General features: G+C 35.8%; 4 protein-coding genes and 3 long non-coding RNA genes across 15 annotated transcripts in view; 2 read left to right on the top strand and 5 right to left on the bottom strand.

The window, feature by feature from the left end:
- Positions 1-12,859: 12,859 nt before the first annotated feature.
- On the bottom strand, positions 12,860-18,937 carry LOC147846804 (uncharacterized). Its single transcript, XR_015476545.1, has 2 exons — positions 13,976-18,937; positions 12,860-13,925 (listed from the first exon to the last, which is right to left on the bottom strand). It is a non-coding gene; the product is annotated as an uncharacterized LOC147846804 (long non-coding RNA).
- A 1,697-nt stretch (positions 18,938-20,634) lies between these two features.
- Positions 20,635-30,151, top strand: LOC147846805 (uncharacterized). The gene is made up of 3 exons (XR_015476546.1): positions 20,635-21,727; positions 22,610-23,418; positions 27,680-30,151. It is a non-coding gene; the product is annotated as an uncharacterized LOC147846805 (long non-coding RNA).
- Positions 21,171-71,263, bottom strand: npy1r (neuropeptide Y receptor Y1). 4 transcript variants are annotated; one of them, XR_015475945.1, is made up of 4 exons: positions 71,164-71,263; positions 60,157-60,989; positions 22,599-23,094; positions 21,171-21,724 (listed from the first exon to the last, which is right to left on the bottom strand). XR_015475945.1 is itself a non-coding variant. In XM_087236409.1 (3 exons), the coding sequence occupies exons 2-3, from the start codon at positions 60,880-60,882 to the stop codon at positions 22,678-22,680; spliced, it is 1,143 nt and encodes a 380-aa protein (XP_087092535.1). In that variant the 5' UTR covers positions 60,883-60,989; positions 71,164-71,263; the 3' UTR covers positions 21,171-22,677.
- A 3,513-nt stretch (positions 71,264-74,776) lies between these two features.
- LOC147846806 (uncharacterized) lies at positions 74,777-81,920 on the bottom strand. Its single transcript, XR_015476548.1, has 3 exons — positions 81,081-81,920; positions 76,883-80,797; positions 74,777-76,822 (listed from the first exon to the last, which is right to left on the bottom strand). It is a non-coding gene; the product is annotated as an uncharacterized LOC147846806 (long non-coding RNA).
- Positions 81,921-91,762: 9,842 nt separating this feature from the next.
- med28 (mediator complex subunit 28) lies at positions 91,763-95,145 on the top strand. Its single transcript, NM_001007770.1, has 4 exons — positions 91,763-91,937; positions 92,308-92,374; positions 93,331-93,443; positions 94,602-95,145. The coding sequence occupies exons 1-4, from the start codon at positions 91,776-91,778 to the stop codon at positions 94,797-94,799; spliced, it is 540 nt and encodes a 179-aa protein (NP_001007771.1). The 5' UTR covers positions 91,763-91,775; the 3' UTR covers positions 94,800-95,145.
- A 597-nt stretch (positions 95,146-95,742) lies between these two features.
- On the bottom strand, positions 95,743-104,049 carry tmem144a (transmembrane protein 144a). Of its 2 annotated transcripts, NM_001003999.2 has the most exon segments (12): positions 95,764-96,646; positions 98,187-98,240; positions 98,771-98,868; positions 98,964-99,083; positions 99,169-99,287; positions 100,228-100,304; positions 100,667-100,745; positions 101,287-101,367; positions 101,822-101,921; positions 102,049-102,171; positions 103,607-103,750; positions 103,837-103,985. In NM_001003999.2, coding segments are annotated over 12 exon segments (1,158 nt in total). In that variant the 5' UTR covers positions 103,916-103,985; the 3' UTR covers positions 95,764-96,562.
- Positions 104,050-113,989: 9,940 nt separating this feature from the next.
- Positions 113,990-144,179, bottom strand: part of gria2a (glutamate receptor, ionotropic, AMPA 2a) — a 71,283-nt gene continuing 41,093 nt past the window's right edge. The window contains exons 4-17 of one of the 5 annotated variants that reach the window (XM_087235062.1): positions 138,084-138,280; positions 137,879-137,932; positions 134,712-134,870; positions 134,410-134,577; positions 134,219-134,323; positions 128,240-128,347; positions 127,954-128,160; positions 127,148-127,515; positions 126,496-126,694; positions 123,937-124,184; positions 120,236-120,361; positions 119,714-119,828; positions 118,626-118,760; positions 114,941-115,971 (exon numbers count right to left, since the gene is read on the bottom strand). In XM_087235062.1, the coding sequence (XP_087091188.1) occupies positions 115,807-115,971; positions 118,626-118,760; positions 119,714-119,828; positions 120,236-120,361; positions 123,937-124,184; positions 126,496-126,694; positions 127,148-127,515; positions 127,954-128,160; positions 128,240-128,347; positions 134,219-134,323; positions 134,410-134,577; positions 134,712-134,870; positions 137,879-137,932; positions 138,084-138,280 (2,354 nt within the window). In that variant the 3' untranslated portion in view covers positions 114,941-115,806. 5 annotated transcript variants of the gene reach the window in all.

Consider the following 144,179-nt stretch of genomic DNA (forward strand, 5'->3'; position numbering starts at 1 on the left):
AGTGCAACATGATCCACAAGCTGAAAACAAACAACATTTTTAAAAAGTCCAAATAAAGTGCAAAACAACTCTGGGAGTGAGGTAAACATTACTGTAACTGTGCCTTCTGGAATGACTACAGCACTAAAGGCTTGACTTATGATGACGTTTGTGGTTGTAGTGCTGTCCCATTTCTTTAGGAAATTTTTGATCCCTACCACTTTGAAATTTGATTCAATGGCCAAAGGGAGGAGATATTTATTTATTTATTTATTTTCATTGTAATACTTTTACTTAAATCTTTATTTGTTTACTTTAGGAACTACTGGCGATGCAGTGGCGCAGTAGGTAGTGCTGTTGCCTCACAGCAAGAAGATCTCTGGTTCGAGCCTTGGCTGGGTCAGTCGGCGTTTCTGTGTGGAGTTTGCATGTTCTCCCTGCATTCGTGTGGGTTTCCTCCGGGTGCTCCGGTTTCCCCCACAGTCCAAAGACATGCGGTACAGGTGAGTTGGGTACAGGCTAAATTGTCCATAGTGTATGAGTGTGTATGGATGTTTCCCAAAGATGGGTTGCAGCTGGAAGGTCATCCGCTGCATGAAACATGTGCTTGATAAGTTGGTGGTTCATTCTGCTTTGGCGACCTCGGATTAATAAAAAGACTAAGCCAAAAAGAAAATGAATGAATGAATGAAAGAGTACTAATTTTTTTACAGTGTTAGGAGTAAGAGAATTGAGATTGGCCTTATCTTGACAGCAGATTCTTTAACACCTAAAGGTACCAGTACTGTACCAACAACCAAGACAACCAACCTTGAGCAAGACACATCATTCAACATCACTTCTGACATCTAGTTATAATTAACTTCTTGCGTAAAACATAAACATAGAGGTATGTTTACAGCTCAAAATGAGTGAGAACCGTACAAATAAAGGCTATTTCTAAAAGGTAAAATTAGCTTTAGAGTACAATATATTTAATGTTTTTTTTTCTTTGTTTTTTTGTCAACTGTATTTGTCCTTCAAAGGACAGCAATTTCTGTTATTTAAGTTTTAGCCCTAATTGGCACCATAAAATATTCACCTCTCACATGGTAAAAATGTGACACGCTATTAACTGGAATGCACTGACTGTGTCTGGAACGTAGCAATACTGTATACACACTTACCCAGAAACTCATTTATTTGTTTTAAAAGAGTTTTCCCTGTGGGTACATTGGAAAGATCTCTTTGGCAATGTCCACATAAGCCAACTGTAATCTACACTGACATCCAATGAAAGGGAGAGGGTCAGTTAAAAATGCATCTCAACCATCTAATTACTCCCTTCCTTTATTTGTTGAGTGCTATGTTTATCAGTGAGTGCTATAATCTGACGTCTGAACCTATTTTGTCTCTCCGCTCTTTGTTAGAATCCTTTGCTTTCTGGGAAAAAATAATACAACAACAAAGCTTTAACAATGCATTCCACTTTAAAAAAAAAAAATTCTTTGAATGAGTACTTTTTTGGAAGCAGACTTGTCTCTTTTGTAGCCAGACACCGAAACGGTAGAAGAAACCATCATTAGCGCAACAAACGTAACACACATAATGAGAATGTGTGCATTATTGCATGCTCTTTTCTTCCTTTATACAGTTGAAGAGAATTCTTACCTCATCCGCATCTCACATGCAGAATGTTTTAATGATGTTTTGTAGAAGTGGATGAATAAAGGTCCTCTAGACTGCTGCTGCGGCTGCTGCGAGAGCTTAGTCATTTCAGTCATTATTAACTAAAGAGATTAGAAACCATCTTAATGAAGTGAGCTCTCAATGGAGAGGATAGAGAGAGGGACAAATGGAGGAAAGGAAATTCAAATGGGCTACTCAGTATCCTAAGAGACAGGGCTTTTTCACAATACCAGCACTCTATTTTTGCTTGCTGTATTCAGTTTCCTTTATGAAGCATTCACTCAAATGTGCGCGTGGCTCCTTTTGAGGAAGAGTCATGGTGTGCTGGATGTCACGTCTCTTCATGCCTGTTTATTTCATGTTGTTTTGTAAGGGAAAAAAAAGATTAATGAACAAAATTAAGGTCAATGATATCCCCCTCCGGGAAGTGGCATTATTAGTTTTAGAGGAAAAACAATATTAACAATGGATTAGGTTATTGTTTTAATTCAATCATTTTTTATGGTATAACATTTTAAAAGTTTCCTAAGGGGCTTTTCACAGTGTTGCACAGAAGAACCACTTTTGGTTCCCCGGAGATTCTTTCAATGAACTTTTCTAAACTGAACCTTTCCTTTTCTAAATTAAAAAGTGTAACAAACATTTTAGTGACCTAAAGTATTGACTTTACATTTGCTGCTGTTTTTTTTTTTGCTTCTCCTTTGTTTTTTTGTGCTTTACTCTGTGTTTGTCCGTTACTGACAGGATCATCAGATATCACAGTGCTTCAATGATCACGAGCACATTATTAATATGAGCTCAAAAATTTGTTATTGCAAATATAGACGAGATTGCGAGCTCTCTGGACAAAGTGATACCTCTCGCACTTTTAGACTGGCTCGTAAAACAACAAAAGGGCACAGCAGATTTTGTTCATCTTGGCTTTGTGGCTGTTCATCAAGATGACGACAAGGTATGTTTCACCATTTGTTTCACCAAGGCTCGGGCTGACCATATCTCAATATTATGTTTATATTATTATGATTTAATCTCTCGGCTGTGTATTTAAAACATCTTGGTTCCTTTGTTTTCATTTTGGCTTGTTGCGCAAGCGAATGACGTATCTCTGTAAACCAATAGCGTTCAGCTGCGCGTCTAGCTCCGCGTTTTGGTACCCTTTGCAAAGGGTGCCAAAAAAGTGGTATGGTACTGCTGGCTTTGGTACGCCTGTTGACAGTGGAAACGGCCATAAAATCGTACCAAAATGTACCATACCATACCACTCAGTGGAAATGGGCCACTAAAGAGCCATGAAACCCCCTCTGTCTTAGCAGGGTGTTTTCACACCTCCTAGTTTGAAAAAGATAAGAAAGTGTGTGAGTTCAGCTTTGTTTAGGTGGGAGTGTCGAGTGGCGAAAAAGGGAATGGTTTGCCTGAAAAGGGGAGTTTCAGTACATGCACAACAGCTGATTTTCACACCGGCAACACAAATACAGATGTAGGGGAGATAGACAGTTATTAAGCAAGCAGCATTTACAACGGATCTGTGAGCTGTGTGGAAGTGAAGGATTTTCAGTCCATAATGTTGTAGTGATTTAACTGTAAACTTAGTAACTAAATCATTTTGACTAAGGTTTGTCTTTAAAAACTGAGAGAGTACTGCTGAACTTTGCCATCTGAATAAACAAAAACAAAGAACATTGATCGCACACTTAAATCCATAGAGACAGGACAATCAACACAAACTGGAACTGTGTCTTTAAAAAAAAAAAAAGATTCGAAAAGCTCTTGGGTAAAAAAAAATGTTCCTAACAAAAATAAATTTTTACTTAATTTTTTATACATTTTTGAAATGGAGGACCCCATGTGTTTCCCTCCGCTCTTCAGTCTTGAGTTGGCGATGGCCGCTGAACCCCATATATATATATATATATATATATATATATATATATATATATATATATATATATATATATATATATGTATATATATATATATATATATATATATATATATATATATATATATATATATATATATATATAAATTTTTATTGATCAAATCTCTGCCCTGCAGAAAAATAAATCATTAACAATAGCATGAACAAATCTTAATCTTATAATTTGAAGTACTTAATCCTTAACTAACTTTAGCTCTTTATTTTCTCGGTTGTTTGACTTGATATGAACGTTTTATTGCCTCTATAAAGTAAATAAACATAACGCTTGGAAACAATCATTCACTTGAGTCATTTTAACAATCGGTTAATTCAATCGCAAACATTTCAGTAAACCTGTTACAAACCTCCCACAGGGCTGACAAATCAGAGATAATATTGTAATATAACACTTACAGATTGCATGTCTATAATTTTAATCCAAGTCTTTCAGCTCACTATAGCATCACCCATCTTTTATGTACAAATATGAATCTGGTAAAGTAGTGAAGGGGTTAAACAGCCCCCCACCACAGCACTTTAATAAATTAGCCAGTACGACTGATGTCAGAGCAATTGACTGCAAAGCCCCAGAAGAAACAATGTAGCATTTTGAAAATCGTCCACCTGCTGTTCTGACACACTGCCAACATCCTTCTTCAAAAAATGTGATTAAATGTCTAGAAAGAGACCCATTATACTGAAAATGGCTCTGTCACTTCAGGCAGTTTTCCAAAGTCTATTAAAGCTGTGGTAAAACAGATTAGATAACTGCACACTAGATAAGGTGAAGTAGGCTACAATTTCGATCATTTTGCTGCTTGTGTCATAAATAATGAAACATAAGAAAAATACTAAATATTTTCAAACATCCAATGCAAATGCTGATTAGACACACCACACCCATACATAAGGCACGTACTCTGAAGATAATTTGAAATATTCATTAAATAAGTATGTTATTGTGGATTTGACAATACAGAGTTAACATGTCTAGGGGAATTCAGTTAAAAGGGCACCTATGATGAAAATCAACTTTTGCAAGCTGTTTGGACACAACTGTTTGTAGGTAGTGTGTCCACAGTCATATTGGAATGATATAAACCCAACAAGTCTCTTTTTAAAATTTCCTGACATTAAATAGGATCCAAATCCCAGTGATTTTGAGGCCCACCACAACGTGATCTAGGAGTGCAGTTTTCCCCACCCACCGAATTGATTGACAGGCGCCATGTTTCTTTAATGACCACAATAACTACAATAATCACCACAGCTGCATGGTGTCAGTTAACTCTAATAAATATATGTATGTGTGTTTACTGCAAATGGCATTTGTGTGTGAGACTTATCATTTCAGAAAGGCTTTACTAAATCACACCACTAATTGAAATAAACTCAGGAGCTGTATTTCAGCTTCATCCATGTCTGTCTCTGTCACTGACTGCTGTTTATCTGATGCAACGCAGGAAAAGCTGACACACGTGGGAGTTGTGGGCGGGGAGAAACAGCTCATTTGCATTTAAAGCCGCAGGCTACAAAAAAAGCTACACTGTATTCAGACACCAAAAACGGGCAGATTCTGGAGGCTATAATAAATAATTTGATAAGTATTTTGAGCTGAAACTTCCCAGAGACATCCTGGAGACACCAAAGTCTTATATCTTGTAAAAGGGGCAAAATAGGTGCCTTTTTAGTTTACCTGTAGAGAAAAAACTCATAAGATTTGGCATTTTCATCAAAATACTTCATCTTGTAAGCTTGTGAGCTCTTTTAGCGAATTTAGATTGTAAAATTCTCTCAATGTTTTGATGGTGCCCAAAGGCTCAATGTTTACACTTTCAGGAAATGCATGAAAGGAACTTTTATATTAGTCAATGAACAATATGGGGTAAGAACATTTATTTTGACATTTAAAAAATCATATACAATTCATAAATCTAAATCTTCACATCATAGCCTATATCAAATTGAAGCTCTTCAGTCAAGAGAACAATTGCTCAAACATACCAGTTTCCAGCCTGCTTAATGATATTTGCCTGAATACAGATTGAGGGAAATGTCAGTGACTATATTATATGCACTAAACTCTGAAACTCTATACTACAATACCAACCCAGGCTCATTCTGAAAACGTAGCTCAATGTACATTTCTGGAGACCGTAAAACTACGTTTTTTTTTTTTTTTTTGCAGTTTTTGTTTTTGCGAATCCACGAGAGGCCGCTGTGTATGCTTTTTGAGATCTTGTATTTATTTCCCGAGTGCCATTTGAGCCTGCTGTTCTCTTCTATATCCACCAGGCCGCTGTCGACTTCCTGTTTGCCTGATTGACCAATTGTCTGACCCACCCTCCCCCTTCCCTAAACCCAATTACAAATTTCCCTAAAACTAAAAATTTAAAAATCAATTCAGAAAAAGAAAAGCTCTCGTCTGTTTTTTACCACATTTTCAGATTTTACCACATTCTCACCCTGTTATTTACTTGTTTATTTCTTTTTTCGGCTTCTGTTATTGTCTTAACCGCTTTTTGGAACCATTCTTCGTTGGACTCGAATCCCAGACAATCATTGTGGTCAACTGCTCTCTGCGTCTCAAGTCTGCAAATGTACATGGCGAACTACTGGACAAACTGGTAACAGCGGAAAAGCCGCCCATACGGAGGTAAGTGGTCAGCCGGTAAGCGTGAAAGGGAACAGCATCATACCGTCTTGTAGCGTTCATTTTAAAGATGAAATGCAGCCATACATACTTCTGGTTACATAACTCGCAATCTCTAGAAGTGTATATAGGGCTACATTTTCAGAATGAGCCCATGTTGCAACATACCCACAGGACAGCACTCTCTGAGATGGTCTTCAGCTAGTTTAGATTATATTTTTATAGCAGGGATTCCAGTGTTAACAACTATAAATCTGAGAGGAGTGGCGTATATCTGTGGAGTTCCCCAGGGCTCAGCCTTTGGACCTTTCTTATTTTATCTTTATATTCTCCTACAAGATTGCCCCCCTCCCCCAAAAAACTTTTTATTATAGGAATTATATTAAGAGCATGCATTGTATTATAGTGACATACACGTAACACGATCTTCTAAATCAGTTTTTCTACATCTGGTTTGGATATTATGATTGTAATTTATGTATAGGGTTATAGTTTTACTGTTAAAGGAAATGTTGGCTGAAAATAACCTGTCACTTTTCTGTTTTTCCACTGATTTATATCTTAAAGAGTACTATTATGTTTTGGCATGTATGCCTCTTTGACAGATAATAACCTTTATATCTCTGTCAGATCTGCTTTTATCTGATTTGATTTACAGTATGTATCTTCCTCTAAGTCACTATCTGTTCAGCTGATGTGAAAAGAGAGAGAAAGAGTGTGCATGTCATATGTCATGTGATTTTATTTTGACAAGATTGTTCACACAATGCATTCATTTTTACATATCCTTATAGAGGTATGTGCCAAAAAAAAAAAAAACAATATTGAGGAAAAGTTAATATATTTCAATAATTTGTTTTAAAAAGTGAAGCTTGTGTGTTATATTAGTTCACCACACACAAAGTGAAATATGTCAAGCCTTCATTTGTTTCATTCTTCATTTGAAGGATTATGGATTAAAGATGAAAAAAAAAAACTCACTTCCAGTATTTCACAAAATTAAAATATCATGACAGAGTTCAACATTGTGGGCTCCCAGTATCTCAAACTGGTCTGTTGATTAATGTGAAGCCTTGAAACTGTCTCAGCCTGGCCTAGTAGGTTTCAGAATCATAGGATGACTTCTGACTTCACGGTTGTGCAGAAGACCATCATTGGAACCCTCCATAAAGAGGAAAAATCTCAAAAGGCAATTGCAAAAGAAGCTGGATAATCACAGAGTGCAGTAGGTATATTATTACAGTGTAAAGAGGAAGGGAAAATGTGGCTGGAAAAGGTGCACAAGTATAACCATAGCCTTGATAAAATTGACAAGCAAGAGTGACAGAGGCTCTTGTCAGAGCATCAAGAACCACCACATACAGACGTCTGCATGATGGGCTACAGCTGGAGAATTCCATGTGTCAAGACACTCCTAAACCAAAAATGATGTTAGAAGCATCTGTGCTGGGCTAAAGAGAAAAAGTAATGGTCTGTTGCCCAGTGGTCCCAAGTCCTCTTTTGAGATGAAAGCAAATTTTGTATTTGGAAATCAAGATCCCAGAGTCTGGAGAAAGAGCGAAGAAGCACAAAAGCCAAGCTGCTAATTGTCCATTGTGAAGTTTCCACAGTCAATGATGGTTTAGAGAGCCATGTCATATGCTGGTGTGGACCCATTGTCTTTTATCAAGTCCACAGTCAACGCAGCTCCATACCAGGACGTTTTAGAGCACTTTATGCTTCCTGCTGCCAACAAGGTTTTTAGAGAGGAGGACTTTATTTTCAAGCGGGACTTGGCTCCTGCACACAGTGCCAAAGCTACCAGTACCTGGTTTAAGGACCATGGTATCCCTGTTCTAAGTTGGCCAGGAAACTGACTGAAAACACCCCCTGTTAAACCCCATAGAAAATCCATGGGCTATTGTCAAAATGAAAGTGAGGGAACAGAGACCTCAAAATGCAGAAGGCCGATATCAAAGCAACTTGGGCTACCATAACAACTCAACTGTATCAAAGGCTGATCGCCTCCATGTGATGCAGCCTTGATGATGTAATTAGTACTTTGTTGGGCTTCCTCTTGTACTGAGGACATAATGCAGTACATTAACACTCTTTTCAGAAGGGGCAACATGTGTTTGAGATCCTTTTTTATGGGTCATATGCAACATTCATTCTTGACCTCTCGGTTAGACTATTGCAATGCGTTAGTAGCTGTAGTAGCTGCAACTAACTGGTTGTTCTGTTGGCTATACTTCAGCTACTTCAAAATGTAGCTGCTACGGTGCTTTCTAGAAAACAGAAATATGATATTACTCCAGTTCTTTCATTATTGCATTAGCATTAAATATCGTATAAATAATTTTTTTTTATTGACTTCCTACAAAGCCAACCCAGGCTCATTCTGAAAACGTAGTCCAGCGGACGTTTCTGGAGATGGCGAAATACGTCCCAGGAGGTACGTATAGCAGCATTTCATTATTTTACGTGAACACTACGGGGCGGTGTGACGCCGTTCCCTTTCGCTGACCGCTTACCTCCGTGTGGAGGGCTTTTTCCGCTGCAATCAGTTTTTCCAGTCAGCTCATCGTTGCGTCGGTGGACTTCAGATGCAGAGAGGAGGAGTTGACCACGGCGAGCGGGTTCGAGGCCGGGGAAGAGCGGTTCCAGAAATCAGGTAAGACAAAAACAGAATCCAAAAAATAAAGTGTACAAGTTCATAACAGGGTGAGAACGTGGTGAAATCTGAAAACGTGGTGAAAAAACCAGACGAGGGCTTTTCTTTTTCTAGACGGCTTTTCAAAATTGTTGCTCGGGTTTAGGGAAGTGAGCGGGCGGGTGGGTCAATTGGTAAAACTGGTTGGGTTTAGGGAAGGAGGAGGGTGGGTCAGCCGATTGGCCGGTCGCGCAGTCAATCATTCGGTCAGTCAGACAGCGGCCTCTGCTGGGTTGACGCCAGAACAGCGCAGGCGCGAACGGCACTCGCCAGAGACGTTCGAGATACAAAAAAGGGCACACAGCGGCCTCTCGCGGATTCGCGAAAACAAAAATTGCACAAATACGTACCTCCCGGGATGTATTTCGCGGTCTCCAGAAACGTCTGCTGGACTACGTTTACAGAATGAGACTGGGTTGTACAAAGCCCTGAACAGCTTAGGTCCCTGGTGTTTGAGGGAGCTCCAGGTGTAATACAGCCCCTCGCGTCCACTATGCTCAGTTAATCCTGGACAATTAATTATTCCCAGAATATCAAAATCAATTGTAGGTGGTAGATCTTACTCATATCTGGCACCTAAACTCTGACACAGTGGATACACTCTGTCAGTTTAAAACAAGATTTAAGGCAAATCTCTTTGTATTAGCATAAAACACAAATGCTTTTGAAATCCAAATCCTCTAAAGAATTGTTGGTCTGCATTATTTAGGGCATCAGGAGCCGGGAACACTTCCTAAAAGCAATTATAATTTGAACGGCATCTGCACTCATGTTTGTCTTTTTTTTATTATTCCAGAGATTTCCATAATCCTGGACCAGTCCGTATCCTGAGCAGCTGCTGTAGTGGTCATGGAGTAGTGGAGAGCATAAGACAAGACAAGTCCTGGCATTGATCCTGAATGACCAGCCTGTACACCAGCCGGTGACCTCTCCACCTGCAGCTTCTGCATGATGGACGTCTAGTGCTCTCCAGCCTCCAGCGCGTATATTGCAGCTCTGCACAAGACGTTTGGCTATTGGACAAATGGTCATACCCAGCTGAGCCTGGTTTCTCTTGAGATTTTTTCCTTCACTTTTGTCAATCGGTGAAGTTTGTTCCTCAACGCTTTTGCCACTGACTTGCATGCTTTGGGACTTGTAAAGCTGCACATTGATGGATTTGCTCTTCAGTGTTTGGTTTTTCAGCAGTGAAAATTAAACCACACTAAACTGAACTAAACTGAACATCAATTCTGAAAACTGGACTGACACTGTTTTAATCCACTATAATTTTCTATGTTTAGCTACTTGACAATCTAGGGATCAATTTGGGATCTTTAATCCTTAATCCTTAAAATTGAACAAATGAAAGCTTGAAATCTTTCACTTTGTGTGTAGTGAACTAAGATAGCAAAGAAATTTACTTTTTTGAGACAAATTATTGAAATAAATGAACTTTCCCTCAATATTAAAATGTTTGGCAAATACCTGTATGCAAATACAAGCACATATTTGCTTAAATATGAGATCACCCAAACTCAAACCCACTCAAACAATTTCAGTACATTTTTGTTTGGATGAAAGGTACCTGTTTCATACACTTGGGGAGAAAAAGTTGTCAAAGAGCCACAACTTTGAGACGTCTGCCTCTTGTTGCTAAGCAACAGATTTCACCAGAGTGTTGCTTTGTTACACGTAGTATTTTAGAGCTCATTGGAAATGTGAGTTGGTGAACTGTAGTTTTGCATCATTAACAAAGCCTGCTGTGCGCCGTCTTTTGTCATGGTATCAATTTGTTCCCAGCGACTGTCGTCACGGCTTCTTGTTGTTAGTGTAGCTCATGGCGGCTGTCAGCAGTGTTTAACCGCATGAGGCTCAAAAGAGAAGGAGAGGTGACCATCCTCCCTCTGGTCAGACTCATCCTCACATTCATCACATCCTCTCCTATTTCTATTCCCCTTCATTCCGTTACCCTTCACACTTTCTGTCCAACCATCTGACATTTCTGTTCAATTAGTAACTGACCTCTGATGAATGACAAAAAAATCTATCAACTGTTATGTTGAGATATTGTTGCTAGTTTATTATTCCTCTAGGTCATCGGGATTATTTGTTTATTAACTAGTTTTTTTTTTAGGACTTATACACAGTTAAAAAAGTAATTTATTATTTACTGTCATCATGGCAAAGATAAAATACATTTATTTAATTTAAAAGTTATTAGAAATATAATAAGTTATTAAAGCTATTGCTTAGAAATGTGTTGGAAAAAAAATTTCACATTACACACACACACACACACACACACACACACACACACACACACACACACACACACACACACACACACACAAGCACACGCACGCACACACACACACACACACACACACATATATATATATATATTCCAAATGTTGTTTAACAGAGTGAGGAAATTTTCACAGTATGTCTGATAATATTTGTTCTTTTGGAGAAAGTCTTATATGTTTGTTTTTTAATAAAAACAGTTTTTGTTTTGTTTTTTGTTTGCAGTTTTTAATAAAAAAAAACATTTTATGGTCAAATGTTTTAGCCCCTTTAAGCTGTATATTTTTGATAGTCTACAGAACAAACTATTATAATACAGTAACTTGCCTAATTACCCTAACACTGCTACGTCAGAACAGCAGAAACCATTGTTAATTCACCAGCTTCACTTTAGAGCAAGTATTTGAATGATTCTCTAGCGTAATGTTTAAAGTGAGGACAAAACTGGTGATTTTACTCACATTTTAAGATTATAAGGCTGAACAGGATGAAATTCCATCAGTCTACAGAGATTTCCCAGTATTTCTCTATTGCAATTGGGATTTCACAATAGTTAACCCCAAATAAGCCAAATGTATAGTGTGTGTAATTTTACATATTTTCAGCCTTATAATCAAGTGCTTTTTGCCTATTCTTCATCACAAGGAAGACAAGTAGGAAACATTAATAAGTGTGTATGTGTATTATGGAAGACTCTGATTCATAGAACTGGATTTAGGAAGGCATTATGTGTTACATCCAAACCATATGCAGTTTAAGTTTGTAGAAGTTCTACTTTAAAATATCCTAAATATATTTATGTATATATTTTAGTACTGCTTCAATGAACTTGAACAAGTATATTAAAATACATTCATTTTCTTTAGTTTTTTTTTTAAAAGTGTGCTTTAAAAAAGTTAAATGTTTATAGATTTTAAATACATGTATTATATACTATATAACTTATTTAAAAAATGTGGGCAATTCATTATAGAATCATTTTATTTTTTAAAATATTATATTATAGGGGTGCGGGCAATTAGGGGGCCCTTCAAGACAATGTGTCCAGGGGTCTCTGAATTCTTAATCCGGGCCTGATTATAGATCTGTGCATTTTTAAAGTGGCAACTCTCTTATTTAATGTAATCAAATGAAAAATCTAAATGAGAGATTCATTCACTGCTCTTTAATCAGAATGTTTCAATTATACAGATGGAAAAGGTTAATGAAATTTGATAACGTGATAACACTTTTTTTTATAATTGCTGTTAATTGAATCCCTTATTTTCACATCCCAATGTTGACAGGTATGGGAATGTATTTTATGAAACTCAGATCAAATACAGAAACACAAGAAGGTTGAGCCAAGTACCACAACATTTTTTACATGACATTTTTATTGTTTGCCTGCTGTCATAGATGATTTTGATCAGTAGTGCACTGCAAAAACATCTTTATTAGTCCCGATGTGTCTGAACGTAACAACAAGACAGAAATCATAAAAAACTGCCATAGCTATAGAAATTAGCAATATAAAAAAAGAGAACATCACTTCACAGGATATCCAAACTGGCAGTAAAATATTCAATTAAAGTAAAAAACGAACAACCAAACAAAAATACTTCACAATATTACAAATATACGGATAACAGACAGTTGGAATATTGAGAAAGAAAACAGCAGGTTCTGGAAATACATATTTAATTATTTTGCTTGTTATTTTCCCAGCACACAATTCCCCCTTGATTCTCTATAATGGTGGAGGGAACATCGGCGCTCACTTACACATCAAAATAAATAAATAAATAAATAAATCTGTCAAATGCGTTTGCTCGAGTTGTGATATTTTTGTTGCTCCATTTCTGGCCCTGTGTCGCTAAGCTCTTGTGGGAAGTTAAAGAGCTTTCTCTCATGCTGAAAGTAAACACAAAATGCTTCTCCCCTTTTAAGAGATGCCGTTTTGAACACTTGTTTGGACCAGCAACTGATTTTTTTGATGTCTTGTTTGGAACAGACTAGATCAAAATCAAAATGTCTGGACAAAAAAAAGAAGGAAGGAAACTTAATTCAAGAATTCAGGTACGATTATGCAGTGTTTGGAATGTGGTTTTATATTGCAATCTTATATATCTGCTTAATGAAACGGCCTTTTGCAAAAAACAGCATGGAAAAATAGACATGAAGTGTAAAAGAAAAACAATAGTATGATTCATCATACATATGTATAATACATTCTGTACACAAAAAGCACAGCGGCCTACCACGCACAAACAAACACATGCCAAAGCTCTAACTGCAATACTTTACAATCTGGAATTGTTACGTACTGGGTTGATCTTTTGGTTATTATGTTGTTATGGGCATTTAAAGGGGACCTGTTATGCAAAAAAATCCCTTATATATGGGGTTTAAACGCAGTTGTGTGGCAAAAGTATGTGAATATGCCAACCTCTAAAAATACAAATGAATAAATTCCATTTTTTTATTATGACACTTGATAAAAAGAAACACTTTGACTGACATTTTCTTTTGTACGTGTCATCAGAGGTGGAAAAGCCCGTCCACTAGTAAAGATCTTTCCCTCAGTAGCGTTAAAAGTTTGGATCAAATTCCCGCCTAAAGTGTTTGCGCATGGAAAAAATGTGTAAATCAAAAAATGTATGTAAAATTATAATGTGCAAAAGTAAAAACTAAACACAGAGTAAGAAACGAGGTCGTATACAAAAGTTAATTCAAATTATGAAAACCCGCTCAATGTTTCGTATGGTTACGGTGTTATCCCCTTTGCTCTTGTTCCCACATTCTTCGCTCTTGTTCCCACATTCTGCACATGCACTTCCAAAAGATGCAATTCGAGTTTCATTTAAATCACGGGTGGGTCATCGTTCATTGACAGTTGCTCTAGCCAATCAGATGAAGGGGGAGTTAATGTCACTTTAATGCAACTCATGGGTGCTCAAATGCATTTGTTTCCAGGAATTTCAGATAATATAGAGACCTGTCAGGGATCACAGGGGAATTTAATTCACAAATTTCGGTATGTGAGCTCGTTGTTTCTTATTCTGCATTTAGCTTTCACATTTGTGCGTTAGAGTTTTACATGCAATGTCAATTTTTTGATTTAGGCTCATTATTTTTCTATCCGCAACCGCATTACTTAAGGCGGGAAATTGATCCCATAAAAAATGCTTGAGTGAGAAGCAGCCATTACAGTTTTTACCTGCCAAAGATATTTTCAGTTACTAAGACAATTATGAATGTGGAGTTAATTAAACACCGTAGACTGCCTTCTTCTGACACACTTCACATTTTCAGTTTTTTACGCTGATAACATGAGTTCTGTTTTGAATCTGCCACTATGCTGAAGCACAGGTGTTTGTAGCTTCTCCCTCTTTTGAAAAGAGCACAATCTCATTCAAATTGAAAGCATCAGTCACCAAAACAGCACAGTTTGGATCAAAGCCTAAATGGCGCAGATTTAAAAAGTAATAAAACAATATTTGATGGCATGCGACGAACAACCATATTAGTCCAAAAAAAGAAAAAAAAAATGGCATAACCATATGACATTATTTGAATGTATGCACTTTGTATGCAGAAACAGTTTGGGGATATTTTTACATGACCAAGTATCTGTATTTCAAATATTCAAATAGTGTCACCTGGAAAAAAAGTCTATGCCCACTAAGAAGAATGGAGATGCTGTTTGTTGTCATGTCCGCTTTGGACAAAAAAGGAAAATCCTTGGCAAAATAAGGAAGGAGAGAGTAAGAATGGCTTTGAGGGATGCTGGGAAACCGTATTTGAATTAAAAAGGAGAACAAAAACCAGGGAAAAATCCACCGAAAGTGATGAGTGGAAGAACCATATGTGACGTGATCTCTCTCTCTCTCTCTCTCTCTCTCTGAACGAGCTGAGGATCGAGTACAGAAACAGTTAACCTATCAAAATAACAACATACCATAAATAATGAAGCTGTATCAATGCATATATCCGCCATTCCTGTGTAAACTATGGCAAGCAGAGTTTATTTGTTTATATTTATTCATATTGTGAGATGGTGGAGCGCAAGAACAGTTTGGAGTAGCAGCGCACCTGTTTCTAATAAATAAATGACAATAGCTGTGATGCATGTCTGCATTTTATGTATGTATGTATGTATGTATGTATGTATGTATGTATGTATGTATGTATGTATGTATGTATGTATGTATGTATGTATGTATGTATGTATGTATGTATGTATTTATTCATTTATTTATTGTTTATTGTTAATTGATTGTTATTGCCTGCACTGTAAGAAGATCTATGTATTGTACATTATTCATATTGTACGATTTTAAATAACAATAATAATAAACTTAAAGAAATGCTTAATATTAACCTAAAGTTTCTGTTTTGAACTGAAACTGAGATCAAGGAATCAGATCTGTTATGGTTTAAAGTGATTTGATGAATTGGAGTTGTACCGTTCTTCCACATTTGAGAAAAATAAATCACAATAACTTCTGTTTTTTAATACTGACACTGAAAAAAAATGTATCTCCTTAGAATTGAGAAGCTTTTGTTGCCTATCTTCAAGTAAAATAAAATATATAATACAATTTTCCCAATCCAAATGAAAAAAATCTTTAAAATATGGATATTGTAAGGTTCTACAGTACATCTCAAAGCCTCATTTGTTGGGTTTTTTGAGCTGAAATTTCACATACACATTCTAGGGACGTCAGAGACTTATTTTACATCTTGCAAAAATGGGCATAATAGGTCCCCTTTAAAGCAATGTTGGAAAAATCCCAACAATGGCACAGTCTGTGCAGTCATAAATGAGCTTGAAAACCACTTGAGTTGCCGTCTAGTTATGATTTTACAATTTCTGATTAAAAAAGTTTTTTTTTTACTACTACAATTTCAGACTTCACTGACCATTAAACAAACAATGAAGGCATTACATTGGCAAACTACTTTTTCTAAGTATTAAGGAATAGATTTGAAAAATATATTAAAACTCTGTCAATAAGCAATATCATCTCAGACACACAACACTTAATATTGAAGTAGAGGTAATGAAGATCATTTTCAAATTAGAAAAACCAAAGCATCATTGTGTTCAATTACAATCATTAGGCATCAATGCAGATCTACACTGATTTAATTACTGACACATTCCTATTTGTTTATTTGTGTACAATGTGGCTTAGACAAGAGCAGCCTATGCCAACAAAACCAAACCTCAACTAAAATCCACATCTAAAATTCACAACAAAAGAAAAGAAAAAAAACAAAACAATACATGAAGATGCAAAACAAAACATAAAGCAAAGCATTAATCCTCAAAGTATACCTAAAACAAATCATAAAATAAAAAACAAAGCAAAGCAAAGACAGCTAAAAAGTATCACAGTCACAAAAACATTTAAAAAAATCTCAACAAAAAGAACAAAAGAAGGAAGTATAGCAACAAATAGCAGTAATACTTTACTTGTAGGGGTGTTTATAAGACTGTCATAAAACCTTTATAATCATGACAGTTAGAGATAGTTATGACAGTTTAAAATCAAATATGAGTTTGTCTGTTTGGACAACTTGACATAAACAAATACACCACAACCTGTTTTTGCCATGACATTACAGTTTAGACATTACACTTGACTTTACAAAGACAACAAAACCTGTCATAAATCTGTCATAAACATGATTGTCATCAAACCATTATAAATGTGTCATGATTTTTACAACCAACCCAGGCTCATTCTGAAAACGTAGCCCTATATACATTTCTAGAGAGCGCTAATACATCCCAGGAGCTAAGTATTTTTTGTAGTTTTTGTTTTTGCGGATCCACCAGAGGCCGCTGCGTATGCTTTTTCAGATCTCTAATTTTTCTTGCGAGTGCCATTTGCACCTCCTCTTTTCGTCTAAATCCACCAGAGACCACCATCGACTTAATGACTGAATATCTGACTGGCTGACTGCGTGATCCACTTGCTCACCCTCCTTCTTCCCTAAACCCAACCAATAGTGTTTTCAAAAGCACTGATTTAAAAGAAAAGCCCTTGCCTGATTTTTATAATGGAGGTAAGCGGTCAGCTGGTAAGTGCGAAAGAGGAACATCATTCATTTAAAAAATGAAATGCAGCCATACGTACTTCTGGCTACATAATTTGCGATCCTCAGAAATGTATATCGGGCTATGTTTTCAAAATGAGCCTATATCGCAGTTTTCATGACAAAGATAAAACCCAGGTCTGTTATTTGTCAAGTTGTCATAACAAACAATGTCATATTTGCATTTAAAATGACATAACTGAGCAAATGACACTTAATAACAGTTGTCATAAGGGTGCAGAGAAAATCTTAATCACATTCATGGCATGAGTCATGGCATGATTTTAAAGGTTTCATGTAGTTATGAACACCCCCTTCAAGTAAAGTGTTACACAAATAGCAAACAAAATTTAAAACAATGCAAAACAAAAACCAGAGCAAAACCAAACTTACAAAAAGCAAAGCAAATAAACAACTCACACCAAAGCAAAACAAAAACTGAAGCAAAGCAAATATATAAATTGCAACAAAACTTAAATTAAAAGCAAAAATAAAAAACAAAGCACAAAATAGAGCACAAAATCCACAACTAATCAAAGAGCAAAGCACATTAAATCAAAGTAAAAAAGGCATAATAAAACAAAAGACAAAGGAGGTTGAAAACAGATAAAGAAAGGGTGCTCAATCCTATCTGTAAGTTTCTAGCACCCGTAAAGATGTTGATTACCTGGTTGAGGAGTCTTTAATTAATGATGGAGCTAAACACTGCAGGACATTGGCCACCCATGAGCAGGACTGGGCACCTCTGGTTTAAAATAAACCACTGTGAGCAACAGCACATCAGCCTTGTTCACACTGACAGCGCTTGAATCGCTGGAGGTTGCCGAGCCTCTCTGCTCAACTTTGTCACGTCGCCAACAGTCGCTGTCACTCGGGTCATCAGAAATTGCCAAGTCTCTTTGAAAATGAACAATGTCAGGTCACTTTGTTGCTACAAATTGCTGTCAGTGTGAATGCGTCAAAAACAGCCTGTTACTTCCAGCAGGCTTGACTAGTCAAGGGAAAAATAAGAAGAAAATCAATTTAGTTTGGGATTTTCTCCACTAAATGAATCCAGTTCAGCAACACAAATTCAGCGCCTCTCTCAAAAGTCACATCTGACATTCATTATACATTTAAGTCCGTCTCTGAATTTGTGACCTCTTGGGCTTTGCATTCATTCTTAATTTGCCTTTCTTCTCTCCAAATCAAATATGCAGCAAGACGAAGATTTCATCTGAGCGATCAAAGCTCAGTCCGCTCGTCTAAATAATTTTTGTCATGTCTTTAAGATTCTACTTGGTCCCAATGAGCTCTTACAGATGCAGGATTTTGCAAGGAATGTGTTGCTTCAAAGGTTTATGTACAATTTTGCGATTGTTTCTCTTATTTCAATTCACATTCTTTTGGATTAAGTCTTTTTTAAATTTATAAAAATATTTGATCAAGTACGTTTTTCAGATGACAGACTTTAGTGTATGGCAAGCATTTTAACAGTTAATATGCTGCTACGAGTGCTACTCATTTTTCTGATACTATCCCAGTTAACAATTTTAAGGCTCTAAAATTGTGCCCGTTCCCATTAAAGCTATATAACATTACTTTTTAATGTTTTTAGAATGACGATGCATTAACATTATGTTTTAGTTATAATAATGTTGTTCAAAATGTTTTCATAACATTTCAGTCTCATGTTACAGAGCTAAGCATTACTGAGTACAGCCCTTTTTGAAAATCAATATCTGTATCCATTTCTCAGTGAATATAGGCAATGTATTTTGGTGCATTTAAACAAAAGGGAATTATTAAACAGATTTATTAAAATAATATTTTAGTCACAAACAAATTTAGAAATTGAAAAATAATACAATCAAATCAAGCAAAATATTGCAAAAAATTAAATTAAAAATACAACCTACAAAATTTCAACTAAATTTAAAATGTTTTGCTTCTCTTGATTATTCCTCACATATAAATTTGGGTGTGGTAATTTTGGGACCGTTATCGTAAGTTATTTTGTTAGATAAGCTCCAGATTTTGCTTGAGTACTGACTAATCTAATGTGTCTGCACAAATATAATATTTTATAGCTAATAAAATATGAATTTAAAAGATAGATTTGTGAGGGGTGTACTTATATATGCTGAGCACTGCATATGAATGTTCTCAGAACATTATTTCTAAGGTTATTAGAATATTCCATCCACATTATGGAAATGTTCTGAGAGCGCTTTCATAATGCTGTCGCTAAATTATTAAAAAGTGTTCTTAAAACATTCAAAATGTAGTATTTTAGACTATGCATTAATGTTATTTTTTGGTTATGAAACGTTACTCTAAATGTTTTCATAACATTTCAGTCTCATGTTATATTCTTGTTCTATACATAACACTTGTTTTAAATATTATTTAAAACATCGGTCACGCTTTATTTTGATGGTCCATTTGTTGACAAGTTACACTGTTGTTAAGTCACATTGCATCTACATGCCAACTAATTCCCAGTAGATTATAAGAAGACTGTTAGGTTGGGGTTAGGATTAGGGTTAGTGTAAGTTGACATGTACTTGTAAAGTTCCTTATAGTCAGTAAAATGTCTGTTAAAGGAGCAGTATCAACAGATATTAAGCAGACATTCTACTAATACTCAAATGGACCATCAAAATAAAGTGTTACCAAAACATCATTTACATTATATTAACATTTTAAGAACGTTTTTATCAATATTCCAAAAACATTATTTTAATAATGTTGTGTGTTAAAACTGAAGAAACATTATGGAATGTTCTAAGAATGTTAGCTGGGATTCTAAAGTACTAGGATGTATTTAATAGCTAGTGCTTATTCTGTAGTTACTTGTACCTTTTTAAAATATGCAACTTATTCGTTAGATATTGAACTCTTCTGTTTTATTATTAGTAATCTATAGAGTTCAATTAAATATCTTACTAGTAAAAAAAAAAACTTGCTATAGTCAAAAATATAATATAATACATGTTACTAATTTGTATTGAATAGACACTGGCAGCTAATCGATAACTACTATTCAGTAATTTATTCTGGCAGGTAATGATATGTACTAGTGTTGAACAAGCACTGGCACATGAAGAATTGTCACAATTGGAATACATATTATTGAAAATAGAACAATGACAGATCCCTAAAAGCCAATGCCAAAAATGTTGAATTTCTAATAGAAAAGTGACTAGTCACTAATGAATAGTGTCTTTAATATTAAGGGCAAGTGCCCAATGAATTAATGCTAGTATGTAATAAATATGTAACAAATTAATCCATGATACACTAAAAATATTTATAAATTTAGTAGTTTTCCGTATTTTGTGATTCATGTTTTTTTCTTCTTCTATTTTTCCCTGTTTATTTATGCTTTTGAATTGCATTATGGGGCCTTAATCTACTTTTATAACAACATTTACTCTTAAAAAAAGTATATATTTTTTTACATTACATTATATTATTTTTACAGTACATTATATTATTTCAAACTAGACTGTAAAAAATGCTGGGTTCCACACAATCAATTTGTGTTGGGACTAGGCATGGGCCGGTATACGATTCTGACGGTGTGACAAACTAGGGTAAAAATATCATGATTCCAAGATTTCATGTTGTGAATACTGCTCTTAAATAAGTTTTTTTTTTATGTCTGGGTAAAAAACAACAATGTTTTAGGTAAAAACAACAATTAAACATGGTATATATTTTTTAACATTTAAAACATTTTTAAACAATAAATGTCAGGCTAAATAATTTAAATAGGCAATGGACTTCTGCTGTCTTTATTAGCTACAAAAATACAGATTTGTTTTCAACTTGAAAAGACATTTTGGATATCTTTCTTTTCTTTAGATATAAAGTAAGCCTCTACACTGTTCAGCTCTACAGCATGCTGGATGTTGGTTTATAAGAGATTTGTTTATCAGATGTTTACTGAATCATAGGCTGACCAGTAACGTGCAATGTGGAGGTTCCTTTTCTACTGTTGCCCTAAAAAAAGTAAATTAACAAAACTTACAAATACCTTAGAAACAATATAATAGTAATTTGAACGGTTTTAAAAACTTGACTTTTCAAAACCACGGTAAACCCTTTAAACCAGTTATCGTTCCATGCCTAGTTAGGACAACATGAAGGATTTAAGTTATTTATTTATTTTTTTTTACAAATTTAAGTGGATTCAGCATAAAACAATGAAGTTGTCCCAAAGAAATCTCAATAATTGTGATGCTTAAGTTTATTTAAAAAAAATTTTTTTCACAAAAATGTCAATAAAAAGCACTTTTTTAAAATGTGAATTTGAATTTTTAACATTAAAAGTCAACAGAGCAGAGATCAAGGGCTCATAATACAATTCACAACCGTAAATAAACAGAAAACACTTGTAAACCACAAACTATGGAAACTTAAAGATTATTACAGTGTAGTTTCTAATGAATAAGTTCTAGTACAGGGGTCTCAAACTCGCGGCCCGCGGGCCATTTGTGGCCCTCAGTGCAATATTTTGTGGCCCGCGCCGACCGCTGTACACTGACAGAATCAGCGGAGCGGGAAGCGCTCTCTCTCCCCGCTCCGCTGATTCTATCTGTACACAGCGGTCACTGGCATTCCCCGCCCGCCGTGTTGTCGCGCGCGTTCTTATCAGCTGTGTTGACACGCGCGTACTCAAGAGCGGTGTTATTGCGCGCCTACTGAAGGGCGGGACCGAGGGTGTGTCGCGTCGCGGGGGCACTTTTGATCATTTTGGAAGGGCACTTTCGCAAGACTACAAAGGGCATGTGCTCTGCACAGGTTGAGCCCTATGTGTGCACGTGCCTGCCCTGCATCTTAGATATATCATAGGTAGATACAGACTGTTACAGACTGATGTGACTGGAGTGGGGTGGGGGTGTTTTATTTATACATATATACACCTTTTTTTAGGTGAGGGAATGGAAGTTTTGAGTGAGTTCCCCCACTTTTTTCCCTAGGACTTCAATAAGTCAAAGTACAGGTCTAGACTTAATGATGATCATCTTCAAGCCATACTGAGGGTCTCAACTGCTTCCGCTCTAAAGCCAAATGTGGTTCAGATTTGTGAGAAGAAGCGCTGTCAAGTCTCTGGCAGCAAGAAATAGGCAAAAGATGCCATGTTCAGAAGAACTGTTCATAATCTTCACTCAATGTTCTATTAATGTTCAGGACACTTCATGTTCAGAAGAAATAATTAAAACTGTTAATAATGACATTTGAGGACTTTTTTTTGTGAAATCCCTTATGCGGCCCAGCCTCACCCAGACTTTGCCTCCTGCGGCCCCCAGGTAAATTGAGTTTGAGACCCCTGTTCTAGTATCTTTCAAAATGGTACTAGTATCTAATGTTAAAATGGCTTGCCATAACGAGTGTCACTCACAAAACTCAGAGATCTAGGCTACTCATTTTTAACGACATCTTGGACACGTCTGTGTTAACTGTGGACATGGCGACCATGTCATATTCGTTTTCACGCGTCGACACAATCTTGCAGAGTCGGAAGGCCCTCAGGTCACGCTGGAAGTTGCGGTTCAGAAAGCCGTAGAAGATGGGGTTAATGCAGACCGAGCACATCGCGGTCAGGTGACACAGAGAGAACAGAAGGTTGTGGGTACAGTTCATCGCCACTTCATGATTCCAGTCGATGACTGCATTAAACACGTTCAGCGGGAGCCAGCAAACTGCAAATGCCACCACAATGGAAAAGAGCATGATGTTTATCCGTTTAGACTCACTGCTACGGTATTTGTTTTCACGGATTCTTTCCATCATGTTGTTTCGCCGCTGCAGACGAGTGTATATCTGTGTGGGAGAGAAGAGGACAGACAAATCAAATCATTCATACATGCATTTAAGGGTGAACATCAGCATATACAGAATTCTCTCTTTCCTTGTATGTGTGTGTGTGTGGTTGAGTATAGCACAAGTAATGGTTCTTTAGTTGTTCTTTTGGGCGGTTAAGGTGCTACTTGATTTAGTTTTATTTAGCACCCTTTTAGGAGTGTATTCAAACAAAAGCTCAAACAAAATCCAGATTAAAATTCACAACAAAACAAACCAAAACCTAATACAAGTCATAAGACCAGGGTAACAGTAAAAAGGTCACTATGAGTCCTGGCTGGACCAGTTGACATTTCTGTATGGAGTTTGCATGTTCTCCCCGTTTATGTGTGGTTTTCTCCGGTTTCCCCCACAGTCCAAAGAAGTGAATTGGATGAGCTAAGTTGGCCTTTGTGTATATGTGAGAGTGTATGTGTGTTTCACAGTACTGGTAAAACCTATGTCAGAATAAATAAGGGACTAGAAAAATGAATGAATGACTGAATGATTGTAAGAAAGACATACAAACAAACTTTTAAACAAAGGAAAGCCGGAAACGAGCCATTAAACAAAACTTAGCGAAGCAAAAATACCAATAAAGCAAAAGCAAAAACACAACAAAGAATAACAAAAACAAAAAGAAAAGCAAAAAAAAAAAAAAAAAAACTTATTCAAAGGAAAGCAAAATTCTCAAAAAAAAATTATTTAGAAACAAACTTATTTTATGAAACTTAAACAAACATATTTAGAAATTGAAAGATAATACTATTAAATTCAAGCAAAATATTGAAAAAAAAATTATAAAACAAAAATACAACCTACAATTTTTTTAAAACAAAACAAAAATAAAATGAGAACAAAGCAAAAAAATAAAAATAAACAAATTAATAAAAATAACAACTAAAGAGTAGAACAAAGGAAAGTAAAAATTGCAGCACAATAAAACAAGGTTAAAACATTTTAGGCAATTTATATCATTTGTATATCTGTGTGGATGAACAGAAGAAAGATTAACAATTATTTATACATGTCTTAATTAAGGGTGAACACAATTATTTCTGTAGACATTTAGAAAAATATGATACGCCATGTCCATCAGCATGCATTCATGAGACTTTTTCTCTTTTATATATTTTTGTATATCTAAATTAAGACAAGGCAAGGCAGGTTTATTGATATAGCACATTTCATACACAATGGCAATTCAAAGTGCTTTACAAAAACAAAAATAAAAAAGACAAGTATAAGAAAATTAAAACAAATAGTAAAAATGATTAAAACAGATTAAAATGTGTTAAAACAGGTTATAAAAGACTGAAAAAGAAAAGAGAGACATAATAGTGAGATCTGTCGGACATAGCACAGTGCTCATTCAGTAAAGGCACAGTTAAACAGGTTACTTTATTTTTTAAATAATAAATGGGATTAAACAGGTTTCACTATTAACTATGTAATAATAATAATTATTGGTAATTATTATAATTATAATAATAATTGGCTTTTGAGACTTTTTTATATCTTACAATTGTATGCTTGTTTGCTGTATTTTTGACATTCTCTTCAGATATAGAGAAAAAAAAACAGAATTTTGAGCTATAACTCAAAAAAAAAAAAAGTGGAGTATAAAAAATCCACAATTGCCATATAATAATTTGCAATATTTTTTACAAACACTATTATACTATTCACACTACTGACAAACGCTTTCCAAAACTTGCTCATCCACACTTAAATAAAAAAATAATAAAATAAAAAATCATCTTAATGATCATGCATAAATCCTATTAAAAGCTCAGCGAGAGATGATAGTGAGAGACTAAACATAATAAAGCTCTATCCCCTACTGACACAATTTTATTTTTTTTAAATAGTAAATGATTTACTTGTCCAGGTCACATTTCACTGCCATTGAGCTCTCAATTACCTTTTTGTGTTGATGACTGCAGATATGAGTAGATCGTTCGTTGCAGAAATATAATGCAAGTGTACAAAGTAACATGTACTGTATACCATCACTGTGAAAATGTACAGCACATAGCAGGAACACAGCGGTATATTATTTACAGATACCACTGCTTTCACAGTCCACAGTACGGTGGACAAAAAGGTGTTTTCAAATGTATCAGCTCAGGAGAGTGTCTTCAAAAAGCTGTGCTTTCACAGAAAAAATACATGTCTCAGTGTGGACAAAAGGTCACAACAGAGAGAAAAAAAATGCTTTTTTGCAAAAAGCATTTTGTAATGTATCCACTCTACTGTAGACGTAGCCCATATATCAAACAATGTGTTGTGCTGGAAAATAAAAGATAAGACTTCCCTGTTCTCCAAAGCTCATATCAGAGCTAGGATTTTCTGTATTATTTTATTATATGTAATTTTATTATGTAAATTGTTCATGTTTTAAATATAAAAATAGTTTATCCTTGTCTCCGAATTGTTGTAGTTTTACCCCTTTATAAGAGACTCAGCAGAAAAAGTTACTGGGTGTTATTACAAGACTTTTATGAATTTAAAGATTATATTCTACAAAATATCTGTGAAGTTTTCTTATACAGTACAGTTCCTCACTTAATAACGAGTAACACTGTGTAATAACAACACAAGACATGACACCATGACATGCAATAAAAGGTATCTTTTCCATGTTTTTGTCCTAATATTTGCGATGGCGACATACAAAATTTCTATTTTAGAAATGCTTTTTATTTCTTAATGTCAGCAGAACAACAGCCTATAGCAAAGATCACCTCAGGTACATTATGTGCTTTATTTACAGCTAAATGCTCCCAATGTCAGTTTAAAAACCATTTTATGTGACATTTATATCCATACTGCTGAAAGCAGCAGCAGATAGTTCACCTCAGATCTTGAAAATAAAATAACAAAAACAAAATTGTCACCATGGTGATTTAGTGCAAACCAATGACTGTAAAAAATATGGACGACGCTGCAGCATCTTTTCCCATTAAACAATTTGAAGGCAAAATGCCTCGTGACGAGCACAAACAGTCACAAAAGACTGCTGAAACTGGAGTCTGCACTTTAAAAAGTGAAAACTTAAACAAATTACTTCGACTTGTTACAATTAAATGAATTAAGTTTGATCTCCCTGCATTCGCGTGGGTTTCCTCTGGGTGCTCCGGTTTCCCCCACAGTCCGAAGACATGCAGTACAGGTGAACTGGGTAGGCTAAATTGTTCGTAGTGTATGAGTGTGTGTGTGAATGTTTCCCAGAGATGGGTTGGCGGTTCATTCCGCTGTGGCGACCCCGGATTAATAAAGGGACTTAAGTCGACAAGAAAATGAATGAATGAATTAATTAAGTTTGACAAACTTAATTTATGACAGTTTTCAGTAATTAATTTAGTTCTTTTAGGTGTAACAAGTTTTAGTAATTTATTTAAGAAAACAATAATGGAACATTGCATACAGTACAGTACAAATCATTTAATTTATTATTGTTAATATAATGATAATAGTAAAAATACTTTTTTTGCAGTACAAATATTTCCTTTCTATGTTAATATAATAATAAAAATAATACTGCTTTTATGTTTTGTTGCAAGCACAAGTATTACTCCTTAGTTATAGTGAACAATACTTGTACTTGCCAAAAATAAATTACAAAAACTTGTTCCACTTAAAATAACTAACTCAATTTACTACTGAAATCTGTTATAGATTAAGTTTGTCAAAGACATAAATAAATACACACCATGGATAACGATTTACCATGCGGGAACAATCATGCAGCATTTAAAAGATAAATACAGCAAGATGTCTAAATATCCACAGGATATTTTCACATCTCATCCCTGCACTATAGAAAATAATCCTGGTCAATTTGTACAATAAACTTAGCAGTATTAATACATCAGCTGATGTCCGTCAGCTGCTGCAACATCATAATTGTTTATCATTTTTTTGCCTCCGTTTTCATTAGGTTAATTGATGCCCTAATTATATATGACAAAGAGGAATTTACATTTGTTTTAATGTTTAGTAGGAGTTTTCAAATAAAAAGCCAATGGTAAATAATGTAAATAAATAATCTTAACATTCACAGCTGTATTTGTTATATAAGATTCTGTTTCTAGAACATTAATATTTCCTAACAGCAAATTCAGTAGATTAACTCAATAACATTTTGAAAACTCAAAATTTCAGAGACGTCCTGTAAATCAAATTCAAACAACGTTACAGGGGATCAATGTGGAGATAGGCTAGCATTAGTTTTGTCTTCCTAAGTATTATTTCAGACCCATTCATTCATTCATTTATTCATTTATTTTATTTTTGGCTTAGTCCCTTTATTAATCTGGGGTCGCCACAGTGGAATGAACTGCCAACTTATCCAGCATATGTTCGATGCAACCTTCCAGCAGCAACCCATCTCTGGGAAACATCCATACACACCTATTCACCCTCATACACTACAGACAATTTAGCCTACCCAATTCACCTGTACCACATGTCTTTGGGATGTGGGGGAAACCCACTCGAACGCGGGGAGAACATGCAAACTCCACACAGAAATGCCAACTGACCCAGCCGAGGCTCGAATCAGTGACCTTCTTGCTGTGAGGCACAAGCACTACCCACTACCCCACCGCGTCACCCTATTTCAGACCCATAAAGAGAATTACTGCTAGATAACAATCACCTGTATTTACCCCATCATGGCTAGGCGTTGTATCAGCAAACTAATAAAGCCAGATGAAGCCCTGACCTTACCGAATAAACAGTGCTCCACCAGATCCTGTAGGTCAGAAAGTATAGTTTACTGCTGAACTCATTTTATCATGGTAAAATAAAACAGAAATGGAATAATAACACTTCAATCTCCTCGCGAAGCTCCGACGGTCAGCTTTGAGAAACTTTCAATCACAACTGTCTATCATGATGACACGCCCCGTTCTTATAGCATTAAATTACTGGCTAAAAACATATTCGTTACAAAAACAAAGATCTGCACCTATATCAGTGTGATAACCAGTGCCTTAAATTACCAAAACCATCTTTCGGGACATTTTATTGCAAGTGTAATAATTTTTTTATTTGGGCTCAAGTCTCCTTCATTTACACAGAGGAGGTGGCCTTTATGACTTGTATTGCAGGCAGCCCCAGGGGGTGATCTACAACCGGGACCTTCGCTCAAAAGCAGACATATAGCGCACTTGGTGCAAACCAACAACATCAGTAATTTTGTAGCCTATTAATAATGTTAAAGAGGTTAAATATGTATTAATTCTATTAAAAGCCTTTACCAGTTTATTGGGATTGCAGTGCGTGGAACCTAAATGTTTCTGCTGTGTTGCACCATGGTTGGTGCAGAAAGCCAAACTGCTTGTCGATGAAATATTGTAAAGTGTGAACAGTGTAGATCATGTAAAATTTATGATTTTTTGGGGGGGGATTTTGAACAAATAAAAACCATTAGCCTACACCATAGGTCTCAAACTATAGATTGTTCCAAAACAAAACAAACACAGCGGATCCAAATAATTAAGGTGTTCAAGACGATTAGTGACTAAGCAGGTGTGAATTGGAGGTGGTTGAAGCTAAACTACGCAGAGCTGCGACTCTCTAAGAATTGAGTTTGAGACCATTGCCCTACACTGTAAACACATTGTCATGATTTCAACGGTAAAAAACTCTAAAAATGCTACAGTAAACATGTGTTTTCTGGTTAACAGTAAGTTTCCTTAATATTTGAGGCAACACAAACTGACAGACTGAATAAAACAGCCATATCACCCTGCAGCCCAAGACCAGTTACTCGCTGGGGCTAAGCAGGGCTGAGCCTGGTCAGTACCTGGATGGGAGACCACATGGGAAAACTAGGTTGAAAGAGGTGTTAGTGAGGCCAGCAAGGGGTGCTTAACCTGTGTTCTGTGTGAGTCCTAATGCCCCAATAAAGTGAAGGGGACGATATACTGTCAGTAAACACTGTCTTTCGAATAAGTCGTTAAACTGAGGTCCTGACACTCTGTGGTCATTAAAAATCCAGTGGCACTTCTTGTAAAGAGTAGGAGTGTAACCCCAGTGTCTTGGCCAAATTTCCTCCATTGGCCCTTAACCATCATGGCCTCCCAATCATCCCCATCCAACAAATTGTCTTTATCATCATCTCTCCACTCCATCTATAGCTGGTGTGTGGTGAGCACACTGGCACTGTAGTCCTGTGGCTGTTGTGTATGTGACTTTGGGTGTATGGCCATACATGATAAATGTGCTATATAAACACATATTACATTACATTACATTACATTACATACAGTATATATGGTGAGTAACTGTAAATCGACTCTCCCAAAATTCTCTGCAAAAGACTTTTTGTTGCTGTTGTTGACATTACTATGGTTGTTTTTAGTTATTTTCTCATCAGTGATTTTTATGTTATATTTAACATACATAAAACAATTTTTTTTCATTACTTTAGTGTTATTTGTACCAATAATACCATATTGGTATTAAGTAGTTGTGTGAAGGATATTTGTTTCTTTGCTTGTAAAAAAAGCTGTTTGTTATGAGCACTGGTTCATAATTTTTTATGTTTTTGTCTGATTCAAGAGTTAGCTGATGATTGATTATAAAGCTTGTTTGGCATGCTGTCCCAGGAGAGAGCCCTGAGCTCATAAGATCCTTGAGCCAGGGGCTCCCTCCGGTTTGCAAGGCGAGAGGAGAGTTTGAGCTCAGGTAGATCTCGAGAACTCCCCTGCTGTAGTAGCTAATGAACAGATAGTGATTGCTCTTAAGAGATAACTGCATACTAGGAGCATGTCTATGGTGCTGATTTGGACTATTCAATTAACTTAAGTTGCATGTTTTTGGACGATGGGAGGAAACCGGGGAACCCGGGGGAAACCCACATGAGCAAAGAGAGAACGTGTAAACTCCACACAGAAACATCAGCTGGCTTTGTAAGGAGTGGAACCAGTGACGTTCTTGCTGTGAGGCAACAGTGCTAACCACTGTGCAACCCATCTAGGAAAGAATGAGGAGTAGGGGTGGAAAGGGGGATTCTTCAAAACGAAGATGGCTGTTATATGGAACTTATGGTATTTATTGTGGCCTAGGATTCGTCTGATTGGTGAATCATAAATTGAATAATGCAGGACCGGCTGCAAGCAATCATAAGCATGTGATCCTCTCGAAATTAGTTTATAAATAAACTTTACATAACAGTAGTACTTCAAAACAGAGGTGCATTAATGCTGAATAAATTAATAAAATACAGTAGCATAGTATAAATTCATTTGATAATTTTCAACTGTATTTTGTAATGGTAACATTCTGGCAACCACAACATTTAAGTTTTTATTTTATAATTTTTTTTTACAAAATAATGGTCAAAAGTTTTCGAAATGTTTGTTACGGATAAATTTTATACTTTATTTAGAGCTGCAGTCTAAAATCAACACCCTCCTTCAACAACCTCATACTCAACCCTACAACACGCTGTCCAGAGCTCATAAACTATAGCTGACCCTGAGGGCAGGCCATCATTAAGAACACAGTGGGGGGAGAATCTGCTCTGACATTTCAGATGATGATCTGAGTGTGTGTGTTTTCAGGCTCTATGTCTTTTATATTATTGAGGCAACACAAACTGACAGACAGAATACAAACGGCTCTCTCTTTATGGGCCACAAACAAACACAGAGTTGCAAGCTACATAACAGTGTTACAACATGATAGTCGCAGAACATTAATATGCCTCAGTAAACACAATAAACATGTTAAAAACAAATCAAGGCTAATGCAGGGAGATCTCTCCTATTCTACTCTAATAGCAAAAACAAAAGAGGACTCATTAGCTCTTGATTGTTGATATTAGAGTTAATGAAATCAAATCAAAACGATCTTCTTAATTAAAGCATTGTTAATTGTTAAGCAATCATTTGTTAAAAAATTGCAAATGTGTTATTATAACATTTACACATTTACATATCCCTTTGAAGGGATAGTTCACCCAGAATAAAAATGTACTTCGTGATTTTCCTTTTTCAACAGAATTTCTATCTATTGTCAAACATAGAATCTCAAACAGGTTTGGCACAAGTAAATGCAGTAAATGATAACAGAATTGTTTGGATGAATTATCCCATTTAGCTGCTACATTGTTGGGAAGGGATTAAAAGATGCATTTATTTATATATCAACGAAAAATATATATTTAAAATAATTTTTGCTAATTAAAATTATGTTAAAATAAAATATTAACTATAGATTAAAACAGATTCAACAAGGTAGTGGAAAATTCCTCAGAGATTTTGGTCTAAATTGACATGATAGCATACCGCAGTTGCTGCAGATTTTTTGGCAGCACATCAATGATGCAAATCTCCCGTTCCACCACATCCCAAAGGTGCTCTACTGGATAGAGATCTGGTGACTGTGGAGGCCATTTGAGTACAGTGAACTCCTTGTCATGTTCAAGAAACCAGTCAATGTTTTTACAATCTTCTATTGTCCAATTTTAGTGGCCTGTGTGAACTGTATCCTCAATTTCCTGTTCTAAGCTGCAAGGAGTGGCAGCTCCTGTGGTCTTCTGCTGCTGTAGCCCATCAGCCTCAAGGTTGGATGTGTTGTGTGTTTAGAAATGCTCTTCTGCACACCGCAGTTGTAATGAGGTTATTTGAGTAACTGTTGCTTTTCTATTAGCTCAAACTAGTCTGGCCATTCTCCTCTGACCTCTGGCATCAACAAGGCATTTGCGCCCACAGAACTGCCGCTCACTGAATATTTTCCCTTTTTTGGACCATTCTCTGGAAATCCTAGAGATGGTTGTGCTTGAAAATCCCAGTAGATCAGCAGTTTCTGAAATACTCAGACCAGCCTCCATTATTCCATTAGGTCATTTGTCATCTTATTCCATGGTCATTTGTCATGGTCATTTATTACAGACAAATCAAAACAAATTTTGCTCTTTGCTTCACTACATTTGTGTGGCATCCGCTGTGTAAAACATGCTGGAATAGTTGGCGGTTTATTCTACTGTGGTGACCCCTGATAAATAAGCAGAAGGAAAATGAATGAATGATTGAAAATTTATCATTTATGGAAGTTGCTAACTTGTATCATTTCATTTGATAAAATAAAAGAAACACATTTTGAGAATCCAAAATATTCACTGTGTGATGAAGTCGGATAGAATGCAGATTGAACGGATTTATAATTCAAGCTAATAAAAACTAACCTTTTGCCTATTCTGTTTGCATATTCTATAAGGGATGATAGTTAACACATTAAACAATCACACAAGCATCTTTTTCCATGATAAAAGTGCCTTTTTCGATCAGCATGTGAGCTTGAATAATTGTGATGATGTTAATTCTATTATTTAATATTTTTTTAACAGTTTATTAAGTCAATATTATTACTAAATATTGTATGTTTTTTGTGTTTTGCTGATAAAAAATCCAAGCAAAGTTTAGCCATCTATATATCTTTTACTGCTGAGTTTCAATCTTTATATTTATTTATAAATGGCGTAAACCAGCCAAGAAACCAGCACAAACAAAATAGTTTATTTATGTTACCAAAATGATTTAGATTGCCAGTATTGCACACTTGATTTTGCATTCTCAGAAGCCTGATTTATCTTTCCCAATGATGAAATAGAAGTCTGCCCGCTTAAAATCTCCACCCACCATGTGTTCATAAACATGCCTTATTATCTTGACAAGACAAAGGAATTAATCAATAGTTTATTAGACACAACAGACCAAAGTCTTGCAAGCCCGTTTGACTCAGACTTTTATTTTCCAGCTTTGCTCTCCTGCGTTTTTCGGTTCTCTCTCTTCATTTGATGAATGGCAGCACTGGCACAGAGTCCTGTGACCTGAAATAACTGCATGACACAAATCCCAGAGGCAGAGAGAGAATGAATGCATGCGTTTATCTGCAACTTATTATTTACTTCAGCTCAAATCTAAGAGCCAGCATTAGCCCAAGTGAAATACTGAATCTGTAAATAGCATAGTATGTAATTTAGGTTTCTTTCCATTTTTTTGGTTTTCATGGATAGCTAGCTTTGTTTAGTGGCTGATTAAATGTGATTCTAGGTCAATTTTACTGACAGCTGAACATAAAAAAGTCCCTCAATCATTAGGATTCATAAAGTCGTTGGCTCATACAGAGAAAAAGAGAGAGAGACTGATCTAATAGAGTCCGACACTTGCTGCCCTGACTGGACAGCCAGAATCTTTGTTGGCGTCACAATCTGAAGTATTAGACTGTGGGATGGTTGGAAGACAGTCGCTCCTAAGGATTTGACCGAATAAAAATGCTGTTGTCATACTCTTTGGTACTGCACGTAAAACCGTAATATTGGGCAAAGTGATTAATTGTCTTCTCCATGCCGAATTTGAGATTGCATGAACTAAAAAAAAAAGTGTAAAAATAATGCAACCCAGGCTTACTGGAAATACGTGCCGAGGGTTACATCTTTGTGAACCGTAAAACATTGCTCCGACGACACTTACTTGCAAATTTTGTTGACAAATCCACAATTTTGTTAACAAATCCACATTTTTGAGAATTTCAAATACTTTACTGGGCTACATTTTCTCATATGTGCCATTTACTTGTAAATCCACTAGAGATTTACTAAGTAAATTTTTCCATTTTCTTGTCGGCTTAGTCCCTTTATTAATTAGATTAGATTAGATTAGATTAGATTCAACTTTATTGTCATTACACATGTACAAGTACAATGCAACGAAATGCAGTTTAGGTCTAACCAGCAGTTCAATAGCAGCAAGTGCAGGATACAGGAATAAGTTATAAAGTGCAGTTATAGAAAAACTATGGTGATATTTACAGATGGATGTTCTATCAAAATTATATACAGGTTGGATAAGCTATGAGCAGATTTACAAAATATTAATATATGTGCAGGTTGCTATTAATAATCAGTATAGTGCAGATAAATAAACATGATTACAAGTGTATATGTTACAATATATGAATATATGTACAGGGATAGATGAACATGATTATAAGTGTATATATCAAATTTTAAATGTGCAAATGTTAAACAGTGCAGTTATTGCGAGGAGTTTAAGTTAGAGGAGAGTGGGGGGTGTATTGGGGGGGCAAAAGAGTCAGTGTGGGGCAGAGTTCAGGAGGGAGACAGCTCTGGGGAAAAAGCTGTTCCTCAGTCTGCTGGTTTTTGTCCGGGGGAGCCTGAAGCGCCTGCCGGAGGGCAGGAGAGAAAACAGTCTGTGAGCGGGGTGAAAGGTGTCCTTCAGAATACTGCGTGCTCGGCGCAAACAGTGTTGATGCGTTGGGCCGTTTTCACCACCCGCTGCAGTGCCTTACGCTCAGCAACAGAGCAGCTTCCATACCAGACTGTGACACAGTTTGTCAGGATGCTCTCTATTGTGCAGCAGTAGAAGTTCACCAAGACGGCTGATGAAAGCTGGTTCTTCTTCAGTTGCCTTAAGAAGAATAGGCGCTGGTGAGCCTTCTTGATCAGGCTGGAGGTGTTGGTGGTCCAGGAAAGGTCCTTTGAGATGTGGGTCCCCAGGAACTTAAAGGATGAGACAGGCTCAACGGCCATCCCATTGATGTGGATGGGATCATGTGAGCCTGTTCGTCCCTTTCTGAAGTCCACAATGAGCTCCTTGGTCTTGTTGGTGTTAAGGAGCAGATTATTGTCGGTGCACCAAGTGGCCAGATGCTGTATCTCCTCCCTGTAGGCCGTCTCATCATTGTTGCTGATTAGACCAATCACTGTGGTGTCATCTGCAAATTTGATGATGGTGTTGGATCTATTAACAGGCCTACAGTCAACGGTAAAAAGGGAGTAGGGGAAGGGGCTCAGCACACAGCCCTGTGGTACACCAGTGTTGAGTGTGACGGTGGTGGAGCAGATGTGACCTGATCTAACATTCTGAGGTCTGTTAGTCAGAAAGTCTATAACCCAGTTGCAGAGTGATGTGTCGATATCCAGGTCTCTCAGTTTGATCAGTAACTTGGAAGGTATGACAGTGTTGAATGCTGAGCTGAAGTCCACAAACAGCATTCGTGCATAAGTGTTTTTATTGTCCAGGTGTGTGAGTACAGAGTGCAGTGCTATAGAGACTGCATCATCTGTGCTCCTGTTGCCACGGTAGGCAAACTGATGTGGGTCCAGTGTGGATGGCAGAGAGTCTTTTAGATGTGCCAGGACCAACCGCTCGAAACACTTCATGATGATGGGTGTGAGTGCTACAGGCCGGTATTCATTCAGGCATGTTGGGCTGGAATGTTTGGGCATTGGCACAATAAAGGTGGTTTTAAAGGTTTTTTGGCACAGTTGCTAGGTTGAGCGACAGGTTGAAAATGTCTGTGAATACCCCAGCGAGCTGTTCCGCACATGCTTTGAGGACACGCCCAGGAATACCATCTGGTCCAGCAGCCTTACGCACATTGATACGACTCAGTGCCGTGTGTACTTCTGAGGAGGTGAGAGTGATAGGTGAGTGGTCGGTGGAGGAAGTGATCCTGGTGTAGGGTTCTTTATTGTCTCTATCAAAGCGGGCGTAAAAGTCATTTAGCTCGTTCAGGAAGGAGACGTCTGTGGCTGTGGGTGTGGACTGGCTGGGTTTTTAGTTGGTGATGGCCTGGATGCCCTGCCACATGCGCCAAGGATCAGAGTTGGAAAAGTGCTCCTCTAGCTTTAGCTTGTAACAGTGCTTGGCCTTTTTGATGCCCCTCTTCAGATTAGCCCTGGAAGTGCTGTAGGCCTGTGCATCCCCTGATCTGAAGGCAGTGTTGCGTGCCTTCAGCAGGAGGCGCACCTCCTTGTTCATCCATGTCTTCTGATTCGGGTATGTGGTGATTGGTTTCTAGGTTGTAACACTGTCTATGGTGGTGTTGATATATTCCAGAACAGAAGAATTGTAACTGTTAATGTCTGTGTGAGAGCCGTGTGTGGCCTGGGAAGCAAACATACCCCAGTCTGTGTGTTGAAACCTGTCCTGAAGTGTGGAGTCTGCCCCCGCTGGCCACACTTTGATGGTCCTCACTGATGGCTTCACACGGTCGATGAGGGTTGAGTATTTGGGGGTAAGGAACAAAGAAAGGTGATCTGACTGACCCAGGTGGGGGAGGGGGATCACAGCATAGGCTTCAGCTATGTTTGTGTAAACATGGTCCAATGTTTTGTTTCCCCTTGTGTGGCAGAGAATGTTTTGATGGAATTTAGGGAGCACTGTTTTTAAGTTTGAGTGATTAAAATCCCCCGCAACAATAAAAGCAGCCTCCGGGTGAGCAGTCTGTTGTTTGCTGATGGCTGCATGAAGTTCGTTCATAGCCAGCTTTGCATCAGCGTCGGGAGGATTATAAGCAGCAGATATTATGGTGGATGTGAACTCCCGTGGTAGGTAAAAAGGTCTACATTTAACCATAAGGAATTCAGGTTAGCAGAGCAATGTCTCCCAACGACGACAGAGTTTGTGCACCAAGCTTTGTTAATATAAATGCATAATCCTCCGCCTCTGGTCTTACCGGAGTCATACGCCGTTCTGTCCGCTCGGAATGTGTGGTGCTCCGTTAGCATTGTCTGGTATCCCGCTGTTTAGCCATGTTTCTGTGAAAATCATGACGTTACAGTTCCATAATGTTTTGCTGTGGTTGATGCGCAGTCGAATCTCATCCATTTTGTTCACCAGTGACCGTACATTGGCGAGAAAGATGCTGGGTAAAGAGAGCCGATGTGGTGTTAGCTTTAGCTTAGCTCTTAACCCGGCGCGCTTCCCCCGTCTTTGTTGACGTTCTCTGCGCGGTCTGCGAGCACTTCCGCCCAGGGCAGGGCGCCCAGCCCGGGGTGTTCTGGCGATCTCATGGATGAGTCGAAGATTGCTAATAAAACTGTCCGGAATGCACAAACCAATATCCAAAAGCTCCTGTCGGGTTTACGATGTAAAGGCACCACTGTTCTGCACGAACAGACCCGAAATGAGCAGGAATAGTACTGCAAAAATGCAGAAACTGGAGAGACCCTGAGCCTCGCGTTGTACACGCGCCGCCATCTTGGATCGATCTTTAGTTTCCTCTGTGTGCTCCGGTTTCCCCCACAGTACAGGTGAATTGGGTAGGCTAAATTGTAGGTAGTGTATGAGTGTGTGTGTGTGTGGATGTTTCCCAGATATGGGTTGCGGCTGGAAGGGCATCCGCTGTGTAAAAACTTGCTGAATAAGGTTAATCTGGGGTCGCCACAGTGGAATGAACCACCAACTTATCCAGCAAGTTTTTACACAGCAGATGCCCTTCCAGCCGGAAACCGGAGCACCCAGAGGAAACCCACGCGAACATAGTGAGAACATGCAAACTCCACACAGAAACGACAACTGAGCCGAGGCTCGAACCAGCAACCCAGCGACAGCACTACCTACTGCGCCACTGCTTCGCCCTAGAGATCCCCTAGAGAATCTCATATATTCTACCGGGCTACATTTTGGACCGACCCACACCTTTCCCTAAACTTAAACTACAATGTTTTCAAATGCAAGCAAGAAGAAAAACGTACATGGTTTCTGAAACCATTTTTCACTGGATTCAAACCCAGTCCACTTTTTGCCCCAAGTACAACACCATGCAAGATGAGCTACCAAGCACACTGACCAAAACACCATCCAGATGATATGGAGATAAGCAGGTAAGGTGAACTCATTAAATTATGGATCACAGATGCATTAGAGTTGTTTTTGTAGTATTTATTTGGTGCTACATGAACAACCGCACAAAAAGAATAATTTCCCAGTCCATAATGTATCCCTGTAAATGTTTGACACTGTAGTAGGAAAACAATAGTTGTCAGTGTGACAGAGGTCAGCTAGTGATGTGCTGTACTTTACTCCTCTGACCTCTAAAAGGTCAAACGAGAGGCGACAGACGCTTGAAGCCATGGTCTTTAGCCACCTTGTTAGCAATCACCTCCCATGTGGAGAGTTGTCCGTTCAATTAGAGTGGGTTGGGTGGTGTGGGACCAGCGGAGTTACATTGGTGTCATGACCGGGATAAGAGTATGGTTTATGTGGATGAGTGTAGCTGGTGCTGTGCAGGTAAACCTCACTCCTCTGACCTCTAAAAGGTGCTCTAGCAACAGACACTAGGGGTCATGGTCTTGTTAGAGCAACTGACTACCATCCGGAGAGTCGCCGTTTCAACTGAAGTGGGTTGGATGGTGAAGGACATTGATGCTATTACCCAGATTAGGAATTAGGTTTAGGGGTGAGTGTAACAGAGGCTAGCTAATTAAGCGCTCTGTAGGTAAACGTCACTCTTCTGACCTCTAAAAGGTGTTTTAGTGATAGACGCTAGAGGCCATGGTGTTTAGTCTCCTTGTGATAGCAACCAACTCCCATGCAGAAAGTTGATGGTTTGATCCCAGTTTGGAGCAGGTTGGGTGGTGTAGGACCAGCGGGGTTACATCAGCATCACACCAACCCATAGCGTTAGTTTGACACAGAAATGTATGTCAAGGCACATATTTGCAGATTCCCTCAAACAGGCTTGAAACAGGTAAAGGGTCAGTAAATGATGACAGAATTTTCATTTTTGAAATGCGCGCATACACACACACACACACACACACACACACACACACACACACACACACACACACACACACACACACACACACACACACACACAGCATGATGTAGGCTGAACATGGACAAAAATAAAGCCAATCAGAGTGACGTTAACCTATTTTGCTCGCCAGATCAGTTGTGGATAAAGGCTAATTTCGTATTTAACCTGAGAATGGAGTGTGATAGAGTTGTATCGCATTGTATTTTATAGCTATAGCCAAAAAATAAATTAATAAAAATTCCAGCAGGAATTAATATCAACCTCTGCATGAACAGATGACAGTTTATCTCAGTGATTTGACAGGATTCAGCAGTATACAGCAGTGTTTTTTGAAACACAAACACAATAAATTACCCAAAGATGTAACTAAACATATCTTTTGCCTCTTCAGGGAGGAGATGAACAAATGTGTAATCTCTAATTCTTACATTTTGCATCCTGAGGCCAGTTTGAAAGTGCCTCATGCTGTCTTTGCCCACTAAAGCACAGTAAACAATTTGGGGCTCATGTTTTCAAAATAAAAGTCCAAAATATATATAGTACCTAATATATGATTATAATAACTAAGGGAGGAAAATGATCACTGTTGTATCACTAGAAACATGGTTGCTTATTAAACGCAGCCTAAGGCATGCATATTAATGATTTCAGAGCAGCATATCAGATTGTGTTCTCTTGATGACACCAGCTACTCGTCAGGTCTGGATGAGCGACCTAAAGTAGGCATACATGTAAATGCAGAGGGCATGGCCAGTGAGTTTCATCACAGTTTGTTTTGTCTTCTGATTGGCCTGTTGTCCATTGAGGTTTTACACTTGTGGAATTTACATGAAAACAAGGAAACAGTTCTGTCTAAGGTTCACAGTTTCCGTATTTCCATATACTGATCTTTTATTAATTTACTATGCCTTGGTATACCCAGAATTTCATTGCAGGGCGCCTTTAATATTGCAATAATTGAAAGAAAAGAAGCTAACAATGCCTGCATACTACAAGACATACTCATTTATTATCTTTTCGGCTTAGTCCCTTTATTAATCTGGGATCACCACAGCGGAATGAACCGCCAACTTATCCAGCACATGTTTTATGTAGCGAATGCCCTTGCAGAATACACTTATTCACACTCATACACTACTGACAATTTAAGCCAACCCAATTCACCTGTACCGCATGTCTTGCATAGGACTGTGAGGGAAACCGGAGCACCCGGAAAAAACCTATGCGAACACAGTGAGAACATGCAAACTCCACACAGAAACGCCAACTGACCCAGCCAAGACTACTACCTACTGCGCCCCTGCATCGCCCACTACTGGACATTGTAGTAGCTAAAAAGAAGTAACTAGACAACTGAGCTAAATTAGAAAGAAAATGAAAAGTGCTTATTTTTCTACGGCACAATTTGATCCATTCACACACAGACACACACAACTTGAAAATAATAGAGACCGAGATGGGAAAACAATGCAAGTGAAAAAAACGAGAGACAGATTGGGACAGATATGTATGTGTGTGCGAGTGGGTGTAAGTGCAGTTCCATTTTTAAACTAGCCACCTGTGGTTAATTAGGTGTAAAAGTGACAAGCATCCTTGATGAAACTCGGCCATTTCACTTGAACACCAACAAATGCTCGACAGCACTTGACAGTCTGAAGAGTGTACCATCGTCACGATGACGGCAGAATGCTCATTCTGTCACCCCCCACACGCATTTTCAGTTTTACAACTCTATTAGCATAATAATCTCCATATTAAACCCATTACTGGAAGCTCGAGCTTGTCACATGAATCCTCCCTTTCATTTATGCCATTCGTTTACACAAATTGTATTTCCTTTGTATTATCACATATCTCTTTGTTTCTATATTACTATGTTTCTATTATTATTACTATTTTTGTACCCTTTGCGGAGGAGCAATGATAAATCATTTTTGTGATCTCGGAGGTCGAGTTTTTTAATGATCGTTTTTTTTTTCACTCTCTTCTTCAGATGTTCTTTCTCATTTATTCTGCCATTCTTTGACCAATTGCATCTTCTCTCGCTTCTCTTTCAAAACCTGCATCAGCCCTGGGTTTGTGTTAGCAGTGAGCTGATGTGGCAGGTCATGTTGGCTGCTGGTCATGTTCAGTCAGAACATACACTCTGTTTCACTGAGCCACGTTGAAAGCCACTGGATTCTGGGACAGGGGAAAAAACTCAGCAATATTTTTTGACAATACAGAAGACCTGATGAGACATGGCTTTTTTGTTTGTGAATGCGTTTCCAAAAATCTAAAATATTTTATTAAACTATTAGATACCATATTTTATCCAGAACCCACAGAAGATACATAATAGTTACATAAAAACAACAACAACATGCAAATAAAAAGTCATCAGCCTTTCAATTGTTTTCCATTTAAATTGCAACCCCTTGGGTGTTAACCTTAGATTGGCGACACAGCAATAGCGTCAGCTGCAGCAGATTGATTTTATGGCACCAGATTAAACTTTTAAAACACCTTTATGGTACTAAAATACATTAAAACAAATACAGACCACAATTGTACATGGCGGTCTGCAAACGAAAGCAAGAATAGACTTGTGCTGTAAACATTGTGCCCACCAGCCTTATTAGCCAATATTAAATAAAACAAATTAATAAGTGACTATAAAAAAAAAAAAAAAAAAAAAAAAAAAAAAATATATATATATATATATATATATATATATATATATATATATATATATATATATATATATATATATATATATATATATATATATATATATATATATGTTTGACTGTTGCACTTGTATTTCTGTTTATAACCACCATGAGTGGGGGTCACGAGTCACTGGCATTGTTATTTTTGGGGTCACAGGCTAAAAGGTTGGGAACCACTGGCCTAGTTAACCAAATTAACCTAGTTAAGCCTTTAAATGCAACTTTAAGCTGAATATTGGTATCTTAAAATATCTAGTAAAATATTATGTACTGTCATTATGGCAAATGATAAACTAAATCAGTTATTAGAAATGAGTTATTAAAACTATTATGTTTAAAAATGTGTTGAAAAAAATCTTCTTTCTGTTAAACAGAAATTGGTGGAAAAATATACAGGGGGGGGGGGGGTAATAATTCAGGAACGTTAATAATTCTGACTTTAACTGTATGTTTGACAATTGACAGGTTTGACAGGTTGCTGTTTGAAGTGGTGTTAGTGAGGCCAGCAGGGGGTACTAAACCTGCAGTCTGTGTGAGTCCTAATGTCAGAGTATAGTGGACACTATTCTGCAGTTTCTAGGTAAAATGAACTATATGGGGCAGCATGATGCCAACAACTTTTGTTCCTTTCACACTAATGATATGTACAGAGATATTTAACAACAACAAATAAATACCACAAGACAACTTAAAAGTGTAATCAAATATGTTTGCCAGTCTATTTCCATATGAACAAATGTTACGGTCAGTTTCCCTTGTGACTGACTTTTTGTATGGTGATATACCTGAGATGCAGAGTGCTCATACTTGTATCTGTGTATCTGAAACGTACATAAAACAAACCCTACGTAACAAACACTATAAAAAGATGTTGGGTTCCACCCAATGAATTTGTGAAGGAATTAAGGTAACGTGTTAGTTTTTACAAATTTAAGTGCATTGAACATGAAACAATTAAGTTGTCCCCTCAAAAAACTCAAGAACTATGGTGTTTCTGCTCATTTTAAATTAGTTCGTACATACAGCAAACGTGGACAAAAACTTAGAAAGCACCTTAGTCTAGAGGATTTATTATCAGTGGATTTGTGAAATGTGCAGCATAATTGTTTTATGTGTAATCTACTTAAATTTGTAACAAATAATGTTAACTTAATTCCTTCAAATCGATTGTGTTGACAGTTTATTTTTAGTCGGCCCGGATCGGTTTGATTGCATTTCTGAGACTGCCATTCTAGTGTGGCAAAAAATATTCTACTTAGCATTTAACTTATGCTTATGCCACAGCCATATCACCCCGCAGCCCAAGACCAGTTACACGCTGAAGCTAAGCAGGGCTGAGCCTGGTCAGTACCTGTATGGGAGACCCAGTGGCGTAGCGGATGGGCCCGCAGGGCACGCACCGCGGGGGGGCCCCACGTGATTAGGGGGCCCCGCGTCGTCGCGATTTTCAATAATTGAAAATTTGGCAACCGCAATAATCAAACTCTTGGGAACAACTGTGGTCGGAACCACAGTTCACAGGTCTGTGTTCTCTAAACACCTCTCAAGCGATGGACTACTTCATTCTGATTGCTTGCCACCAATGTTGCCAACTTAGCGACTTTGTCACTAGATTTAGCGACTTTTCAGACCCCCCAGCGACAAATCTAGCGACTTTTTTGTGTGTTATTGGGGATTGTTTTAGATTGTTGTAATTTGTCCATATTGTACCGTCCCTACTCTTCTCAACAAGCTGCGTCGCCCCTCCCCCGCCTCACAGCACTGACAGGCGGCCCAGTCAGTCCTCGTACAGCAGCCTCTCCCACCTGCAGCCCGAGAGCAGATCACCCCTCTGCGTACCGACGACAAATGATTTAGCACAGGCAGTGTGAAGGTATTTCCCTTGTACAGTCAAACCGATGTGCTTCTCCTTTATTTTAACAATTTAATTGGACCGTTTATTCTTTTCTTGTTCACAATCACAGATATTTTAGTGACAGTTTCTGAACTTGTCTGAGTTTATTACATATGAGAGATTACTGCACATTCACTACATATCTATAATGACATACTGTATTCAAACAGCAATACATTTAGTTAAATAAACATGCTTTTATAAAGTGTAGTGCAATTATAAATACCCCTTTATTAACCATAGGCTGTTAAACAAACAGAAACGGTAGAACGTGATGACGTCAGTGATATGCAAATTGACGTATGACGTATCCCCCTCCCCACTTCATCAGGTGGCCCCGTCAGCGATCCCTGCAGGGGGGCCTCCGCATTTTGCGCTACGCTACTGGGGAGACCACATGGGAAAACTAGGTTGCTGTTGGAAGTGGTGTTAGTGAGGCCAGCAGGGGGTACTAAACCTTCAGTCTGTGTGAGTCCTAATGCCCCAGTATAGTGAAGGGGACACTATGCTGTCAGTGAGCGGCATCTTTCGGATGAGATGTTAAACCGAGGTCCTGACTCTCTGTGGTCATTAAAAATACCATGGCACTTCTTGTAAAAGTGTAGGGGTCTAACCCTGGTGTCCTGGCTAAATTTTCCCTTACCATCCTGGCCTCCCAATCATCCCCATCCACCTAATTGGCTCTATCACTATCTACATCTATAGCCCGTCTACATCTATAGCTGGTGTGTGGTGAGCGCACTAGCACCATTGTCCTATGTCTGCTGTAGCATCATCCAAGTGGATGCTGCACACTGGTGGTAGTGTGGAGAGACCCCCCTCATGATTGTAAAGTACTTTGAAATGCGCTATATAAATACACATTACAACTTAAGTAACAAAAATCATTTCAGAGTAAAACAGGTCATTTGAGAGGGAAAAAGGTTTTAACCGTTTGAGATTGGTCTGAATAATGAGTATCCCGACTCCCTATGCAATTCGTACTAAATGGTATGAATGAGATCATACAAATCATCTGCTAAATCTAAAAGTTCGGAATTTTCATTGGATTGCATAGACTTTTAAAAAAGGGAGCTGATACATTTATGTGAATATGTTATGTACGCTGTTTCAGTTATACGTCCTTGTACAACTACGAGAGTTGTAGCAAGCAAACTGCACCAAAAGAGATCATATTTTGCAGTACAATTGAAATAAATGTTCACACCCTGAACAACTTTTATAATTATACAATTGTCACGGACGGGTCTTTAACCCGGGGCTCTGGTGTGGAGACCGGTACATATCCCACTGAGCAACAAGGGGAGTTGTGTTGGGCCCAAACGAAAGCACTACAAGAGGGAATCCAGAAAACAAGCATTTATTTAAAAAAAAAAAAAAAAAAAATCAACTCAAAAAATGAGGTAGCGAAGCAGACAACTGTTCTTGTCAGAATGACTGAATGAGGTTAATTCAAAAGGTTAGTACAAAATATTCTAACAGTATAATAAACATGTAAAGAAAACTCCACAAGGGGAGAAAACAAATAGACAATAAGGCAGCCAGCAACAAGGAAAATAAAACAATCTTACTAGACTTAGCTCAGGAGATCAAGGGAAGTTCACCAGGGATGACTCAAAAACCAAGTGAGGAACACAGACAAAGCAACAACTCAAATACACAGGCTGGAATAAGTCACAGGTGATCAAAATTAAGTAAACAAGAACACACGAGGAAAAACAAACGCAAGAGGAACACGGGGACCTCTAGCGGAATGGAGACAAAGTGCAGCATAGTGACAATTATAATATATTTTGACAGTTTTTTTTTCTATTTAATTGTGTCAAAACTTCACTAAAGGACACAGTCTAGTACCTGTGTCATTATTTAAGTCTGACTTTCATGTAACTATTTGCTTCAAATCAAAGTGAATCCCCTTGTGGATGTTTGGCTTGACTCATGGTAATAACACTTTAGCAAAGACTTTTTTAAAATCCCTATAGGAAAAATCAATGATAAAAGTACTTTAGAAACCATTACAGCTAAAAAAGTGGGTAAGCACTAATGCACTCTATTGAGCCTGCATAAATACAACAGTATTGAAAAATCTCAGGTCTCAAAACATGCATGCAAGAAAGTGTCATCGAAAAAAGGTTTATTTAATCAAGCACCTTTCTGAATGCTCTTGATTTTGCCCTCAATTGAGGCTATTCTAAACACTGATTGCTCTAAACAACTGCTGCTTTTGCTTTTGCTTTTAAAATATTATCAAATAATGGAGCTTCAAGCAGGGATGTTGAAGTACCGCTGTCTGTAAAATACTGATAAACCCGTGTCAGTGGAATGAATGCATAAAGACCTGAGATGATTTTATCTAGTAATACTTCAGCCGTGCATGTTTTCTATCAGCTGCTAGCACCAGATTCACAAATGTATCACTCTTTGAAGTATACCAGTCAAACAGATTAGCAAAATGTCTGAAAGGGTTCCTTCAGTTTGATTCATTCGAATGGTTCACTCGCAAACAATCATATTTGAATGAGTTTTTGCATATTTTATGTGTTAAAGATTATATCAAGGATGTATACGGACAAATAAGAAAACAGAACCTATAAACAACGAAGGAGCTCTTAATGTTATGTAGGCTGTGGTGGGGTAAAGATGATTTTTATATTTTAAAAAATGACTTACAGAATGTCATGAGAGTTCAATTTCATGAAATCAAGTCAGTCATTCGCATCACTGGTCAGTGTAGGTCAAACACTGACAGACTCTTTGCTCTTTTTGCTTGAGGCTTTCTAAAGTGCCTTGTTACTGTAATGTAATATCCATCTTTCACTGTGGCAGAAATTTAGTGCTAGGGGATTCTTGGGAGAATGTGAAAACAAAAGCTGTCAAAATTCATCAAAACATATCAATTACAGACTTTCCTGCTGTATGGAAAAGTGTACCTTGAATAAAATGTAAGTCCTTTTTCATATAAATGCCAAATGCACACATTAAATAAATTAAATATCCTTAACACAGTTGAAATAATTACTGTTCATTCATTCTGTAAAAAAAGAATGAAGCTATTTTGATTGCATTGACAGCCGTTATTTTCAATAGTGAGGCGAAAGAAATGTTAATACAAAATCTAAAATTACTGCAGTAATAGAAAAAAAAACATGTCGATTAAAAACAATGATAAAAATTCATTAAATAATAATAATATTTTTATACAATTTGAACAATGTCAAATTGTGTGTAATTTGTGACCATGGAGTCTTATGTTACACATGTATATTTATAGCCCAAAATACAAATACATGAGTCAAAATTATTATTTACATATTTATTTTATGCCAGAAAGCATGAATGTTAGGTAAATATCACGTTTCATAACAAAATTTTGTCAAATTATTTCTATAAATAACTGAAAACATTTTGATTAGTGATTTGCAGTGCTAAACATCTGATTTGATTATTTAAAGGGGATTTTCTAAATACTTGCATTTCTTGAACTGTCAGATTTCAGTTATCTCTGTCAAATATTGTCTTGTCCTAAAAAATACATTAATATAAAGATAATTTTTTTTTATTTCAGATGTTTGAATTGGGTTTTATGCCTCAGGTTGAGGGGGGTCTCTCATAAACAGTATAAACAAAACAGTAAAAAGTATAAAAAAAACTTCTCTATTACTAAAACTACTATACTTTATTCTAACTACCTATTAAAAATGAGCTAAAACAACACAATTCTTGAGGTTTTTTTTTTTTTGGGACAACCTGATTGTTTTATGTTCAATAATCTTAAAAATGTAAAAAAATAAGCTAACTTAATTTGATTTGTGGCAACGCAGTGGCACAGTAGGTAGTGCTGTCGCCTCACAGCAAGAAGGTAGCTGATTTGAGCCTCGGCTGGGCCAGTTGGCGTTTCTGTATGGAGTTTGCATGTTCTCTCTGCGTTTGCGTGGGTTTCCTCCGTGTGCTCCGGTTTTCCCCACAATCCAAAGACATGGGGTACAGGTGAATTGGGTAAGCTCAATTGTCCGTAGAGTATGTATGTGTGTGAATGAGTGTGTATGGGTTTCCCAGTGATGGGTTAGGGTTGGAAGGGCATCCGCTGCGTAAAACAAATGCTAGATAAGTTTGCGGTTAATTCCATTGTGGCGAGCCGAGATTAATAAAGGGACTAAGCAGGAAAGAAAATGAATTAATTAATAAATAATTGATTTGTGAAGGAAAAATATGAAGGGATTGTGTGCAGCCTTTTTTACAGTGTATGCAATACACACTCAGAAAAATGACATTTGCCATTTGTTCAAACTACTTATATAAAATTGAGTTTTGTTTAGGACAATGCACAATCCACTTAAAATGTAATAACAGAAAGTCAAGACAACAAATAAATTGTAGTAAGTTAATAAGATTTTAAAAAAAATTGGGTTGAAACCTGTTTTTAAAACAAAGTTGACTAAGCTAAAGAACTGGTTATTTGTAGCGAGTTAGGAATCAGCTGATTGGTAAATCATGCATTAGCTAATGCAGGACCAGCTGTGGTCAATCATAAGCACAAGATCCTCTTGAAATTAGTTTAGAAATAAACTTCACTAAAGTTAATATTTTAGTCAGTTTGAAGTTGAGATTACTAGAAAAGTTCATTTGAGTCAACAAAGAAATAAAATAATAATATTAATAATAATAATAATAATAATATTAATAATAATAATAATAAGGCAGCAAGACTTTTTTACAGTGTAATAAGTTAACTTGTTAATTCCTATATGTTGTCCCAAAACAAATTGATTGTGTGGAATCCAGCATTTTTACAGCGTAAGAAAGAAATATGAACCATGTAAATTATTAAAAGACTCTTTCACTTTTTTCTCATTTACTTCTTGCCATTAGACTTCATTATTACAGCCTCTTAAAGCTCTATGATGGATCACCACTGACTATTAAATTGAAATCTATCAAGTGTGCCAGCTTAACATTTACAAATAAGTACCAGGTCCACTTAGATAAGCCTGAATAAATGTCAAACTGCAAAGCTCTCGGTGATGTCTCACCCACCCTTAACCTCACCGGTCAGACATATAAGCTGAACTCCAAAGACAAGAAAAAGAAACAAACAACATGCACACTACATCTGCTTGAATATCTTCCTCTTCCTCTAGAGACGTGTACCACGCTGTGATGCACCAGTCAGGATGATGTAGGAGGGATTTGTTCTGTTCAGACTAACATTGGAATATGGAATAAATTGGGCTCTCCACAGCCCACAGAGTGTCTTTAAACTGAGTGACAGAAATGAGCCTTCCCTGTAGCACTCTGAAACGGTACATTTTTTTAATGCTATGAAAAATTGTATTAATTTGTTTTACTTTTTTGGGTGATGTAAGTAAGGGGATGAAAAATCTACTAAAATATTGTAAAGTGAGCCATTAGGAAAGAAAATAATATGTGAGACCTCTATAATATAGCAATGTTCTGATTTTGTTTTAAGCAAGAAGGTCGCTGGTTCGAGTCAGTTGGCATTTCTGTGTGAAGTTTGCATGTTCTCCCCGTGTTCACGTTGGTTTCCTTTGGGTGCTCCGGTTTCCCCCACAGTCCAAAGACATGCGGTACAGGTTAATTGGGTAGGCTAAATTGCTGGATAAGATGGCGGTTCATTCCGCTGTGGTGACCCTTGATTAATAAAGGGACTAAGATGAAAAATTGACCGTAGTGTATAAATGTGTGTGAATGTGAAAGCATATAGGTGTTTCCCAGTATTATGTTGTGGCTGGAAGGGCATTGTGTAAAACATATTCTGCAATAGTTGGTGGTTCATTCAGCTGTGGCAAACCCTGATAAATAACGTACTAAGCTGAAGGAAAATTAAAGAATTAATGAATTTAAAGCCTGTATTTATAGTGAATTAAAGGTATTCTTAAAGAGATAGTTCACCCAAAATTTAAAGTTTACTCATTCTCGAGTCAAGTGGTTCCATGCCTTAATAAATTGTCTTTTTCTATTGAACACAAAAAAAAGATATTTTGAAAAATGTTGGAAACCGATAAAAATTAGACTTCCATAGTAGAAAGTCAAGGGTTACAGCTTTCCAACATTTTTCAAAATATCTTATTTTGTGTTGAACAGAAAAAATAAACTCCAACAGGTTTGTGACATTAGGATTAAGTAAATAATGAGAAAATTTTCAGTTTTGGGTGATCTATCCATTTAAGTCATGAATAAAGACAGGCCATTGAAACATTAGAAAAATAATTCATACCAGAATTATGTTGAGAAGCATATGCAGTATTTTCTAACAATAATTCTGATTATTTTATGGGTTTACACACCTGTTCAGATGTTGTATTGTAAGACATTTGTCAGGTTTTTGTCCTCAACGATGGGCCATTGAATTATTTAGGAAAAATAATGCACACTCAAGGTAGTGAAGCAGCCATTGGAGTGGCCATTACCTCGATGTGCATTATTTTCTAATAACTCAATGGACCAGAGTCTATTATTCTGCTAATATGGTTACTACGCCTAAAGAGATTGTTGATGTTGTATTTTCAAAACATTTTCCATATTATTTGTCCTCAAACATCTCATGTGTGTGTTTCTGTTACATCTCATTCAAAGCATTCTGATATATATATATATATATATATATATATATATATATATATATAGTTTTTTTAGAAGCATTCAGCGTACTGATATGAAACTGATACAGTCAAACCTGCCTGGAACTACTTTAGCTCCGCATTTATCTGTAAAATAGAATGTTCAACTTCTCAATGTATTATAATGCATGCAAAATGCAAAACCTAATCAATAATCCTAACAATGGCAGGACACAATATCATTTTATCCACTTTAGTTACAATGGATTATATATACCATAGTTTCATGCCTTAAGTTTTCCTGGGTTTCATATCTTGATATTGCCCTCCGAAAACAAACAATCAATAAAAGAATCAAGATTCATTCATTTTACTTTCAGCTTAGTCCCTTTATTATTCTGGGGAATGAACCGCTAACTTATCCAGCATATGCTTTATGCAGCGGAAACATCCATACACACTTGTTCACACTCATACATGGACAATTTAGCCTACCTAATTTACTTATACAACATGTGTTTGGACTTGTGGGGGAAACCGAAGCACCCAGGGGAAAGCCACACAAACACAGGGAGAACATGCAAACTCCACATAGAAATGCCAACAGACCCAGCTAAGGCTCGAACCAGCAACCTTCTTGTTGTGAGGTGAACATGCTACCCACTGCGCCATCGTGCAGCACTAAGAGCCCAAAAAATCAAGTTAAAGTTTACAATTAAATTTTTGTAACTTTTTGATTTTATTTATTACTTAATTTTTTTTTTTTTAAAGATTTGTTGTTAGATTCCTTAGAATCAAATTAAATCTGTTAAAATCCAATCCCATTATATTTAATCAGTTAAAAGATATGAATATGGTGGAAAAAGACAGATCCATTTAGTTACATTTTATGAGATTGGTTTACTTTTGGGGGCAAAATTGATGCAGCTCCATACTCCACACAATAAATTGATAAATTAATGAATTTATGACTTAATAAGACACATTTAAAACACATTAGATATTATTACATAAATCTTGTTCTGATTTGTTTAATTTATGATTAACTAACCCTTTAACTGCCTGCTCGACCAAATGGTTGACTATATTTTGACTATATTTTACTGGGAGGTTTACCTAACTTAACTAAACCCAATTGAGCCACCTCTACTGTCTGGTTGAAGTTGGAGTCAGAATTATTAGCCCCCCTTTGATTTTTTTTTCTTTTTTAAATATTTCCCAAATTATGTTTAACAGAGCAAGGAAATTTTCACAGTATGTCTGATAATATTTTTTCTTCTGGAGAAAGTCTTATTTCTGTTATTTTGGCAAAAATAAAAACAGTTATAAAATTTTTTAAACACCATTTTAAGGTCAATATTACCAGCCCCTTTGAGCTATATTCTTTTTCAATATTCTACAGAACAAACCATCCTTATACAATAACTTGCCTAATTACCCTAACCTGCCTAGTTAACCTAATTAACCTAGTTTACGCCTTTAAATGTCACTTTAAGCTGTATAGAAGTTTATATAAAATAAATCAGTTATCAGAAATGAGTTATTAAAACTATTATGTGCTGAAATGTGTTAAAAAAATCTTCTCTCTGTTAAACAGAATTTGGCGAAAAACAGGGGGGCTAATAATTCAGGGGGGCTAATAACTCTGACTTCAACTGTATGTTATGTCAAAAAAATTCACTAGCTGTCAATAACAGCACTCGTCACAACATTGCTCCTACCATTAATGTCAAAAACAAGGAAATCACTCCTGACATGTAAATTGTTTTTGGTGAAAATCTGCAAGGTAAGCATATATTTTTCACATATTACCCTCTAAGAGCCCTAACTTTACAAAGTTATGTTACTTGGTGCCTTGGAAATTATTTAGTATGTTTGTAGAAATTAAAAAAAACATGCTCAACCAAATGGTTAATTTGTCACTTAACGGTAAAAGTAGAAAAGCAAAAAAAAAATGTTATAACACATTATAACAACAGTACATGAATAATGATGTATTAATATAACAACTAAGCATTACTTATGATATGAACTAATGATGAGTTAATGCATGAGATAATCATCAACTAACTTTAACTACAACATGAGTGACATGAGTTCATGTGTGAATAACGGCTAGCTTAATTACTTGTTAGAACATGATTGTTTGTTAATTAATGTATTAATTACCAAAATTAGTTTATGCTTAATTTAACTATCATGATCTCATGATATGTTAATGTATAATTATGTCATGACTTTACTGGAAGGCGCACATCATCATTTATCCATTCTTAACTACTTATGAACTCCTTATACACATCCGTCTAGTGCGTTTACACTGACAAAAAATGTTTTGTCAACATCAACATGAACAAAAGTTCATGAGGAGTTAAGGATGAGTTAATGGTGATGTGCTCCTCCAAGTAAAGTCATGACATAATTATGCATTATTATGCAACTCATGTGTTCATGTTGGTTACATTTAGCTTAAACTTAAATGTTAATTGATACATTAATTAACATGTACTAACAAGTAGCTAAGGTAGCCATTTTTCATACATGAACTCAAGTTCATGATTAGTGCATGCCTTAACTTCATTAATTCATAATAAAGTAGTTTAGTTTACATATTCATACATCATTATTAATGTACTGTCATTGTAAAGTGCTCCCTTAAATGTTTTCATATCATGCATTTCTGCAGTCAGAATGGAATGTTCGCTGAGAAATATTAACTCCTGATCATTCACAGAATAAATATGACACAGCTTGTTATTTATTCATGAATATGCTGAGATAGTTTCTTAAATATATATTTTTATTGACACTTTTGGGATATTTTTTTGAGTAAATTTAATAAATTCTTAAAGTTCGTTAGTTCATTAGTAATTTTAAAAGTATGTAATCCAAATGAATGAAAACTTTATTTGCAATCAAAATGCATACATCTCATTTGTTACACCTAAATATTTTTATTTTTGTTTAGAGAGCTGAACAGCATCACATTATATTTTATGGTTTATTAAAGGGTAAAATGACAAAACCAATGACAAAATTTGTATTTAAAACATATAAAAAGCTTTTTGATGTGTTCATAATGTGGAAATACTTTAGTATGAAAACAAATTGCCATTTTTAAATCAATTTTAATCCTACCCATATCTTAATGAATTCCTCCAACAGCTAAATTACTAACCGTTGTGCATTATAATTTATCAGGTAAACTAATGTATTTCAGTCACTGTCACAAATCAAATTAAACATCATATTATACAGTCACATTGTGTTTTTATATCTATGAAATTGACAAAACTAGAGCTGTTCTTTGTGACCTCAGCCTTTAACCACCAAACGAGGAAGAAAAATGACCATAAAATTGGTCTGTATGATTCATGCACCATGCTTTTGGTGAGGAACAGACAGAAATGTAAGTAATTTATTCTCTGAAAATCTTGATCTCCATGGCAGCTCTCAAATCAACTGTTACGCCTGTGACTCCTCTGATGACGTCTAGGGTTTTACATCATGACATTAAGAGACATTCAAAGACCAAAGCATCTGCAACATGCGTCATACAGTTGGTGACATTTCTGATTAGCCATTTCTTAATCAATGAATGATGACTTCAGCACAAGGTCAGTCTAAACCTGTCAATCAAATATGAGGGACACGTCCACTTTTATGGATTAACAGAGATGGATTACTTTTCTATAAAACTCTATTTTTGTTTGACTGAGGAAATGATGGCATGAATGTAAATGATAAGAGATTTGAGCTTTCAGGTATACCTTGAAAATCATTTAATTGGAAAAATGGTAATAAAATAAATTTAAATATCATTATCATAAGTAAATAATGGCTGAATGGCAGGTAATTTTGTTTAACTACCACTAAAGTGTTGTCAATGTAGCTCACACATTTTTTTAGAATCATCAATTACTTTTTATTTATTCCAAATTACAAAGCAACAAAAAAAAAAAAAAAAAATACAATGGTAATAACTAGTCAATAGTAACCAAAACTGGTAACCATTCATTTATTCATTTTCCTTCGGCTTAGTCTCTGATTTATCAGAGGTTATGAACCGTCAACTAATCAGGCATGTTGTTTAATGCAGTGGAAGCCCTTTCGGAAGCCATTTTTGACAGCACTATCTACTGCACCACTGCATCGCCCCTGTAAATTACAACCTTTAACAATTCATATGATTTATATATGAGATTAGAATGCATGTTAGCAATGTGGTTTTATGTTTTAGAATAGAATTTTTAATGTTCTCAATAATATTTGTAAAGGAAACAGGCTCTATATGTGCCGTTTACATATATTTCAGTTAATATAGAAATTTTAAGTCGTCACTACATCATCACTACATCATTCATTCATAGTTCAGACATGAGTTATGTCATTGTTTGGGAAACCCACCACAAGCTGGGACTCAAGTCAGCGACCTTCTTGCTCTGAGACAACAGTGCTAACCACTTAGCTACTGTGCTGCCCAACTGGTAAACAGTGTTCTTTAATACATATCCTATTGTTTTCTGCATAAAGTTGAAAGTCTTTGAAATAATATAACTGTGGGAAAGTTTAACCCTTTATCAAAAAAAAAAAGTTAAACATAAAAAGTGTTTTGAGATGGATTATAGGTGATTGGATGTCAGTCTGATAGGGTATATTTACCTGGACATAGTAAATTTAAGACCAGTTTAAAATTATTTAAGACCTACAACGCATTATTTCAGTGAACTAAAGACTTTTTAAGCCGTAAAATTTAGTTTTTGAAATTTAAGACTATTTAACACCCTATTCAGGTTTATATAATAGTTCAAATAAAAGAACCATTTATTTAAATATACAATTAATATCAAAGTAAAAGAAAATAATTTTGCATTATTAATGCATCCTTGTAAATAAATATATTATTATCTATTAAAACATACAAACCAAAAAGGCCATGCATTATAACATCCATCTTTTTGAAATAGAAGCTTCAACAATGCAATGATTTATACCATGGCAACCATTGCAGCATTCTGGCATGTTGCATGTTTTGGTATCAGCTGTTTTGGACAAGCATAATTTTACAGCGACAAACACTCATTATGTTTGGCAAATTTGAGCTTAACCACTGTTGAAAAGAGGTGTCATATTTTTGCTCAGTTTTGGAAGCCGGCTTCGCAAGGCACACTCTGGAAGTATTGCCAAGTCCACTTGTTTATTGTATTTGTGCTTGGCTCATAACACGAAATGGTTTATGAAGTTGATAAAGTAGGCAGGTGCAGTTTGTGACATTTTGGTGTGTGGCTTCTTTCCAAGATAAAGTGTTTGCATTTAAATTTATTATGGGCTTGTCCTGTCGCTGTCAAGATGTATCTCTTCCCTGTGATTTCTGAATCATAGACTGAAAACAGACACAGCTGTAATGCATTTAAATGGTACACACAGCAAAATTATATGGTATGGTATGGTATGGTATGGTATGGTATGGTATGGTATGGTATGGTATGGTATGGTATGGTATGGTATGGTATTGTATGGTATGGTATGGTATGGTATAGTATGGTATGGTATGATATAGAAGTGTATGGTATACTATGGTGCACATGATATTCTTATGATAAAATTCATGTCATGCACACTGTGTCTCTAGAACCTTATTGGCTTGAGACTTAAGACTAATTCATTTCCATTGATTTTTAGCCATAAATAAACAACTCTTTATGCTCCTTGATGTTGCAAACTTGGATTTTCTTATTATATAATTTTTATGTATAGTCATGAACACATGTTTCTAGGGGAAATAGTTTGACCGTTTATTACTGTTTGTTATTTCTAGTCATTTCTCCACAGGCAAGTCAATCAAAAGAGCTTCTCATTGCAGAATACATTTGGCTTTTTATGATTCTCTGATCTAAAATTAGAATATTTGTCAAAAAACATTATATAGTATGCATTAGCTGGCTTTTTACAAATGAAACAATGGCAGAAGCAGCCATTTAGAGATCTTTTTCAGTTAATGATGTTACAGAGTATATATATATTTTTATACATATTTAGTATTATGAGTGTCTTTGTATTTAGCAGGAAACTCATTCCAGTTATAATCTGTATTAGCTGTAATAGTTACTCTGCGAAAGGTGCTAATAATTCAACAAACCATTCATAAAGACAGTCATTGCTTCATTTCTAAATGAATCTGCAGTTTTGAATAAATATCTTGAATTAAATAACAGTCCCTTTTCATGTAAGTTTTATTTTACATGGCATGGTTTATAATTCTGAGGAAAATAAGGTTTCATTAAAAAATTAAGTAATTTAGCCTGAGAGAAGGACATTTTCTTTGATCCAACTCTCTGCCTTAACACCAGAACTACATTGTATAAAAGGCTGGGTTCAACACAATTGCTTTGTGTTTACATAACATAAATAAGTTAAGGTCAAGATGCATATGTGATCTGCCAAAATGCAAACCGTTTAGCATATCTTTGAAACACAGCCCCACCCCTACTGTCCAAAGCCACGCCTCCTAATATCATGAACGCACACCTTAAAGATGACAGTAGACAACCCATTAGATCATGTCATTTGCCAGTGAGAATATTGTATCTAGCACGTTTTCATTAGTGTAGCAAGCAAAACTTGTCGTAATGTGCAATATTTCATCAATGCAAAGATGCACTCTCAGGTCTCACTCTCAAAGCTTTGTCCTATAGCCACTACTGTATGCTTAGTTTGGTCGGCGGGGTGCAGGAATTACACTTACTACTAAGCCATACTTACAAGCAATTTCAGACTGAATATTCAAAGTAGTATGGTAAACAATATAGGGAGCACGTCACAGGTTGCCATTGTTCAAAATGAACCAATGTAAATGTAAACAACTTGACCTTAGTAAAGCAGGCTGTGCGGAATAGCGCAATTTACTTATGTTTTGTTGTTAAAAGGCCATGAAACCCTCCTCTTTTAGTTCAAATCAACCTCAGAATTTATTTAAAAATGCTCTGAGATGGGTGTGGAGCTCTGCGGACAGAGGGAGGAATGGGAGTGGGTGGCAGAGCAAGGGAAACAGAGGGAAGCGACCAAATGTCAGTTGGCTCACAAAATGAGACACAAACCGAGAGGAGACCCATGATTTTATAGTTTACAAAGTTAAAATGCAATGAAATAATGTCATTTAATGGCCTGCTACATTTGTTATTCATAATTTACAATACACATAACGTTCGAGGTTACAGAAGTAACCCTTCGTTCCCCGAGGAGGGGAACGGAAGTGCCATAGAGTGGATTAATTGAATCCACGAATGGGAGATTCGGATCAGAAGCTGCTTGTCTGGAGAGTTATTGAACAGGCCAATGAATGAAATTAATTGGCAGCATAAGCTTGCGCAGGTGTGCTGCATCGGCAATTATCCCAGCATATAAGCACACCTGAAGCCAGCAGACGCTATCCTTTTAAGCTGAAGAGACTTTCAAACAGCTAAGGGACAGTCATTATGGCGACGGAGTATGGCACTTCCGTTCCCCTCCTCGGGTCCGCGAGCCCGTGGGCGGCGGATTATCTCCCGCTGGAACCCTCAGATCTGCCCGAGCGCCCGCTGCTTTTTTAGAACAGGAGGCAACTGGGGTGGCTCGCTCTCTTGCGAAAGTTAGCCGCGATCTTAGCTGTGCAACGGTCATGGCATCGCAATGACAACATGAACCGCCCGCGAGCACCGCATTAACATGCTGGACCCCCAAACATGCAATGCAGTGATCGTGTCCATCATCCGGAGCCAGGAAACCCCCGCATCCAGAAACGCACAGTCGGAGCGCCATCCTGAAAAGGACGTGCTGCACGACTGTGTTGCTCTTTTAGGAAAGTTTGCAACAATACGCACCGCTCTGGAGGACCGGACCCAAAGAACCGCAGGCAAGGGAGAAACCCAGCTCGACCGTCTGCCACCGCGAAGACCCACTCTGGACCGGGAGACACACCCGTTCGCTCTGAAGTGCTGAACAGCAAGAGGAACCCTCATCGACTCACTCAGAAAGGATCTGAAGCGAAAAGGATAGCGTCTGCTGGCTTCAGGTGTGCTTATATGCTGGGATAATTACAGATGCAGCACACCTGCGCAAGCTTACGCTGCCAATTAATTTCATTCATTGGCCCGTTCAATACTCTCCAGACAAGCGGCTTCTGATCCGAATCTCCCATTCGTGGATTCAATTAATCCACTCTATGGCACTGAAGTTCCCCAACCAAAGGGGAACCACAATTTGTTATATCATTATAAACATAATCATGTAAACCGTATAAATAAGAAAGGACTTCTCTCCTCCTCAATCCCGGGTCTAAATGCAGACACAGTGGATAGCAGTGCAGCAGATCTCTTGCCTTGTCTATTCCAACCATTAACCCTGCTAGTAATCTGTATGATTTTAAACATAGGCGAACACATCAGCACGGATATAGGTAATGTGTCTAAAAGTCTGTCATTCTCCAATTCTCTTACAGCTCTCTCAACAAAAATGCTTGCTAGAAGCCAACAGCTTTGCTTTATTGGCCCTGACAGCTTGGTGGGAAAAAACATGCAACAAACCCAATGTATCATTGAAACAGACACATACGACCTGTGCCGTGCGCAGTCTTACTCAGTCATTGAGTCTGAAAGCTTGGCAGGTCAGCCTTGCCCTCACAAAGCACGTGCTCTCATGAATAATTAAGAAGCAGGGTCTTCTCATATAATAAGAAAACTCTGCAATGAATTATAATGAGAAACTGCTGCATTATTACTCCACTTGCAGATTCGCGCTATTTCACTGATTTTGATCCCACCCCAAAAATTATTTTAAACCTAGAAGATGAAATTAGCTGACAACATATCAACATTTTCCAGGTTTTCCCACAATTAAAGCTGACAGGTTCTAACTTCGTCTTAACTGATGCTCAACACACAAATCTATCAAAATAAAAAAAGTACTCCAGGGTGGAGTACTTTTCATCAAATTTCATAAAAATCTAAATTATTATCATTATTATGAAATTGAAAATAGCCACATCAGTCACTCGCCAGAAGATTTCAGTGGCTGAACAACACTTCTGTGCATAAAACCCATTCATAAAACAACACAATCTACATAAGCTTTGTGTGACTAAAATACTTTTAAAGCAGAACATTAGCTGTCTAAAAGAAATACTTCAGCCATGGTGTCATCCTTCCTCCAGCGTGCAAAACTAACTCTAACATTGATTCAGGATTTTAAAGTTTTGATTCAGCATTTGTTTTTACCACTGTCACTCACTCTCTCTCTCTCATGTGCACATGAATGCATGCACAAACAGCGGATTTGTGTGAACAAGTGCGCAGATGTACAAATCTATATTTGTTGACAGACGGTTTGAGCTACTTATCAGAATTATGGGAATTGTCTGCCCAACAAATTTTAATTGGATGAACATTTTAGTCTTATGCCTTACCCTGATTATAAAAATAAATATAAATAGATCCTTTACTTCAATCATTACTATTGGAATGTGAAGAGACTTTCAACCAGCACAACAAAAATGTTTTTGAAGACAATCACCTTCTGCACTTTTAACACAATTCATTTTTATACATTTAAGTGGATTGAACATAAAGCAATTAAGTTGTCCCCCAAAAAAACTAAATAATTGTGTTGTTTCAGCTCATTTTAAATAAGTAGTTTAAACAAGCAGCAAACATCATTTTGCAAATTAGCAACTTTGTTGAAATAAATCCCATATAACTATAGTTTGCTGTAGTTCTGAGTATTACTACTTTGAATGTCCATGAAAATGGTGAAAAACATTGCTCTCCCGCTTGCTATTCAAAATGAGGTACGCATCTTAAGGGCGGTCTAGTAACTTGCACACAATTATAAGCTATATAACAATAAAACATTATATTTTTAGATGATGTAATGATGTTATCAAATATGACAACATACATTTAAAGCTTCATTTTACAATCTCAAAAGAAGCTTTTAATGTAAATACTGTAAGATGACAAGTTAAATTCAGCACAGTCTTATATGAACATCATTCTAGTAATAGTGGTAGCTCCATTATTAAAAGAGTTTGACACCCTTGCTGTTAAAAATGTGTAGAGTTTTGTAGATCTGACCTGATTTATTCAGGAGTTGCAAAATACAAGAGTCACTCCAGTAAATTACTGAGCTGTGTATGTACCAAACAGGATTTGTCAGGATTAAGTGGATTGACATCTGAATGTAACTGCAGTGTTTACCTGACCCAAGTGACCTTTCTCCCCCCTCATCTCTCTGCTCTTACCTTCAGGTAACAGATGAAGATGAATGTGAGAGGCGTGATGTATTGCAGCACCAGCATGCCGGTGGTGTAGGTGAGTTTGATTTCTCTGGAGGGCCACTCCTCCACACACACCACTTTTCCCCGATACTGCTCCTGAAACACTGAAGGCAGCTGCTTGAGCGGGGCGTCTGTCACCCGGGAGAACAGTAGAAAAGGTGTAGCGGTGAGGACAGCCAGGGCCCAGGTCAAGCTGATGCCCAGGCAAGCGTGGTTCAGGCTGGGCCTCCATCCACGAGGGTGCAGGATGAGTTGGTGTCTCTCAATGGCGATAAGAACCAAGGAGAATATCGACACTGAGACGGAGCAGCACTGAACCAGGCTGTTGAGTTTACACATGACCGCACCGAAAACCCAATGGTCCATGAAAGTGTAGATGAAGGTGAAGGGCAGACACACCACGGCCATCAGCAAGTCTGAAACCGAGAGGTTTGCGATTAAGACATTTGTGACATTGTGAAGCTCCCGCTGGCGTGCGATCACAAGGATGAGAGCCAGGTTTCCAATGACACCCAGCAGTACAACAGCACTGTAGGCAACAGCCATGATAACAAACAAAGAGTGGCTGCCGTAGCACTCGTCGCCATATGCAATCGCAGAGAGGTTCGTGATTGAACAATTCGATAAGTCCAGGGAACAGTTCAGAGCAGCGATTGGTGGAACTGGCGGAGAGAAGGCGGAGTCTGGCATTGTTCCGCCTCCTCTGTAGTCACAGGGGGTTAGTTTATATCAGGTGATCATAGACTCCTTCCTCTTAGGTAATGATTTTTCCATGTCTTTGTAATTCTGGTAACACACTGTTGGGATATAAGAAAACATTCCAATCAATACTCAAGAAAGACAAGACCGTCTCTACTGTCATCTTTGATTACCAACCAATCTAGTTATAAAAAAAATCAATAAATGTTCCCTTCGGATTTATTTAATAAAGAGTTATTTTAATCTTCTGGCATCACCTTTTCTGTTGACCCCAGGCTTGTTGACCTTCATTTCTGAGACTTATTATTACACTTTTAAAGGGCAAGTCACTTTAATCCAAATTTAATTGTGCGATAATCATCTAAGAGCATTCCACGGGCAGTTTAATAATATTAGAGAAAAAAAAAATGATAATGACGTTCCAGATTTCTTTAAAAGCTTTAATTAAGCTTGCGTTGGTGTTCATGGAATCAGGGAGTTAATTAAGATTTTGGCATTTGATTTTTTTTTTTTTTTGTATATTTAAAATGAAGCCATCAAATGCTCCCAGCTGAGCTACTGGGAAATAATAATATGAATAAAGCCACTAGATTTTGGCCCATATACACAACTGCACACACACATGCATTTTCATATTTAATGGGGACTTTTTATAGACGTAATGGTTTTTATACTGTACAGACTGTACATTACATTCCCTAATCACCATCGGACCCCTAAACACAACCCCTTCTGCCTTTTTAGATTTTCAAAAAGCATCCTTCTGTATGATTTATTCCTTTATGGAGACAAAAATAAAATGTCCAACAAGGTCAAAAATGACTTGTATTACTATACTTGAATGGGGCTTCGTGCCCATAGGGAAATTCAGAACACATAAACACACACACCACAGTATTTTTCACTCATTTTGTTTCTATAATTAGCTCATGATATATTCAATCCTCAACACTGCATATTTGCATATTTATTAAGACAAACATTAATATGTTAATTAAGCCATCTGCAACCTGTTATTGAATAAAGAAAACTCATTTTGATTCAATAATGTAATAAAAAATTGAGACATTCCATTTTTTTAGTCTGAATCAAATATATTTAAAACATGATTATATAAACAGCATGTTAAAGGTGCATCTTTTACTTTAAAGGGCACCTATTTTACTCCTTTTCGAAGATTTAAGATGTGTCTCCAGAGTGTGTCTGTAAAGTTTCAGCTCAAAATACCCCTCATATTATTTCTTATACCTTTCAGAATATTGGACTTGTCTGCTCTGAACACAATGTAGCTGTTTTGTGGCCTGTGCCTTTAATGCTAGTTTTCCCCGCCCACCGTTCCCACATGCCTGTTGGAGTGTGCCTCAATCTCCGACTGCATCAGATAAACAGCACAGTGACAGACACGAAGGAAGCAGATTTCATGAAACGTTTGTGAGAAATACTATAGTAAGAACTTTCCCAATGATTATTTTATGTATTTGTTGTGGAATTAATTTAAGCCTTCCTGCAACCTCGAGTCACACACAATGTCGTTTCAAAGTTCATGCGCGCACACAGACACACATACTTTAACTTTGTTTTTGCACAGCAATTGTGACAAGATACATGTTAATATACACTGCTATTTGGGCATCTGTTATTTTCATGTACAAAATAAATGTGATTAAATGTCCACAATCAGGGATTCTTCTTTTATAATTGTACTGATTTGTGGCTGTGCTGATTAAGTAAAGACAATGAAATCACTGTAATTCATTACAAAACATGCATTGTTTTAAAAATGTTTAAACTTGTAAAACTCATTCTTGATCACATTTGATGATGACTGATGGTCACAGAGAGCTGAACAGATCTTTTAATCCCAGTTGCTTTGTGCACATCCTGTCTTGTTAATTAGATTATACGAGTTACTACGGAGACATGTTAATACACAGCTGTCAATCAATTCAGTGTGCAGGGAAACCGCACTCCTACGTCACATTGCGGTGGGCCTCAAATGAGAGGGATTTGGATCCTACTTTTATAATCAGGAAATTAAAAAAAGAGACTTATTGTGTTTATATCACCCCAATATGACACTCTATACTTGCACACAGTTCTGTCCAAATAACTTACAAAAGATGATTTTCATCATAGGTGCCCTTTAATATTTAAAATCATTTTTATGCAAAATATACAAATGTGATCATAGTTTTTTTTACTATATTTTATAAGATTAAAAAAATGCTTTGATTAGTACTTTGAAGGATAGGGTCAAGGTAAGTATTTATTTATTTATTTATTTATTTATTTATTTATTTATTTATTTATTTATTTATTTATTTATTTATTTATCAATATCCCCATTAGCCACTACCAAGGTATACTCTATACATTACAGTATGTTGCCTTGCATTAGTTTTGAAACAGGAAGCAAAAAATTTCCTGATGATAAAATTATGACTAGCATTACTCAACAAATGTTGACAGTACAATACAGTTGGAGCTCTTGACAAAGAAATATTTCTTATGAAACACAACAGAGAAACAATTACCCTATCTTTCACCAATAACCAACCTAAAGTTTTATGCATTTACATAATAATAATCCTTCTATTGCAGTGTAAAATTTGTTTTGTCTCTCTATTTTGGACTAACTGTAATTTATCTTTATTTATCTCTATTTATCAATAATTTAATTCTTTACTTGATGTAATTGACCATACCACTGGACAGTAATTAAGATAAGTGTAACACTTTTTTATTCATTAGTATTCTTAAGTCACTTAATTTGATATTAAATGATTTGTCCTCTAACTATGGGCTCTAATGATCTAGGCACAAAGTCTAAAGCGCAGGGTGCAAAAGCATTAAAGGCGTGTCTGAATCCACGTTTGATATTTTAAAGACAGAAAAATAAGATCTGCGCTGCAGGGCATGGTCCAACCGGGTTATGCTTATTTTCTAAATAAGTTCTGGGTGCGTTTTGAGAATAAACCAATCAGAGTCTCATCTTCTGTTCCTTTTAAGAGTTGCGTCATGCCATAGTGCATTTGCCGGACTTTGTAAGTGGAAAAACTGAATGCTTCAATAGCGAGAAAATAGTTAAACAGACCATCTGCAGCACGAGGATAAAGAACGAGCCTCCATTCGGCCTTTACTTTCCCTTTCTCTTTCTCTCTTTTATGGATAAGGAAACGGTGTTGTACACACAGACATCCATTACCTACATAATTATTTCGTTTGTCAAGTGCAAAGATTTGTTTCTAAAATATTTCAAAATTCATTTCTAATTTCCAGCAAACAAATAAATGAGCAATAATAACGAAGTGTGGTCAATATAGAGTTATATCCAAACACACGTCCTATTCTTATGCCCCAATACTTGACAAGTGGACAAATTTAAGCTTGTTTTTATTAAAACAAATAAAAATATGCATATAATAAACAATACTGCTAATAATAATAACAAATAACTGTCACGAATAAATTAAAAAAGCCCCCCGAGATGAAGAAGGCATGGAGGCAGTGGTTTTTATATTTATGTAGAAAATAATCATTTTTGCAATATTTTAATCCTTTAATTCTTTTGTAATTTATTTTAAAAAGAATATTCGTGTATTGCTGTAGATCCTGTGTGTTTTAAGCAATGTGTAAGCGAGGCACACAACTAAAGCGCTCTGTGCTGGACTTTCAGCCGGTCTGTTGCACTGTCTATTTTAGTTCCTCAAAATAGCAATGCGCCAACAATGTACCTTAACACAGGTCTTTTCTAAAAAAGAACACCCATGAGTCCACAAAGTGGCTCAAATGGATTAGCTATTTAAACAACGTGGCTGGAAATGGTAAAATTACGGTGGCTTTGGTCTGAAAATAGCAACACGTCAGGGCAAACACGTCTTGTGCCTTATTGCACCGGGTGTATGGTGTAATGCCTTTAAATAGATGTATGAAAAAAATTACCAGAACACATTCTAATACAGAAATTATTTAAGCTGTATAACCCTATTGTTGCTTTACCTATTGAAAACCCTTCTCATCTTTGAGCAAGTTATAAATATTGTAGTCAACATTAACTAAATGACCCTCTAATTCCCTAAACGTCTTTAATATATATTGTGAACACACATAAGACCTCCTAATTAGAAACAATTTGATTCACAGACATAAGCGCAGACACAGTTCAGACATAATCTCTCTGTGAATGGTCTATATATCAGAGTCAGAAGCAGGTTGTCAAGGTAACAGAGGTGACAAAGCCTCCCGTTTTTAGGTCTCTGGTTCTTTCATCTCCTGCTTCCTCGTCTTCTCTAACAGCAGCCAAATTCTCCCCCTTCGAAACCAACCGCTTCATAATTCACCACGTTCAGGTATTGTAAACAAACCCAATGAATATGTATTCAGCGGAAACCTAACTGCAAGCCCAGCCGCGAATCTCTGAATAACCTTTCTTATTCATAGCAGGCCAATTCGTTTACAGTACAATAGTCTCCTGCACATGAACTGCAATGGGATCTGCAGACGGTGGCTAATCCCAGGAGACTGGGGCTAAATGGCAGGCCGTTCGCATGCTCCGTGCGGAATATTCCCTTGATAGTGCTGTTCTACAAAGTGACCTTAAGAGTAGAGTGGGCTACAAAGGGAATACGCGAGCATTTGAAGCGGGCACTTAAATGTCAAGATGGACTAGCAGTCATTCATTTGTCTTTGCATGTCTGTACAGTGAACATCTAATTAGGTGTACCGAGTATTAAAAATGCATTTCTGCTACATTATATTGTGTAATCGTCTACCGAGAAGTGGCTCAATGTCATTTAGGACTGAAGGAATGTGCGAAGGTAATTAACCGTTATCGTATAAGAGTTTGTTTGATTTGGCTTATTTTTTATGGACTACATATGGCAAATGCCATGACAAATATTACACCCTACTGTTTATTGTTCCGGTGGATCCTCATTAATACTTAAACTGTGCATAATAGTCTCCTATCGCACTGACATTTACTTTTAATCATTTAGCAGACTCTTTTATTCAAAGCAGCTTACGAATGAGAGGCGATAAGGAGATAAAGAGGTGATAAGGAGACGTTAAGATGAAGAAAGTTCTAAGATTGTTCAGGGAACGACACGCTAGAACAGAGATAAAAGTGAGAAGGTGCTTTTTTAAAGAGTCGAAGGCATTTGTTGGGTTGAATCGAGTGCTCATTGAAGAGCTGTCTTTAGATGTGTTTTTGTACGTTGAAAAACACTTGGCTGTTTGGGTATCTTGGGTATATGATGTGTGCATGAAGCGTATCTGGGTTATGTTTAAGATTTTGCTAGTCCTGCTTCAATAGAATTGATAATTTCTTGAATATCAACCTGACAGGTACTGTTAGATTTGGTATGGAATGGAAATGCGTCCTATTTTTCAAAAGCATATCATATCTTTTTGGGAAATAAAAAACATTTCAACATCTTGCATAGTTTAAATCAAAATGTCATAACTTTATATCAGTTTGATATCATATCCTTATAAATACCTTCCTTTCTCAAATAGCAACAATTAAATTAACCAACAATTAAGTCCCTGCCCTAAAATTTATTTTCGTGTTTTATTCAAAAAGATATGTGCTGGATCTGTTACATTTGAACTTTACTGTAACCGAATCAGTATCATTTCTCTAGTGCAATGTAGACGTGTCAAAATTACTAATTGCCTCATCTTGTTTTTTTTTTTAATCTAATTGGGTGTCAATAATCCATATTCCTAAAAGTAAAGGTTGTTTTATGGAAACTGAATCATTTTTAACCAATTTTTAATTGCATAAAGAATCATTGAGTAAGGGCTCTTAAAAGAACCCTGTTATTCTAGACTTGAAAAACTTTTAAATAGACTTTAAACGTTTACATTTCAAATAGACCATTTACTTTATATACACAACATTTTGTGTAATGGTAAGGTTCCACACGTTTCATAGATTAAAAAGGTACATTACCGAATAACTGATGCCAAAAGAATGTTTTTTTAAGAGAGACATTTTAGGTGCAAAAATGCCAATTGTGCATAATATAGCAAAGGAATAGTTAATCCAAAAATAATAATAAGTATTTTGTCATTATTTATTCATCTTCCATCTTTTCCAAACCTGTTTGAGTTTCTTAAGGAAGTCATAATGTTGAGAAAAAAAATATATATATATATATACATATATATATATATATACACTGCCATTCACACACACACCCACACACACACACACACACACACACACAGTATGGACAATTTAGCCTATTCAATTCACATATACCACGTCTTTAGATTTGTAGGGGAAACTGGAGCACTCAGAGGAAACCCACACAAACACAGGGAGAACATGCAAACTCCACATAGAAATGCTAACTGACCTAAATAAGGCACAAACCAGCGACCTTCTTGTTGTGAGGCGATCATGCTACCCACTGTGCCACCATGATTGCACTATGACTTTCTATAGTATTCACATTCACCAGTGTGTCTTGTTTTGTTTTCAATATAACAAATAAATTCATTGTATATACTGTATATATTTACAACCTCTTGAGTATGAGTAAATGATAAAGTGTTATTTTTGGGTAAACTGTCACTTTAATGATCAACTGAATAATGGTTGTGTAAATATTATGTGAAAAAAAGTTGAGTAGATATTATTTCTAAAGTTTATTTCTCTGCACTCTTCTTTTTTTGTTTTGTTTTTGGCAGTAGCGATTCCATTAACCTTTCACATTCATAGACCTTTTCCATTGCACCATTCTTTACGGTATAGATTAAGTTTGGATTAGAATAATACAAAAAAATGTTTTTTAAGATCCATTAACCTAAAGTTTTTTGGAAAATAATTTCTAATAATTTCTAAAATTATGGCAAAAATGCCCTTCAGGGTGGAGATGGAAGGAAGATGATTATGTCATCTATGATTCTGCGGTGGCGCAGTTGGTAGTGCTGTTGCCTCACAGCAAGAGGGTTGCTGGTTCAAGCTTCGGCTGGGTCAGTTGGCATCTTTGTGTGGAGTTTGCATGTTGTCTCCGCGTTCACGTAGGTTTCCTCCAGGTGCTTCGGTTTCCCTCACAAGTCCAAAGACATGCAGTACATGTGAATTGTGTAGGCTAAAATTGTCCATGGTGTATGTGAGAATGAGAGAGTAAGAGTGTTTCCCAGTGATGGGTTGCAGCTGAAATAATATTGTATCATATTATATTATTCCAGCTGCAACCCATCACTGGGAAACACTCTTGCACTCTCATTCACACACATACACAATGGGCAGTTTTAGCCTACACAATATAATATAATATAATATAATATAATATAATATAATATAATATAATATAATATAATATAATATAATATAATATAATATAATTAAGATTTAAGGTTAAATTAGCGTCTAAAATATTATTTAAATATACATTTATATTGTCCAATAAAAATGTTATATGAAATGTAATAAATTAAAAATAAATGTATATAAAAATATAAAGATTACATTGAAAGATCAAAGTTCTCACAACAATTAATTTGACAATTAATTTATTTGACAACACCAGTACAAAATATTTATTCTCAACTGTTTCAAGCAGAAGACCAACATAAGTGGATTGAAAATTTGGTCATTATTAACTAACCCTTATGTTTTACATTCTGCATTCTGCTATTTTTATACTAGTCTAGGAAGGATTTTTTAACAACTTTGCAAAGAACACTCAATGATGAGTCCCTTTTCCACCACCTTTTCCACGAGTTTTTTTATTCACAAATGTTCTTTAAAACATTGAAAGTAGACTCCAATGCTTTTATTATGCTTTGTCCATTCATTAATTTTCCTTCAGCTCAGTCCCTTATTTGTCAAGGGGTCGCCACAGCGGAATGAACCACCAACAATTCCAGCTTATGTTTTACCCAGTGGGTCCCCTTTCAGCCACCACCCAGTTCCAGGAAACACCTATACACTCTCACATTCACACACTATGGGCAATTTAGTTCATCCAATTGACCTATAGTGCTCTGAGGGAAACCGGAGCACCCGGAGAAAACTCAAACAAACATACAAACTCCACAGAAATGTCAACTGGCCCAGCTGGGACTCAAATCAGCAACTTTCTTGTTGTAAGGCAATAGTGCCGCTCATCCATAAAATCCCTTGTGTAAATTGTAATTTGATGTAGACACCAAAATAGGACACTGAATTCTCTCACAGCATGTGAAAGAATACTTCTTTTAAGCAAGGTCATTTCAATTAACCAGTTGATTTAGTAAGGAAATCAGACTAACAATTTAATCACCAATCAGTCACTCACTCAATCAATCAACTCTCTCTCTCTCAATAATCCACTTGCAGCTCAAGCTGACGAGAAGTTACCAGAAGGAAAAATCAGTGAATGATTACTGCCGTGGTCTGTTCCTCATGCAAAAAATTAAATAATAAAATAACCCTGATGTGACTCAGAAGAAGACCTTCTTGATATTTATTTTCGTTCTTCTTTTGTGAGTCACTTTAAATAAAACATTCAGCTAAACGAATAAAGTTAAATGTCAATGAGACAAGAGACTTTTATTCTCACGGTTTACGTTTTAATGAGTCTCCAGTGGAACATTAAACAGTCAGATCATTTGCCACATGTTGTCCAAATGTGGTCTTGTTATATTTATTACAGCATTATTTCAATATTTTATTCATTAAAGAGGCTTCACTAGACAATAGAGTGTGATATTTGACAGTAGATTATTAATTTAATTGTCCATAACCACAAAGGGAATTTTCAAGCTTAAAAGTCATTGATGGTATAAACAGTTGCAGAATGAATGAATAAATAATTAATTAAAAAGCTGTTAAAAGATTGTTGGAATATCTCAGTCACACAGGCTTGGTATAACTTTAATAAGATAATGTTAACTATTACATAACGATTTTGTTGTGTATCAGAATCTTCGAATTATTGGTAGCTCAGAAATTCAATGGAATTAGACTCAGAGTTTAGTACTGACCAACTTTTTAAAAAGAATTGATTAACCATAAAATTAACACATTTATGATTATGCAATGAATCAGCAGTGGGTTTTTAATGCCATTGCCATGACAATATAATTAGGTCATCGACTGTGGTCTTTCTAGAGCCCCATGGAGAAACTCACATATGTGCCCAATGAATCGGACGTGAATGACATCTTTTTCAAACTTCCAAAAATAAACGAGTTTCAAATCTGTCAGCAAGATGCTCCCACACCTTGAGGCTTAAAAATAAGAGATGAAATTATACAAAGAAATGACATAACATCTTCTCCACCTAATAAAGTCATTGGGAACCATGGGAACCAGACAAGGTAGAGATCTGTACACACAAACAAAATAGGTGAAGATGAAAAAAACACTGTGACATCAACTGACAGGAGAGGAAGAAAACAATCTTTCATTATGTAATACCTTAAATCTTTATAGTGTTCGAGTAGATTAGTAAAACCATAAGAAACCATAATATTGAAATCTATGAAACCCACTGTAAACTATGACGAAATCAGGTCTAACACACACACGCACCAAATATCCTTCAGGCTACAAAGAAGACACCAAATGAACTTTGATATTTTCAGTCTGCACCAGGAATTTATAGAGCGCCATAAAAGACAAATTCGCAGAGAATGACAGCAGTTACAATAATAATTACGCGCGTGGTGTAGAAACACAACCTCGATAAGAAACAAAGAGATTTCCTTTGAGCCCACCAACACATTACGTTAATGTCTTCTCTCAACAATCCGACATGTGCCATTAAATCCTGAAGCGAAAGATAAGCCCATTCAGGAGAATCGTCTAGGTGTTCGCGTGGCATCTCCTCGCTGTCCTCTCGTTCCCAGGGGAGACAGTTTCGAGCTTTAGGATCAATTATTGCGCGTTATTAGCCTTCAAACTCCCGAGTTAAGTGCTTTCAATGAGTTTATCGAAAACAGGTCAAAGTCCTGCAGGTACTTTAGTCCTCACAGCATAATGATCCATTTCTTCGAGCCCATCAGCCGCGCTCGGTGTCGCGCGTTTGGGCGCGCAAAGTTTATTTCATAACGCATTATCCATTCATCCTAGATTTCAGTTTCCTTAAGACAAATACATGTTCAAAATGTTCATAATGTTCAAACCACGTCCTGACTGACAGAATGACAGCAACATATATAGAGGATTGTTGAATGGCATTTCGTGACTGGTTGTTCGTAAATAATGACATGATATTTTCGCGCGCGGAAAAGCAGAAATAATGAAGTGAAAAGCTCGTTCAGGAGACTTACCTGCTGTCGGTCAGAGCTGAAGGCACACGCGCGTCTCCATCAGTCTAAAGTGAGTGGCCGTGTGTGTTTGTGTGTGTGTGTGCAGCGCTGACTCTGAACTGACAGCTGGCTCCACTGCGCGTCTGCACAAGCGTTACTCACGCGGGGCTCCATGGCTGTCCGAAAGCAACCAAACGCAACCACTTCACTGCATGACGCGCTGATGCATTCAGAGAATGACACTGACTTATTCACGAGCTTCTGATCTTCGTTCGTTTGTTCAGGGTAACTGCTCGACTTTATTACAGTCATAAGAAATATGAGGCTCTTGGAACTATTGGAATAAATAAAATAGGTGTATTTTTACACTTACAGTACACTGTAAAAAATGCAGAGTTCCACACAATTCCTTCATATTGTCCCAACACAAATTAATTAAGTTAACGTAACAAATGTCAGTGTATTGAGTTTAAAACAATTAAGTTGTCCAAAACAATTCTTAAGAATTTTGTTGTTTCAGCTCATTTTAAATAAGAAGTTTGTTGAAGTAGCAAAAATAATTTTTATACGATTTCTATTGATGCATGGTTTTTTAGGATGGGAGATACAAGTATTTGAAAATCTGTAATCTATAAGAGTTAAAAAAAATCTAAATACTGGAAAATTTGCATTAAAAGTTTTGATATATTAGGAAATGAACAACATGGAATATGATCTTTAAACCTAATATTCTAATGAATTTTTTTGGCGTAAAAGAAAATAATGTTGACCTATTTGATGTATTTTTAAATATAAATTTGTGCAATGGCAATACAACTGAAAAGTAAACGTTTGTTGTTTTTCTTTCTGTACATGAAGGTATTATGAAGTCTTTAACATTCACAACCACTTATCATGCCACGAAACGTTATTCATAGTGGAGAAATGACTTTTAAGATTATTAAAATGCTCCCTATACAAAGGAAAATCTACACTGAAAGTAAAAACAGAAAATAAAGCTTTTCTTTTGGTTCACAGCTTTACTGAAAAGTTCTTTTGGAAACCCAAAAGTGTTTTTTCAGCATCTTAGAGAAATCACTTTTTTGTTTTGGAACCTTTATTTTTAAGAGTTATATAGGGAAAATATAGGAGAGGTTAGGACTAGTTGTCACACTTCAATATTAAAAAAAAAACTAAATGCACATAATATTCCATAATAATGTATTTGAACTTTTGTAAAGAATGAACTAAACTGAAAGGTCATTGATCTGAATTGAGCTTATTTAGCAAAACATGGGGTAATACTTTATTTTGATGGTCCATTATAATATAAGAACAATGTCTGTATAAACAGACATTTAACTGACTATAAGGCACTTTGCATTTATACACGTCAACTTAACCCGAACCCCCAACCGAACCATCGACTTATAATCTAATGAGAGTTAGTTGGCATCTAGATGCAATGTAACTTACATTCAACAAATGAACCATAAAAATAAAGTGTGACCGAACATGATTTTGGCTATATTGTTGTATTTGTCACACTCCTACAGTATTTAATATCAATGCTGCTTTGAATCTATCTCAGTCATTTAATGCACTATAAAAAGGTGACAAATTGACATGAATGTTAGTTTAATTAATAGTTCAAAGCTTATTTAAATGATAATTTGCCCTCAAAACAACTATTTAATAAAATATTTTTTATAAATGCTGCAAGGTAAACAAGGTAATAAATCAATAAAGTAATACATCACTCTGGCATATAGTCAATTATAATAATAGATTTTAACTGAAAGGTTGAATTTTGTTCTCAGGACAAAGCCATTTGTCATAAATGTCAGGTCAGGGTTCTTGCATTCATTTTAAATGCTAAATTGATGCATTACCAAATCCTTCATTTAATATATTTTTGTCATTGCTTAATTTGTTCATAGACTCCACTCAAGCTGACTTCTCACTTTAGCTCAGAAAGCTCAGACTGTAAATAATGGTCAGTTTCTGACCTTGAGGTGATCATACAGTCTGACTTGTTCGCATTACAATAAATCAATGGCCTATAATTAGAAACCACCAGTCATCCATTCATTCTTGCATTCATTAATTTCGTCACACATTAAAATAAGGTTGAATTAGTTATGTTAGTAAAATATTTATTAACATGAACTAATAATGAACATTGCTTGTACAGCATTTATTAATGATTTTCATCAATTACTAATGCATTATTAAAATCCAAATTCATGCTTGTTTATATTAGTTATTACACCATGAGGTATACATGAACTACCAATGAACAAATTTATTTCCATGATGAATAAATACTGTAATAAATGTATTGCTCATATTTCAGTCAAATACATTGACTAGCATTAACTAATACAACCTTAGTGTAAGTGTTGCCATTTGTATAGGGAATTAAAAATGATTAAAATTTGTATTTAAATTGCAGTAAAGGGTTAAACATTTCTTTGTCTTGCTTAAACTCTTGTTAAAAAACTGCTGTGTTAATCAATCTTTTACATTTTTTGAGCCAAATCTAAATACTGTCCTATATGTGTGACTGTCTCAAGCACAGTTCAATAAATTACAGCTATTATAATCAAAAAGAAAATTGTAAAATCATTAATAAGTACACCAGGCCTAATTTTACTTCAGATCATTTTGGTAAATGACAATTGTTTTTTTCATCCATAAAAATGAACAAAAATAAATAGTGACATGTTAGTTATAAATCGGCAATTCACTGATTGAACGTTAATTAGATGAAGGAGCCCACCATTCAAGATCATGTGACTAAAGCCCACTGTTAAGCCTATGACATGCACTTGCAACTTTTTGTCTAAGAATTTCACATATTATTCACATAATTAACTTTTTTTTTAATCAATAGTAAGTTTTTACATTAATATAGAAGCCAAATATGAAGTTTTGTTGTCCTTTGGTGTGCATTTATTGAAAATAACAAGTCCAACAAGTCATGGAGAGAAAATATATTGTTCTAAATTACATATATATTGAGATAAATGTCCAACAGTGAAGATAAATTAATCTCATGCTATTTGTGTTTTATTAAGGGTTGTTTTCCTAATTTTTGCTACGTCACATATTTAAGGTGCTCTATACAACTCAACAAAAATGTTAATTAAATTAAATTAAGTACATTAATAAAGTCAGTGACCCCAGATACCATTATTAAATATCAAACTTCAAATTACATAAAAAAAATAAATAAATAAAAAAAAATAAAATATATATATATATATATATATATATATATATATATATATATATATATATATATATATATATATATATATATATATATATATATATATATATATATATATATATATATATATATATATATATATATATATATATATATTTAAAATGATGTTTTACAAAAAGGTTTTAACTGCCTATTTGTCAGCTACCCACGTGTGTACATGCATAGGGGAGAGTGGGGATGGTTGCAACATGGGGCAGTTGCAACAAGACTTATTCCTCCATTCAGGAATAAGCTAGAGTGATGATATCCATACTACATGTTCTCAGTCAGAGCCTCTTTCAATCTGAGACATCAGCCATATGTGACCATTCCTTCAGTATAAAACTCATTATATGGGGAAACTTTTTTTTTTTAATGTTAAGAAAATTTCTCATACTGTCTAATCTGTTTTTGTGAAACATTATCCATTCTTATCATTTAAATAACAATGTTAAATAATAATGTTTTCTTAGCTTTAAACAAGAATAGCTATCAAGTGTTAAAGCTATTGTATTTCCCAAGCACAGTTTAATCAGTGTTGACGTGCTGTTGCAACTGCCCCATGACAGAATTCATTTAAAAGCTTGCCAGATTACAATTTAATTTTATCAGTTTCAATGTAATTTAATTTGAAAAAATAATTATTTTATCAATTATTAGAAGTAGTTTAAGTTCAAGTAAAAAATATTTTTGTTCAATTTTTTAGGCCTGATAATTGGTTGTTGCTTGTTTTTTTTTATTAGTCTTTATTTAGATGGCCAATTTAACTTTTACCAATTTACCCAATTTACATTTAATATGTTTACAAAAAAAAAAAAAAAAAAAAAAAAAGCTAATGTTAATGAATGCTGCAACAATTCCTGTGGGTTGTTGCAACCGCCCCCCTGCTCAGGATCAATTGCAACGTTTGACTTTGTCTGTTCAAGAAGTATGTACACATACTTGCAACGAGGGTGGGTGTCCAATAGTTGTGGGTTTATTACATTAAAATTTTGGGTTTCCAACTTTCCACAAAAAAATTGTCTCTGGGAAACTGAAGGAAATGCAAAACGTGTTAAAACTGCCCCCTCTCTCCCTTGTCGAAAGGATAACTGCTGATTTTCATTACATGAATCACCAGGCATCACGGTTTCAGCTAATTATCGTCTTAAATGTTTTACTGAAGAAGAAATCTAAACTTGGACTGCATTAGGGTGAGTAACAGCACATTTACAGTTGTGCATTTACCTCATTAATCAACCCCCTGTAGGGTTCTTCTACAGTGATAGTACTTTTCAATTTAATTTTTTTCGTAGCCAAGACTAGAGAACAGTTCCGAACACGGTAGAAATGTTAAATGTTAAATATAGGTTAAAACTATGTTAAGTATTAAACCTAAGCTGACAAATACTCTGGAATCAGTTGTTAAGCATGCAGTGAAATGTTCCGATTGAGCCGACATTGTTCAGATGTTTAACCTATGGTTTTACCTAGTATAGTAGTGCCATCTGGTGGAATAAAGTTGTAAGACAAATTTAGTTGAAGTGTCTGTCAATTAATATAATTCAGTTCTACCGGCCAAATTCCCTTTCATATAAACTCATATAGCCTCAGTTGCCAAAAGAGACAAGTTCGCTGTTTATTATTATAATAAAAAAATGGTTGATGCCTATATCGATTTTAACAACAAATTCTCTTTCATTCATGTATACATCAAGACAAAAGCAAATGTAAGCTTTTCCAAAATCACTAAAAAAATCCCAATGTCACAGTTACCTCAGTCCATATACACAACTAATGTTTTGTCCCTGACCGGATATTATTAGGCTACATGAAATTAAATCACCATCAAAATGTGTGAAAAACTATTCTGAACAAATAAATGTAAGCCCAAGGGTCAATGAAGAGGCTTTGAAACACTCCTCTGACAGTTAATAATAACTAGACAGATGCTCTATAGATTTTTCTGCCAATTACATTAGCAGTGGCTCTGGAGCTCAAGCTCTTTTAAATGTCAGTGAACTTTCTCTCTGACCTGTTTGTGCGAGCTGTCACTTTTTATCTGCTTGCTTCTTTTACTCCAACTTCTTTAAAAGGCCCAAGTCAGTGGGAAGGTTGAAATGGCAAACTGTGAGATGTTATTCATCTCTCTTTCTCTCTCTCTCTCTCTCTCTCTCTCTCTCTCTCTCTCTCTCTCTCTCTCTCTTTGCATGTGTGTGCAATGAACAATGTGCAGTTGGATAAAGATGAAATCTAAAAATAGGGCTATGATTTTCAGGACACAAAACAGCTTTGTATAGTCTACATATACAGCAAAATCCTCTGAGTAGAATTTACTCAGTTTAGATAATGTATTTTGGTCCCTCTCTAAATTGAGTTAAAGTTACTCAGGTTTATAAGACAATGGAATGATTAATTAAATGATAATTGAGCGCTGACAAAGAACACCTGCTGTTAATAAGCAGAAACACAGAAGAGAAACACAAAACAAAGTCAAAAGCCAAACACCTGCTGTTAATAAGCAGAAACACAGAAGAGAAACACAAAACAAAGTCAAAGCCTTGTGCCAAGTTCAGACTGCATGATCTTCAAAGTAGTTGTGTCACGGATATTTTCACACTACATGACTATCTGGGCTAGCGTTCCGTCTGTGCTTTGTTTACACTGCAAGATATCTGCGAGAGGGTGGTTCACACTGCATGACTTTAACTTTAATTTTAACTTCTCCCCCAACCTCCTGCTGATAGTAAAGTAGTGAATGCTGCTCTCTCATTGGCTGTAGGTGATCGATGATGTTATTTTCAATCAGAGCACATTTCACATGGCATGATTTGAATCGGCGATTCCCTCAGATTGCGTCTTTGATAGTTCATACTGTGTGATTGTTACTCGCGTGAACGAGCACTGATTTGCTCATGATTTCAGGCATTTGTTGGCGATTTCTCGAAACCTGTCGCCCAATCAAAATCGGAGCTAAAATCATTCAGTCTGAACTCGGCATTAGATGAAATCAGCTGAAATGAAATACATTGAATCTCTCAAAATCTCAGCAGAGGATCAACTCGATCAATAAGCAACTTCACAAACAGCAGTTTTACTTATTAAGAACCTGTTTGCCCTTATATAAAGAGGGACCAAATACTCTCTGAACTGAGTGAATTCTTTTTATGACCTCCATAAAGGGCCATATCTGTTTCCTCGTTCACAATCGGCACCGGAACTTTAAAAATGTTCAGTGCAAAGTTTAAACAAAGCAGTGTTCAGTAACATTATTGCAGTATGTGTCACTCACCATAGAGGGATTCACTCCTGCAAATATGTCTAATTATCTAATAATCCATATCTGTTGTAAATATTTGTCAAATGTAAGTAAATACATTTTACACAAACACATTTTTGTAGGCAAATACGTGTAGGTAAAGCCTCCCTATTGTATAACTTGTTGTTTACTTGCCTTGTCACTTCATCACATCACACTCGTGCTCTGATGTGTTGCTAAATAACTACTCAGAGCTCTTTCTTTAGCCAAAGCAAATTAACTAGCCGATCCTACAAAACCTGACAGATGAAGCCCAACAATTAACCTTCAACTTGGTGTGTCCCAGCCCCAAGCCCTATTACGTTATTCCTGTGTTACCCGTCTTCTGTGATTCTCATCATTTCATGTGTACTGCCTGGATGTCTCCCATAACTCCCTGAATGTCTCCTTTGTCTTCTACATCTCATTTGTTGTCCATTTTTCATAAACCATCTTTGAACTCAGTCAAGACCTGCATTATTGCATTAATTATTGTTATTGCATTATTATTATTATTATTGCATGCATTATTAGCTTAATCTGCACTCAACTTGCAATACTGTTCAATAAACAACACTGCTTTGCACTACTTTCCATCTGTCGTCTCCTGATTATTGTATTAGAAGACCATACCAACACCAGAACACCATGGATTTCCACCCACTGTCACTATCACCACTGGATCCCTTTGCGAGCTAGTTATAACCGCACTCAAATCTTCCCTTCCCTTCTCTCAGGTCTGTCATCAAAACCTTCACTTTTGCCTCTGCAATTCACATTGGCAGAGTGTAGTGGCTTTCTGTTGCAAGGGAATCTGTATATTGGGATGCTACCATCAAAGTTCGTATTGGAAAGCTCTAAGGTGTTTCTAATATAAAGCTCTGATATAGGCGATTTCCATACGGAAATTCAGAGACTTACCAGGATTTGTACGAAGCCACTGACCAATCATCGGTTACCTCTGCTCCACCCACTTCCTGCTTACAAGTACCAGAATCAATGCAGACTGGACCTACATGACTCACTAAAGAAAACTAAACCATGCTTCCTATACCATCAAAGCATGTTTATTTGGTGGAAATGCTGGTCACCTCTTCCGTTCCTGTTATATCAGACATGTCCAAGCTTCTTCCTCACTCTGTGTTTGCTCTCATTGATTTAGTTTAATCTGAAAATGTAATTTCTCAAGAATGCCCAAACTGGCTTCAGTTATCACCAGAAAATCATGATTATGAATTCTCAGTACAAACTTTACAAAGAAAACCATATGGACGTGGTCATGTGGCATTCTGCACCCCTGTCATCACCCTGCAAATGAGCTAATTCCATCAAGAGTGCATGTCGCTTTTGGAACTGGAACATTCCACCATCAGCATCATGATATCCTAACTTGCGGTTATGTCTTAATTCTGCAAATTCAGTTGAAGTTCCTGTGATGTCATCCACTGAAGTAAAGACTAAACAAACTTGTTTCCATAATTACCTCATCCTTATTTGTTCCAGACTCCAAACTCATCAAATGTCCTAAGACACAGATCCTCAAAGAATACTGGGGGTTCTAGAAACTAGGCAGTCACCCAACTTCCACCTCATCAGCTACATGACTGTGCCTTCGTCCTGCTTCTGGGTGCCCAACTATCCGAAGGAATGATCTTACCTCTGTCCATCATAGAGTGCAAGGCTATTGAGACATAACATGTGCAGGAAGCATTACATGTATAGAAATATTAAATGTAGGATGCACCAAGAATTGATTATTCTATCATCCTCAACAGTTACTTTGAGCTTCTTCTTTGTTGGTAAAAAAGATAGTAATTTTCAGCCCTGCATTGATTATCATGCTCTGAACTCTCATAGGCTGTTTATCAATGTGATCTTCAGCGATGTTGCATCCTCGTGTTCTTGTGTAATCATCAACTGCTAAAGTTCAGTTCCAAAACTCAAGACCGCAAGAATGGATGACAGGTGAAAGTTCCCGGATGTGTTCTTGATATCGAGGACACACCGACACAGACTTGAGCATCGAAATCACTCAAGACATCATTGCGAATGGAGGTGGCAAGAGCAGCATTTTACATAGGTTTATTATTAAAGTTCAAAGATAACTTATTTATCTCAGGAGTTTCCCTAATACGGTGAAAGAACATCACCATGAAAATCTTAATAAAGGAATCAACACATAAAGGGTGTTTATTTGCTGAAAAAAAAACTGTTTTATTTGTATAGTGCAGCGTATATTTGTAAAGTCTTTATGCATAGTATGTATTGTGAAAAGGGAGAAAACAATAAATCATTGTATGAATGCTGTAATGTTTAAATAATTTTTCAGTTTAAAATGCGTGAGGGTCATGTGACGATTAGGAAGAACGCAGCATCTCATTTCTCACAGGACGTGTTCTCTGTTCTTGTGGTCTCCCAGGTTCGTTCTTCCGAGGTGACCTGGCAAGATCGGTCTCCACAAGAACGCAAGTCCATTCTCTGCTTTCTTGGAATTGAGAAACAGCCATATAGTCCAGTTGCTCTAACCACTTTAGCTGGAAGATCCATGGGGCACACTTCTTCAAACTGGAACTGCAGAGTGCCAACAACCTCATTCATATTTGTAAAATAGGCAAATTGAAGATGCCGCTCATTACTCCCATTGGCCACTATGAATACCAAGTGATGCCCTGTGGACTGTCCATTATACCATCAATCTTCCAGACATTTATGAACAAAGTTTTCTATGAGTTTCTTCATCCCTTTGTCTTAGTTTACATCTACATCCTGATATACTCCAGAAACCTTGACAAATATTGCTATCACATCCTGCAGGTCCACCAGAAGCTTCATGAACATCGCTTGTACTTGAAGTTGGAGAAACGTGAGATCCATCAGTCACATTTGCCATTTCTAGCATACATCATCAGCCCATCCAGAGTACAGATAGACAAGGGGAAGGTACACACCATACAAGAATAGCTTCGACCCACTTCTATGAAAGAACTCCAACGTTTCCAAAGATTCAACAACTTCTATTGGAGATTATTCTTCAGCTTGCTATCCCAGCCCTATTAATCTTTTTCCTGAAGGACAAGCCAAAGACCCTGTCCTGGACAACTGAAGACCACAAAGCCATTCTCCAGCTGAAGAAAAATTTAAAAACAGCCTTAACTGTTTTAACATCCAGATCCCTAACTTCGCTTAATCATCAAAGTTGATCCATCAACCACCAGGGTAGGTTTCGTGCTCTCAAAGCAGTCTGGTGATCCATCGGTCTTGTGTTTACTTTCCCGAGAAACTGTCACTGGCAAAGCAGAACTAAACATTGGCAACTGTGAACTTCTTGCTATCAAACTAACCCAAGTATAGTGGCACCATTTTCTGGAGGGGGCACAAGAACCTCCACTATACAGGCCTGCTGGGCACTGATTTATGTGATAATCTAAATTAACCATGATCACTTAGCATCATGGATCTACGAACTGTAAAGCAGATAATCGGTTGTGTTCTGTGTTGCGCTATGTGTTCTGCAACTTTGGTCTCCTAGAGGAGATTGTGTCAGACTGGGGCTTGCAGATAACCTCATGTCTAAAAGGCATTCTTCAAGTTACTGGGTATTTCTGTTAATCTCTCCTCTGGTTTGCAAACCAAATGCAGCCTACTAACCACATGTGTACAGTTTGCATGCACTTCATACTTTTTCTCAACCTGATTTTATTTATCTGTTTTATAACCAACGCAATCTCACGGCAATTCGTAACTTTTAACCCTTTTTGTTCTTTTGCAGCCAAAAACCCTTTAAAGCCAAATTTAGCTGTTGAAATTTACTTATAGGTGCAGTAGGTGATCTGCCAAAAAGCTAACCGCTTAGCATATTATCTTTGGACGGCCGGGGAGGGACTGTGATTCAAAGCCACACCCCCTGAAATCGTGAGCGCGCGCACCACGTCACAACAGCCGACAGACAACCCACTAGTTCATGTCATTCGCCAGTTAGTAAGTGCCAGCGCCGTGCAGAAATTACATTTATTACTTAGCCACATTTACATGCTATTTCAGAGCGAATATTCAGAGGAGCATGGTCAACAGTATAGGAAGGCTGTCATTGTTCAAAAATGACCCAATGTGAATATAGTTTTATGCTTTACCCAGAATATAAAAATACATATAAACACATTTAGATCATTTACTGTAATCATTACTATTGGACTGTGAAGAGACTTTCAACCAGCACAACAAAAAAATGTTTCTGAAGACAATCACCTACTGCACCTTTAATGTTCATTTTAAATTATTTTAATCTAATTGATAAATTTAGATTTAACCTTTTTAAATTGATGTGTCACAATATATAAGCCTGTTTAAGTAAAATAATAAAACGATTAATGTAATCGTGATTTTTTAATTAACAATTCTAAATGTTTCTTATGATGACAAGTCCAAACTTTGAACATTTGTCTTGAAATAATACTGATCAGTATTGCAAGTTTATATTTTAAACTATTGAGTATTTTAACACAATTTATTTCTCTAGATTGAGGGAGCAGCATTTTAAACTTAAATGTGACCAGGCTTAAAATCATAAAAGACCATTATTATTTAGCATTACCTTTAAAATCCCATGCCACACACAGACTTCTATAACCACCAACACAACCTTTTTAACTTTCATCATGTCCTGCTTTGCTACATATAGTATACAGGCGCCGACCAAATGTGGGACTCCTGGATTCATGTCACCAGCTGATCTGGACCCCAACCTGCATCCACCTGTCGAAGTGTATTACAGTATGCAGGGCCGGCCCAAGCCTTCAGGGGGCCCTAAGCAGGATTTTATTTGGGGCCCCCTTGGTGCAAACAATATGACAAATTATCGTCAATCCTTGATAATTCGCACACTATAAATTTAAAACACACATTATCGATTTTATTCGCTTTAGCTGTGTTGCTTACATCATAAAATATATGTTTTAAGACAATTCTAAATATTATTCTGCAGAAACAACTTCCTATTGATCCAACTTTTTATGACTACTTGCCCAAATCTAAATAAATAGATACAAAACATTAATATGGGCTGGCAGAAACAAAAGCAGCTGGAAGTAGCCAATAACATACTGATTTTTATTATTATTCAAGACGCTGCCAAACAGTCAAACATAGTGACAATAAAGATACATTTTTTTAAATTGGATATAAATGATAACACTGAAAAAAAAATCATATTGTATTTTGTAGTTCAAATAACTTAAAACATCTATTTAAATTAAAATCAAATTAAATCAGGAAGCATTTTTTTAGACATACTCGCATATCAATCAAATTAATAAATATGTACCAAAATTGTTCAGTTTTCAAAAATAATTCTAAATTAAATGAATTTTTTTTGTAAAACAAATTATTCTGCCAATGAGATAAGTAAAATAATCTTATTTTAAACCTAAAACAATATTTTTATTTACCCTAATTGGCAGACTGAGCTTTTTTAAATGAAAAATTAACATTATTTTGACTAAATATCCTTCTAAAAAATGCTTATTGGTTTAAGAATTTTTAGATATTTGGACTAAAAATCACACAAAAACTATAAGAAAGAAAATCATTTTTGCAGTGTATTTACCAACTGTCAATTGTATAAATCAGAAGGTTTTTTTTTAATCGCCACGTTCATTAAAAAAGCATTTTGCTGCTGTTCCGGGCACTGCTGCTTCAAACACAATATCAATGATTCTGCGATATATTGATAGATCACAAGAAAACCAGCCACAATATATCACAATTTTGGTAAATGAAGCGGGAAAATGCATAAAAAATTGTGATGAATTTCTTTTATAAACACGCATTTATAGAATTGCAACAATGTAAAACAAGTGCACATCTGTCAAACAAGCTTAAAAATGCTGATGTGCAGAGAGGAGTTTATGACTGAAGAGAGCACATCTCTATCACAGCAGCAGAATCTCAATTTAGTGGAATATGCATTTAAGAAAAAAACTGCCAAAATAGTATTTTATTGCTTTCTAATTTTCTGTAAACTTAAAACACTTATTACAACTTGAGCAACTATTTTATGTAAACATGGAACATTTTATGCTTAGCCCTGGTTTATTTTTAATAAAAAAATGTATTCCCACTATTTTTTCAACTGATCAGAATGCTCTGAGAGGTGAGCACAGACTCCTCTGAGCACCTATGTTTTCACCAGTGGAGAACATTAGTTAGTTATTTACTCATCTATTTAAGTTTTTTAATTCCCCTAATATTTTTTTTGCCAAAATACCTTCTACAAGACTTTGACAAGGTATGTAAGAGTCAAATAAACGCAAGGCCCTTCTAATTAAATGTTCATGCCATATTGATACCTTTATATATTTTGGCGGAGTTAAAAAGTTTGAGCACAAGTTGCACTGGTGGCCACGGGGCCCTAAGCAGCCGCTTAGTTCGCTTATGCCTTGGGCCGGCTCTGCAGCAGGGTTTCTGCGGGGTCCTAAAAAGTCTAAAAATGTAAAAATCGAAATTTTAGGCCTTAAAAAGTCTTAAATTTGCTGTTCTAGGTTAAATATTTTTGCACAGGTCTTATTTTTCCAATGTCCACGTAACGTGACAGCAACAGCAGTGGGAAAGGAGGAAAGTTTTTATAAAAGTTTAGAAAAACTTGAGGGATAAGTTTGTTAAAACCAAAAAAAAGGCCATGGCAAAATTTTGGCAAAAAATTGTAGAGCAACCCATTTTCTGTAGTTATTATTACTTAACTTTATTTGGTAAAACTGTCAGAGATATGAACAAAAGTGAATGATGCATTTCATTTTAAAAATCTTGAATGGTTATAAAAATCTTTATAATCATTATTAAAAAAATCATGAGAAATAGTTTGTTTAAAAAATCTTGAACTATATTAATGATGTGATGTATAGTTCTGGAAACTTCCTACTTCTCAGTGTATCTGTCTGACTTGTCGTTTTCAAGAGCCTTGTCCATTTGGGGTGTGTGATTAGTCAGCAGAGCTGCGCGATGCGGTGCCAGGCGAAAGTATAAATCAGCCGTAAGATGTTTGTTTGTTTGTTTGTTTTCCGGTAGTTCAATGATGCATCCAACCTGTCTTCAGTACTGTTCAATTTATTTTGCCACTAATTTTGTGATGTTTGTGTTTTCTCTTTATGTGTTTGCGTGTTTTTGATCTTGTGATTCAAGTCTTAAATTTAATATGTAATGGTCTTAAAAAGATCTAAATTTGACATTATGATATGTGCAGAAAGCTTGTACAGCTGTCGCCGCCCCTCTATTTTCTATAAATGATATTTTCCTTGTTTTATCAGGAGAAGATGGTAATATTCAATTAGTATTGCATCATTTAGGTGAAATTTTATTGATAACTGCAAAGTGTCTTAAAACAAAACCACAGTAAATCTTTATAGTTGTTTTAAAATCAATCAACATAAGGAAGAAGACTGTTTAGTTTATTGAAACAAATTAAATGGACAGAAGAGCCTGTAGAGTCATTCCTTGTCTGTGTTTGTTTGTCTATTCTATGTTTTTAGTTATTTTTATTATTATATTATTGGTTTGATTAGTATTTGTGCTCTGTTCTGTAAATGTAGATGAAAATGGTCGAACTGTGCCTCGTTGTATTTTTTTTTATACTGCAATAAATTAAAACACGTGACCAGAGTTCTGACGTGGAAACGTATGACGCGATGTTCAAGTTCAAAGATGAAAATAATAAAGAAAAACGGGGACATTATTTATTTATCTGGGTATATGGGCCCTCTATTATTATATCTAATATTTATTAAGAGCTGTTCTGTGTTTAATAACATTTGACAAAAAAACTGTTGTGTACATACAGCTCCTGCTGCTCTAATTGACTTAAGGGTGAAATTGTGTACATTTAAATGACCCTCGTCATTCTGTCACCACGGCAACACGAGTTGGTTTACAAATCCACGCTACTGTCTATAGAGTGATCGATTCTGATCATCCCGCTGCACAACTCTGAGCAAATCTCCCCTTGGCTGAGTTACATCAGTTTGGAAAGTTGTTTTGGAGTTGTTGATGATGACGCTGCGACGCTCACAGAGGACCAGGACTCTCCCCGGACACCTCAGGGACTTCTTGCTGGAGCGACACCTCAAGAACGCGGCTGTCCTTCCTGCCCTTCGTCCCGCAGCCCCAGTCCCGCCAGTGGGTGAGTGTCTGCAGGAAGAGCCGCTGTCCATCCACGGCCGGAGTGTGGAGGAATACCAGGGCATCTACCGCAGTGTGATGGACTCCACAGTGAAGAAGCCTGCTGGCCGATACACCCTTCAGAAAGGATTGGAGGTAAAGCAGCGGCTGTGGGAGAAGCTGGGCCGGCCTGCGCTGCTGGAGACCGAGCAGCCTGATGGACGTGTGCTCATCACGGAGATCAGGTCCGAGTCCAGCGTCCCCCCTCAGATCAAGGTGGACATTAGCAAGGAGCCACTGCCCAAGGAGCCCCGGAGGAAGAGGCCCAGGCACTGAGCCATCCTAGTGCCAGATGAAGGATCATGGGCACGTATGTACATACTGTATATATTGTATATAGTTATAGAATAAGTTTTCAATTAATCAAATTGAACTTTTCATTCAAGTTTATCACATTGCTGGATGTTTTGGTGATTGTCCGTGCTGCTCATATTCGGCTCTTGGGTTCTTTTGGATGTTGGCATGCGGTTAGTGAGGTTTTCTAGGCGGTTTCTTGCGTGTTGCTGGTCTCCTCTGAGTGTTTTTTGGCACATTAGTGGTTGTTGTTAGTGTTGGCTGTTGGGTTAGGGTAGGTTAGGGTCCCTCACATGGTTTGCAGCTTGACGTGCTGTGAGGGCTTGTGTGCATCAGTGATGCTGAGAGCTACGCCACTGGTACTTCACAGCTACCGGTAGGGTCACCCATATTGGACAGGTCTCAGCTGAGATGCCTGACCAAGACAAACCACCTGATTCTGGACAGCAGAAGATTGACCTGATGCTCCAGATAGAAGATGTCCCCTGTCACCACACCACACACACACACACACGCACACACAACACACACACACACACACACACACACACACACACACACACACACACACACACACACACACACCACAACACACACACACACACACACCACACATACACCACACACACACCACACACACACACTCACACCACACACACACACACACACACACACACACACACACACACACACACACACACACACACACACACACACATACACACACATAAAAAACTAAAACTAAAAAAAAATAGAATAAATCTTGCAGACGGTTAAAATTAAATGTTTATTGGCAAAATATTTATTAATTACCTTAATTTAGGAATATTTTTAATCATTTTGTTAAAGAAACTCTTATCCGTGTCTTGAAATAGGCGAGTTTCACTAAAACACATGAATGAAATGAATAGATTGTGTCATCAAACATGTAATACTTACGGCGCTGAAGACAAGTGAACAAGTGACCACTTAAAAAGTCATTATTGGTGTTCCTGAGTTAAATTCATGCAAATTATTGCAAAAATTCTATTTCAATGTTTAAAGTTGACTCAGAAATTACAACCGATAGAAGATTTCAGTTCATTATTGTGTTAAATGTGAAAAGAAGTAAGTAAACATTTACCAAAACTAGTCTACAATACAGAGAAATTGATACAGATTTAAATGGCACAAAAGTGTGTAAATGATGACGACATTATTTTGTGTGTGAACTCTCCCTTTATTTCAAAGAATAGAGTTTATTGCACTTTAAAATTTGCATTTTAATATGAAAAAGTGTGATTTTGATTAAAAATGAAAATAATCCTCAAAATAAGAATCTAAATCTTCCAGCAGGTGTAGTAATGTCTAACCAGTGAGAGGATTCGCTCAAACAACTGAATCATTCAACAAAGATGTAAAGCCAGCGCTGTCTGGGCTGTTTAAAACAAGGATTCGTTCAGAAAGTAGACACACTAAAGTTCTTTTGAGGCTATTAAGGTAGAGTTTAATGATGTATTCTCAAACCTCTGAGTAGCCATGAGCATAAGATCTGAGTTCAGAGTTTTCATTAAAGAATTGGTATTGACCCAGAGATTACTCATAGCCTACTGTATTACTACTACTATTAATGAGGAGCGAGGCCAGACATTTTGAAATGGGGTTGGGCTTTAGTGCCTACTCTTATACTCTTAAAAGTGAAAAATAACTAGTCTCTTATATTTATAATATCTGATAGTTTAGTTATTGATTTAATGAGTGACATTTTTGAGCATCCAGTCCTCATTTTTAAATGAATAAACTGCAAAAATGTGGAGAGAATCTGAAATCATTCACTTTGCCAGGAGGCCAATAGAAAACTGACATTGTTATTCAGCAATAAATATAAGCAATTTCATTCGATTCTGAAATCAAATTTGTTTTTTCTTTATTAAGCTAGAAACAATAGCAAAAAAAAAAATTTATTATTGGCAACCACTGCAGTAACAGTGATCCACACAGTGGCCATTAGCTAGCTTGAGTCGTTGTTTATTTAAAGTCGATTTATTATTTCAAAGTAGGAATTAAATGCATAATTAGAAACAAATCTTGGCTTGGCATTATAAACACTTTGCAGAATAAAAATGCTAAATCATTCTCTCCCAGTAGCTGGCGCACACAGATCAGTAATGATGACCAGTGAAGTGTCTAAACTTTTGATTAATAAAGGGGAGTAAAAGTAGACTGAATTAATATCAGCATCATTAAATGTAACATCAAACCAAAATATGAAATCAAACAAATGTAAAATTAAGAAGAAATTTAAAAATAAAACACCGGAAACTAATGTTTTGGGTTAAAGGAGTACAAAGAGTTGAGATTCCTTTATCAAATGACAAAAGTATGCATGGATCACAGAAATTAAATGAAAAAGACAGAATCAATGAACTATGAATAGTTTTACTGAATCTGTTTGGCTGGAGACTTCCGATCTGGTTCACATCAATTTCTAGAGGTTAAAAACAGCTCGTTATGCTGCTTGATGCTCTTATATTTTCTTGTTGTATTATTCTACTTTTCATGTAAAGTCATGAACACACTTTTTTGTAGAGCAGGTAGTAAAACTGCTCCAAGCTCAGCTCAGGTGAAAACACTGAACTGACGAGGAGCCAGAATGAAGGAGAGGACCAGAGAGAGACCCAGCGCTCCTGACAGAACCCAATCCCTCTGGTTCTAGCTGAACACACAACAGTCAACAAGATCACACACACACATACACACACACACACACACAATCACTCCTCTAAACTCATTCAACTGACTGAAATCTTAGAGCGGTCTCAGGTAGACAAAAGCCCAACCCAGTCCATCTCTGATTGTGGCTATTTTAAGGCAGTGCCGTGCCAATGTTTTTTAGGAATAATATATTAATTTAGTTCCTTAAAAAAGTAAATAATCATATAAACATAACCTTTGGGTCTCATCACCATACAGCAGGGCAGGGCCGGCCCAAGCCTTCAGGGGGCCCTAAGCAGGATTTTATTTGGGGCCCCCTTGGTGCAAACAATATGACAAATTATCGTCAATCCTTGATAATTCGCACACTATAAATTTAAAACACACATTATCGATTTTATTCGCTTTAGCTGTGTTGCTTACATCATAAAATATATGTTTTAAGACAATTCTAAATATTATTCTGCAGAAACAACTTCCTATTGATCCAACTTTTTATGACTACTTGCCCAAATCTAAATAAATAGATACAAAACATTAATATGGGCTGGCAGAAACAAAAGCAGCTGGAAGTAGCCAATAACATACTGATTTTTATTATTATTCAAGACGCTGCCAAACAGTCAAACATAATGACAATAAAGATACATTTTTTTAAATTGGATATAAATGATAACACTGAAAAAAAAATCATATTGTATTTTGTAGTTCAAATAACTTAAAACATCTATTTAAATTAAAATCAAATTAAATCAGGAAGCATTTTTTTAGACATACTCGCATATCAATCAAATTAATAAATATGTACCAAAATTGTTCAGTTTTTAGAAATAATTCTAAATTAAATGAATTTTTTTGTAAAACAAATTATTCTGCCAATGAGATAAGTAAAATAATCTTATTTTAAACCTAAAACAATATTTTTATTTACCCTAATTGGCAGACTGAGCTTTTTTTAATGAAAAATTCACATTATTTTGACTAAATATCCTTCTAAAAAATGCTTATTGGTTTAAGAATTTTTAGATATTTGGACTAAAAATCACACAAAAACTATAAGAAAGAAAATCATTTTTGCAGTGTATTTACCAACTGTCAATTGTATAAATCAGAAGGTTTTTTTTTTAATCGCCACCGTTCATTAAAAATGCATTTTGCTGCTGTTCCGGGCACTGCTGCTTCAAACACAATATCAATGATTCTGCGATATATTGATAGATCACAAGAAAACCAGCCACAATATATCACAATTTTGGTAAATGAAGGGGGAAAATGCATCAAAAATTGTGATGAATTTCTTTTAGAAACACGCATTTATAGAATTGCAGCAATGTAAAACAAGTGCACATCTGTCAAACAAGCTTAAAAATGCTGATGTGCAGAGAGGAGTTTATGACTGAAGAGAGCACATCTCTATCACAGCAGCAGAATCTCAATTTAGTGGAATATGCATTTCAGAAAAAAACTGCCAAAATAGTATTTTATTGCTTTCTAATTTTCTGTAAACTTAAAACACTTATTACAACTTGAGCAACTATTTTATGTAAACATGGAACATTTTATGCTTAGCCCTGGTTTATTTTTAATAAAAAAAAAAATGTATTCCCACTATTTTTTCAACTGATCAGAATGCTCTGAGAGGTGAGCACAGACTCCTCTGAGCACCTATGTTTTCACCAGTGGAGAACATTAGTTAGTTATTTACTCATCTATTTAAGTTTTTTAATTCCCCTAATATTTTTTTTGCCAAAATACCTTCTACAAGACTTTGACAAGGTATGTAAGAGTCAAATAAACGCAAGGCCCTTCTAATTAAATGTTCATGCCATATTGATACCTTTATATATTTTGGCGGAGTTAAAAAGTTTGAGCACAAGTTGCACTGGTGGCCACGGGGCCCTAAGCAGCCGCTTAGTTCGCTTATGCCTTGGGCCGGCTCTGACAGTATGACAGATGATTCAGCTCCAAAATCCAGTGTGAAGTACAGTTACTTTTTTTGACCATGAGAGAATTTCAGCTGCTTCTGAGAGTTCACCTGCTTCAACAATTCACCTCAACTGGAAACGTAGGCTATTCTTTCTTTCTTTCTTTCTTTCTTTCTTTCTTTCTTTCTTTCTTTCTTTCTTTCTTTCTTTCTTTCTTTCTTTCTTTCTTTCTTTCTTTCTTTCTTTCTTTCTTTCTTTCTTGTCAAACTGCCAACTATTACAGCATGTTTTAAGCAGCGGATGCCCCTACAGATGCAACCCAGTACTATGAAACACACACTCACATTCACTCTCATACACTATGACCAATTTCAATCATTCGTTAATTTTCTTTTCGGCTTAGTCTCTTTATCAATTAGAGATCGCCACAGCGAAATGAACCGCCAACTTATCCAGCATATGTTTTACGCAGAAGATGCCCTTCCAGCTGCAACCACAACATCACAATGGTACACACTCATTCACACACAAAGTTACTTGTTAAATAAATAACATGGAAGATTATACATAGAGGATTTTGAGTAGTTTTTTAATTAGCTGGTTTATGAAGACTGCAGAGTGATGCATGAAAAATATGACTTCGAATAATTGTAAAAAGATGTGGTTTGTGATGTATGATCACAATGTATGAACATGAATGCATGTTGTGATGTATGCCCTCCCTAGGTTACTCTGGTCTAGAACTGCCACTGGGTCTGTTAATTATGTATTAGCATTGGCTATATTATTAATTCTGAGAAAATCAAAATGGCTCTATAAACAAATCTGTTTAATTAAACACATTATTTCGCTATTAGATGATAAACTGGCACAAACCTGGGCCTACATGACTTTCATTGCACGCATTGTACAACAGATGGCGGCACTTCACATTTGGAAAGAGTGCTTTGCCGCACACGAGGAAAAGAGCTTGTTGTTAGGGAAAATGGCGTCGTCCATGTGCGGAATGTTCCCCGGTCAGCAGCCTCCTGGATCTCTTCCACCTCCGGGTCCGGGTGGTCCAGGTCAGCCAGGGCTCCTCACTGGTACTCCCGGTAACAGAGGGGCGAATAACACTTTAGTGGATGAGCTGGAAGCTTCTTTCGAGGTAAAGAGCTCACGTAAACTTTTTCTGCTAACATAACATTGGTGCAACTGCAGTCACACTAAACCTTTGTTAATGTTTGTTTAAACATATATATATATATATATATATATATATATATATATATATATATATATATATATATATATATATATATATATATATATACACACGTATGAGTTTTATGTACGCGATTAATAAATTAACGTTATTTACTTGGCTGTTGAAGAAATGATATAACCGTTAGACCGTTAATGGGGCGAGTTAGTTTATTTTTTCACTATAATCCTATGTTCTTTTGTATAATCTACGGTGTAACTGAATAATATTGTGTGTTATAATGTAATTTAATGTGTGTTTTTAATTCTGCCAGGCGTGTTTTGCATCTCTTGTCAGCCAAGACTATGTCAATGGAACTGACCAGGAAGAAATTCGAACTGGTAAAGAGATGTTTTTATTCGTCTGTGCTTCAAAAATGTGTTAATTTTTATGATATTGGACACCAATACCAGTGGACTATATTCAAATACTACAGTTTACAGTAATCCGCAACAACATCACAGATGACCATTTAGCTAATGTCATGCTGTCATTAAATGCAGTATTACTTATACATTTTTGAACAACATATTTTCTGAATTGTTGTTTAAATATGAAAATTCGGTAAAAAAAAAAAAAAAAAACTTTTTCACAATGATTCAGAACAAAAATCTTAACATTGTATTCTTCCTCATTTCCTGTGATCTCTCCAAATCTTCAGTGGGAAACAATGTGAGAGCTAGCAAGATGAATTTTATACATGTATATGTATTGTAATCGGTGTGATGTGTAGTTACAAACTGTCTAAATGTAATTACTCTTCTACTGAAAATGTTAAGGGATTACTTTTCATTTTTAGGTAATTTAATTAGTTACTTATATAATTTACATGCCTTAAATATATGGTATTTATAAAATATTGTGTCATTGCTTGTAAATGTTTTGATACATGTTTATTATTCGAAGATCCATTTTTGGGATCTAAAAGATCCTGTTTGGGTCAAATGTACAGAATTATGTTTAGTTTATATCGTCTATGTGTAAGATTTTTTGGGATTTTAAGTAGGGTTGAGTCAAGTACTTAAATAGTGAGCATTTAAGTTACTTTTCCGACTTTAAATTTAAAATACATTTTTAATTATCTAGTTAGTAATTAATTACATTTTTGAAGTAGCTTACCCAACAATGATTGTAATTAAACGTTAGACACAAATAAACAATTGGTAATTTTGAAGTCATTTCTTTCCAATAGTCTGAAATAAGATGCTATGAAAAAATATTGCCCAAAAACTCGACCAGTGCATTAAAAAAAAAAATATATTTTTTTACAGTTATTTATTTTGTGTGTGTATTTCAGGGGTTGATCAGTGTATACAGAAGTTTCTGGATGTGGCCAGACAGACTGAATGTTTCTTTCTTCAGAAGAGACTACAGCTCTCTGTACAGAAACCAGAACAGGTGGAAAAAGAGGTATACCTATGCACTTACAGCATATGTACAGAAGAAAATACAATCCAGCATTATCTAAACCAAAACTACTTTTAAAACTATTTTAATTACTTAATCTTCAACTTTATACAGCATATTACAGTAAACTATGTTCCTGTTATTTCATTTGATACAGCTTCGAAATGGAATGTTTGACATTAAAAACAGAAATAAAACAATTCAAACACCTTTTTTAATGCAATATATGACAATTCCTCAAAATATTTGCTACTTTTCCTATTATTTTACTATAAAGTCAGAGTGAAGAGATTTATTTCAATACGTTGATGTGTTTTAAATGGAAACAGAAAAGGCTATAGAGCTCAAAAATTTAACTCTTTGGAATCCAGCTATTAGTTGGAAGAAAAGCAGATAGTTGTTTTAAGATCTAATGGGGTTGTTAACACAAGATGCCGTATCGGACACTCAAGACTCGCGCATTGACAGTTATTTAAAGAAGAAGCTCCCCCAAAATGTCAATATTGCAAAGTGTTATACATATACTTTTAGAATGCCCTATTTTTAATGTTATCAGTCAATGTTTTGGTCTGGAGATTTTAAAGGAAATATTTTTAAATGCAAATTCTTCAAATTTGGTAGACTTTTTATCAAAAGTAAACCTTAAAGTGCTTTAGATTTTTATCTTATGTATTATTTATTGCAGTTTATGTCTTTTTAATGTTATCATTAGTTTTTATTTTTTTACTATTATAGAAAATGTATAAATTTGACCTGGTTTTGCCATAAAGTAGCCAGAGAAGCTGACATGGCAATAAATTTAAAACTCTCTCCAACTGAACTGAAATGAAATAATGAGTAGGGGGCTGGGCTTTCTTTTTGCACATTGTTCCCTCATAGCGAACTGGCGGTTTGGGGCGTTGCTAAGAACACTGTGGCTGAAGTCATCAAACTGTCATAAACATTTAAGGACCACCACTTTAACTGCAGAAGCAAACGGGGATTAACTTTCATGGATTAATTGTTTAGCTGAGGAATAATAATGCATGCTAGTGAAATGGAAAAGACACAGGCTTTAAAACAGATTGGATCAAAACATATCTTGAGTCTGTTTGCAAAACATTTCAAAACTCAATCAATCAGAAATGTGTACTAAAATGTATGTTCTGTTAAATCTCCCAGGATGCATCAGAACTAAAGAATGAACTCCAGAGGAAAGAGATGCTAATTCAGAAACACCTCGCCAAGATCCATCATTGGCAGCAGGTATTGGAAGACATCAACGTTCAGCACAAGAAGCCCACAGAACTGCCACAGGGTCCTCTGGCCTTCCTAGAGCAGGCTTCAGCCAACCTCCCCGCTCCAATGAAACCCAACTAGTGTATTTACAGAGATCCAAAACCTGCTTTAGATGGTGCTCAATGGGACACTTTTTCCTCTCCCTCCCAGCAAATGGTACAGGAAGCCCTTGGTATGTTACAGTGTGCTTCAAGAGCTACTAAATAACATTATTACAACTTTTCCCTTATGAAAGTGTTAGGTTTTGAAGAAATCAAAGTTATTTTATATTTCTTCATAAGAAAACTTAAGAATGCATTAGTTAGCTAAGAAAATGTTCTGTTGAGGAGTTATATTGATCTGAATTAGGTGGGATAATTTTTTGTTTATATTTTACAATTTTATTATTATTTTTTTGTACAGTTAAAAATAAACATTTTGTCATACATTTTCAGATTTTTTTAAAGTTCTCTTTGGTCTTCTTGGATCTGGCATATGTGTTTCTTATTTATATCCAGTGCTTGATACTTTACTATTCATACATTTTTCTATTGATATAAGCACAACTGATCAGTTTCATCCAACTACACACCGATTCGCTCACTCTTGTATTTGAGTATTTGGGCTCTATTTTAACAATCTAGATGCAAAGTCCAAAGCGCAGGGTGCAAAAGCATTTAGGGTGTGTCAGAATCCACTTTTGCTATTTTAAGGATGAAGAAATATGATCTGCGCTGCAGCACATAGTCTAACAAGGTTGAGCTTATTCTCTTAATGAGTTATAGGTGTATTTTGAGAATAAACCAATCAGAGTCTCATCTTCTGGACTTTAGACCTGCTCTCAGCTGGTCTCTTGTGCAGTCTATTTTAGTTTCTCAAAATAGCAACGTACCAGCAATGTGCCTTAACACACCTCTTATATAGACCAGAACAACCATGAGTCCACAAAGTAACGCAAATGGATTTGCTATTTAAATAACGTGGCGGAAAACGGGAACATTATGGTAAAAAAAATAAAAATAGCAACACGTCATAGAAACACATCTTGCACCTTATTGCCACTGGTGTATTATAGGGCCCTTTATTTCCCTTTTAGAAAAAAGTACAAAAAAATGTATCAATTATAAAACAAAGGCCTTTGACATTTTGGCAGCAATAATGAAAAAAACCACAAGATTTTCTAAATTTTTTTCATGGAGAAACTCAAGACATTTACCTCTAATATTATATACAGTTTCAGAAATTCAGAAAGAAAAAATAATAATTATTATATAGTGCTGAAACTTTAAAACTAAACTGTACTGTAATGTTATTACAGTAAAAATGCTTCTACAGTGCTATGAATTTCCATTCAGAATAATTAGAAATACAAAAAAGTGGGTCAAAAGGACAACATTTTTACCAAGAAAAACAGTGCATTAAATTAAATACAAAAATTAAAATAGACTTCATATTCTTCTTCAAAAATGTATTAAGTCCTGTGAAATAAGATCCACTGAATCTTACTGTATAATAGAAACCACTAACCATTATATGCAAAAGTACAGTGAGGTCTATTATAGTGTAAACACAGAAAAAAGTGTGCTATTGCAAATAAAATTAAAATACAGGGAACTAGGTTCCCAATAACATAAACAGAACATGTGCGAATATTGCTGTTGCAGTAACATTTCAAGTTAAAGGACCACATCCCTTTCTGATAAATACAATATTGTTTTCTTCAGTATGTTTCAGCTTGTAGCTGTATTACCTGTAATAACCACAAAATACATTTCCAATTTGCAGCTTTCAAAAGTTATTAAAATATGGTTTAAAAGAAAAACTAGAATAAAATGTGTTCTGTGCATTTCTTGCCCTTAAAAGATTTAGATCTTTGAAAATGCAGTCATTAATGCCCCAGATAGAACCAGACAGAACGCAAAAATGAGGACAATGTAATTTCGGCAACCCTGAGGGAGAAAGGAAAAGAGGATGAGATGCAGAGTTACATAAAAGCAATTGATGCTTTGAGGAATTGGAAATCATCCACCATAGAAGGGGTGTAACAGTACATAAAAATGCCCCAAAAACTACATTCAAATCTAGTCACACGTTGTTGTTAAAATAAGTTGTAGTTTTTAAACCTGATTATCACATGGAAGTTTTTTCTAGCAAGAAATGGGCCAAGATTTCAGTAGAGAGGTGTCAAAAGCTTGTAAGCAATATTTGTTAGAGATTACAAAGAAAAAAAAACATTTTCTAAATAATGTAATATATTGGAGGTAGATTGATTTTACAAATGACTGTATAGAGACAAACTGATGGGTAGTTTAATAGTTTCCTAGAGCATAGTCGTGGGATTTAAAGGTGCATTATGCAGAATTGAATACATAGTGGTTGAACTAGGTATTGCAATCCAAATTCAAAATATCGAAGAGGGTTTTTTTTTTGGTCAGCCAACCCCTCCAACGATGACTTGACATGCACAGAGGTTTCCAGATTGATGACGCAAATAGTAGCAGCATTTGTGCCAGACAATCATGCCTTACACTAAGCTGCTCAGTTCATATTTTGTTAGTAATAGTTGTATTGTTTGCCAATTAAAAACATTTTTAGACTTTTATAACTCTGAATCTGAGGCATTTCCAAGGCTGCTACAGTCTTCCAGGGGTTACATCTTCAACCGTGCCTGGATAAACTGAGAGACTTTTTGGCTGAAATAATATACACTGTTTTCCCAACATGGCTAAATAGGATGCTGAAATATAATTGCATAAACTGGAAGAGTTACTCAGACCAAAACAAAGACAGACGGTCTGACATGGAACACACATTTTCAAAGGAGAATAACATTGATTTTAACATTGTTTATCAGATAAAAAAAAGTACATTCATTCCGCTTGTTTCTTAAATACATTATGGTATTTTTGTGTTTTAGTTTTAGATTAAAAGATTAGTTCACCCAAAAATAAAAATCCTGTTACAAACTGAGGGTGTTGTTTCAGTCCCGAGACCTTGGTTTATTATCAGTACACAAATTAAAATATTTTAGATTATATCTGAGAGCTCCCTCATCCTCGATCAACAGCAATGCTCCTATGACATTCAATTTTTAATAGGTTATTGGCACACAAAAATCGTTCATGATGTAGCCTCATATTGTTACAACTGGTGTCACAGAGTAGTTTGACAATATTTTGATTCCTTTTCGAACATCTAAAGACCATTTCTATCTATAAAGGATGAGGGAGCTCTCAGATTTCATTTATATACATCTTAATATTTCTGTTCCAAAGAGAAACCAAAATCTTGGGATGGAAACGACATGAAGATGAGTAACAAGTAAACACCAAACATAAAGATTTGTACAATTTCAACTTCCTCTGCGTACTACTACTGCTTCGTGTTGATTTGGTAAATATCTCCTCAACTGTAAGTCGCTTTGGACAAAAATGCCTGCCAAATGACTAAATGTACTGTTACACCCCTATCATACACATAAGTGTTTACCTTCACTTCCTTGAACACCAGAACACCCCAAAGAGCTGCAATCAGTCCAGGAACCTGAAAAGAGTCAAACATGTTACATATTATTGAAAAAATTAAGAGATCACTTGAAAATTCTCAGTTTGTCAGAAATTATTGAATTCATTACATATGGACTTGAGAAAAAAACATTTAGTCGAAAAAGTTTTATTAGAACATTTCCTTTTTAATAAAGAAAATGGCAATTGGTCAAAATAACAAATGCTTTTATTTGTTGTAACTGAAAATCAGGGTTAATTTACCAAATATTGTTTTTATTGCAAGTAAAATTATTAGTTAAATAAGTTATAATGTTGTTAAAATAATAATATTGTTTTTTTTTCTTAAATTAGTTTAAACGGCTGAAAATATGCCAAATTTTATGTAAAATGTTTTTATATAAATAAAGCAATTTTTATTTTATGAAACGTCATCAGTGTCATGAGTTTACATAATAAAACTAACATTGTTTTACTCAAATTATAACTTTAAATCACTAATTAAGAGAAACTGAGAACTTTCAAACGGTCTCTTTTCCACAGCTGTATGTTTAAAGATCTGCCACTCACAGTGGTGATAATGGGGAAGCTCACTACAGCACTGAGATAGTGGTTGGCCAGAAACCAGCAGCACGTAGCAACACCCCACATGATGCCAGAAAGGAATCCTACACAGGAAATCATGCACAAAATAGCATCAAGAATACAGAGGTATGAGGAAAAGAAAGCAGATAAACAACTCCAGGGATAGTGATGGCGTTACCTGGCAGAACTGCTTTAGGAAACACCTGAGGCTTGTTTCTTTTGATGGCACAGTACAGAAGAAAATACACGGTACTAGCAAGGAAAATCCCACTATATTGTGCAAATACGTAGTCCAGATCTACAAGATAGACATACACAAATTTCATTATAGTTCATATTTAATTAATTCAACCAATGCTGAATTCAATTAAATCTAAATGTACCAAATTGGCTAGCCCCATTGTATGGGCTGTCTGGATCTGATGCATGATTTTTTATGTACAGAACTGGAACAAAAGATGATCCGTACAGCAGTCCAGCTACAACAGCAAGGAATGATCCACTGCAACACATAACAGATATTTATAAATGCATTATTCTATTACATATTGTATTAGTGTGGAGATTATATTTTTATTAATTGTATTGTATTCAGAGATTGTACAAAACGTACACAAACATTTACTCTTAAAATGTAGATTTTGATGCTGTATAAAAACATGTACAGATATAAAATGAAAACAGAATATTCATATGGCAAATTTCTAAACAAACCGTCATTCTATGGTAAACTTGAACGATGGGCCTATAGTCTTTAAATAAAGAATTATTTTGGCCTGTTTAATTATTCTTTTTTTTATTTGTGTACATTAATAAAGACTTAAAAAAAAAAAAAGTATTTATTTCTAAAATGAAATCATCAATTTAGTAGGCTAGGCTATTTGTGGCCTATGGTAAACTTGCACAACACAGGCCCTTCGAAAATAAAAATCTTTTGGCAAGCTGTTGAATTCACATTCATTAATAGGTCTAAATAAATACATCTATTACTAAGCCCATATTATCAACAAAGAAAATGTAAATGAAAAGCTAGCCTGTATGAAGATGCTTAATGATTTGATTTTTATTAACAAATACTGTACATCTCTAGATTTAGGCTAAAACATTGCTTTTTCAGTTATGTTTGTTTGTTTGTACATTCATTTTGGTTGTCTTTTATTTGTTTTTCTTTTATTTCAATTAAAATAAAGCTTGTTAACAAGTTTTTTTAAATTTATAAAGGAATTATAATGCTTCATTTTGTTATTTTATCTTCAATTACAAGTAGCAGGGTATTTACAGCTCCTGTTTATTTCGGTTTGTTCTCATCCCATCCCTGGCAGTATTGTCGCAAATTGCTATTACACCTAAAAACATTTTAATAATTCCTTTGTCCCACGGCATTGATACAATGTTCATAAATTAAATCATTTAACCAGTATTTAAGTGTGATGTGTACATACACGAAACGTTTCATGCGTGGGCTTAATGCATCCACCCAAGAATCATCTGTTGCCACCACAGATTCTGCGTTGACTACCTTCAGGAGAAATTTATTTTATTGGTTAAACCATTGTTCAAAAAGGAAATCTTGGAGAACTATTACAATTGAGGATAAAATATTTCCTGTATACGATGTCAATTTTTAAAGGGCTCTTTACATTAGATTTCATCTACAGCAGGGGTGTCAAACTCAGTTACAAAAGGGCCGAAGCCCTGCAAAGTTTAGTTCCAACCCTGCTCCAACACACTTACCTGTAGGTTTCAAACAAGCCTGAAGGACTCAATTAGTTTGATCAGGTGTGTTTAATTAGGGTTGGAACTAAACTGTGCAGAGCTGTGGCCCTTTTGGAACTGAGTTTGACACCTGTGATCTACAGCATTTAAAACGGGTAAACATACATGGTCTATTAGTAGCGGTGTTTCTTCAGATGTTGTTGATCTTTGAACATCGGTCTTCACAAAGAAAAATACAATGGCACTGTAGACACATATACAGAGAAGAAAAAAAGATCAGATATTATTTATAATTATAAGATTTAACACCAGATATGAATGAAACTAAATATAATAGTAGCCATAATAATGAGTCAATTTGCTATTAACTGGAAATGTTGCAAAAAGCACATTTCTGACAGACAAATAATGTCCTCAATTATCCTTTTATCATGTTTGTTTGTTTGTTTATTGCCACATCAGCAACTTATAGCTATTTCATGGCAATATCAATATAGATAAGAACATATTACATGACAATAACAGTTTCGTAATTCACTAACTGATGACTAAACATTTACTTATTCATTTAGAAAAATAAAACATTTATATATATATATATATATATATATATATATAAATCTATTTCAGATTAGATTTCAGTTTCACATATGGTAAATAACATAAAATTCTTTCATTTTGTCACATTCAGTGTACACATCTTGTATATTCTCAAAAGTATTCCTAAAAGTAAAACAGCATTTTCCTGTACTATTAACTTTGAATGTCAGTCTGTGCACATTTACCTAAATAAACATACACCTGCTCCACAGTAGTTCAGCACTGGTTTGGAAACAGTTTCAGCACCAATACCGAACCAGCCAAACCTGAACCATCAGCAAAGAGTCAATGTGAGTTCCTGAGCCCAAGTTATTAAAACATTTGCAATACACACAAATGCAAATATTGGGAAAAAATGTATAGTTTGGGTATAAGAACATAAACACACGCACACATATAGACATGTACAAGTAAACACAAAAACTTCAGTATGTTACATCATTTAGGTACACATTACTAGATCCTCGCATGTTGATTTTATATTGAAACCGTTAGAAAACTGTAACTAGATGTTCTTCAACATCAACTTTGCTGTAGCTCAGTTATTTTATTGTCTGATTCCAACAACATATACTTTATTTTGAAATTAACCAAAACTTTAATTATTACAATTAACATTTTTGAAAATTGTGATTCATTTTGCCAGCATGGTTCAAAAGCATTATAAAATAATACATGATTTAATTCTTCCAGTGCAATCTGAAAGCAAATGTTGCTTACCGTGAGCTGGCCCAACCCAACAGCAGATTAAATGAAGCCCATATAAGAAGACCAAGACCAAGTCCAATAGTCTTTACAATAGGAACTACTGTTATATTTCCTACAGGGACACACAAACACAATGACACATAAGTAAAACGGATTGTATGTCAGGTGCATACGTTCTATTTCTCAAGCAGTAATTATTAAATGCTATATTAAGTGCATATTATATAATTGGTTATTACCAGTTGCCCAAATAGCTCCTCCCAGCATAACAAGAGGCCAAAACTTAGGACTGTTCAGAATGATGTTCACCACAAGGGAGACTGTCCATATAGCAGCACATAGGATCCACTGGAAAAACATACCTACATGTATAGACAGTAGAGTTAACTGAACATTTTAAGCAAACGACTTCTCTTTGGCCTGTTCTCAAAGCAGAAATTTAATTTAATATTTCAAGAAAACCATCACCTTAAGTTAGATCCTCTATAAAGACCCATGTAAAAAATTGGTGGTTTTCAAATTTTCCATAATTAATTGGTAATAACTGTTAAGGGAATAACAAAAAACAAACAACACCAAAACCATCTATGTATGTTTATACTTGGGTTGTCAAACTGGGGCTTAATGCATGCACTTAAAACTGGGGCTTAGATTAATGCATTTGATTTCAATTCATGAATGTTTTTATTAACAGTGAATTAACAAACACAACATTCTAGATTGAAATAAAACAATTTAAAACATTAAATTAACTGTTGATCATTCATTAATTTTCCTTTGGCTTAGTCTCTGATTTCTTAGAGGTTGCCACAGTGGAATAAGCCGCCAACTATTTCAGCATATGTTTTAGGCAGCGGATGCCCTTTCAACCATAACCCAGTACTGGGAAAATGAGTTGGTTATAATAAATATAAGTAGATTTACATGTTAATAACAGTGCATAGTTAATAACATTGCATATATAAAAATAAAAACTAATTATTTTCCACATAATTTAATTTTAACAACACTAATGTGTTTTTTACATAAAAAATAGGTGCATGTGAATAATCATTTTTGTGTGTCCATGACATGTAAAAGACCCAAATTTAAGTTATTAGAACTGAATTGATAAATACATTATTATATTTATATATATATATATATATATATATATATATATATATATATATATATATATATATATATATTTATTTATTTCCTGTGGAATACGAGACGTCGCAACACTTTCAAAGTAACACAGCAATATTTATGGTCTACAATAATACTGTAATTATTTTAATAAACGTTAAAGCTACCTTTACAAACAAAAACATGCCAAGAGCACCTAAAATATTAACTATGCCATAAAGTCTGTTTAATGGCAGTTAGGATTGAAGTTATTAAAAGTAAGCAATATACCCATGTTGATTTCTGTAAGAGCTCATATAGTTAAGTACATTTACGATTACATTTTTTAAAAAGTTCCAAGACAGAATTTTAAACGATTTATTAATTACTGGAGTTGCCAGGTTGCTAAATTTCAAGTTACTACTACACATGAAGCACAAATAGCCTACTATGAAACAATTGTCAAAAATGTGATTATCAGGGACTGTCACCTTTTACTTTTATTCCATCTTTGCTCCATACAATGAAAATGAATAAGTCTTATTTGTGCTTACCCTTTTGCTAAAATATTACTTTGCATTTTCTTCTGTTGACACTTTGTAGTACAATAAACCTTTACTGTGACATTTTAAAAAAGCCTAAAAGGAGGCAAAAGTGTGCAAAACCAAAAAGAAAAAAATGACTGACCATCCCCAGTCTCAATCTTTTTCACCGGTACAAAGTTGCTACCGAAGAAGACCGCAGACACTGCGCAGGATATGAATCCATAAGTCAGGTCGGAGGAGTTGGATGTGCTGTTGGACTCAATTGGACGGTGTGACAGCCAATTTTCTGCATCACAATTAAAGTTTTAATAAATAAATCAGACAGCACTTCAAATGTCTCAGTTTAGTTTAATGGGTTTTTGTGTTTATTACCTTTTTCCAGGTGTTGCGCGGCGCCGGTGGAGAGCGCGCAGATGAGAGCCACGATAAACGCGGTCACGTAAGGATTCATACTAGACACACATAAAAATTAAAACAGACATTAATAAAAGCTACTTTCATGCATAAATCGACGTAATAAAGTATATTGAGGCGAGAGCTGCTCTTTGAATAAGTGACTTGACTTCCGTGTCAGCTGACGATTATGATCACATGATTGTGGCACGCGTGTGTTAAACATTGGGTCACGTGATTAAGAGTCATGATTACTGACATGCAGGGTTTTAGGAGGAAACTATTTTGCTGACTGTTGGACGAGCTTGAAAAATAACTATTGTAACATTGTATTTACAATATGTTTGTGTTGCAGTGGCAACTGGCAGCTAGGGATAGTTCACCCAAAAATGAAAATTTACTCACTACTGTATATCAAGTGGTTCCAAACATTTATTTCTTTCTTATGTTAAGCACAAAAAAAGAAAACTTGACATATTGATATTTTGAACAAAGCTAAAAACGTGTAACCATAAAAGAAAAACAAATAGCTTCTATCTATCTATCTATCTATCTATCTATCTATCTATCTATCTATCTATCTATCTATCTATCTATCTATCTATCTATCTGTCTGTCTGTCTGTCTGTCTGTCTGTCTGTCTGTCTGTCTGTCCGTCCGTCCGTCCGTCCGTCCGTCCGTCCGTCTGTCTGTCTATCTATCAATCAATCCCTCCATCCATCCATCCCTCCATCCATCCATCCATCCATCCATGTCTATCTATCAGGTCAATAGTAACAGTTACAGGCTTTCTTCAAAACCTCATCTTTTGTGTTCACCATAAGAAAGAAAGTCAAACAGGTTTGAAACTATTAAAGGGCAAGTAAATGATGACTTAATATTAATTTTTGGGTGAACAATCCCTTTAAGGTCAAAGGTTGCACTGGCCCACTCAATCTGACAGTTGGTCCACCCAATCAAATTATATAATTGTTGGTAATTAGATTCTCATTTGGATATCTGTTAAAAAATCTATAAGGCTCCTCTTGCATTCAAGTGAACATGTTAAGGTTTTTTTACTGATTGTAAAAGGAACTGCAATAATTAAAAAAATATAAAATAATTAGGGAATAAATATCATCTCACCAGACGTTTATGAAGGCTATGGTACACTAGAGTTACATTTATATGGAGAGGGGCTCTTCCTGCTGACACAGAGTAACGGGTCACACTTCCACTGCAGAGACTAAGGCTGCTGGACAGATGTCGGGAAGGACAGCAGCATTCTTCTGGTGGCAGATCTTCACAGCTCTGGGTCTTAGAGCTTTGGCAGAGGTGCAGCAGTAAGTGTGGTCTAACCTGATGACAGACAGCTGCCAGCAATCGGTATAATCTGATGACTGATGAACTTCTCAAATTACTTAATCTAATAAAACTTATTAAATTGAAGAGTTCAAATACAAATGATCAGACTTTAAGGCTTTAGAGACAGTTGTGTTCATTTAAAGGGCACCTATTTTACCCCTTTTTCCAGATTTAATATAAGTCTTTTGTGTCTCCAGAATGTGTTTGAAAAGTTTCAGCTCAACACACTCATCAGATTATTCTTATACCTTTCAAAAGTATCTATTTTATAGTTCTGACCGATCACATATCGTTTTTTGTGAACTGTGCCTTTAAGGCTAGTCCTTCACGCCCACCGATTTCACGTGCCTGTCAGTGTTCCTCCGCCCTTGTCTGCCTCAGACAACAGACAGGCAAGAAGGAAGCAGATCTCACGAAACGTTTGTGAGAAATCCTACTGTAAGTACTTTACCAATGAGCATTTGATGCATTTGTTGTGGAGTTTCAATAAGTCAAACACAATGACGTTACAGTGCACGCACACACTAGAGGGGTCTTGATGCAGTGCAATCTGAGCTGCATCCAATGCTTTTCAATATGCTCACCTAACCCCACCCCTAACCCTACTCGTCACAGTGACATCACTCACTCCATTGAGTGCATTGTGTCTGATATTGCATCGCTGAGTGATGCAATCTCAGCTTGCGTCATAAAGGCTGCATCCAGATACTTTTGGCACACAGATACACACACACACAGACAGCGTGCACGTTTAGCTTTGCACTACACAAATGTGGCAAGATAAAGGTTAATATCCACTGCTGTATGGATATCTGTTATGTTAATGTAGAAAATAAACCTAATTTAACGTCCACAACCCGGGATTGAAGCGTCTTCTTTTATAATTGTTCTGACACGCAGCTGTGCTGATGAAGAGAATATGAAGTAAATCGATGTTATTCATTACACACATGCTCTGTTTAAAAAAATGTCAACTTGTAAAACTCACTCTTGATCACGTTTGATGATGATTGATGATCCTAGCAAACTGAACAGACCTTTTATTCCCGGTTGCTTTGCGCATATCCTTTCTTGTTGATATGATTATACGCATTACTAAGGAGACATATTAATACACAGCTGTCCCTCAATTCGGTGGGGGGGGGGACCACACTCCCACGTCAAATTGCGGTCGGTCTCAAAACCACTCCAATTGGTCAACTGTTTTTATTTTGTTAAATTGGAAAAAAAATAGGACTGGGTGTGTTTATATCCCCCCAATATGAAGGTCTATACACTATACCTACATAAGTATGTCTGTCCAAATTGTTTCACCATAGGTGCCCTTTAAACTATCACATGACCTCTGACATAGAATGTTGAGGCTCATTTGAATGTAAAATATAGCAGCAGTGAGCAGTTAAAGCAGCATGAGTTCATTCATTCATTTTCTTTTCTGCTTAGTCCCTTTATCTGGGGTCGCCACAGCGTAAGGAACCACCAACTTATCCAGCATATCACTTCCAGCTGCAACCCATCACTGGGAAAAGCAGCATGAGTTGTACATTTTTAGTATGTGTGTACAAAAAGGTCTTGGGGCAATTGGGGATTTGAAAAAAAGTAAACTTTATAGATACATTATTTAAAAAAATAATAAATTGTATCAACGTATCCATGTATCAATTTCAGTTAAAGATCTAATATTTTTTCCCAGAGTCATTGATGTCAAAAGAGTATACATACTTTGTTAACAGGCTTTCATTTTGTTGACAATGCTTTAAAATGTTAGTAATTTGGAAAAATAAATAAATAAATGAAGAAAAAAAGGAGTAGTTGTACATGTTTCTAGCCATTATTCTCAGGTTTGACTAATAATGTAAAAGAAAATTATTGTTCTACATTTAACATTTTGAAACTTGAGTTGAACGTCCACCTCAAAATCATGATAAACTGTACAAAAAATAAAATAAAATAAATATTTGCATCCTCAACATTGACTGCGCATGCGCCCACACAAGCTCTTTGTTATACCTATGGACGGCAACGAAGCTACTTGGTAAGATAATTTACAATGCTTTTCTGTGCTGTAACAACATTAACAGCATACTAATGAGTTAATTATTAAATGTAATATTACAACTTGTAATAGCTATTATGTTTATGTGAAGGAACAAGTCCCTGTTAGAAAAAGAAACGCTGTGAAATGTGAATTTGCTTATCAACGCGCTGTAGTTGACAAGTCTCTATTAACAATTTAATACACACACACACACACACACACACACACACACACACACAACCACACACACACAAACAGATCGTTCTGAAACACCACATTAAAACGTGAACAGAATTGCTATCAGTAGAAAATAAAAGTATTATAGTTAATACAATAATAAATAAATCAGTATTAAATAAGCTCAGATTTTAAGCACAAGGCTTATCTCGACCCTGAAATGCAGCTCGAGACCGTAAACTATAGTAAACGGTATTTCCTTAAAGGGCAGTTATTCGGGTCTCCATTTTGATGTATATTTGACATTTCATACAGTCATGTATAAAACTAGTGTCTTTCTTTGTACGTCTGGATGGCCTCGTACTTTGATGTGTTCAGTAGCAGCTGTTGGCCATGACAGGTAAGTGAAGTTCTGAACTGATCGTTTTAATGAAGTTTTCAGATCGTTTTAATGAAGGCTAATGATGTCATCTACACCTTTCTTAATCTAGACTAATTCTAATAATCTAATTTTGAAATCCAAATCCTCCACATGTCAGCTCGATCCCATTCCCACAGGTTTGGTCAAATCCTGCCTTTCATCTCTAGTCCCCCTCATATCTTCCATTTACCACTCCTCACTTACCACTGGAATTGTCCCATCTCATTTCAAAACTGCAGCTGTTACCTCTATTATGAAAAAATCTGGTCTGGATCCCTATCATTTCAATAACTTTCGCCCCTTTTCTAACTTCATTTCAAAAATTCTAGAAAAAATTGTTGCGACCGAACTCCACTCCCATTTCACTCATGTTAACTTTTACGAACAATTTGGTTTCAAGTCCCATCACAACACAGAAACTTCACTCATCAAAATCACAAATGATCTCCTTATGGCAGCTGATTCTGGATCTGTCAGTATTCTCATCTTTCTCGATCGGAGTGCAGCATTCGGTACAATATATCACTCTCAACAGATTATCTTCCATCGGTATCACTCACACTCCCCTTGACTGCCTTCACTCATATCTTTCTGGGCTCACTCAGTTCATTCAACTCAAAAGCTTCAGGTCACAGTCCTCCCCAGTTAGCACAGGTGTTCCCCAGGGCTCTGTCCTGGGGCCCCTTCTCTTTCTATTCTAGCTCCTTTCACTTGGCAACATCTTTCATAAATTCAATATTCACTTCCATTGCTATGCGAATGACACCCAGCTCTACCTTTCTAGCAAGCCCAACTCCCCACTCCCCCTTTCCACTTTCTGCCTTTCTGAAATAAAAAACTGGTTTACTTCTAATTTCCTAAAACTTAACAGTGACAAAGCTAAAATTCTTCTTGCTGCCACCAAATCTACACTCTCTAAATCTCACTCCATCTCCCTACACTGTAGATGGCACTTCAGTCTCTCCTCAGGTTAAGAGTTTTGATGTCATCCTCGACAGCTCACTCTTTCCAGTTTCATATCAGTAATATAACCAAGTCTGCATATTTTCATCTCCTCAATATAAATCGTCTCCACTCCCCTCTCACTACTCACTCCACCTCTATCCTCGTACATAGCCTCGTTACCTAAAGCGATGATTATTGCAATGCTATAGTTAATGGTCTTCCACAGAAATCCCCCCATAAGCGTCAACTTGTCCAGAACTCAACTGCCTGCATCATCACCATACTCCTTCTTTTCACCGTATCACTCCCATTTTTCAAGATCTGCATTGGCTTCCAATCAAACCCAGAATCCAATATAAAATCCTGCTGCATACATTCAAGGCCATCCAACCTCGCACCACCTAACATGTCTGATCTCCCTCATATCACCACTCATTCCCGCTCCCTTAGATCTTCCTCCTCCATTCAACTCTCTGTTCCCTCTGCCCGTCTCAGCACAATAGGAAACAGAGCTTTCAGGTGCTCTGCCCCCAAACTCTAGAATTCTCTTCCTCCTGACATCTGCAACATTGACTCTCTCCCTCTGTTGAAATCCAGACTTAAAATTAATGTTCAAAATTCTGTACCATGCATTTGTATTTAACCATCTTCTCTATTTTTATACTGTCGGTTCATTTTTTAATTATTCAATTGTGTATATGTTGTGCAACTTTAAATGACTGAATTGTGTGTGTGTGTGTGTGTGTGTGTGTGTATGTATATATATTAAAAAGCTTAAAATCTTAAAAAGCTCCTTAAATAAAATGTATTATTATTAAATGCTGTAATCATTCACATCCATAGTATTTGTCTTTCTACTATAGATATCAGTTCATAAATCTGAATGTCTCAATAGCATCATTGTTAGCTGGCCAGGAAAATGAGGAGCTCTGTCTTGGCTAGACTGGGATGGGCTGTGTCCAAATTTACATACTATGCAGTAGCTACTACATTAAATTGTAATGTACATGACTTTTAGAAATGTATGTTTTATATAGTATGAGTGTAAGTATGAATGGAGCTCAGACATCATCCATTTGTCATTATCAAGGGACCTACCCACAACAGTTGTCGCTTCACTCCCATTCATGAATTCTCTCGCGAGGCATCTTGGCATAGTGGCGTAGTTGGCGTCCATCGGATACGGACTTCAGAATCTCACCGGAAGTAGTAGGAAGTAGTACTTCTTTTCAACTGTATTTTGAATACTATGGATTCAGACACACTGCTCAGCTCACATATTCTTTTTAACATACTATTGACCATTTCAATGTGGTCATGTCATTGGTCCATGAACATTTCCTGCTTGTTATCAAATTATTTCATAACTGTAATTAGAGACAATTAAATCATAAGTTAATGTTAAAATAGCTATCATAAAAATGTTAATCAATATGTGGATTTTGGATTTTTTGGATCCTCATGTAACCCCGCCGGTCCTACACCACCCAACCCACTCGAGTGGGATCGAACTGGCGACCTTCTGCATGGGAGTTGGTTGCTCTAACACGGAGGTTTAAGACCATGGCCTCTAGCGTCTGTCGCTAGAGCACCTTTAGAGGTCACTCTTAGAGGAGTGAGGTTTAACTGCACAGCACTTACTAGCTGGACTCCGTTACACTCACCCCCCTAAACCTCACTCCCACCCGGGTCACGGCACCAATGTAACCCTGCCGGTCCTACACCGCCCAACCCGCTCCGAGCTAGGATCAAACTGGCGATCTTCCACAAGGGAGTCGATTGCTCTAACAAGGAGGCTAAAGACCATGGCCTCTAGCGTTGCACCTTTAGAGGTCAGAGGAGTTTGGTTTACCTGCACAGCACTGACTAGCTGGCCTTTGTTACACTCGGAAGCTATAGAAGCTAAAAATGCAAAACAGGAAATACTATTGTTTTTTTTTTTACATCCCTCAAAATGGCCTATATAATCTGGAAGTATGCGACGCAGCCACTGACTTTTATTCAGGCTAATATCCATGCAGCCCCTGTAGAATTGGCAGGCTACCCTGCTGAAAAAAACAACTTAAACCAGCATAGGCTGGTTGGCTAGTTTTAGCTGGTCAACCAGCCTGGTTTTAGAGGGGTTTTGGCCATTTCCAGGCTGGTTTTCAGCTATTTCCAGCCTGGTCTTGACCATAAATCCAGCTAAAACCAGCTTGAAAAGCCTGGTTTAAGCTGGACATAGCTGGTTTTGGCTGAGCTTCCAACCTGGCTAGGCTGGTCAAGCTGGTCATCGTCCAGAAATGGCTGGAAACCAGCCTGGAAATGGCCATAACCCTTCTAAACCAGGCTGGTTGACCAGCTAAAACTAGCCAACCAGTCTAGGCTGGTTTAAGATGTTTTTTTTTTTTTTTTAAGTAGGGTAGCTTGAAAGTCACACTACACTTTTCACCCCATAGACTTCCATGCATACGCACGCAAATGCGTCAGACCGGAAACACAAGTTCATGCGTCAAGTTTCGCAGTTCACTTCGGTCCAAAGCTTGCTGAACTCTGACCTGCGAAATCGCATCACTTGAATGCGTGAGACCAATCGAGGATCAAAACATGAGCTCTCTGGACATAAATTTAAAATAAGGAGCTATGGTATGTTTTTTTCGATGTCTAATCATCTTGTTTAATCCTGCCCTATTTCGCAGCGCCGTACGACAAAATTTTGCATGCCCAAACTCTAGTGTGACTGCAGTGGTATGTGTAGGAGAAAGAAAAAACAAAAACAATGCTCCGTGATGTTAAGTCAGAACTGTTATATACATCAGCCAGAGGAACCCCTTTAAATACTCCTAATAACAAACAAAAGCACTGTGCTTAAGCATTAGATGCAAACGTAAAATCATGGAGACAAAATTGATTAAAAAATTGATACCTGAATGCGCTTCCCTAATTGATTTGACGCTGAGTGCTAATTGGCTGCAACAGACTCAAGTAAGTTTGGCTACAGGGGAATGCTGTTTTCCCATTGGCTGATAAAGCTAATAAGGAACTAGGCTCAGCAAGAGGAAACTCGACTGCTGAGCTGCAGATGCTATGCCAGTCTGTTTGCCTGGAAGCCTTGCATGAAAAGAGACTGTGTTTGTTAGTGTTGTCCCAGAACTATAACATGTAACCTGAACATCAGGCAAGTCTTTCAGTAAGAATTTAATAAGAATACATACACACAAATGTTGGCATTTTTCCTTCCCCCAAAAGATCATCAGGCAATTAGAAACACTTGGCTAAAATACTGCAGCTTGTTTATGAGAACACTAATGTGTCCCTAGTACATACTGAACAGGGCCACATCTGTTCCTGTGCTTCTGAGCCACTCAAAGCACATTAGCTTGAATAAATCAACACACTTTTTCATTGGCTTAAAGCACTGTCAGTGCAGTTTACTAGTGGTTAAAGGAATATGAAAACTCTTCTTATTTGTATATACCAACAATCTATAATGAATGGAAGCATTTTCTGCCAGTAACAACTTAAATCTTACAATTCATACATTTCTTCTAAAAATTGTAAGTTCATATCTCGTAATTTTGAGTTTTAAGCTTTAATTTTATTAATTTCAGTTTGCACTTTTTTTGTGGAAAAGTGTGATTTACTTCTTTTTTAAAAATACTTTAATTCATTAGGGAAAACTTGATCAAAAGCAAGAGTGAAAGCTGTTAAAAGTGCTTTCAGGTAAATACATTCATTTTTAAAGCTATCTTGAACTTAAAAGCAGGAAAAAACTTCATCATAGATAATAAGAATAAAGGTATAAATTTAATTAACAAAAATTTATTCATATTCAAGTATACACTCACCGGCCACTTTATTAGGTACACCTGTCCAACTGCTCGTTAACTTCTGATCACCCAATCACAAGGCAGCAACTCAATGCATTTAGGCATGTAGACATGGTCAGGACGATCTGCTGCAGTTCAAACTGAGCATCAGAATAGAGAAGAAAGGTGATTAAAGTGACTTTGAACACGGCATGGTTGTTGGTGCCAGATGGACTGGTCTGAGTATTACAGAAACTGCTGATCAACTAGGATTTTCAATCACAAACATCTCTAGGGTTTACAGATAATGGTCCGAAAAAGAGAAAATATCCAGTGAGCAGCAGTTCTCTGGGCACAAATGCCTTGTTTATGTCAGAGGGAAGAGGAGAATGGACAGACTGGTTTGAGCTGATAGAAAGGCAGCAGTAACTCAGATAATTACTTGTTACAACTGAGACATGCAGAAACGCATCTCTGAACACACAACACTTTGAACTTTGAGGCGGATGGGCTACACCAACAGAAGACCACATCGGGTGCCACACTTTTCAGCTAAAAACAGGAAACTTGCAATTTTCACAGGCTCACCAAAATTGGACCAAAGAAGATTGAAAAAAACATTGCCAGCTCTGAGTCTCGATTTTGAGCACAATTGAGCATTGTGTCAACACCACAGCCTAACTGAGTATTGTTGCTGACCATGTCCATCCCTTTATGACCACAATGTACCCATCTTCTGATGGCTTATTTCAGCAGTATAACGTGCCATGTCATAAAGCGCGAATCATCTCAGACTGGATTCTTGAACATGACAATGAGTTCATTGTATTTAAATATCCTCCACAGTCACCAGATCTCAATCCAATAGAGCACCTTTAAGATGTGGTGGAATGGAAGAGTGCCAGTACCTTGTTGAATCTATGCCACATCCCGGTAGTAGTAAGGTATACCTAATAAAGCGTCCGGTAAGTGTATGTATATATAAATTATATTAAATATAATCATGCGCAAAAGTGATTAAGTAATACTAGTAATTTCTCATCATAAAACCATTAAAATATTTTGACATATAATAATTCAGTACATTATTTGTACATTATTTAAATTACATTTTGTTCCAGTAGAATAATTTGGTAGTATTATTTTCAACATCAGTCCAGGTGTCATAAAAACACGACGTGCACATATTTGAATACTCATATTTTTATACTTCTAGCATAATGTGGAATCCTTCATAAATGCGCTGCCGCATGTCATATTTAAAAAAAAAAGAGACATCCTAGATAAGCTGTTTCAACATTTTCATATTCTGTTAATTTTGGACCCAGGATGTGAATTTATGTGTGAAGAGCTGACATGCTTTTCAACCCCCTGCTGCGCACTTTCCTCCAACACACGAAACAGAGAAAATACAGAATATCAGAGGATTCTCAGTCTCTGTTTATTTCAAAATATTCCAAAAAATAAAGCAATCGGTCCACATTCCATTTAGAAAAATGTCCTCCTTTTTTTTTTTTCATCCCATGGCAAACCCTCCAGCTGAAATGATGCTAGTGATGACCAGTCCATTAGTGTCTGGAAATGAGAGACAGCTTGGTACTTCACTCAGACGTTCCCAAACATTCTCCCAAAAAAGCACAAAATGAGCAATCCTCTAATGTGCGTCTTTGTGTAATCGTGTATCATCCAAGATTTTAAGTTATACACATGAATGGATTCTATTTACATGTACAGTACATATACATATAAAACTAATGAACAAGATTTCAGTTACACAGCATGGCATAGAAAAGGGTGATCGGCTTATACTTTATCAATATAATTTTCAATATAACTATCTGTAATAATCATCTCCATCTCTTAGTCTTCAGGTCATGACTACGTCAAAGAAAACCCCTACTTAACTAATATAAGTGATATACATAATCATCGCTTTTATAAAAACAAACATAACTAAAGGTCGTCATGCTTTTCACAGTTAAAACTGCATATCGTAGTGCACCTTATTAAAAGTACAATGCATTTAATATGAAAACCTAAACAAAACAAAACATAGAGAGCCAAAGATGACATAAATAACAGACCCTCGAGTATAGGGTGCTAATTTTCAGTCTTTACATTTCCCCGTACAGAGACAAAACTGATAAAAGCATCTGAAATGCCTTGACATATTTTGGCACACATCAATATTTGGCATTTTGAGATATCGATATATATATATAGAAGTTCATTTATTCATATACAGATCCATACCATCTAAATGGTGAAATGCAGAAGGTAAAATATTCTTTCTTTTTTTTTAGTTTCTTTTTTTAATTAAAAGACAGAATTATAAAACTACTGCTTGCATTGTCCATTGGCCAGAAAAACGGAACACAGTGATCCAAAAAATAAATAAATAAATAAATAAACATCACAACAAACCAAACCAGGGAGGAGAAGAAACAAAACTACTTAAATCATTTAGTTTTTTTCTCAATCATTTAGCATTTGCATGGTAACATTAACATCAAATGAACAAAAGTGTAATTATATACATCATTTATCATACAGACCTCATATAATAAGAAACGATTCTAGTCAAACATTTGATTTAATATATTTATCATGTAGACCAAGTAAACAAAATCACATTTGACGCAGATGATTTGTGTGCTTGAGTTCTTGAGAATCCAAAAACACTTTGCAATGCAAACAGGAGTGGAGTTGTGTTTTTCCAGTAGGAAGGATTTAACATTGTTCCTCAGTGCAGCATTGCGATGTCGTCACTTACAATGTGAAAAGAAATCGATGAAAACTGGAGCCAAGTGATTATGCGAGCGAATACATGAGGTCATAATATGTGTGCGTATTCGAAACGAGAACTTGGAAATGCAAAAATACACAACTTTATAGATGTGTAGCTACACAAAGTTGAAGTTGTCTGCATATGCACACACGGCCATGTGCCTGTATACCTTTTTTACGTCTGTTTTTGCAAATGTACACGTGACACGCTGGCCAAAATATGATTGCACTGAACAGTAAACGTGATAAAGTGTGTTTATATGGATCTGACATCCTGTGTATAGATGTTGTGATTCATTGAATATGGAATAGTTAACTATTATTATGTATATATATTTATATATATATTTATTTATAGTGTGTCTGTGTGTGTAAGAATATGTACACGTATGAAAGTGGGGGTACAGCATGCTTGCACCAGTGTTTGTGTGTATGTGTGTGTAAGGCACTCAGGACAGCTCGCTCACACTCAGAGGCATTGCCATGCCAGGTCTCAGGTACGGCACAGCATGGACGGCTTTAGAGAAGTCTGGAGTCAGCACTCGCCCGTTCTCCCCTGTACTGCCCGTTATAGACAACCTGGCCTTACTGCGCATAGCATCTGTGAACGTCATCTGTTCCCAAACATACACCCACACATGCGGAAATACACAGCCATTCACATACAGACAGAAAGAGAGAGGGAGAGAAAACGTAGAAACAATCGTTAATGTTGTATATAGGTCGACGTCTGAAATGCAGATTGATATTAATGTATGTATAACATCTATATAAACTGCAGATGTTTATGAGGAGCTGATGGGGTGGAGAATGACTGACAGCTAATGGGTCTCGTACTACGATGACAGAGATTTGTAATCAAAGCAAGCGGTGCAGCCGATTCACAAAACAACCACAAGCGTCAATGAAGGTAAACAAACGGAAAATGAAGGAACTGCCGCTGAACAAAATGAGCTGAGGAGGTTTATTCATTATAATTTACCCTCCCTCTGTTTGTCATTTGTCTTACTTTTCTTTAATTTTCGGTTGATGTAAATATAGGGTCAGTTTAACACAACTTGTAAAATAATTACGGGTTTTTTTTTTTAAAGAGGTCATATCGTGAAAAATCGAATTGTCTTTTTTTGTTATGTAAAACACTGTTTGTTCCATAAATTTACGGTATTAGAATTATTATTTTTTTTTGTCTGTCATTTTGACAATATAGCTGTCTGAAGCTCAGTAGTAGTTATGCCTGATCTGTGTTGAGAAACCTATAAATCCAGTTCAGAAATAAAGAGGATAATGGATAATGCTAGTTTTGGGAAAGAGTAGCTGATTTTTTTTTCAAAGTCCAACAGCAAAAATGTGAGTATTTAATTTCATCGTGGATTAAATTGGGTGGCATGGTGGCACAAAGGGTAGTGATGTCGCCCCACAGCAGGAAGGTCGTTGGTTTGAGCCCCGTCTGGGTCACTTAGTTGGCATTTCTGTGTGGAGTTTGCATGTTCTCCATGTTTTTGCGTGGGTTTTCTCCGCGTGCTCTGATTTTCTCACAGTCCAAAGACATGCTGTTGGTGAATTGGGTAGGCCAAATTATCCATAGTTTATGTGTGTGTCCTGGTCCTCCAGGTTGGGGGTTGAGCGTTAAGCTAACAACCCACCTCATAACATCTAGATGTTAGAAAACACCAATATGGTGTGACTAAATATCAACTTTAATATAAATGGCCCTGGGAGTAAGTAAGTATGGATTGATTTATTAACAAAATGGGCATCAGTGGGTAGCACGATCGCCTCACAGCAAGAAGGTTGCTCGTTCGAACCTCAGCTGGGTCAGTTGGCATTTCTGTGTAAAGTTTGCATGTTCTCCCCGTTTCCTCTGGGTTCTCTGGTTTCCCCCGCAAGTTGCAAGACATGCACTACAGGTGAATTGACCAAGCTAAAATTGTCCGTAGTGTATGTGTGTGAATGAGTGTGTATAAGTGTTTCTCATTACTGGGTTGCAGCTGGAAGGCCATCCGCTGTGTAAAAAATATGCTGGATAAGTTGCCGGTTCATTCCGCTGTGGCAACCTCTGATGAATAAAGTCACTAAGCTGAAGGAAAATGAATGATTGAATGACTGAAAATAATAATCTTTATCATATAGTGGCATTCATTCATTAAAGATTAGAAAATTCTGGAGAATATAATGATTTATTAATAGAAGTAATATAAGCATTTGATTTAGGGACTAAGCCAAAAAGAAAATGAATGAATTAATGTTACAAAATGTTACTTTTTGGATTACTAACAAAAAATACAACTATGAAGGAAGTAAATGTACCAATTATATAGTCTTTTTACCATGCCTGATTTGTAATGGTAAGCTTTTAATAATGTTTTAAAATTTGATTTGTCTATTCCCATTTCATGGCAAAAGCCAGTTAGCCATAATTGTGTGCTATTAGATCTAATCATCAGTATCATCATTTATTTTAAAACATTTGTTCAGTAATGTTATTTTTTCAGATAATTTTTTTAAGATATATGCCTAGTAGGAAGTACTTCTCATTGTCATGAAAATGTCATGCATTGATCCACTCTGATGTGATTAGAGATTCATTCATGGCAAAGCACAACTAGTAAAAAATATATATACTTCACTAGTAACTTGCTTTAAATAGTTTTAAACAGAGACGGTGAAACAGAGTACTGTAACTTTAAGTAAGCAAATAATCATATTTTTTGTTAAAAATAGAAGTAATAAATAAGCAAAAACTTTCCATTTAATTTTAAGGGTTGGACAGAGAGTGGAAAACATATGTTAAACTAAATTACAGCCTAAAGGTCAATCCACACAAACTACAGCATGTCAATTCTTAGACCTGAAAACAAGCTCCAACAGACACCGAACAGTGGTAACACACAGATTTAACTAAAACCAAAGTGTTGTCTTATGTCTGCGTCAGTGGAGCTTGAATCTGCCTTGGTTGACCTCAGGGAAATACAAAGGCAAATTATTACATAAAAATGTTGATATGACCCCTTTAAATCTTAAAGAAATGGATGTCAGAGAGATGCCCGCAGAGTGGTGCAGTGGCGATGAAGCGCTTGGCGTACGATAAAAAAATGAGAAAATGAAAACAAAACAGTGAACAAACAACAAAAATAAAACCTCTGCCGTTCCTACCCCACTAGATCTTAACACTCTCCAGCCCATAAACGTTGTACCCTTCCTTATAAGTAGCAAAATTCTGAGAATTCTGCGAGGAAGAGGAGGGATTTAGAGCCTGAGTCTTGGCAACCTTCATGCGTTTGGCCTCCGCGCGCGACTTGTAGCAGAACTCCACCAGAGCGACCAGCATGGCCAACCCGAGGCCGCCAACCAGGATGTAGAAGACACCCGCAACGTTACTCAGGCTGAGGGCGCTAGTCTTCTCCTGCAGGGGGCGAAGGTCAAAGGTCAAAATAAGGGAGAGAAAAGACGACAGTATGCCAAAACCACTTATTATAATACTATATATAAATATTTAACACATTACGACTTTAAAGATAACAGTATTCAATTGACTAGACAAATATTACAGTATTATTAAATGTGTATATATACTGTATATGTAAACGTCTAACAGTACTTCACACAAAATACACAGACGGCTACAAAAATACAACAAGACAGTGCGGTGCAGTGTGTGCACATAAAGAAGGAAAAAAGACGCCACCTACAGAATTGCAATTAAAGACAGCTTAAGTAAAAGGCAAAAAATACAAACAACATTTACAGCATTGGTGAAGGGAGAAGGAGAGACCGCATGGGGAGAGAGAAAGAGAGATAGGAGGGAGAAAGAGAGAGCGTAAGAAAGATATAAAATAAAAAGGAACAGGACAAGTTGTCAATAAAGCACACAGAAATACAAAGGAGCACAAGGAAATTCTGAGCCTATACAGGTGTGGTGTTTGCGTGTGTGTGTGTGTGAGGGGAATGTGGATCGAGTACAGAGTAAATGATGTCTTGGCTAGTGTATGTGTGTGGCATGCATTACTGCGTGTTTATATCACATCCCTGTTTGTATAGGCATCATTGATTGTATACACAGGTCAGGCTCTGATTCATGCGGTGGTAAATCTGTGTAGGGGGGCTTGCTTTGACACACACACACACACACACATTAACATAAGCTGTAATTCTTTTTTGCACAAGCTTCCTTTAATATCGCTCTCATACTCTTTTCCTCTCCAATACACGACACACACACATACACACTAGTCTGCTAATGCTTGGGTTTGTATCCCCCAAACTGAGACAGTTTTTTTACAGATTGTCATGCATACGCACATACACATTCTAGCCCTGCCAGACACACACACACACACGCTCCCTGCAGTGACTGACCTTACTTCCAGAGTCCTTGGCTCCACATTCTCCCTTATCGTACCACCATTTGTTTTTCAGCTTGTCTAAGATGCCTTGCTCACTGAGTTTCAATACTGCAAGGTTTACTGGCGTTCTTCGCGTATGGGAAATAACATAAATAACATTACCAATGTTATTTTATGTTATTGTCAGTAACATTTGCACTCGCTAACAGCGCTGGTCATGATTCAGCCCTGAGCGTGGTGGCGATCGACAGTCTGCGCTCCATTTGGCAGTCGGCAAACGCGGCTTTGCCGTGCCAGATGTGCACAGACTCATCGCCGCGAGCAGGAAGCAGAAACAGCGCCCGCCAACGAGCCGTATACCTCTGAGAATCTGTTTTTTAGGTTGTCTGCATTTCATTCTGGAACAGATGTTGTCGACAAACTGGCCAATTGATAGCAGCTTTGTAGGCATTAGGCTTGTCTTTCTGGGTTCTCTGGTAGTGCTTCCTGCTCATTTGCATTTTGTTCATTTCATTTTGAACCCACAATCCCGAGCACGGGTCTGACCTTTGACTCCCCGCCTCCGCTGCCGCACTCTCCTTTGTCGTACCACCATTTGTTTTTCAATTTATCCAGAAGCCCCTGCTCGTTCAGTTTTAGCACTGCAAGGTTTACCGCGTTTCTTAAACAAACGATAAAACATACTTGTCAGACAGCATGGAGGGGGGCGGGGCTGCAGCGGGCCACGCCCCCCAAAAGTCGCATAGAATGAATGGAACATTGGGTTAGACAATCCATCAATCAGTAAGTCAGTCAAATCAATCAACCAATCAAAATTGTATTCAACGACCCATCAAAATGTAAGGTGGTCGAGCTTTAAGAGTTCTTTTTTTGTAAACTCAAACTCTTGAGGCAGGAGGCTAGAACAGAGGAGGATCAGTGATAGTATCAGTTATTGCTCAAATGCACATCCAGATCCTCAAATCAGTTAGCAGAGAACATTTTAAGCGTTGAAGCAAACAAACCTGGTTAGAAGTATCAAGAAAGACAGCATGCATGGTTCAAACGGTGCATCATCAAATGCATTCATAATCAAGTTACTGTTCAGCCTCTGAATCATCAGCTTAGACATTCTGTAATGCTTATGGCGACCATTCAATTCCAAGAGCCCAAACGCATGCATTGATTACTGCAGATTTTCAGTAAATAGCATTTGTCATAACATAACAGTCTGGTTGCAAGAGGCCATTGCATCAGTCATTAAGAACTGACATGCATTCAGTAAAACAGATGATAACGGCAAACGTGAGTAGAATTGGTTTAAATATCATTAGTAAAGATATCCTTTCCAATATTTACTACGCCACTATGCTTCAATTTAGAGAGAATAGAAAGCCATTTTAAGTTTGCCAACGTTTGCTCCACTGAAAACATGGCAGTTGATCATCATCAGCAAAACAGGTGAAAAAAAGGCTTCAGAACTCTTCAGTAGTCTGTTGGAAATAACACATCTGAAACCTTCTCTTCAGTTAATATCTACTAAGCTCCATGAGCAGACCCGGTATTTCCTGAAAAAGAACCACACAAACTAATCTATTTCCTTTAGGGCTGTGAAAAGTTAGAATGGTAACACAAGCAATTAATTGAAAACATTTTTTTCACATATCAGAAAATTTAAACAAATGAAATGACGGGTAAATCAATCTTTAAAGAGTTGAGTTGCCACTCTCTTCATTTAATTCTAGAGATCAACCAATAATTGATATTACAGATTTGCAATAATTAAGCATTACTTTTAACTAGATTTGGGTTTTGTAATATCAGATCCACTGATAAAAGTTACACAGAACTGTTATTCAGGTTTAACAATGATAAAATATCATGTGTTAGACTAGGTACAGTGCTCAGCATAATTGAGTTCACCCAATTTTAAAAATGAATATTTGTATCCATTTCTCATTAAATATAGGCAATGTATTTTGGTGCATTTAAGCAAAGCCAATTTATTAAACATATATATTTATTAAAATAGTATTTTAGTCACCAAACATATTTATAAATTGAAAGACAATACAATTAAATTCAAGCAAAATATTGCTAAATAAATTACAACCTACAAAATTTCAACTAAATTTAGCACTTTTTTTGTTTCTCTTGATTTTTTTATATAACATATAAATTTGGGTGCACTAGTTTTTGGACAATTATCGCAAGTTATTTTGTTATTAAGCTCCAGATTTGGCTTCAGTACTGACTAATCTAATGTACAGTTGAACTATTCGCCCCCCTTTGAATTTTTTTCCTATTTTAAATATTTTCCAAATTATGTTGAACAGAGCAAAGATATTTTCACAGTATGTCTGATAATATTTTTTTCTTCTGGAGAAAGTCTTATTTGTTTTATTTTGGCTAGAATAAAAGCATTTTTAAATTTTTTAGAAAACATTTTAGGGACAAAATTATTAGCCCCTTTAAGCTAATTTTTTTCCCCGATAGTCTACAGAACAAACCATTGTTATACAATAACTTGCCTAATTACCCTTACCAGCCTATTTAACCTAATTAACCTAGTTAAGCCTTTAAAATGTGACTTTAAGCTGTATAGAAGTGTCTTGAAAAATATCTAATCAAATATTATTTACTGTCATCATGGCAAAGATAAAATAAATCAGTTATTAGAAATGAATATTAAAACTATTATGTTTAGAAATGTGTTGAATAAATCTCTCCGTCAAACAGAAATTGGTGGAAAAAATAAACAGGGTGGCTAATAATTCAGGGAGGTTATAATTCTTACTTCAACTGTATATGCACAAATATAATATTTTATTAAAAATAAGAATTTAAAAGATAGATTTGTGATGGTTGTACTTATATATGCTGAGCACTGTATATGAAAATGAATACACCAGAGCTTCCCAAACTATGGGCCTCAACACCCTGGTGGGCTACAGGGAGTCCATGGCCAAAGGTAAATCAACAAAATTAAAATATTGTTACAATTACATTTTGTTTAGTTTAATAGTCATGTTCTATTAATTTTCTTTGTCTTGGTTTTCTCTTGTTTTTGTGAGCATGGGTTCCATTGCAAAGTATCCATGATAAAAAAAAGTATCTTTAGGTTTGGACTTATAAATGCCAATGTAAACACTAAATGTACCAGGTCCAAAAGCATTATTATCTTTTTTAGGTCTGGACATTACAAACCAAGAGAAATGAAGTGCATGTTTGAACATTGCTTCATTAAAAAAGAACATGAGTATAGGAGTTCAATCTTTAAGTTAAATTAGGTCTGTTTTTGTACTCCAATGATTTGCTTTTCTGTTGTTTTTCTACCCAAACATGAACTAGACTTGTTGCCCTTGGGTCTTTCGCAGAACATCACAGAACATCCATCACCCTTCCGTCTAAATTTAGTTGCAGCAGTTTCATTTCAACGTTGTTAAGAACATGGATCATATCGATTCTAAGGGTGAATTCTATTTGTAAAGCTTGTTTTAGAGATTGTCTTAAGTTAGTGTTTAGTTTTATATATTTTTTAAAAGAATATAGCTAGCTTTTTTACCCTCACCAGAATTTGATTTGTACATTTTATTGCAGTAAATAAAACAAATGGAAGCGTTCCAAATGATAATAAAGGATTATTATATATCTATGTTGTGTATAATACACCAGTGAAGTTTGGGGAGCTCTGTGTTACATTAATTCATATTTGAAGATGCATAAAAGCCACTAAATATACCTACAGTAACACAATAATTACACCATTTATTAACATTTAACGATTTTTATGATTAATATTAACATGTTAAATAATAAACATTTGAATGAATTGCTTTCCTATATTTTAATCCAACAGCCCTAAAAGATAAATGTATTTTATTATGCTGCTCACTTGCTATTTTAATAAAATAGTTAATAATAAGCTGAATAAGTTAATGTTAAGCTAGCTCTTTATTTGTTTGATACTAAATTATTCTGCTTTTTCTAAAGCGTCATTCCCAGAGAGCACCGGCTGCTAGGTCTCCTGCTTGTCAGCTGTCAGCTAGCATTTCTTAAGCCCTCGCTATCTCTGCAGTTTCCTTGCTAAGTCTCTACCCTGCTGTTTTTGCCCATCTTGCTTAGGTTACCATTCTTCCCTACTCTCAGTTCTGCTATTACCTAGTTTACCTCATTTTAAAGAGGACCCCCGGCCTACATCAGGGTAGGTGGGATACTATAACAACATGGGCCATATTGTTATACTACTCCACCCACCTTAAAGCAGATCCCTTGGGTGTGGCGATGCCGTAGCCTTTAGAGTCAAGGTTCCCTCCGACCTTCATGGTGTCGCAGGGCTTGCGCTGCTCGATGTATTCATTCATGGTGGACTCCAGAAGATAAGCGTATTTGCCTTTGGATTTCCGGACACGCAAGACGCCTTCCACTGTGTTTTTAACAAACACCGAAGGCTCTGCGCTCTTCATGTACTGCCACATCTTGTCAAAGAGAGCAATCTTAGATCTCTGGTTAAAGTGAAGAAAGAGACAAACAAAAAGAGGTTTAGATTTTAGAGGTTTAGCAATGTCGTTTCTCACTGTAAATCTGAATATCCAGAACATGTCAGGGGAATGGCATTTCATAGTAATTCAACTTTTATAACAAATTAATGAAAACAAATCTCATCTAATTAATTTATAATCTGCCAAATCTGCAAAAGGGAATTTGTCAAACCTTTATGACTATGTGTTAATATCATTACAATATCTCACAGTTTAATGACATTTTCGGGAAATGCCAAGGATAGTTAAAATATATTTAAAATGCATACTTAAAAATGACCTGAATTCACTTTTTTATGTGATGAACAAGTTTTTTTTTTTTTATGAGGGGCATAAAGTAAAAAATTATAATGAAGAAAAGCCTTAGTTAGATTCTTTAAAAGAAAACCTTAAAAAGACCATTGGTATGATCTTTAATATTTTTTTTTTATAAAAAAAAAATAAGGGAAGCAGTTTTCATGAAATATTATATGTGACATGATGTGACAAAAACAGTGTCTTGAACTGGCTTGTTCAGACCTGCAAGATCACTATTATTTACATACAGTTGAAGTCAGAATTATTAGCCCCCCTGTTTATTTTTTTGTCTAATTTCTGCTTAACAGAAAGTTAAGACTTTTTCAACACATTTCTAAATATGATAGTTTTAATAACTTATTTCTAATAACTGATATCTTTTATCTTTGCCATAATGACAGTAAATATTATTTGACTAGATATTTTTCAAGACATGTCTATACAGCTTAAAGTCACATTTCCTCACCTTAGAATTATAAGGTTCTATCTGACATTTTTGTCAAAATTGAATTATTGACATATTCTTATTAAATGAGAACCTATTTACATTATGGGATGTTTTTTTAATTTTTTTATTAGTTGTTTACAGTTTAAGACTTTTTATTCAAACAACAAATGTTTGACACATACTGTTTGGGTATGGAATGCTAAAACTCTGAAGCTCAATATATCAAAATCATTTAAAACGCAGATAGATCCTTAAAATTCCAATGTGATGATTTAAAGGCTTAACTAAGTTAATCAGGTTAACTAGGCAGGATAGGGTAATTAGACAAGTTATTGTATAACAATTGTTTGTTCTGTAGACAGTCAAAAAACAATATTTCTAAAGAGGGCTAATAATATTGAATTACATAATTTTTTTTTAAATTAAAAACTGCTTTTATTCTAGCCAAGAATAAAAAAAAAATTCCAGAAGAAAAATTATTATCTGACATACTGTGAAAATTTACTTGCTCTGTTAAACATTATTTGGGAAATAATAATAATAATAAAAAAAAATCAAAATGAGTAAATAATAATTATAGATCGAAATAAAAACGTGTGAGAACAAAATGCATAGGTGGATTCTGCATAATGTATGCCTTCAACAGAATGCAGCGCACTCGACAAAACTTTGCTTGTTATATTATGTAGCCTAATCATCATCATCTTCAATTTCTATGTATATAATAGACAATATATCGCGTCTTCAAAATTAACCACCCTCATTTTCATATATCATGCAATAAGTCAATATATTGAATATTGCGACAGGCCTACAGTACCTGTTAATGATAAATAATGTGTATTGACATGTTTTTTATGTATTCAATAATATTGTTTATTGAAAAAAACCCTCAACATTTATTCACTCTCAAGTTGTTCCAAGACTATATGAGTTTCTTCTGATTTATACACACACAGACACACACAGACACACACACACACACACACACACACACACACACACACACGCATACTAAAATATTCATTCTGAAAAAAGTTAATATTAACCACTGAAGTTGGGAAATTTATCATGGAGTTCAATGGTTACCATAAACTGTTAGGTTCACGAACATTTTAAAACGTTTCACCTTTGGTGTTTAACAGAGGAAGGAAACTTACTGGAACAAGTGGAGGGTGAGTAAAGGATGACAGAATTTTCATTTTTGGGTGAAAATCCCTTTAAAGAAGATTATGTTAATACGCTTTACTTGATGCTTGGTAGTTACACCACATGACATTTTTAGCCATTGCAGTTTATGACATAGCCTAAAAAAGATGCATGTCGTGTCTGTATTTCCTTCTATAGAAATATTAAGCCAAAATGTCAGAAAAATGGTCACAATTATCTTGTGCTGAAGATGACATTACGCAGATGTAATCAATTTAGCTTAGCTTATATCTCATTTGTTTACACGGACCGGGCAAGGTTTTTAACTCAGTTATATCAGAAAAAAAGCAAAAATAATAATGTCTACAATGATCCACTCACCCTAAAGAACTCTTTGGTGGAACCAGCATCCAGTGTCCCATAGGCAATCTCCGTCTGTTTGGCCAGGTCTTCAGCACTTTCGATAGGGGACACCATTCTCTCCACAGTGAGAAAGGCAGCCAGGTTAGCGGTGTAGGAAGAAATGATGATGAGGGTGAAAAACCACCACACACCACCAACTATACGGCCAGACAAAGACCTACACACAGCAAACAGTGTCAGCCACTCACAAATACTCCAATAATTTGCTACTGTAAATGAAAAAAAGAAACCCTTTCACTTTGAAGAAAATGGGGAATATGCAGCCGAAACACGGTACCACTCCAAGAGGGCAGGAAACGGCGACCTTGTGCACTTTACTTTTCCCAACCGGGTCAATACATGTTCACAAAAGAAATGTTCAATCAAAGGTTAAATCACGACTTTGATTAAACATTCCTTATCCTGTGTAAGTTCTTACTTCTTATCCATCGAACAATGAAGCTACAGTTATTTATGCATGTATTTGATCTAAATTATTTCTTATAGAAATGGATTTGAAGCAAGAACTGCAGGAGTGTGAACAAATACAAACCACGGCATCAGTGGGAAAATGTGTTGATGCACAAAGCCGAAAGCAAACCCCACACTGCTGCTCACTGCATGCACCAACCTTGGCGAAATATCGCATCCCTGCTGCATAAAAGCGCCCAGAGAAAACCACAGACTATTAAAGATGCCAAATTCGTTGGTAGATTCGCTTGGGCCCAGCTGCCCATCCTCAAACTCCTCAGTGTGCCACTCGTAAGGGCTGAAGCGGCTAACGAGGAAGAGCACAACGCTAACTCCGATGTAGGCAAACACAATGCACATCCAGATCTCATAAGCCAGTGGATCCAGGAAAGAGAAGACGCCCGGCTTGGATTTCTGTGGTTTCTTGATCATAATGGATATGCCCAGACTCATGAATGGTTTCGAGAAGTCTATCACTTCCTCTCTGACAAGAGTGATGGTGAGAGGAGCGACTGCTATGTCTGCTTTCTGTCAATAGTGAAAAGAAGAGGAATTTGGTAAAGGAGACACAAAATCTAACTCTCATGAAGATTGTGTTCAGTGTTTCTTGATTGTGTAATCTTGACTGTATGTCTACATTGATCTGTATACTTTTAAAGTGTTATTTTCTCTCTGTTTTGGAGTTTAATTCACATCAACATTGCATTTTGCCCTATAAAAACTAAGCATATTGAAGACATTTTTCTATATGGATACATTTGAAAGCACATTTGAATTGTATTTGTAGTGTCGACTGTGAAAATTTAGGTATTTAAAAATAATCATGTGTGTTTAATAATAATGTAACATATGTATTTCAAATTATATATCACTTCAGTTAAAAAGATTGAAACAATACATGATGCCATTTTAAAATGTATTCAGATTAATCTAGACATTGCTCAAGTGTGTGTTTTTACTCCTCACCCCGTACACCAGTTCTCCAACCATGCCATTCCAGATCTTGGTCTCAGCATCTCGAGCGCCATACTTTCCATCAGCGACAATCCTCAGCTGATACTTAAATCCGCAATGCTTTGCAATCTCAGCAGCCAGATCCACACAGTATCCCTCATAACGTTCATTATCAGTGAACAACTCTGCATTCTTTTTCAGCATCACATACGGTGCTTCCTACAACACACAGGCAAATACATCGGTATATAGAGACTTCAGTTGCTCTTAACATTAAAAGTCATGAAGTTTCTCTTACCAGGATTGTCGTCACAATAACCGTTTTATTTTCCATTCCCATGGTGTCATTGGGGAAAAGGTCAGACTTTGTCACTGCCATTTTGTCCATCTCATTCCAGTAGCCAATCTGAGGAAAAAAGCACACATTTTAAAAAAATACAAATTACAAATAATAGCCAGCGTATTTTAACAATTGCCAAAAAACATATATAGATCCATTCTTTTGGAGATTTGGTTTAGTTAACATCCCATTACTGTCTGTATTTTTCCAAAATGTGAATGGAACACTCTAAAATTACTCTGGCAAGGTTTTCTACATCAATATTCAGAGGTGGTGCTGTGGCACAGCTGAGTCAACAGTGCCAAGAAAAAAAGAAATGATGTTTGAACTAGGCTGTCTGCTTGTAGTCTGCCTTGAATATGATAAAAGAGAAAGGCTGTGCACAGTGAAATAATTGTCACAAGTCTTTTATATTGTGTCGTTTCTACTGGTTGTACAAACCTGTTCCACAAACAGTGAGTCTGAAACAATAATTAGTTATATGTTAAAGTCATTCTTGAGCTCAAAAGTTTAGATATGGTTAAATGCCAAAGTTTGAAACAAGGCTATTGTAACTGATGAACACTGGCAACAGAATTGAGGATCCATGTGCAGTACTTTATTACACACAGCATGGTCAGGCAAGCAATGGTCATAATCAGGAGCAAACAGTAACTAGTGATGGGATGTTGTGCATCGAGGCTTCGAAGCATGTATCATAGAAACTATACATTTCGCAGTGAAGCGTTGTACTGGAGCTTGACTCGTTTTACCATAGTCAAGTGATCAGTGATGTCCGAAATTAAATTTTTGTCTATACCCACATGACTGCTTCGAATTTTGATTGAAAGGTTTAAACACTCTCATGGGTTACATGTAGTAAAGTGTATAGCGAGTGATTAGGCATCAATTACATACATATCTGCTGTTTCAAAGCACTGCACTGGTCCCGCGCACCAGTAATTAAACAAAAATACAAAAGTAATTCATAGTAAAAAGCTTGTAAACCACACTAAAGTGTATTACTATATTATTTACAATTATTAAAAAAAAAAGTCCACTCCATATTGTAGTATAGTGTGTAATGGAGGGCTGGCAAGTGCATCAAAAAAGTCTCACACCCATAGCCTCCTCCTCTAGAGTGTTCTCCTCCCATGCAGGATTCGTCGGTTAGATCGCTGCTCGGAACAAGTGGGTGCGTGTAGAACCGGTTGGAATGCGATAAACGTAAATACTTTTGAAAACCTTGGATTTTACTACAGCCGTCGGTGCTGTAACATACCTTATATGTACAAAACAACTAATTGAATAATTTGTTTATATCACTATTGTTGTATTACTACATTGAGTTGGTCAGTTGTGAATGTTTGACATTTTTGCTACACAGTGATCTCCCACACTTTAGCCAGCAGAGGTTCTCATCAAGCTTCAAGTAACAAACCTTTTTCCGATACAATATGAGTAGAATGGTTAACTTAATTTCACCATCACTAACAGTAACTTACAGGGAAATCCAGAAGTACAGTAAGATAACAGGCAAATGGTCGATACAGGCGGCAGGCAGGATAATAAACCGAGGCGAAACACATCAAAACACGGAGAGACTAAACACTGAAAACACTTCGTAATGTTACAGAGTATGTACCAACAAGACTAAGCAATGTCTTTGAGTGTAAGTGCTATGGTCCATGTAATCAGTCTTTAGCAGCTCCCAGCTGTGTGTGTGTGTGTGTGTGTGTGTGTGTGTGTGTGTGTGTGTGTGTGTGTGTGTGTGTGTGTGTGTGTGTGTGTGTGTGTGTGTAATCAATGGAGAACTTGGACAGGTGTGTGTGTGTGGTGCCTAAAAGGAGTTGTAGTTCACATGGTGACAGACTTGAGTGCCTGAGCCTGAGTGAAAATAATTGTTCTCCAGCAATCTATGGCGGTTAGATTGCTGTTGATCATGACAGCTGTATTAATTTTTTAAAACGTAAAATGTTTAGTAATTATTTAAAAAATATATTTTATGTAAAAATAAATAAAAATGTTATAATTTAAGATAACATTTAAATTATTTAAATTTCTTTTTTAATTTAAGCATTTCAAAATATTTATTCATTCATTTTCTTTTCTGCTTAGTCCCTTTAATAATCAGGGGTTGCCACAGCGGAATGACCCGCCAACTTATCCAGAAATATTTTAATATGCTGCTAAATACAATTGAAACAGTTTTTCTTCTTTATTCCTGAAGAAACTTATAATCTAAAGCTGTGCTTATTTTCAGGATTCTCCCATTAAAAACAGTTCGTGAACAGAATTTTATAATCTTCTGAATGTCTTTATTGTCACTTTGAATTTGTCTTTGCTGAATAGAAAATGCATTAATTACTGCACAATAAAATACTAACATTTATTACTAGGGCTGCACGATATTGGAAAAATATGGTATTGCGATATTTTATTTTTCTGCAATAAATATTGTGAAATAAATATCGTTTCACAAGATAGTTTGAATTTGATGGTTTTCTGAGGAGTATTAACAGTATTCAGGTACAGAAATTGAATAATCTCAATAGAAAAAAAAATGCTTTACTTACTTTGTTTTGTCTCGTTTCCAGTCCAAATATCAAAAAATTCTTAGAGCAAGTAAAAATATTGTTTTGTTTTCTGTACTGCACCATCAGAAGATTTTCATTAAAACAAGCTAAATATCTGCAAGTGGGCCAAGTAAAATAATCAGACATTTGGACTAGAAACAAGACAAAAAAAATCTTAGTACCATTTATTTTTGCATAACTCAAATACATTCCATAAGAATACAGTGATTAAATACAATTCTGTAGCTCCTGGGCCTTGTTTCAGTATGGAGGTTCAACTAACTTGGAGTTTAAACTTGAACTCTGAGTTGACGTACAGAGAGATTAAAAACACAGAACAGCTGATCTGAGGCCAATCAAGTCTGAGTAGACTAATTCAGTTAAGGGCACACACTGCAACTATAAAAAGGCATTATTAATGTATCGCAGATACTACAAGTGAACATGGCATCATCTGAAAAAAAGAGATTAGCATTTTTTTCTTAACTTATAAGTTACAGCAAATATGACCGTATATTTAAAAAAAAAAGCAACACCACTGCATCAGCAAAACAGAGACTGTTAGCTCAGGAAAAAGGTAATGCAAGTTTTCATTTAAAAATTTAAAGTATTTAAATATTTAAGTAAAAGAAAAAAATAAATAATGTTATGTGTGACATTTATAGACTTTTCACTTAAAAAAGTGGGGAATTGGCCGTAATTTTTAAGTTATTTCAGATGTAATTGTATTACATTACACAAAATAGGCTACTGTTTCTGCAAGAAATTTAACAAAAACAAGATTGCATATAACCTTAACTCAATGTTCAGCGGAAATGTTTAATTTAAGGTTCCCCCTTTTACAGGCGTTGATCATTTCTAAAATTGAGTTTTTAATAGATTTAAAAGTGCACTTAAAATTGGTAGAGGTTGATATGACATTTAGAATGTAAGCAGTACTAAAAAATAGTTTTTAGAATATAATCCCATTAATCCAGTTACAGTACATGACCCTGTCGAAGGTCAGTGAATTTAAAGTAATTATTTATTTTTTGCAGTAGTATCAAAGGTAAAACTATGGTATTAAATCTACAGTAATTGTAATTTTCCCAAAAAAGGAAAAGCCATTCTTGTACCCAGGGATGGGCAGTATTTCTGATACATGTATTTCAAATATATATTTCAAATACAAAAGAGAATTTAGTTATTTGTATTTGATGGGGTTTATGAAAATGGGTTAATATTTTGTATCAAAATGCTTTAGTGTCTTGTATATTGTATTTTTAAAATACTGTAAAATACTTTGTGAGAAATCTACATAATGACCTCCTAAAAATGCGTCCTCTGATTGGTGCTTTCTCAGTTATTTGCCTAAACAAGCTTGGGAGTATGGATGTAAATTTCGCAACACACATAAAGAAAATGCCTGAAAAATTGGCAACAAAAGAAACAATCATTGAAATAATATGCTGCACAATGCTAAGACCAGTGATATATAATGGCAGTATAGTGTCTAATTTGGCATCAGCATCTTTGCTTGATAAATGAGATTAAATAAAATATTAGTCCTTAAGAACAGGATGTGGAGCTATCAGCACTTAATCATTATCAGTCTCAGTGCTGCAGGTGGAAATGCAGAGGACTTTTAGAAATAAAAAAGACCTAAAGTTAAGACTGTGTACTGGTGTTCACTAGGGGGCAACCTGGGATTCTCACAATTAAGGAAGAACTGAAAAAATCTACAAATAAATCAAACAAAATACAAATAAATCCTACAGTGACAATTCCTACAATTCTTCATTGGCCGTTTCAAATGCCAGTAGATGATCTGCAGATGCAGTGTACAGTTAATGAAGAGATGTCAAAGAGGCACAATACAGTATATGAGACACAAATATTTAATAATACTCCAGTCTATACAGACTGGTCAAAAACTCCATATTTCTGTTACATGACCGCAGCAGGATGTATATGAAGAGTTTATTTGCAAAAACTGATTTTTTTAAGAGAGATATCGTGTTTTATGTTCAATATGCATTGAAGAGTACAATTGCAAAAAAACAAAAAAACAAAAACAAAACTATGATTTATGGAAATGACTAAAACTTGAGATTTTAGTAGTTTTTAGAAATCATGATTTACATTAAGTATTGAACATTTCAGTTGCAAAAAAGTACATTTATTGAACAAAAATAAATAAATAATAAATAAAATAATCTCTTCATATATCACCCTTTTAAAATATAAGACTGTTAAAAGATTTCACTGGCCATGCAATGAACGGAAACAAATCGAGATATAGTACTATTCCAACTCATTATCTGCATTAAATGGTTTTTACATAAAGAGATCATTTTCAAGACAGGATTTTCTGTATGAAATTTGTACCATATTTCTGCTAAAATGAAAGACAAAATCATGGTGAAGGGATTGATGAAATAGGCCTATTGATTGATGGTTTGTGAAGAAATGCTCCCTTGTAAAAGTATTTTTTTTTTTTTTTGTATTTTCAAAATACAAAATACAGTATTTTATTTTAAAACAGTTGTGACTGCTGTATTTTTTATTTAATTTTTTATTTTGATACATGTAAAAGTAAGTATTTGTGAGACTGAAATATAGGCAATGAATGACTAAGGCTCAGGCAAGAAATACCGCTTTGGCTTTAAAAAAAGGAAGGAGACCAACAGAAACTCAGAGTTTAGAGAATAAAACCTGCTCCTGACCAGGTTAGGTTCACAGAGTAAGTTATCACGGTAACTGACAAGTTACTTCTCTTTCAGTAACAGGCTTGACTAAACCTGCTTTCTCGAGTTTGACAAACCTGCCATTTTGAAATGGAAAACCCAGAATTTCTCTCATTTCAGGATTAACATACTCTGAGTTTTCACTTAACCACCTTTCTGAAACAGGGCCCCGATTAACTATGAGTCAGACTCAACATTCTTCAATATGTTTGCAATGTGACTATTGCGGATGTGCACATTGCAATATCGATGCTAAAACGATATGTTGTGCAGCCTTATTTATTACACATTTTAAACAACAATGTTGATAAAAGCAGTGTTTTGATCCAATCAATGGAATAAAAATAACAAGACAAAATAAAAATAACAAAAATAATACATAAATATTAATATTTGTTATCAAAGATAATAGTATTGTAGCAATGCACAAAAAATGTAAAACTATCAAAAAAGTATTGCTTTGTTCAGTATTTAGCTGCCATATATTTATAACTAATAACTATTAATAACATTAGAAAGGGTGCAATAATCATAATGGATTAAATAAAGAACACAGAAACTTAAAATGCCATTAAATGCAGATTTTCATTTCCCATCCCTATAAAAAGGACTTATTTTAGTGAAGAATGGCAAAATTTACTTCAAGTCAGTGTTACCTTCACAGGGCCGCTGTTTTTCAGCTCCATGACATTGACTGTGTAATTCACTCTTCTGCCATACTGATCAAACTGAATATTTCCAGTCAGTCCATCCACACGCACCTGAACAAATGAATGTGTACACAAAAATCATAATAAGAAGTTCTTACACACAGAAAACAGGCATTGATAATGTGTTGGCAGAGGACCTGTTTAAGAGCACGTTCAATCTCCACCCCCTGAGCCCACGGCACCGCAGGATTGGCCAGGCAGTCTCCGTTGTTGCCACGGCGACTGATGTCAATCCTTTGTTTATGCAGAAAGCGAAACGCCTCTGTCATCACTTGCACAGCATCATATGTGAGAGCGGAGGTGTACTGTGAAGTAAACAAATATGAGCAATAGTCATTGTTGGTGTATCATGATAGACATAATAATTAGGATTGCGTTCAAAAATGCTGTCAGCAGCATATTTTACTGCAGCATAATTTCAATATTTGCACTTGCTCACCCTAATTCTGCTGTCCGCTCCAGGATACTCCTTTTCCTCCAGAGCCTCCCAGCGCTGGTCAAATTTAGCAACAAGCGGGTCATCAAAATCCACAATCTGAAATCCAGACACATTCGCTCCTCCATACTGAATCTTGGATAAATCTCCATCCACAAAGCCCTGAAAGACACACACAGACACACACTTTTTAATTACAAAGTTCATGTTGGACTGTGAGCTGCAGTTGTGTTGTTATTATCACAAATTTTTATTATAGAACAATAAACACTATTAAAAAATGTATGGTCATAGAAAAATTAACTCATAGTTATTATTTACTCAGTAATGTTCAAAACATTCACTATATTTTGTTGTCCACGTAACTAAAAGGAGACACTTGACAGTATGTTCAAGCTGCACGGTAAAAACATTTGTGATTTTAATGATTAAAAAAATGTAAAAAAGGATACAGTTAAAATCCATAATCTTGTTAATAGCAAGTGCTCTTAATATACTGCACAGTGAATAACCATACTTTGACTTTGTCCAGAATTCCATGCGTCACACTCATCTTTTTGTTTTTGCTGAGATTACGGTGTTTTTTTGTTTTTTTTTTCTAATCAGTTATGTACATTAGAGTTTTATGTTACACCTAATGTTGATAAATAATGTTATTGTTATTATATTGCATTACTTTAATTTTGTATGTTAGCATGATGGTGTTTCGTAGCCACTGAGAGCCTTTCGTGTACAGCGACATATTAGTATGTTTCTCTGCTTGTGGGAAAAGTTGTTTGATATGAGGACTGGTTCATTATATGACTTTCTCATCACCATATGGTTGTGTTTTTGTCTGTGTAACAAAAGATATGATGTGTAGATGTTGGAACCTCAAAATATTGATGTATTAACAATATAAATTAATGAAATCCGGTAATGTTTACCATGGAAATTAAAAATGTTTGTATTGTTTTTAACAGTAAAACACTAACAACCACAACTGTTGTTTTATTTACTGTAAATTGTACAGATTTTGTTTTCATCAGTGTGCTCTTTTTCTACATAACATGAGCATATGAGCAAAGGGAGGTCAAAAGGAATTCTGGAACAAAGTTTCGATAAAATGCTAATGTTTTTGGTTGCATTTTCAATAAATGTTTCATTAGTTTACAATTATGACAGAGTTTATTAATTTTGGTTAACATTAATAAATGTGTTTATTGTTAGTTCTTCTGCATTAAATTTAACTAAGCGTAAATTTGGATTTTAATAAATGTTGAAGTATGATTAATAAATGCTAAGTGTTGTTCATACATTAACATCTAATAAAACCTTAACGAAAAGTAATTACAATTTTTTTTAAGTAACATGAAAGCAAATATTGTACAGGTTTGTCTCAAACGTATTCAGAAACAATCTAAAATGAGAAACACTTAAAATATGATTTTAGGAAAAGCGTAAACATTTGGGTGTAGAAGTAAGTTCTAAAGTGTTTCTTTGCATAGGTCTGCATTGCGTTTTACATTATACATGTTTGAACATCATGCACTTAAAAATATACAAAAAATGTTCAAGTTAAAAGAACTTCAGCTGAAAAAAAATAGTATGTAAAGCAAGAACACATTTTGTATCATTAACAGACCTTTAGAATTGACAATGTGTTCTTTGTGGACCTTTAAAGAGCCATTCTCACATGAGCATTTAAATATGTTTTAATATTATTATTTTAATTATAGTGTGGTTTTGTTGAACAGAAAGTAAAATAATTCTAAATCTTCTTTTACTGTCTTTTGTTTTGTTATCAGCATTTTTGTTTCAAAACCTTAAATCCCTGATTTACAAAATTAATTTATGGCAGAAAATCTTTTTTGTTTTGATCATTATGAAATCTTGGTGTTTATGTACCACATTAAAATATAATTTCAGATTAAAGTCTAAACATAGGTAAAATAAAAATGTAACAGAAATAAAAAACATTAAAAATCAATTATTATGCAAGCAGACTACAAATGTCTAAAGAAAATATTAAATTATTAATTACTAAGGTGCGATTATACAATAGGGAATGCTTCTGAATAAAGCAGTGTATTCTATACAAAAAAAAAAAAAAACGATGTAGGATTTAGTTACTGTAAATCAGTGGCGCTCAACACTGTTCCTGGAGATCAACCTTTCTAAAGAGTTCAGCTCCAACCCTGATCAAACACACCTGAATCAATTAATTAGGACCTGAACAGCACTTGATAGTTACAGGCAGGAGTGTTTGATATGGGTTGCAACTGAAATCTGCAGGAAGGTCGATCTCCAGTAACAGGGTTGGTCACCCCTGCTGTAAATCATACATACATAAACAGGATTCACAACAAAGCAGCTCTTGGGTTTCTGGCACATCAGCACTGAGTTATCATTAGTATTCGGACAATGCAGTGGTTATATAGGAAATTGAATTCATTCAGAAGAAAAAAAAGCTGACAGACATTCAGGAAATTGGCTTTTTGTCCAATCTGATATTGCAATTAGTTGTCCACTACATAACAAGATCATAGCTAAAATGATAACATTAATGTCATAATACCATCCTTTTGAAATATAATTCATCTAGCTGATTATGAGGGGTTTTTTTTACATAATGCTAATCAGAGTAAAGTTACTTTATTGAAAATATGTCAAAATTAACACCCTACAAATAATAAGATTATGCAGCTGAACTATTTATTTATTTATTCTACTAATCAAAATGAATAATGATTATTATTACAACATTAAGTACAATTTTTATCAGTTTGTTAATAACATTTTATTGGCAGCCATTTATTTTAATTTTCTGACAGACTGAAGTAACTGGTTAAATACCATATATGTGTCACCAATAAATGACAACACAGATGGATTTAATTAAAAAAGTTAATTATAAAATATGACCTTATTAACATAGGAAAATGCCTCCAGAAATCAATTCCAGGTGTGAAATTATTGCCCTTAATGGAAAAGTTATTTCTGAACTTGCTCAGAATACATATCATGGAAGAAACATTAGCATTTTTAATGAAAAAAAATTAACATATTTTAATTTCTACAAAAAAAAAAAAAAACACAACTATTTTCATTTGGAATAGGAAGACAGTAAATAATGTTAATGATTTCTTTAAATAACAGTAAAACACATCAGTAAAAAATAAGAAACTTACAAAATTTGCAATGATGTAATGATATCCTTTCACATGTCGACCGATGGTAATCACCTGAGGGGAAGCAGACAATAAAGTATTTTACAGGAGCAATATAATTGCAGCATCACGTAATGAATGCTAAAGGTGTACGCAGTCCATCATTCCTTAACTACACCTCTGACCTTACACGTGTGGAGTAATGGGCTCTGAGTGCGCCATTCACCTGCTCCATAATGTCCTTGACCTTGTCCTGTTCACAGTCGAGGATGACTCTCCTCTCGTTCTTGTTCTCCAGGTCCTGAAAGAGTGAGCGATATGCCTCGTCTTTCCACTCATCCTTCAGGTTTCCAACGTTTATGGCTGTTACCTGCCATTTCCTCTCTGCTGCTGTGTCCAGCACCGCCTGCAGGGTCGACAGACCTACATGGAGACACACCCACATGTCTCACATCAAACGTCTACATCAAATTCTTCTTTAATCTGCTGTAGCTTTAATTCCGCTTCTAAAGCCTCATTCACACTAACATTAGCTATGTTTCCATCCAAAAATGCGAATTAACTTTATGTGTAAAATTGGATTATCGCATAAAAGATGTGCGAATAAAGCAGCGTTTTCATCCAACGAGTCAAAGTGAACAAAATCATCACTTCCTGATAATCTAGAGCCAAATATCAACAATAAAAATGGAATTTGCTGCGGTAGGAGAAGCTGCGTGAATCTTTTCCTCAATTTTTAAATGACTTGCGCTTCAGAAGGCATTCCTGACACGCAGTGAACACGCGATGGTGTTTAAAGGTGTGAAATGCAGATTCTAGAGGTAATTAATATTAAAATAACACTAATACTGAGGTGTTTTAGAATGACCAAAACAACACTTCAGATGTTTTACATTGTGCTCAGCCTGCTGGATTGTCCATTCGTGCACATTTTTTCATCACATGGTATAACAAAATCACATGACCTTTTTTTATTGCGCATACAGGAATTTGTTCAGTAAAAGTGTTTCCATCGCAGTTTATGTGCATCTTTACTTATCTATTAAAAAGTTTATCCTACTAAGTGATGCGCATGTTTTTTTTTTTTTTTGTGCATTTTCAAAATGTATGCGCATCTTGGCGTTTCAATCAACCGTTTTTTTTATATGCATATCCAAAACGCTCCTTTCACCCTGTGTCGCCTTGTGGGCGTTCTTACTTTGAAGTTGCTTAGAAAATGTTTATAAATGTTTTGAGCATGCTTACTGCTAAAAATAAACATGTGGAGGGAAAAACACAAAAGAAATAAAATAAAATAGAATCAGTACATACAAGGTGGAGTATGTATAATTGCCACCTATTGGTTGAACTAGATATTGCTGTCCAAATTTAAAACACTGGAGAGGGGTGTTTTCTACACAGCCCCTCCTTCTCAGATGATGCACATGCAGTTTGTCAGATTGACAACACCAACAGAAGCCAGCACACCTGACTATTGAGCCTTACAATGTAGTATTTGCTAAATAAGCAGCACCTTATGTTAATTTTAATACCTTTGAATCTGAATGTCTTTTTGAATATACAAACATTGAAGCAGGCTTTATGACTGGAATGAAATAAGCTGTGTTTTCCACCAAGGTAAACACATATTTTCAAAGCAGAATAACTGGCTTCAGAGATGTCTTTCAGATAATTAAGTATGCTAACTTAGCATGTTCTTTAAGATCTATTAACATATTTTAATATTGTTATGCATTGGAAGAGTCAAAAAGGGGTTTGCATTTTAGAATTCTAATAGATTTCTATTAGGGTATGCACAATGGCGCCACAAATCCGCGGTTGTCCGCGGTGCCCAGCTATGACTCAGGACACTGTTCATATTTCTGCCGAGTGCTATCGGAATAGTTTAACTTTAAATAACATGCAAATGTGCGCATTTGGTGTGTGATACTTCAAAAAACGTACAAACAGCACCTTTAATTACCAGGATAAACAAGAAGTGTGCTCTGTCATCGCGGCTATTTATCTGTAGCAAATGCGGGCCTGTGTACATCACAGAGAATACAACTGGCTGGTGTGGTGGAGAAGCAGAGATAGGATTATGTGACCTCTACTGATGTTCGTATTGGCTGGTGCTCACAAAAGTCAAAGTTTAATTGTATAAAATTGATGAACTCTTGACTTTGTCGCATTGCTGGACATGCCCACATCCAGTCACCAATGGTGCAGAGATCAGCAGAAGTTGCTAGCTCTTTTAAATGAATTGTTGCTTTGTTGCTGCATGTCACTCACTATGTTTACTTGGACATCATTAATCTAATTAGATGCCTTCATCTGAATAAGACAATAATATGATTAAGGTGTTTACATGAGTTGCTTTTTGAATGTTCTACACATGATTCTGTTTTACATGTTATACCACTCAGTTCGATTAAGGTCATTGCGTCACCACGCTATCCACATTTCCAGAGTTTCATGTCATTTTGAGTGTTTCATTTTTAATTTTAGAAACAATTATAATATAATATAATATAATATAATATAATATAATATAATATATTATAATATAATATAATATAATATAATATAATATAATATAATATAATATAATATAATTGTGTTCAAATTTCAGATAATATAGTTCACTACACTAAAGTAGCATTTTGTTATGAAGCTCCATGAATGCAAATACTGTTACAGATATATTTAGAAACAATAATAAATGAGAAAAGGCTCATTGTTCTTCATAGAAAAAACCTTCTAGATTAAGACATGAGCTCTAAAGTATTTTTTTTTTCAAAGAAAATTTAGAATGCTTCTACTTCAGCTTATGTCTCATGATCTTGATTTTTTTTCATTCGGTTGTCTGTTGTTTTTTTTAAAGCAAAAACATATTTTGTATGAATAGAGGATTAACAACATGTTCTTTATGGACCTCAAAAGAGCATTTAAATATTTTTTTCATCTCATATATCAATGGGATATATTTTATCAGCACATAAAGTTTAAATGTAATTATAATTATTCAAAACATTGAGGGCCCTTTCATACACCCGGCGCAATGGGGCGCAAGGCGCAGCGCAATAGTCTTTTACTACTTTAGGCTTGGCGCTCAAATGTGCGCCCATCGGCGTTCTGGTCTAAAAAAGCAGGCGTGTTTTGGCGCGTTGCTATTTTGAGAAACTGTAAATAGTCTGATTGTTAGACCAGAACAAAGTCGGTCTATTGTCTGCCGCAAAGTGCGCCTGGCTTACACACTACACACAAGATGCAATACGCAAATATCTTTACATATGAAAAAGATATAATATATTAAGGATATATATATATATATATATATATATATATATATATATATATATATATATATATATATATGATATAAATATAAATGATTAAAATATTACAAAACATATTAATTTCTAGCCTACATGAATTGAAAAACCACTGCCTTCATACTTTCTTCATCTCGGGAGGCTTTTTTAGTTAATTCAAGTTACTTTTGTATAATGTTATTATTATTAGCAGTATTATTTATTATATCCATATTTATATTTGTTTCATTAAAAACAAGCTTAGATTTGTCCACCTGTCAGGTTTTAGACCATATAGGGCATAGCAGGTGTATTTGGAAATAACTCAGTATTTTGACCAAACTTTGTTATTATTAATCATTTATTCGTTTGCTGGAAATTAGAACTGAATTTAGAAATAGTTTTGAAACAAATCTTTTCGCTTAACAAACGTAATTAATTATTTATAGGCTAATTGATGTCTGTGCGTAATGGTTTCCCTATCCAAGAGCGAATGTGAAAGTAGTTCCATTATCTCTCATTCTCACGCAGTAGATGCTCTGTTTAACAGTTTTCTGTTAAAAAAACTGTCAACTGTTAACTGTTTGCTTGTGAAATGCTCATTTTTTCCACTTAGATTTACTTTGCGTCCTGTAAATAGCGAATGCGTTCTTGGCGTGACGCAGCTGGCTCTTAAAGGGAATGGGAGATGAGACTCTAATTGGTTTATTCTCAAAACACACCTATAACTCATTAAGAAAATAAACTCAACCCTTTTAGACCATGTGCCACAGCGCAAGGCAGATTTCCCGTCCTTAAATTAGCAAAAACGCTCTGCACATGCACCGTCAAAATAGAGCCCTGAATCTCTGATACTAAAATACATGCATGGCAAAACATTTCATACATACATTTAATAATTTTTAAACATACATTTAATCATCGATAAAATATTAAAAATCACATTTATTTTTTAGATTAGCTTTTTCATCTAATTATTATTATTATTATTATTATATTAGTTCCCATGATGATTGTGCTACAATCAAATAAAAATAAGAGAAAGTTAAACTTTAGTCAAATAAAAAAGTAATACTAAAGTAATAGTATTGTGCAAGGTCATATCAAACATCTTCATAAAATGTTTCATCACCCTGTTCTAGCTTTTAATTACACTTCTAAAATGTAACTGCTGTAAAACCCCACGTTCACCAGCTTCACTGCGTCTTTTTAGATAAGATTGGATCCCAGTTACGACTGCTCTCTGTGTTTTAACCACTGTTCTACTTTAATCAACCTCCACTCCAAATTACACCCAGAGACCTTGATATTAGGAGTATTTTTATTGCACTAGAGGCCCCCTTGGGACTTTTTTTCTCCTTCATTTATCAAGTCTTCTCCTCGCTCTCTTTATTTCAGCCTTCTCTCTTTTGGTCATTTGCCCTTTCGTACTCATCTTCTCTTTAGCTTCCCTCCTTTCCTGCACATCTCTCCTCCTCTCCCTCTCTCTGTGTCTCTCGGTTGATTTCATATCTAGGTCTGGGGGGAGAGATTTATTTTGCCGCCTCAAACCAGAGATGTAGCACATATAATGGACACTCAGCTAACATTCAGATAACATCCTCACAATAGCAGCAATTCTTAGACTGACAAAAAGTTTTTGGCTAAGGGCTCAGAGAATATGTTCAAGATGGAGTTAAGATATTGTGAGGATTTTTACAATACTTATTGTAATTCAAAAATATATATTTATGTTTCTCTGTAAAAATTTAAAGAGCCCTTATTATGGGTTTTTGAAAATGAGCTTCCATGCAGTGTGTAAACACAGCTCTAAGTGAATGAAAACATCCAGATGAGGTTTAAATCTGATAGTGTACCGTGTTTACAACTATTGATTCGTAAAAGAAAGAGTGATTCGTTTTGTGGAATCTTTTGTCCATTCGCATCGATGTCAGTAAACACAGTTTATACCAGGGTTCTCAAACTGCTGGCCTGCAACTGACGTCAAAAATATTACGAGATTCGCCCCGCCAAAACATATATTCTCGAACCACTATCGTTGTGCAGTTGCACCTAGCCACTTGTGGTTTTGACCCACCACTTAGTCAACATTTAAAGTACTGCATTTAGATTAGTTTTACTTTCATTTTGTCTCAGTGTACGGAAGAGAGTAAGGCTGTGTGCGAAACCACCTATTTGAATTTAAACGTATAGTTGGCCGTTAGAAAAGTATGTTCTATGCAGTATGATGTAAGAAGTATGAATGGAATTCGGACGTACTATATCCGCCGTTTTGTCATGGTCATGTGACCTACCTGCGTCAGTTGCGTCGCTTCACTCCCATTCATGAATTCTATCATGGTGCATCATGGGATAGCGCAGCGTGCATGGGATGCGCACTTCAGGATCTCGCCGAAAATAGTAAGTCATCCGGGTATTTCTCGCATACTGATTTTTCAATTCTATGAATTCGGACATACTACTCGGCTCGCATACTGATTTTAGCGTACTGTAAAGTATGGAAGTATGAGGTTTCGGACGCAGCCTAACACACTTGCGTTTAAATTCTGTGGCTGATTAAAACGTTAAAATATATGTCCACAATTGCTCTATTTTTACTAAAGCTCTATTTTGTAAATATTTAAGGATCATTTGATTATTATCAGTTTTATTCCACTTATATTTTGTTGTACAAACACATGGTTTACACATTATGCTGGTGTAACAAATATGATAATTTTGCTAATATTTGATTCAAATGGTCTAATTTAATAGATTTTCCTCATATGCTTATTAATATTTGCATAAAAACTATGGACATTAGTAAATTTGTACTGCTAGTTGAATTGAACTTGTTATAGTAAATGTGAATATCCTTTCCCCCTCTTTGTTGTAGTCTAAAAAAAAAAAAAGATATTAAGGAGAACAATTGGCACGTTAAGTTACCCGAACTGCTTTCTGCTGTTCTTACACTGTTGGGACAATTGATTGGGACAGAATAATAATTATTATGGCTATTATTTGTGGTATTTTCATAGCAATTTAAACTA

Source organism: Danio rerio, chromosome 1, assembly GCF_052040795.2.
Source record: "Danio rerio strain M-AB ecotype USA chromosome 1, GRCz13ab, whole genome shotgun sequence".
NCBI lineage: Eukaryota > Metazoa > Chordata > Actinopteri > Cypriniformes > Danionidae > Danio > Danio rerio.

Coding starts and splice junctions, on each gene's coding strand:
- npy1r (XM_087236409.1), bottom strand. CDS start 60,882: ATGCCAGACTCCGCCTTCTCTCCGCCAGTTCCACCAATCGCTGCTCTG. Junction 23,095..60,156: donor TCTTCATCTGTTACCTGAAG/GTAAGAGCAGAG, acceptor TCTCCCACACAG/ATATACACTCGTCTGCAGCG.
- med28 (NM_001007770.1), top strand. CDS start 91,776: ATGGCGTCGTCCATGTGCGGAATGTTCCCCGGTCAGCAGCCTCCTGGA. Junction 91,938..92,307: donor AGCTGGAAGCTTCTTTCGAG/GTAAAGAGCTCA, acceptor TAATTCTGCCAG/GCGTGTTTTGCATCTCTTGT. Junction 92,375..93,330: donor CCAGGAAGAAATTCGAACTG/GTAAAGAGATGT, acceptor TGTGTATTTCAG/GGGTTGATCAGTGTATACAG.